The 136,134-nt window shown below is 42.0% G+C and overlaps 1 protein-coding gene and 1 non-coding gene across 3 annotated transcripts; one reads left to right on the top strand and one right to left on the bottom strand.

Annotated features, from left to right (window-relative positions):
* The first annotated feature begins 22,379 nt into the window (after positions 1 to 22,379).
* On the top strand, positions 22,380 to 113,962 carry DCAF5 (DDB1 and CUL4 associated factor 5). 2 transcript variants are annotated; one of them, XM_052646377.1, is made up of 9 exons: positions 22,380 to 22,422; positions 46,704 to 46,847; positions 49,305 to 49,341; positions 50,292 to 50,431; positions 52,210 to 52,339; positions 71,543 to 71,756; positions 89,250 to 89,316; positions 106,088 to 106,215; positions 111,902 to 113,962. In XM_052646377.1, exons 2-9 carry the CDS (start codon positions 46,736 to 46,738, stop codon positions 113,669 to 113,671), a joined length of 2,598 nt encoding a protein of 865 aa, XP_052502337.1. In that variant the 5' UTR covers positions 22,380 to 22,422; positions 46,704 to 46,735; the 3' UTR covers positions 113,672 to 113,962. The 2 variants fall into 2 exon arrangements, with proteins under 2 accessions (XP_052502337.1, XP_052502336.1); XM_052646376.1 differs by having other exon boundaries at positions 22,386 to 22,601.
* Positions 113,963 to 130,868: 16,906 nt separating this feature from the next.
* Positions 130,869 to 130,941, bottom strand: TRNAG-UCC (transfer RNA glycine (anticodon UCC)). Its single transcript has one exon. It is a non-coding gene; the product is annotated as a tRNA-Gly (tRNA).
* Positions 130,942 to 136,134: the final 5,193 nt, after the last annotated feature.

Raw genomic sequence — 136,134 nt, 5'->3', positions numbered from 1 at the left:
ACCTTATTTAAATCTCAAAGCAGTTATCATCATACAACATATAATAGAGTTTACCTTATTGACTTTTTGTGCCCTTTGGAAAGTAAAGCAGGGAAGGACAGAGAATATTATCTAACTTGTTCAATGCTATACCCTCAGTGCATAGAACAAAATAGATACTCCAGAGATATTTACTAACCACGGAACACTATGCGATGCAGAAATTTTAAATAATGGGGTAGAGTTAAACTGTTATTCGTGGTTTCCTCTAAGACATTGAGGAAGAGCAGAAATACAGATTTTAACTTATTATCTTGGTTTACAAATTTTTTTCAGTTTACAAGTTTTTTCAGTGTTGGGAGACACTTGCGCCTATTTGCCAACTGAGGGGGAAAAGCCAATAGAATTGGATGGGTTAACATATACGAGAAAAAGAGGATATTTAACGGAAAAAGACGAGATCTATACATGAAGAGATAACATGAGATGGTTCTAGAGCACAGGGAAAGCACTGTGCTTGGCTAAGAGGAGCTTTGCCATGAAAAGACCTGAAATTGAAGGAGTTGCCAACCAATGGCCTCCATGATCCTGGTGAAGTGGATGCAGAGGCCAAGGCTAAGGGCAAGGACTTGAGGAGTGTGCTCAGTGTATGAGGGTTGAGGAAAGGTGGGATGGTTGTGCTAACAACAATGTTTTATTTAACCCTCCCATCAGTTCCACGAGGAGTTATTATCTCCACTTTATACTATTATTCCATTTCACAGATACAGAACAGAAGCCCAGAGATTATATAACTTGCACAAGACTGCACAGCTGATGAATGGTGGAGCTATTTTAGGAAGCTCTAACCCAGGTCTTTCTGACTTCAGTCTGCCCCTGTCTTCACTTCATTCATCTCAGCAAAGAAAGAGGAATGGTCTCCAGCTACCCCATCCTCTAGCGTAATGGTCCCCACAGTGGAGCAGAATGGGCACATCCAGGGTGCATGATGGTCTACCGGGATGTTAACAGAAAATGCTAGATTTATATTTATACTTTTTAAATCTAAAAAAAAATAGAGAAAATTCAGCTTTGCTACTATTTAATATACAAATAGACTCTGGCATCCTTATTTGGTCTAGATGCCAGCTGGCTAGGGGTCATCTCAGTATCTTCAGGGAGACACAGGAGCTCCACAGCGCAAACAGATTGATAGTGCTCACCATATTCTATTTTTTTGTGTTTAAGCGATGACATCAGTGTGCTCAATTTTGTAGAACCAAGACCTTGATGTAGCAGAATCTTTATAATTCATTCTTTCTTTATTCACTTATGGCTGGGCTGGATCTTCATTGCGGCCCACAGGCTCTTCGTTACTGCTCGTGAGCTTTCTCTAGTTGTGGGGGTTACTGTCCAGTTGTGGTGCATGAGCCTCTCATTGCGGTGGTTTCTCTTGCTGTGGAGCACAGGCTCTAGGCAAGTGGGCTACAGTAGTTGCAGTGCATTGGGCTTAGCTGGCCCATGGCATTGGGATCTCAGTTCCTGGACCAGAGGTTGGCTATTTTCCCTGCCTTGGCAGGTGATAGAAACTTTACGATCCAGTGGTTTATGGTGAAAGGGGGACTGATGACAAAGATATTTGGCTTCACTCAGATTTGCTCCGTGTTTGTTGTTAGAGTATTAAAATAGTTGTCAGAACCTATAAATAACTCACATTTCTTTTTCTTTTTTCCTGCTGGGGAAGACAGTGGTGACAGATAACATACTTTTCTTTTTACAAAAAAATAAGCATTCAAATTTGCTGACTTTTTTTGATGATGATAGTAGTATGCAGCAGTATAGATGTGAAAAAATAATGTTTTAAATTTTCTTCCTTCAAGAGAAACTTGATAGTGTAATGAACGACAAATAACTGCTTTTTGAAAGCTATTGTAAACAAATATTTTGAAAAATGATATTTAGAAGTGTTTCTATTTTTCTTGCCAAAAAACATAGAAGAATGTCACTTATAAAATGTTCATATTCGCATGCGTAAAACCTTGGAAATAGTTTTCTACTGGGTTTAAGAATCTTCCAAATAAAACAGATTCAGTGAATTTTAAATATATTTGCTAAAAACACAACATCTATTGATTAATTTGCAAATGCAACTGATTGATATCACAGAAGAAAAGACTTAACTAGATGAATTTCAATAAAATTCAATGGGACTGAAAAATGTTTTATGTTTGAATAAGCCCAACCAAGTATTTTTTCATTTGGATCTTTTATATATTTTTGTGAGTTTCATTTCCATTAAAACCAAGTAGTAGTCGAGTCAGACACGACTGAAGTGACTTAGCAGCAGCAGCAGTCAGATCATAGAGACAAACTTTTGAAATCATAACATCATAGTGTTAAACCACCATTTCAAAAGCAAAGCAATCAGATTGCCCTTGATTTAAAAAATAAAGTTCATGGGAGTAAAAAGGACTTTTTGTATAGATAATAAACAAAATTGTATATTTTACAATAGTGTGTTTATTTCAGTTTCATCTCATCCTTTAGTTTTTTTGGTTGCACTGGGTGTGTGTTGCTGCGAGTGGGCTTTCTGTAGTTGTGGCGAGTGGGGACTTATTAAGATGGCTTCTCTTGCTGTGGAGCACAGGCTGTTAGGCGCTTGGGCTTCAGTAGCTGTGGCTCAAGGGCTCTAGAGTTTGGGCTCAGTAGCTGTGGTTTTACAGGTTTAGTTGCTCCTCAGCATGTGGAATCTTCCTGGACCAGGGATCGAACCCATGTCCCCTGCATTGGCAGGTGGATTCTTATTCACTCTACCACCAGGGAGGTCCTCATTCTTTAGTTTTTAAATTTTAATATTTTCTGTGATTGTACATAGTATATTAGGACAGTATAACATTGACAAACGTTCCCTTAGGGTTACCAGATTTAGCAAAATAAAAACAACATGACATACTTGTTTTTTAAAACCTCTATTCTTCGTGTTTTAAACTTTTATTTTGTACTGGGGTACAGCTGATTAACAATGCTGATTGTTTCAGGTGAACAGCAAAGGAACTCAGCCATACGTATACATGCATCCATTCTCCCCCAAATGCCCCTCCCATCCAGGCTGCCACATAACATTGAGCAGAGTTCCATGTGCTATACATCAGGTCCTTGTTGGTCATCCATTTTAAATATAGCAGGGATCCATTTTATATATATCCCAAGACTCTTTCCCTTCCTTCAATTCTTTGCCACTCCTCCCTGGCAACCACAGGCTCCTTTAAGAAGTCTGTGAGTCTGTTTCTGTTTTAGAAGTTCATTTGTATCATTTCTTTTTAGATTTCATATATAAGGTATGTCATATGATATTTCTCCTTCTCTGTCTGATTTACTTCACTCAGTATGACACTCTCTAGGTACATGCATGTTGTGGCAAGCGGCATTACTTCATTCTTTTTAATGACTGAGTAATATTTCCTTGTATATGTGTACCACATTCTTCTTTATCCATTCCTTTGTCAATGGACATCTAGGTTGTTTCCATGTCTTGGTTATTGTAAACAGTGCTGCAGTGAATATTGGGGAGCAAGTATCTTTTTGGATCATTAAACTTCTTCTTTGAAATCCTTGCCTTTCTCTCAGCCTCACCCTACCTTCCAAACTCTTCCACTGTGCCCTCTGGAACTTATTATCCGCAACCTGCAAAAGCCCCCGTGTTGTCAAAATTTCTCTTCAATTTCGTATCATTATTAAAATCTGCCTCTCCCTTGAGGACACTGTTTTCCTGCTGTCCCACCCAAATGGTGCTGCTTAGACTCTCAGGTCCCACAAACCTATGGGGTGACGAATGTATCAAAACCTGAAATAAGCAAAAAATACAACTGATGTTTTCAATGGAAAGCTACACGTTCTTCAGAGCAGACCTTTCAAGGTTATCTGATTCTAGCCTTTTATGGCTTTTGAGGTATTTTATGGCTTATGTAAACTGTATCTAACTGATAACAAGGCAAGATAAATTCTTTCCAGTGGAAGTTCAATTGACTTGCCTGAGAAAATAGGAAATATCACATGGGCATTTCCCATCTTCTTACTACTAAACTTATAGTCCTTACTTTCACCTTTATCCATTCTGTTTTCCTTCCCTTCTGTTGTAATGGAAAGCTGTCTTTCCTCTTAATTAGAGCCAAATTCTTTGCCTGTGCTTTGGATTCCTTCCACCCTGTCTTCTCAGGACACTTTCCTGAAGACTATAGTCTGGTTTCATCTATATATCTTTTTCAAATTTTTCCCCTCTGGATCCTTCTCAATAGTTTTAAACAATCTCAATTTTTTTTTTTCTGTTCAAGAAAACAAAACAAAACCCTTCCTAGATCCTAGGTTCCCTTCTAGCTGCTCCTCTAACTGCCTTCATTTCCTTCCCTTCCACTCACCGTTCAGCTAGTTCTCTGCAGCCCCACACTATCACGCCCCTGAAGAAACTCTGATTAAGGTCACTTCTGTCTCACTGACAAAATCTTGGTGTCAACAAACCCAACATTTCCCAGTTATCTTAATGACTTTCCAACAACTAACACAACTGCCCACTCTTCTTTCTTGAGATGCTGTCTTCTCCCAGCTTCCAGGAAAATACTCTCCCAGTTTTTTTCTTAAACTTCTGATCACTTCTTCTGACTCCTTATGAGCATATCCTCCTCTACTCAAGCATTAACTTCAAGCATCTCTCAAAGCTTGGCTCTTGGCCTTCTATTCTTTTCTTTCTGCTTAATATTTCTGAATATTCTTGTCCATGCCTAGAACTTTACCACCACCCCTATGTTAATGACCTCGGCCTTGACCATGCGTCTGAGTTCCGATTACTTGTCATTGCTTCTGGGAAGTCTCAGAGGGATTTCAAATTCAATGTATGTATAATTGAAACCATGATTTTCTTCCTCAAAACCTGGCCTTCTCTATGAATTTTATTTCAGGGAATAGTAATACAAAAACCTAGGCATTTCCCTGATGTTTTGTCCGTCAACCCCTAATCTCTCTAATCCATTAACAAATCCTATCTTTTTATATTAAACCTAGTTACTTCTAACTCTCATTCAGTTCAGTTCAGTCGCTCAGTCATGTCCGACTCTTTGCGACTCCATGAATCGCAGCACGCCAGGCCTTCCTGTCCATCACCAACTCCTGGAGTTCACTCAGACTCAGGTCCATCAAGTCAGTGATGCCATCCAGCCATCTCATCCTCTGTCATCCCCTTCTCCTCCTGCCCCCAATCCCTCCCAGCATCAGAGTCTTTTCCAATGAGTCAGCTCTTCGCATGAGGTGGCCAAAGTACTGGAGTTTCAGCTTTAGCACCATTCCTTCCAAAGAACACCCAGGGCTGATCTTCAGAATGGACTGGTTGGATCTCCTTGCAGTCCAAGGGACTCTCAAGAGTCTTCTCCAACACTGCAGTTCAAAAGCATCAGTTCTTTGGCGCTCAGCTTTCTTCACAGTCCAACTCTCACATCCATACCTGACCACAGGAAAAACCATAGCCTTGACTAGATGGACAGACTTGTCTAAGTTAGCATCTTCTCTCCCCTGTACTACTGGAAAATGTTCTTAACATCTACTTTAATCCACTCTTTGCCTTCTCCAATCCTTTCTCCTCTTAGTAGCCAAAATAATCATATAAAATGAATATCTGATCATATAAGCTCCTGTTAAAAACCCCTCAGTGACTTTTACATAAAAACTAAAATCTTCAACATGGCCAGGCCCCTGCAGAATCTAGCAGCTTTTCAGCTGCATCCTCATCTAATATCATGCTCCCCATCCCATCTGCGCTTCAATCACAATGGCTGCCTTCTGGGTCTCCTCACCCCCACTCTCTGTTCTCCTCTCCCCCTGGCCTTTGCATGTGCTGCTACGTTTGCTTGGAAAATAGCCACCCAACCACTCACTTGGCCTCATTCACACCTGCCTCTCCTTCAGATCACAGCTCCTAGTTAAATGCCTCTAACAGGATTCTCCCAATAGGATTTTAATCTCTCACCATCATAACAGCTAATACTCAGACGTATTTACTACAAGTTAGTCGCTGATCTAAGGACTCTACCAATAAGAATTTGTTATATGTGGATACTGAGTTATTACACACTTATGTGCCATAACTGTAATTTTCCTCATGTGCAATATAGAATAATAGTACTTTGTTCATAGGGTGATTAAGAACATAAAATGAGGTTATTATCAGTAAAGGATTTCGAACAGTGCCAGCCACATAATAAATGCTCAAAAAATGTTAGCAACTGTTAGTATTGTTGTAATCTTACACTTGTACGATTATCTGATTAAAGTTTGTCTCTCTCCTGTAAGTACCATGAACATTGGTCAAGGTCTTCTTTTTTTAACTCACTATGATTTCCCTTGTGTCTCCCTAGAGCATTGGCACATTGTAAATACTCCAAACACATTACTCGAGTGAAAAAATAGTAATTCTGGCCAACCATACAGGATTGTTATATTAAAAAAAAAAAAAGTATGTGAGGTACTTTTTAAAACTACATGGAGATACTGAAATATTAAACATTTAAATGGTAAACTATGATGCTAACTGTAACCGTAACAGAAATCTTAGGAAAGGAAAACTAATGTGGCCTAAAGTTGTCGGAAAGGGGGCTCATGGAAAAAATGGATCTCAGAATATATACAGGATTTTGATGGATGAAGTGGACCTCAGAGTATGTATAGGATTTGGTAGAGTAGTGTGAACATATGGGTATGTAGGGAAAATGGGCTACCAGCCTACTTGGTGGGTGTATGATGAGGAGTAACAAGAAATCTAATTATAGATATGGTGGAGACAAATCATGGGGGGACTTGATAGGCAGATAAAGAAGGCTTGACCTGAAATGACAGAGAAAAGAGAATCCTGAGCAGAGACATTTCAGGAAGATTCTTTCACCCAACGACTAGTGAGCCAGGATCTCTTGTTGATGCTATTGATTTAATAGTGGTCAAAATAAACCATGAATGGTGAAGGGATCTGACCAGCTGATTTCTGAGATCCAATGGGCTTTACCATTTTGTGATTTAAACAATGATTATTTTCTAGCAAGCTCATGGATAGCCAGGTACTTGATCAGTACTTGACCAGCTTCAACTTAAGTGTGATCTGTAGTCGAGAATACTCATTATATTTACATCCTGAGTTCATATGGTTTGTTCAGAAGAGAGGGGAAACAAGTTTATAAACACATGCTGCGGTCAGTTCATTTTCTAGGAGCCTGTTCTCAATTACCACTGAACCCATAAAGACAATTTATATTTGACCTCTTTATCAAAGAATTTGCTTGCTTCCCCTTGATCATATTTTACTTTGGGGAAGGGGCATTGCCCAATTTTATTTTCTAAATGGTATTTAGCAGACTGAAGATGCTCAATAAATCTTATATATCCATGGAACTATTTCTGGAAAAGAAATTTTGGCTATGTGACTACATATCCAGTGCAATAAACAATAACTGTTTAAACAGTTTCTCATACCACTCACGAGGGGTTATTCATGTGGAAACCTAAAATTTAAAATAAGTAAAAACAGCTGGTTCATGATAATCTCATCAAGAAAACGTCAAATATACAAAACCCAGATAGTTGGCATTGAATAGCACAGAAGATACCACTGAGTAAATATGAATGAATAATCCTGGCCATTGAGGATTTCTGTTCACTTTCACTCCATTAACGGTTATTTCAAACTGAATTTCTTCATTCATCATGACGAATTATGCATGGAAAACTTGAACCAAATGTCTGGAGAGTAAGTTGGATGTGATTTGAAAATTCTAGTAACAAATGTTATTCTGACTTTAATTACTGAATTCAATTACTTCACAAGCTGGAAACTCACTTCAAAACCTGTGAAAAAAATGCCCCCTTTAAAAAATGTATTAGAAATCAATAACAGAAAGAATTTTAGGAAGTTCACAATATGTGGAAATTAAATAATACACTCTTAAATTACTAATGGGCCAGGGAAGAAATCACAAGGAAAATTAAACAGCACCTTGCAGTGAATGAAAACACACAACACACAGAAACTTATGGGATGCAGCTAAAACAGTGCTTAGAAAGAAATTAATAGCTGTAAATATCTATATTTAAAAAGGAAGATTTCAAATCAGTTAACAAAACTTCTACCTTAACATATTAGAAAAAGAAGACCAAACTCAAAGCAAGCAGAAGGAAGGAAATAATAAAGACTAGAGCAGAAATAAATAAACAAACAAAAGGGCCAACAAAGGTCTGTCTAGTCAAGGCTATGGTTTTTCCAGTAGTCATGTATGGATGTGAGAGTTGGACTATAAAGAAAGCTGAGTGCCAAAGAATTGATGCTTTTGAACAGTGGTGTTGCAGAAGACTCTTGAGAGTCCCTTGGACTGCAAGCAGATCCAACCAGTCCATCCTAAAGGAAATCAGTCCTGAATGTTCATTGTAAGGACTGATGTTGAAGCTGAAACTCCAATACTTTGGCTACCTAAAGCGAGAAACTGACTCACTGGAAAAGACCCTGATGCTGGGAAAGATTGAAGGCAGGAGGAGAAGGGGATGACAGAGGATGAGATGGTTGGATGGCATCACTGACTCAATGTACATGAGTTTGAGTGAACTCCAGGAGTTGGTGACGGACAGGGAGGCCTGGCGTGCTGCAGTCCATGGGGTCACAAAGAGTTGGACACAGCTGAGCGACTGAACTGAACTGAACTGAAACAAATAAAAAACAATAGATAGAATAAACAAAAAAACAAAACTTTGTTCTTTGAAAATATCAACAAAATTGATGAGTCAGCTGAACTGACAAAGAAAAAAGAGGTAAGATTCACATTACTAAAATCAGGAATGAGATGCTATTATAATCTTACAGAAATAGAATTAAAAGGGAATACTATCAACATGCCAACAAATTAGACAACCAAGATGATTCCTGGAAATACTCAAACTACCAAAACTGAATCAAGAAGAAATAGAAAATCTGAATAGAATTCTAACAAGAGATTGAATCAGTAATCGAAATCGTCCTACAAAGAAAAGCCTGGGCCAGATGACTTCCCTAGGGAATCCTACTAAATGTTTAAAAAAGAATTAGCACTAATCCTTCACAAACGCTTCCAAAAAATAGTTGCTGGACTGCCATCTCATTTTGTAAGGCCAGTATTTCCCTGACACCAAAACCAGACAAAAACATCACCGGAAAAATAAAAACCAACATCTCTATGAGTACAATTTAAAAAAAAAAAACAACTCAACAAAATACTAGTAAAGTGAATCCAGCAATATATAAAAAAAATTAAACACCATGACTGAGTAGGATTTATTGCAGAAAAAACGTATGAAAATCATATTAGTAGAATAAAGGACAAATACCATATTATCATCTCAACATACAAAGAAAAAACATTTGATAAAATCCACCATCTTTTCATGATAAAAACATTATAGGAATAAAAAGGAAGTTCTGCAACCTGATAAGGGAATCTTATAAAACTCACAGTTAACATAGTATTTAATGGTGACTAATATTGGGAACGGGCTTCCCAGTGGTTCAGTGGGTGAATAATCTGCCAGCAATGCAGGAGATGCGGGAGACATGGGTTTGATCCTTAAGTCGGGAAGATCCCCTGGAGGAGGATATGGCAATCCATTCTTATTCGTGCCTGGAGAATCCCATGGACAGAGGAGCCTGGCAGGCTACGGTCCATAGGGTCGCAGAGTCAGACCCGGACTGAAGCACCTGAGCACACAAGCAATATTAGGAACAAGACAAGCTGTCTCCTTTTACTACTTCTATTCAACATTGTGTTCGAGGTTCTAGCCAAGGCAATTAGGTAAAAAAAGAAATAAAAGGCATGTGGATTGAAAAGGAAGAAATAAAACTATTTTAGCCCATGACATGATTTTGTACTTAGAACTTTTAAGAAACTTACCAAAAAACTATTTGAGGTAATAAACAAAGTTAAGCAAATTTGCAAGATACAAGGTCAACATACAAAAATCTATTGCACTTTCATATATTAGCAATTCAATGGAAGAAAAGAACAGTCTTTTTAAAAAATGGTGCTGAGATAACTAGATGTTCACATGCAAAAGAATAAAGTTGGAACCTTAATTCACACCATACACAAAACGGGCTTCCCAGGTGGCGCAGTGGTAAAGAATCTGCCTGCAACGCAAGAGAAGCAAGAGACATGGTTCAATCACTGGGTCAGGAAGATCCCCTGGAGTAGGAAATGGCAACCCACTCCAGTATTCTTGCCTGGAAAACTTCAGACAAAACAGCCTGGCAAGGTTGAGCATATACATATATAAAACTTAATTTAAAATGGATAATAAACCTAAATGTAAGAGTTTAAGACTATAAAATTCTTACAAGTAATACAGGAGGAGTAAATCTTTGTAACTTTGGATTGCTGCTGCTGCTAAGTCGCTTCAGTCGTGTCCGACTCTGTGCGACACCATATACAGCAGCCCACCAGGTTCCCCTTGTCCCTGGGATTCTCCAGGCGAGAACACTGGAGTGAGTTGCCATTTCCTTCTCCAATGCATGAAAGTGAAAAGTGACAGTGAAGTCGCTCAGTCATGTCCAACTCTTAGTGACCCCATGGACTGCAGCCTACCAGGCTCCTCCATCCATGGGATTTTCCAGGCAAGAGTACTGGAGTGGGTTGCCATTGCCTTCTCCAACTTTGGATTAGGAGGGGTTTTTCAGAAATGGCACCAAAGAAACAAGTAACCCAAGAAAATACAGGTAATTAGACCACATTAGAATTTTAAAGTTGTAATTCAAAAGATACGATCAAGAAAATGAAAACTCACAAAATGAGAAAACATATATACAAGTCATAATCTGATAAGGGACTTGTGTCTAAAATACATAAAGAACTCTTACAATTCAGCAATAAAAAGACAAATAGTTTTTGAATGGGCAAAGGATCTGAATAGAAATTTCTCCAAAGAAGATGTACAACTGGCCAGTAAGCACATGAAAAGATGCTCAACATCAAAGGCCATTCAGTTCAGTTCAGTCGCTCAGTTGTGTCCAACTCTTTGCGACCCCATGAACCGCAGCATGCCAGGCCTCCCTGTCCATAACCAACACCCGGAGTTTCCCCAAACTCATGTCCATTGAGTCAGTGATGCCATCCAACCATTTCATCCTCTGTCATCCCCTTCTCCTCCTGCCCTCAATCTTTTCCAGCATCATGGTCTTTTCCAATGAGTCAGCTCTTCACATCAGGTGGCCAAAATATTGGAGTTTCAGCTTCGACATCAGTCCTTCCAATGATCACCCAGGACTGATCTCCTTTAGGATGGATTGGTTGGATCTTCTTGCAGTCCAAGGGACTCTCAAGAGTCTTCTCCAACACCACAGTTCAAAATCATCAATTCTGTGCTCAGCTTTCTTTATAGTTCAACTCTCACGTAGTCTCCATACATGACTACTTAGGAAAAGCCACAGCCTTGACTAGGCGGACCTTTGTTGACAAAGTAATGTCTCTGCTTTTTAATATGCTGTCTATGTTGGTCATAACTCCTTCCAAGGAGTAAGAATCTCTTAATTTCATGGCTGCAATCACCATCTGCAGTGATTTTGGAGCCAAAAAAAAAAAATAAAGTCAGCCACTGTTTCCACTGTTTCCCTATCTATTTGCCATGAAGTGATGGGACCGGAGGATGCCATGATATAAGTTTTCTGAATGTTGAGCTTTAAGCCAACTTTTTCACTCTCCTCTTTCACTTTCATCAAGAGGCTCTTTAGTTCTTCTTCACTTTCTGCCATAAGGGTGGTGTTATCTGCGTATCTGAGGTTATTGATATTTCTCCTGGCAATCTTGATTTCAGCTTGTGTTTCATCCAGCCCAGCATTTCTCATGATATACTCTGTGTATAAGTTAAATAAGCAGGGTGACAAAGGCCATTATGGAATTGCAAATAAAACCAAATGGGAAACCGTTACACCCACTTGTATGGCTATAATTTTTTAAAAAAAGATAATAACAGGGATTGGCAAAGATATGGAAAAAACTGGAACCCTCTTACATTGCTGATAGGAATGTAAAATGGTCAGTTGCTTTGGAAAATATCTGGAAGTTCCTCACAGGATTAAACATAAACAGTTATATAACCCAGCAATTTCACTACTAGGAATATATACCCAAAAGAAATGAAAACGTATGTCCACACAAAAACTTGTACACAAATGTTAAATAGCAGCATTATTCATAATAACCCAAAAGTGGAAAAAACCCAAATGCCTATTAACTGAAGAATGGATAAGCAAAATGTAGTCTTGTCCATACAGCAGAACATAATTTGGTCTAAGGAAAGTATGGAGGATACATGCTACAACAAGGATAAACTTTGAAAACACTGTAAAATGAAGGAGGCCAGATACAAAGACCACATATTATGTGATTCCACTCATATGATTACTTTGGCCACCTGATCCGGAGACCTGACTCATTGGAAAAGACCCTGATGCTGGGAAAGATTGAAGGCAGGAGGAGAAAGGGACAACAGAGCATGAGATGGTTGGATGGCATCACTGACTCGATGGACGTGAGTTTGAGCAAGCTCTGGGAGATGGTGATGGACAGGGAAGCCTGGCATGCTGCAGTCTATTGGGTCGCAAAGAGTTGGACACGACTGACTGACGGAACTGAACTGAAACCAGATGAAATGTCCAGAAGGGGCAAATCCAGAGACAGTAAATAGATGAGCGGTGGCCAGGAGCTAAAAGGAGGGAGGATTGGGCACCGACTGCTGATGTGAGTGGTTTCCCTTTGGGGTAATGAACATGTTCTGAATTAGTGGTGATGGTTGCACTACTTTGTAAATATACTAAAAGCCACTCCATTGTGAACTTTAAAAAGGTGAATTTTATGGTATTTCAATCATACCTAATAAAATTATTTAGAAAGGACATATGTCCTAGATTCTGTTGGAGGAATTTGCAATTAAATAGATATTTCTTCTTATTCCCCCAAATTGGCTGTTGTCTGTTTGAAATGACCAATAAATACCTGATTCTTTAAAACTTAGATGACATTACAGTTAAATTATACATATATTTGACACATTGATCTTTGTCTAAATTAATATCTCTTATCTGTGTCTCAGCCACTCAGTCCTGTCCGGCTCTTTGTGACCCCATGGACTGTAGCCCACCAGGCTCCTCTGTTCATGGAATTCTCTAGGCAAGAATACTGGAACGGGTAGCCATTCCCTTCTCAAGGGGATCTTCCCGACCCAGGGATCGAACCCGGGTCCCTTGCATTGCAGGCAGATTCTTTCCTATCTGAACCACCTGGTATTCATATATAGCTTTCAATATTATATGCTAAAATTTAGTAAATGTGTGAGAAGGGGCTTAGCGTTTTCTCAGTTTTCTTTTTTAAAACAATTTCTAATGTATGAGCATTTCCTTAAATATTTAGTCAGTGTTTAAGATTCTTTATTTTTCTTTAGTGATATCAGGGCCAAGAAAAATAGAAATCAGAGTAAATGATTTCTGGGAATTTTATGTTTAATTAGCATTCAACTCATGGTGGAGCAATTAAGTAAGAGTTCTCATGTTAAGCAATTTCCATATCTTGGTTTTTCCAGAATGAAGTTTTCAAAACAGAGTTTCAAGGCTTTCTGGATATGAATGCTAATACACAGAATTTTCTGGGCCTAGGTAAGAAAAATATAAATTTTTTACTTTTTCTCCCTCTTCCTCCACATACTCTATGTACTGGAGAGATTACTCAGGAGTCCAATTTCATTTGCCATTTTTAAGCTAAGTACACTGGCTTTTTTTTTTTTTAATATAAATGCCTATATGAAAAAAGGCCAAGCTCAAATGGTCCCTGAAGTTGATAAAATATTTCTGTTATGTGTGTGTGTTGGTCACTCTGCTGCTGCTGCTGCTGCTGCTGCCGCGTCGCTTCAGTCGTATCTGACTCTGTGCGATCCCAGAAATGGCAGCCCACCAGGCTCCCCCATCCTTGGGATCCTCCAGGCAAGAACACTGGAGTGGGTTGCCATTTTCTTCTCCAATGCATGAAAGTGAAAAGTCAAAGTGAAGTCGCTCAGTCGTGTCCGACTCCTAGCGACCCCATGGACTGAAGCCCACCAGGCTCCTCCATCCATGGATTTTCCATGCAGGAGTACTGGAGTGGGGTGCCATTGCCTTTTCTGGTGTTAGTCACTCAGTTGTGTTCCAACTCTTTGAGACCCCATGGACTGCAGCCTGCCAGGCTCCTCTGTCCATGGGATTCTCCAGGCAAAAATACTGGACAGGGCTGCCATTCCCTTCTCCAGGGGATCTTCCCAACCTAGGGATTGAAACTGGGTCTCCCACATTGCAGGCAGATTCTTTACTGTCTGAGCCACCAGGGAAGCTCCCTGTGTTATATAATTGTATTTTAATAGTTATATTCAATATTATTAGTTTGCAACAAATGATAGAAGGATCAATTCATAATAAAAGCAAGTAGATATCATGGGGCTTGATCTTCTGAAGTTGGGTTATATTATAGATAGAGTTGCCAGATATTGCAAATAAAAAATACATGATGCTTAATTAAATTTGAATTTCAGACAAGCAATGAATAATAATTTCAGTATATCTCAAATATTACATGTGACATAGTTATGCTAAAAATTATTCCTTATCTGAAATTCATATCGAATTGGGCATCTTGCATTTTTCCTGGCAACGCTAATTACATGAGTAAGAGAGATTTTATGCACTCACCTTACAAAAAGCTGCCCAGTCTAGCAGTATGATATAAACAGACAGTGGTCCTTATATTTCTGTTCTGGCTGCTCGCTGAACAGTTAAGGAAGTTTCTAGCAAGGTCCTAGAACTGGGCTGGCTTGTGACCAGATCCTGGTCTATTTTTAGGCTGAGATAAATGGGACAGTTATTCCAGGGATTGGGGAAAATCAAGCTACATTTAAAATTGTAGAGAAGAGGTATGTGCTTGAGAGGGGAGAGAAGGGTGTCATATATTGCCACAGTAATATATGTTCAATCACATCATCACTGTTCACACCTACCCCACCCCAGGCAAAATGAAATAGGTATAGATGATGTCGAATCAATTGGAAGGAGCCAGAGGGGCTCCTTATTCTTGAATGTGTGGATTGAGTAGGTCAAGCAAAAGAACAGTGAGATGAGAAACTGGCTTTGAAATCGTCTCCACTGGAATTAAGCACAGATACCTCAGACTGATGCGCAGATGCCTGAAACTGATGCATTACCTTCCCCTGTCCTTGACTTCATTTATGTATTCAACAAATACTTGAGTGGCTACTCAGTTTCAGCATGTGCTAGCTCTGGACACACAGGCATGCGAAGAACAGGCACGGTCCCTGCTCTCAAGAGAACTTATGAGGGGAACATGTTGATATAACCCCCAAACCCATGTTTAACTGCACATTAAGACATTGCTATGAAGAAAAGATTTGGTAGATGTGAAGAAAAAATGTTGGTTATAATCAAGCTGGTCAGTGCATGCATACTCAGAGGTTTTAGTCCAACTCTTTGAGATCCTATGGACTGTAAGCCTGCCAGGCTCATGGGATTCTCCAGGCAAGAAAACTGGAGTAGGTTGCCATGCCCTCCTCCACGGAATCTTCCTGACCTGGGGACTGAACCCACTTCTCCTGCATTGCAGGGAGATTCTTTACCCACTGGGCCACCTGGGAAGCCCAATCAAGCTGTCATACCACTACTAATTTTTATGGTGCTAAAATTTTCAGGTGCTTCATAGCATGAAGCATCCTGAGAATTGAACTTTTTAAAAGAAAGTATTACACATTTTCCTGTTTAGGAAAATAATACTCCATTAAAACCATAATTTTTGGAATTTGGAGAATTTCTGTTAAGTTTTGTAACATTTGTTATAATGTTGACTTTTAAATTAAACATTTACTTGCACTTTTGTTATTAGTATTATTAATCTTATCATTGTCCTTATATGAAAAGTAGAAGTCCGTGATTTTGCTTGATGAGTGTATTTTTCATTTCAGCTCATCTTTCATGGTGGTATACTTAACTGCTTATGTGTTATCTCTGATACAGAGGATATAATTCTTGCTAAATTAAAAGGGCAAAACTGACATCTGCCTATTGTAGTTTATTGCTGTTTAACCTCAGCGGATAACTTCTGGGGAAAGTATTTGGTTGGTGCAAAAGTAATTGCGGTTTTACATTGTTGAACTTTGCCATTTGATATTGGAATACATTCTTAAGTGTGGTTACGTTATACATCGTTTTGATGCTCATTTCTTTTCTTTTTTTTTTTTTTTGCTAATAACTTACTTCTTGTTGTTGTTGTTCAGTCACTAAGTTGTGTCAGACTCTTTGTGACCCAATGAATTGCAGTACGCCAGGCTTCTCTGTCCATCGCTATCTCCCTGAGTTTGCTCAAACTCATGTCCACTCAGTCAGTGATACCATCCAACCATCTCATCCCCTGTCGCCCCCTTCTCCTCTTGCCCTCAATTTTTCCCAATAGATAACTTACTACTTGCTGTTGTTTTATATTTATTTTATATTACAGAAATGATGTTAGACAAAAAGTGAATTTGAGTGATGTTTTGAGTTCAAAATGGGTCATAAAGCAGTGGAGACAACTCACAACACCAACAATGCATTTGGACCAAGAACTGCTAATGAATGTACAGTGCAGTGGTGGTTCAAGAAGTTTTGCAAAGAAGCCTTGAAGATGAAAAGCGCAGTGGCCAGCCATCAGAAGTTGACAGTGACCAACTAAGTGAGAGCAGCATTGAAGATGATCCTCTTACAACTACATGAGAAGTTGCCAAAGAACTCAACATCAGCTGTTCCATGGTCATTCACCATTTGAAGCAAATTGGAAAGGTGAAAAAGCTTGATCAATGGGAGTCTCATGAGCTGACTTCAAATCAAAATGATCATCATTTTCTCTTATTCTATGAAACAATAAACGAACCATTTCTTGATGGGATTGTGACATGTGATGAAAGTGGATTTTATATGACTCCCAGCAACAGTCAATTCAGTGATTGGACTGAGAAGAAGCTCCAAGTTCACTTCAGTTGTTGTGTTCGACTCTTTGAGACCCCATGGACTGCAGCACTCCAGGCTTCCCTGTCCATCACCAACTCCCGGAGCTTGATCGAACTCATGTCCATCGAGCGGGTGATGCCATTCAACCATCTCATCCTCTGTCATCCCCTTCTCCTCCCACCTTCAATCTTTCCCAGTATCAGGGTCTTTTCCAATGTCAGTTCTACACATCAGGTGGCCAAACTACTGGAGCATTAGCATCAGTCCTTCCAAAAATATTCAGGACTGGTTTCTTTTAGATTGACTGGTTGGATCTCCTTGCAGTCCAAGGAACTCCCAAGAGCCTTCTGCAACACCACAGTTCAAAAGCATCAATCCTTAGGTGCTCAGCTTTCTTTATGGTCCAACTTTTACATCCATACATGACTAATGGGAAATACATATATTTGACTAGACAGACCTTTGTTGGTAAAGTAATGTCTCCGCTTTTTAATATGCTGTCTCCGTTGGTCACAGCTTTTCTTACAAGGAACAAGTGTCTTTTAATTTCATGGCCGCAGTCACCATCTGCAGTGATTTTGGGGCCCGAGAAAATAAAGTCTGTCATTGATACCGTTGTTTTCTCATCCATTTCCCATGAAGTGATGGGACTGGATGCCAGGATCTTAGTTTTTTGAATGTTGATTTTTAAGCCAGCTTTTTCACTCTCCTCTTTCACTTTCATCAAGAGGCTCTTTAGCTCTTCTTCACTTTCTGCCATAAGGGTGGTGTCATCTGCATATCTGAGGTTATTGATATTTCTCCCGGCAATCCTGATTCCAGCTGGGCTTCATCCAGCCCAGCATTTCGCACGATGTCCTCTGTACATAAGTTAAAGAAGCAGGGTGACAATATACAGTCTTGATGTACGTCTTTCCCAATATGGAACCAGTCTGTTGTTCCATGTTCAGTTCTAACTGTTGCTTCTAACTCTTGACCTGCATACAGATTTCTCAGGAGGCAGGTAAGGTGGGCTGATATTCCCTTCTCTTTAAGATTTTCCAGTTTGTGTGATCCACACAGGCTTTGGTGTAGTCAATAAAGCAGAAATAGATGTTTTTCTGGAACTCTCTTGCTTTTTCTATGATTCAACGGATGTTGGCAATTTGATCTCTGGTTCCTCTGCCTTTTTCTACATCCAGCTTGAACATCTGGAAGATCTCCGATCACGAACTATTGAAGCCTCCTCTCTTGGAGAATTTTGAACATCACTTTGCTAGTATTTGAAATGAATGCAATCATGTGGTAGGTTGAACATTCTTTGGCACTGCCTTTCTTTGGGATTGGAATGAAAACTGACCTTTTAAAGTCCTGTGGCCACTGATGAGTTTTCCAAATTCGATGGCATACTGAGTGCAGCACTTTCAAAGCATCATCTTTTAGGATTTGAAATAGCTCAACTGGAATTCCATCACCTCCACTAGCTTTGTTCATAGTGATGCTTCCTAAGGCTCACTTGACTTCACATTCCAGGATGTCTGACTCTAGATGAGTGATCACTCCATCGTGGTTATCTGGGTCGTGAAGATCTTTTTTATACAGTTCTTCTGTGTATTCCTGCCACCTCTTCTTAATATCTTCTGCTTCTGTTAGGTCCAGACCATTTCCATCTTTATTGTGCCCAACTTTGCATGAAATGTTCCCTCTGTATCTCTAATTTTCTTGAAGAGATCTCCAGTTTTTCCCATTCTATTGTTTTCCTCTGTTTCTTTGCATTGGAAAGATTTACTATTCTTTGGATCTCCGCATTCAGATGGGAATATCTTTCCTTTTCTCCTTTGCTTTTAGCTTCTCTTCTTTTCTTAGCTATTTGTAAGAGCACCTCAGACAACCATTTTGCCTTTTTGCATGTCTTTTTCTTGAGGCTGGTCTTGATCACTGCCTCCTGTACAATGTCATGAACCTCCCTCCATAGTTCTTCAGGCACTCTATCAAATCTAATCTCTTGAATCTATTTGTCACTTCTACTGTATAATCATAAGGGATTTGATTTAGGTCATATCTGAATGGTCTGGTGGTTTTCCCTGTTTTCTTCAAGTCTGAATTTGGCAATAAGGAGTTCATGATCTGAGCCACAGTCAGTTCTTGATTGTTTTTGCTGACTATATAGAGCTTCTCCATCTTTGGCTGCAAACATATAATCAATATGATTTTGGTATTGACCATCTGGTGATGTCCATGTGTAGAGTCTTCTCTTATGTTGTTGGAAGAGGGTGTTTGTTATGACCAGTGCATTCTCTTGGCAAAACTGTTAGCCTTTGCCCTGCTTCATTTTGTACTCCAAGGCCAAACTTGCTTGTTATTCCAGGTATCTCTAGATTCCTCCTTTTGCATTCCAGTCCCCTATGATGAAAAGGACATCTTTTTTTGGTGTTAGTTCTAGAAGGTCTTGTAGGTCATCATAGAACTGTTCAACTTCAGCTTCTTCGGCATTAGTGGTTGGGGCATAGACTTGGATTACTGTGATACTGAATGGTTTGCCTTGGAAACGAACAGAGATCATTCTGTCATTTTTGTGACTGTACCCAAGTACTGCATTTCGGACTCTTTTGTCTACTATGAGGGCTACTCCACTTCTTCTAAGGGATTCTTGCCCACAGTTATACATATAATGGTCATCTGAATTAAATTCACCTATTCCGGTCCATTTTAGTTCAGTGATTCCTAAAGCACAACCCCAAACCGAACTTACGACAACAACAAAAAAAGGTCATGGTCACCGTTTGGGGGTCTGCTGCCAATCTGATACACTACATCTTTCTGAATCCTGGGAAAACTGTGATATCTATAAGTATGTTCAGCAAATCAATGAGATGCACCAAAATCTGCAACGCCTGCAGCTAGCATTAGTCAACAGAAAGGGTCCAATTCTTCTCCATGACAACACCCGACCGCACCTCACACAACTACGCTGCAAAAGTTGAACGAATTGGGCTATGTTTTGCCTCATCGGCCATATTCACCTGACCTCTCACCAACTGACTACCACTTCTTCAAGAATCTCAATAACCTTTTGCAGGGAAAACACTTTCACTACTAGCAGGATGCAGAAAACACTTTCCAAACGTTCCTCGTATCCCAAAGCACAGATTTTTATGCTATAGGAATAAACAAAGTTATTTTTTGTTAGCAAAAGTGTGTTGATTGTAATAGTCTCTATTTTGATTAATAAAGATGAGTTTGAGCGTAATTATAATGATTTAAAATTCATGGTCCAAATAAAAGTTTGTTAAATAAATAAATGGACACATGAACTAATGAGTAAATGCACTGGGTGACAGGGCCGCCCCATCACCTTGGTCACGCATCTCCCAGCTCTGTCTGTTTGCAGTGACTTAGATGAGACGTCCCGAGGGAAAACGGTCCCCATGGCGTCAAAGCAGCGCAGCGCAGCGCAGCACAGCTGACCCTTTCTCCTCTGGATCTGAGCTAGCTGCTTATTAGAGGAGCCTAAGGAAATGGCACCCCACTCCAGTACTCTTGCCTGGAAAATCCCATGGATGGAGCAGCCTGGTGGGCTGCAGTCCATGGGGTCGCTAAGGGTTGGTCATGACTGAGCAACTTTACTTTCACTTTTCACTTTCATGCATTGGAGAAGGAAATGGCAACCCACTCCAGTGTTCTTGCCTGGAGAGTCCCAGGGTTGGGGGAGCCTGGTGGGCTGCCGTCTATGGGGTCGCACAGAGTCTGACACGACTGAAGCGGCTTAGCATCATAGTGATTTAAAATTCATGGTCCAAAACAACAATTACTTTTGCCCCAACCTAACACATTGCACCGAATAAGGTGACTTTTTTTTTTTACAGTATCTGATAGAATTCCAAAGCACTTAACACTCTCCTCACTGGGGTCACTGCAGAGGCTCCGGCTCCAGGCCACTAAAATGCAGCTGCTTCCGGCCTGGTAGGAAGCTGCTAGTTAACAGCTGTACAGCCTCAGAGCTCCACACTCAAGACCTTGAAGAGGACCTCACCACACCCAATTAAATAACATGTAGTGTTATTTTCGAATAACGCGGTCTTGTGTTTTGCAGATGAACCTGGAACTAATGAACAGAAGTCCTTTCTGCTCACCTGGACCTTTCTCAACTCGGTTTTGGCAATTTTCTTGCCAGATCTGAAAAATTTATTCCCCCTCCTCTCCCAACCCCCCCATATACCACTGTATCATCTAACCGATGGAACCCAGTTCATTCTTTTTCAATGAATGGCTGGAGGAAGGGAAAATTAGGGAACTGAATGGGGGGAAGGGTGGTGTTAAAAATATCTTTCGGGCGCCAAGCAACCTTGGGCTTCCCTTGTGGCTCAGCTGTTAAAGAATCCGCCCGCAAAGCGGGAGACCTGGGTTCAATCCCTGGGTTGAAAAGATCCCCTGGAGAAGGGAAAGGCTACCCACTCCAGTATTCTGGCCTGGAGAATTCCGTGGACTGTATAGTCCATGGGGTCGCAGAAAGTCGGGACACGACTGAGCGACTTTCACTTTCAAGCAACCTTACCCCCAAGTGTCCAGTCCTAACTCCTGATCCCCTTCTCTTGGACAGGACTCGGACGGCCCAAGGATGAGGCGAACTGAGGGATACCGACCAGAGCCTCCGTCTGCAACCCTCCCTCCACCTCTGTGTCACCTCCGGCTGCATTTTCCGGACCGGAAAAAAAAAGAGAGAGAGAGAGACCGGGGAGCACACTCGTCCCAGCGCCCGCCGGGACTCGGGGCGGCGATGGACCGTGGGCCGCCGGGGGAGGAAGGCGAGTCCGCGGCCCCGTGGCCACTTTGATTGTTGCGCGCCTCCAACTTCACAGAGTGCACCGCTCAGGGAGGGGGCGGTGGGGTGCAGCCCGGCCTCCGCCCAGAGCGACCCGGGCCCTCGCACGGGGGTGGAGCTGCGGTGCGAAAGCCCCAGCCGCCGCCCGCGGTCTCAAGGCCAGCCGCCCGCGTTCTTCCGGCCCCGCAGCCCGCGGCGGGGGAGGGGCCGTCGCCGCCAGCGTTCTCCCGGCCCCCCGCGGCCGGCGGAAGGGCCTCGCGCATCGCGGAAGCGCGGCCGCAGCTGTGGATCAGCTGCTGGAGGAGGCGGAGAAGGAGAGGGAGGAGTCTGGGAGGGGTTGGAGGGAAGGGGAGGGAGGGGACCGTCAGGAAGCCGCGAACGCCACCGAGTGTCTGCACACCTCGCTCCGTCTCTTGCTATGGCTGGTTAAAAGAACCAGCCGGATCGCAGCGCGGGGGGAGGGCCGGGTGGGGGGGTGGAGGAGAGCGGCGGCCGCGCGTGAGGCCGAGGGAGGGGCGGCGGCGCGAGCGAGCGGCGGCGGCGGCGGCGGCGGCGGCGGCGGTTCCAGCATGAAGAGGAGAGCTGGCCTGGGGGGCAGCATGAGGTCAGTGGTGGGCTTCTTGTCCCAGCGGGGCTTGCATGGGGACCCCCTGCTCACTCAGGACTTTCAGAGGAGACGCCTGCGAGGCTGCAGAAACCTCTACAAGAAGGACCTCCTCGGCCACTTCGGCTGTGTCAATGCCATTGAATTCTCCAACAATGGAGGCCAGTGGCTGGTCTCAGGTAAATCAACCCCCTTCCCCTCCCCGCGCCTCCCGGCCCCCTTCCAACCTCCCCTTTCCGCTCTCTCTCTCTCTCTCTCTCTCTCTCACTCTCTCTCTCGCCACCTTCCTCCTGCCCTCCGTCCGTACCCCCTCCCTCCTCAACCCACACCCCCCCCCCCTTTCTTCGGCGGTGGGAAGGTGGGTGTCAGATTAAAACCCTGGGAGGGGGAGGGTGGAAGGCGAAAGAAGAGGATGTCTTCTATTAAAAAAAAAAAAAGACCTAAAATGGTTGACAGGTCCTTAATTCGCTTTATCCAGAGTGTAAAGTGATCTGTCCTGATGACTGCCCTGGAAGTGTGGGTCGGCGAGGGGGTGGGGGGCGAGGTTACTGCCTGACAAAGTTTGATGGGAAACTCTTCCTTCGTGTACTTTAAAAGGTCCGGGGGGCCTTTGGGCGATTTGGAGGGGGAGGAGGCCGAGGCGCGCCTGAGGCCGGGGTGGGGGGAAGGGAGGGGGAGCTCGCGCCCCTGTCGCCGGCGTCCTGGGAAGGGGCCTGGGGGGGCCGGGGTAGGGCGGTGACAGGGCTGGCCGCCGGGAGGGGTCGGGGCTGCGACTCCGGGTGAGCCGAGGGGAGGTGACGGGCGGGTCCCTGTGGGCCGCCCCTTTCGGCGCCCTCAGGGGCCCCAGCACCCTCTCCTCGGGTCTTGGGGGTGGTCTCTTCCGTGTCTTGTTTTTTTTCCGGTTTCGGGAGTGCCGAGGACTCTGGAAGGCCAAGGGGCACCGGCCTGAACTTGAATGCGCAACTTGTGAGGGCAGGGGGTGGGGGTGGTGGGGGTGGTGGGGGTGGGGTAGGGGTGCGACCCCGGGAGACTGGTTGGCGGGAGCCGCGAGCCCGCACCCTCTTTCCCCCGCGCCTGCCCGTTGCAGGTGGTCTTCGCGCCTCCTCCTCCCGCCCACCTGGGCTTGATTGCCTCCCCCCGCCCCCCCGGCCCACTCCCGCGGCTCCCCCTCCGGTGTGGGGTAGGTGGCGAAATCGAGGCCGGGGCTCCGGCCGGGCGATGTAGGCCTCGCTCTCCCGGGGCTCCTAGCGACAGGCAGCTGAATCGATAGCCTATTGCTCCCGGGGAGGCCGGGGCCGGGCGGGTGGTGGCGACAGCTGCCCCGGAGGAGGTGCGCCTGCGGCCCCTGGGGGAGCTCGCCGCCGCCCTCATCTTGGGGGGTCGTGGGCCCAAGGCGGGCGAGTGGGGATGGGGTACGCTGGGGGCGGCTCCCCGAAACCCGGCCCAGGGTAGGAGGGCGAAGACGGCTGATCTGGCGTTCCAGCTCGCCTTCTGCCCTCCCTACCCCATCCCTTTTCCTACGTCTAGAGGGAGGAAGGGGGAGCCCTGCGCTGGACGTGGCGCTTCGCTTCACCCAGCCCGGTCCCTGAATGGTTTTCTAATTTACGTCAGTGGGCAGCTCGCCAGAAACTTCTGGGATCCTGGCAAGGCATCCAACGTCTTCGCAAGTAACTCTTCGCGAAGTGGCACGGGGAGTGCCGTCCAGTTTGGGGGTAGCAGAGATAAGACTTGGGATCGTTTCACGATAAGCCTTCTGGGGTTTCTTCAGGACTGACTTGACTTCTCCACATCGTATCGTTTTCTCTTTGACTAGGTAGAGTTTGGCCCTAGATCATCTCCTGGAGACATCTGATATTCCACTTCGAGGCATACCCCCAAACAAAAGCTTCCTTCCCCTACAGGGCAAGAATGGGGGGAAGAGCTGTTAAAAGAGCTCGCAGTTTTTTCCCCTACTGCTACTCTGTATTCATCATACTCCGTCTCCTTCCTAGACTGATTTATTCCGACAGAGAGATTCCCAAGTAAATGTACCCTACAGAGTGAGGGAATTTTGACGGTGGTGGTGGTGGGGGGGGGGACGGGGAGGTGCTATTACAGACTGAGCTAATTAAGCATGTTGATTAAATGATAAATGCAGTCATACATTGCTCAATTTAACACGCTTTTTAAAAATAACAGATTTATTAAAATATAATTCACATGCCATACAATTCATCCATTTAAATTTCATTAGAACTTTTTTTTTAAGGCGATGAAATGTTGCCTCCTCTCTACCGGTTTTCCTTGTGTTGTATGTTCCCCTTTGTCTTACATGAACCCCATTTTCTCTAGACTGGACCAGTTCACTTTCTTTATCTTAATTTTAGTCTATAGAAGAGCAGGGCCCTTTCCACAGGGCAGCTCTGGTGAATCTTCTGATTCTAGGCGTAAGTAGCCATCTCCATCTGTACTTCTGGGTTCCAGCCTTCTTTGCCCCTTAGTCCTTCTTCCTCTCACACTCCCTCTAGCTCAGTTCTTCCTATTTGCTTTTTATATCCTCCTGTCCCTTTCCTGCTCGTCCAGTTTAGCTCAGGTAGTGTTAGCTTTTGTTAGCTTATCTTGTTGCCAGAAGGTAGGTAGAGTTTTGGTTAAAAGCCTTATTAGCTTATTCATGTATTATGAATATAACATACAACAGAAATGTCCTCCTGTTTGCTTTAGATAAGGAAACCCCCTTTGGGAGTCATAAATACACCTTCACTTGTTAAAGCTAATTAAATTTTGTTCTAGGAAGTCTTTCAGTAATCTTCCCAAATTTAAAACTATTTAAGGTACCATATTTACATTTTATCTATCATTGTTCTTTAGCAGTTAACACCTGAGGGGAAGAGCTCCAGGTATTTTGAGGCTAATGCTATCTATTCCTAATGTTTCACCAAAAATGTAGTAAGAGGTCAGATGAGATTACTTCTGTGCATTTTGTTGTAGTTCCTATATCTTGTCTGGATTGGTTAAAGCCCTCAAATGTGATGATTATGATATAATGTTCCATAGAAAAGGAGATCAGATTTGTGGTTACCAGAGGCAGAGGTCGGGTCAAGGGGTGAGGAATTGGGTGAAGGCAGTCAAAAAGTACAACCTTCCAGTTATAAGAAACAGGTACTGGGAGTGAAATGTATAGTGCAGTTGTTAACACTGTTGCATGTTATATATGAAAGTTAAGAGAGTAAATCTTTCAGTTCAGTTCAGTCGCTAGTGTCCAGCTCTTTGCGACCCCGTGAACCGCAGCACAACAGGCTTCCCTGTCCATCACCAACTCCCGGAGTCCACCCAAACCCATGTCCATTGAGTCGGTGATGCCATCCAACCATCTCAGCCTCTGTTGTCCCCTTATCCTCCTGCCCTCAATCTTTCCCAGCATCAGGGTCTTTTCCATTGAGTCAGCTCTTCGCATCAAGTGGCCAAAGTATTGGAGTTTCAGCTTCAACATCAGTCCTTCCAATGACAAAATTTTTTTTTCCTATTTCTTTAATTTTATATCTATATGAGCTGGTGGACCATTCAGTAAACTTACTGTGATTATCATTTCATGATATATGTAAGCCAAATCATTATACTGTACACCTTACAGTGTTGTGTGTCAAATATATTTTAGTAAAACTGGAAGAAAAACAATTTTTTTAAAACGATAGATTGTCCTTAATTTGTTCACTCTTTTCATTTTCTAATTGTTTTTGCAGGCTAACGTTTCTTTTAACTGACACGCTATTTGTGTGGGGGTTTTTGTTGTTTGTTTTTTTCTTTTAAATTTTGTTTGATCATATTGGGAGGCATGTAGGATCTTAGTTCCCTGACCAGGAATTGAACTGGGGCTGTGGGAGTCAAAGCGCAGAGTCCTAACCCCTGGACTTCCAGGGAATTCCCTGGTACTTACTATTTGATAGAATTAACTTAGACTTAGGGCAAAAATATTTGCATGAATCCTGTGGCCTTATAAACAATACTGCTTGTTAAGGACAAATCATTGGTTTTTTGTTCTAACAGCTAGCCCCTTTTCCAGGGCACAGTGAGTCCAGTAGATATTAAGAGTAAAGCAGAGAAAACCAGGAAGGAGAAAAGGTGCTCAGCTGGGAAGTGAATGTAGGACAGCAATAAGAAGGAGGATGGTTTTGGGACATTTTAAAATACAAAAGTGCTTTAACCTAAAAAATATTTTTGTTACTTTAAAGGGTGTTACTGTGATATCACGTAAGGCAGTGTGGTATAGCATACACATGGTTAAAATCACTGCTAATTCCATGGACAAGAGGATCCTGGTGGGCTACAATCCATGGGGTCGAAGAGTCAGACATGACTGAAGCGACTTAGCACAGCACAGCACACGTGATTTAATGTGTGACCTTAGTCAAGTTGCTAAACCTTTTTTTTCCTGATGTGAGCAGGGAATACCAGCACCCACCTGAAGGGCTGTAGTTGCAACAACTACGTTAAGCCAGGTTTAGTTTGGGTGATGAACAGAGTGCCAGGCCTCAGAAAAAATGCTGAGTTTGTTTTCTTTACCCTTTGTACTTATAACTCATGATGTCGTAATTAGCTGACACTTGTTCTTAGAGTGCTGGTAATGAACATGTGCAAATGGGGCAGACAGGATAGTTTTGTGACTTTTTGATGTGGAATGAGGAGGCACAGAATGGTATGGACAAAGTCTGGAATTTGGTGTCACATGATGTTGGAAGCTCTTCTAGTCTCAAATTGTTTGAATTTAGGGGAAGTCCTAATCATTCCTCATCAGTAAACTGGGATTATCAAATTACTGTCGTTACCCTAACAAGGAGGTGTATTCAGTGAAATGTTATATGTGAAGGTACTTTGCAAACTCCATAGGTTTGAGTGAACATTACTGTCTATAATAGAGAAGGCAGTGGCACCCCACTCCAGTACTCTTGCCTGGAAAATCCTATGGACGGAGGAACCTGGTAGGCTGCAAGTCCATGGGGTCACTAAGAGTCAGGTATGACTGAGCGACTTCACTTTCACTTTTCACTTTCATGCATTGGAGAAGGAAATGGCAACCCCTCTCCAGTGTTCTTGCCTGGAGAATCCCAGGGACAGGGCAGCCTGGTGGGCTGCCGTCCATGGGTCACACAGAGTTGGACACGACTGAAGTGACTTAGCAGCAGCAGCAACTGTCTATAAAGGACAGCTTATGCTTGATGCTTGCAGGTTTCATCTTAGAATATTTAAGGGTGTTAATTCTTTGAGAGAGGTAAGGAACAACAATTGTATGTTGAAATGCTACTTATGAGAGATCCTGACACCATCAAAGAGGTTATGCTAGTGCGCTTATTTAGGGCATAGCCTAGGTTTACCTTTTGAGTCTTTGGTTGCATCTGATTTTTTAAATTGCCTCCATTGTCTCCTCTTTGTTGGTGTTTAGTTGCAAAGTCACGTCTGACTCTTTGTGACCCCTTGGACAGTAGTCTGACAGTCTCCTCTGTCCATAGGGTTTCCCAGGCAAAAATACTGGAGTGGGTTGCCATTTCCTACTCGAGGGAATCTTCCCAACCCAGAGATTGAACCTGAGTCTCCTTCACTGGCAGGCATATTCTTTACTGCTGAACTACCAGGGAGGCCCTGCCTCCTCTTATGTTTCTCTTTTTCCCTTGAATGGAAATATGCTTACTTCAAAGTCTTTTTATTTTCTCCTGGAGAAGAAGATGAACATCTTCCTGGGTTCTGATTGGAAGACCAATCAGAATATAGCTCTCGGGGAATTCCTGGCGGGCCAGTGGTTAAGACTGGGCATTTTTCACTGCCAGGGCCAGGGTCAGTCTCTGGTTGGGAATTGAGATCCTGGAAGCCAAAAAAAAAAGAGAATGTAGCTCTGTATATATGTATATCTCTGCTTTCTTGTATCTTATAAATGGTTTGTATAAACAGACTTAGCAGTAAACAAAAATATTCAGCTCTTTGGGATAAGAGTTGCTATAATATCATTTACCCTGAATTGATGCTTAAGGCCTTGGAACTTGTAGCACCAACAGATTAATAGCCCATAGTGTGAAGTTTTGAGTTATAGTGAGAGATTATGATCTCTTTTTTAACCCTTATGACCCAGTGTAGAAAAAGCACCTTCAGAAGCTTTTCAGATACCATCAGCAACTACACTATTTCAAAGTGTTAATTAAGTAGGAGCTGTGAATGGGGAGAGGCACTTAATTACTTGGTCATAATATTTATAATTGGACTCACTATTTAGTCCTATTTCTGTTTCCTGTGGATCTCTGACTTGACTTATTATAAGTATCCACAGTTATACCTAGAGGTTAAGAGCATGAACTCTGGATTGAGAGTGCCTAGGGATGAAAATCAACTAAGCTGCTTGCTTACTGGGTTACCTTTGACAAATCACTCATCCTTTGTGTTTCCATGTTCATACAATAAAGACAGTGATACATCTCAGAGTTGTGATAAGTGTTGAATGAAATAATACTTGTAAAGTTTTTCTATCAAGGATCTAGACCATACTGTTGCTCTGGTTGCTGCTACTGCTGCAATTGTTGTTACTGTTGCTATTTAACTTGAACCTCACAAAAAAGCTTTTAAGAGAGTGACACCTCAACATCTAACATTTATTGCAGATAGCACAGAACAGTGTGAAAAATTAAGAATGATCTCAGTGAGGGGAAATGTTAGAAACGCTTTATGAATAAGCTTAACCCCGATACTGTTGTCACAGCATAATTTTAAGCATCAAATAATAGCTGTGATGATAAGTATATGCTTAATTGGAACCTATTAACTGATGATCATTTCCTGTTGCCCAATCACTAGTTGTATTTCTTTTGCGGAGGTGGGGGGTGGGTTGGGCTACTAAGTTTATGTAATTAAGCTTTATTTATTTTTAAATTAATTAAATTAATTTTTTTGTCTGCACCTTGAGGTATGAGGGATCTTAGATCTTCCCTGACCAGGGATTAAACCCACGGCCCCTGCAGTGGAAGCACGCAATCTTAACTACTGGACTACCAACGAAGTCCCTATATTTCATTTTATGGAATCAGTTTTCTGTAAATTAACTCATGTAAGAACATATTACCTATAGGTAAAGTGTTTGGCTTTAGCCAGTTAAATGAATTCTGACTTTATTAAAACTTCTCACATGTTTAATTAGAATGAATATCTTGGTCCAGGGGTTAGTTTATCAGGAGAAATATGGCCAGATTTCTGACTAAGCTTTTGTAGTTACATACATTTTGACATGGTGATTAGGAGAATCAATTCTTGGATTTTCTTCTGGGCTTTTCTATTTACTGATAATTGATTGCTGTGAAGGTGTTAAATTTTATTCTTTGGTCTGTTAGTTCAACAAATAGTTTTTGGGCACATACTGTTTATAAGACAGGAGCTATGGGAAGTACAGAGATGATGAATCAGGTGTAAATCATACTCTTAAGCTTGCATTTGTGGAACCTTTACTTCTCAGATGTGACAGTGCCTGGTCCTTTAAAAATTTTCTCTTCTGCTTTATGATACTTTAATAGATATTTGATTTTTCTCTGGTTTTTAGTGTTTCATATGGCAAAAATCCCCTTGTCTGTTAGCCTGAGTGGGGAAAAAAAGATGGCTTATAGAAATGGCCTTGGAGGACACTGCTATGATACATTTTAGAGATCATGTCACAAGGATATGGTATCACAGATATTTATAGATACATATTATTTTTCCCACTCTTTTTTCAGTCAACTAATTGCTATCTATCAAAGACTGGCAAATGTAAAATTATGCCTGGGTTTGTCACTTTTGCTTTAAAATAACCTAGTGAGTTTTAACTGATGGCCACCAGTCTCATTAGACATTATAAGTACATCAAAAAATTGTCTTTATGTTCATTACTGTTCAGAGGATCATCACTGAACTTAGTACATTTTTTGATCCCTAAGAGTTCTGAAGAGCCGTGGCCCTCAGTTGTATATCCTGGCCACACACTAAAGAGAGGTGGCAGCCAGGTACAAGTGTGTGCTCATTCACTTGACTACTGATAGATTTGGATGTGAAGTAGTTGGAATCATTTAGATCAAGGACACTTTATTAACCAGTAAAACTTGAGACCCAGGAGTGCTGCTTTCTGAATTCTGAGTTAAGTGGGTTTCATTTGTTTTCTCATGCATTGAGCAAGGTGAAGAGCACTTTCATTGCTTATAAACAGTGTTTAATTTTGATCTTTTTGTTTTCTTTTTCATGGTTTCAAGAAGGAAGTAATTGCTTTTCTTATTGTTTTAGTCTGAATTTAAATATTCAAGGGTGAAATTAAAGCCTTTTAAGGTTAAAGGAACGAAATTCCTAATTCAAATGAAGATTATGTAGGTTAAGAAGGAATCAATTCTATTTTCAATTCTTGGTGATCCACATTATAGTAAAAGTCTTATCTCTTATAGTTTAAGAACTGAATATTGATTTGTTAAGATTAATGCTTAGATTATTGTGGAAACACGAAATTGCATTTATTTTTTACTTAATTTGTGTTCTTTAAATTTTTTGCTTTTAAGTTATGAGTAACCTATAATAGTTAGGTTACTATTTGCCAAAGTGTGGGTATACAAGATGATTTTAAGGGATCTTTGAGTGAATATTTACATTTTAATAGTACATTTATTTTATACAGGTTAGAAAAGTTAATTAACATGTATAAAATAGCTTTCATGGATTTATTGCTTAAGGTGAAGCTAAATTTTTAAAAGTTCTTTTAAAGAAAAATGATAGTGGCTGTGTTATATAGATATGACAAAAATCAAAAGTTGATCTTGACTGACTGGGAAATACTAGTTTAGAAAGCCTATTTGGGTTCTTCCTTCTTTCTCATGGAATCAGAGAGATGGAAAGATCTTCATTTTATGGGAGAGGGAGTGGAGAAGTAGAAAGGTGACTTGCCCAGAGTGCTTGGTCAGTCTCTGGCAGTGAGGACTAAGTAGGACTCTGCTCCCAGGCAAGTGCTGCTTGTAGGTTACCTTTCAATAGCTTTCTGCCCCTTCTCATCAGGCAGGCGACCTTTTCTGGACCTCTTCGAAAGAGTTGAAAGCTGAAATGTTAGCAATTTCTGAGCATATGTCCAACTCTAGTTGCTCCTCTTAGATGATAAATTGTGTTGCTATGTTTTGATGTAAATAACTTGTTTCAAATAGGTATGTTACATTTATTCATTCAAAATATTTACTGAGAACACACTATGTCTGCCTCCTTAATCTCAATAATAGCTCTGAGTTACTTTATTAAAACATTTATTTAGCAGATAGTGTGTGAAAATGCACACACATTTGCCATGCCCTCTGCTAAGCACTTTGTATGTCTTATTTGCCACTTGCAGAATAGCCAGTGTTACTTATGATCTAGAAAGATAGGGGATTTGAAGGTTTTGTATTAATTGTCATAACAAAGTGCTAAAGAATCAAGAGAGGACACTGATAAATGACTGCTGAGGATTCTGTAATGAGAACAGGTGGGACATTAGTGGGCTGCCCTGGTGGCTCAGATGGTAAAGAATTTGCCTGCAATGTGAGATACCAGGGTTATCGAGAAGATGCCCTGGAAAAGGGAATGGCTACCCAATACAGTATTCTTACCTAGAGAATTCCATGGTCAGAGGAGCCTGGAGGGCTACAGTCCATAGGGTCCCACAGAGTCAGAGTGACTAACATTCACTCACTCACTCAGGGCATTAGTGGAAAAATAGATACTGGAATTCATTGTCTTTCATTAAAAGAAAATGAAATAGAATTCTAGGAATGAAATAAGATTTTTTTACTGCCTTATATATTACCTTAATCTTTGTAGAAAATTTGATTCCAATAGCTGCTTCCCAAATTTTTGTTCTTTTCAGCTTTAATACTTGTTACTCACCACTGCCAACATAATATAAGCTCCCTAAAATTTAACTCATTATCTTATATCTCCTGCTGATCTCTCAAAAATCTACAGTGCTCCCCAGCGTGTACCACATTAAGTAGGAATGGTTCATCTGGTGTTTGAGATATTACTGTTTATAAAAGCAAATGTTTAACAATGACTTCTCTGGTAGTCCAGTGTAAGACTGCACTTCGACTGCAGAGGTGCGGGCTCCGTCCCTGGACAGAGAACTAAGATCCCACTGCAGTGCCCTCAAAAACGAGAAGAAAGAAAAAAATGTTTGACAATAAATTGAGGCTTAGAGAAGTTAAGTAACTTGTGAAACCTGTAGTTTGTGGTGAAGCTGGATTTCCAGCCTGGGTCTGCGTGAGTTCTGAGACATGCTGCTAACTGCTCTGAAAGTTTTTGGAATGTTATATACGTTTTAAAAGAATTTGACCTTTCCCCTCTATTCTCAGCTCCCTATGCTGTCACTCTGGTGTGCTGAATGGTTTTTTTCCCCCTTTATGTGAAAACAAGGAAGGGGTTGAGGTTGAAGGGATATCATGGGCTTGGAGCCAATAACAGGCACAGTTCTGGTCACAGCTTCAGTTCTCTCCTCTCAAGATCTCTCTCAGGACTAAAACTTACTTCACCTGGATTTTGGTTTTGGCAGCTTTCTAAAGTCTTCTTCCCTAACACTGCGTGTTTCATGCTTGCTTCTATAAACCACGTGACTAACTTCATACTGGGTTAAACTCACCTGCTTTAGTCTGAATAAAAGTTGGTATACATACTCTGGTTACCAAGTTAGTTCCTATTCCCCATTTACCTCACTAGAAGCACAAACAATATATATGTATTCACTGAGCTTGTGATTTGAGTTTGATTTCTGCTGAAATTATGCTGCTTGAGTATGTTTGGCTGAATTCCAGCCAACAGAAATAAGAGTATATCCTTATAATTATACATGGGGAGAAAATATATAGGCCTGGGATAGAGATAAATAATGTGCTTGAGAATAAATTGCTTTTTGGAAGGCGGTTTAAACAGTGCAGCATGGGAGGTCTGCCCATAAGCCATTTGGAAGCGCTTCTAATGCTAACAAGGAGTGTAGGGTTCTTGCAGCTTCACTCTGTTTTTGTCAAAAAGAAGGTGTTTTGGTTCCTTCCAGAGTTACTCACTGACTGGGTGAAAAAGGAGGGTTACTCTTCAGGTTCTGCTCTTGGATTCCACTTGCCCTTACATCAGTTTTTATAGGTCAGGGATTAAGGGGAAGAATTGACAACAGCAGTTGGTCACTTTAGATACCTGCTCTCCCATGCCTTCACGTTCACACTTCCTTTGGTCACCTTGCTCACTCCTTGCACTTTGCAGTGTTAGATACCCGAGATTCTGTCATGTACCTCTTGGGATACAGAGTTGATATGCATTGGAGATCAGGTCTGCATGCTTTGAGTACTGTTAGGACCAATTGTAAAGGATTTTATTCCAGAGGGCTGGGACATGTAGGAATCAATGAGAAAATGGCACCAGAGGTAACTGACAAGTTAATATTGTACCCAAGGAGCAGAGATGGTATTAGCCGAAAGGCTGATTTCCATCTTCCCTGTTGCTGCTGCTGGGGCTCCTATGGTAGATAAGGTGAGGTAAGATTTCGTCATATGGTCGATCAGCTAACTCTGTAGATCCCCTACCTTTGTTTTGTTGTTTAGTTGCTAAGTCATGCCTGACTGTTTCGCAACTTCATGGACTGTAGCCCTCCAGGCTCCTCTGTTCGTGGGATTTTCCAGGCAAGAATACAGGAGTGGGTTGCCATTTCCTCCTCCAGGGGATCTTCCCGACCCAGGGATTGAACTCGTGTCTCCTGCGTTGCAGCTGAATTCTTTACCGCTGAGCCACCGGGGAAGCACCCCTGCCTTTGCCGGGGCCCTTAACACCTAAGATGACCATATATCTGATTTACTTGGGACCCAGTTTCCCCATAGCCCTGATACAATTATTAGTGCTCTTTCATTCCTAAAAAGGTCCTGGTTTGGATGATAAATCATAGGGCCACCTACTCATGATCATAAGAGCTGTCTGGCACTCTGGTAGAACCAAAGCGTTAGTCTCTTCACTCCTTCTATTCACTGTTGAATGCCTCTGCTGGAAAAGCCTCCAAGCCTCCATTCTCCCCATGTGAGGTCTTCCAGCTGCCACTTTGAAGGTATAAGTTTGAGAGGCAAAGAGGTTGGTTAGTCATTTTTCTCCTTGTCCTGGAAACCACCCCACTCCCCGCCAAAAAACAGGTTAAAACCATTAAGAAAATGCTAGATCTAGAGGCTAAGTTTTCTTCTCCTTTCCATGTACTTCCTCTTATAGTTCTTGTCCTGCTATTCACTTGTACATTCTTTTTTCTTTATTTTCTTTTTTTTTTTTTAATATTTGGCTTGCTGGATCTTCATTGCAGCGGTTGCAGGCTTCCCTGTTTGTGGTTTGCAGGCTCCAGAGCGCACGGGTTTAGGATTTGCAGTGTGTGGGGTTTTCTCTAGTTGTGGTGCTCAAGCTTAGTTGCCCTGCAGCCCGCGGGATCTTAGTTCCCCCACCAGAGACTGAACCTGTGCCCCCTACATTGGACGGTGGATTCTTAATCTCTGGACAACCGGGAGGTCCCCTTCCTTCCTTTCTTTTTTAAAAAACTCTCCCTGTGGGTTGGTTTTTTTGCAGAGTTGATTTTGAGGAAAGGCATTTTGATGAATGATTCTCCACTGAGTTGGAATTTTTTTCCTGAGGTGTTTTTAACCCAAAGTGATGTGATATAGATATTAAAACCATGCTAAAGGCTTAGTTTTGTAGATTATCTGTCTAGTACCAGGTACATTTGGAATAAAAGTTGACTCTTTCAAGTGTATAGGTTGGCCCTGTGAAGAGTTTTCAGATATTGTAGTTTTTCAGGTATTGGCTATATAGAGTGTCTTTGATGCCATGTAATGTCATCATTGAAGAAGTTTAAGAGACCTGGGTTAAGGCCTGATTTCACCCATCTTGTGATTTTAGGCTGCTGGTGTTCTGCCCCTGTGGAATCATGCAGTTTTATTGCTGAAAAGAACTAATGATCATCTAACGGAACCCCTTTAATTTTACATGTAAGAACATAAAGGAATAAAGAGGTAAAATGATTAGCCCAGTAGCTCACAACTAGTAAGAAGTACAAGCAAGATTAAAATCTGGGTCTTCTGACATAGTCCCTCAGTAGGGAAAATAGGTTCTGCATTTATAAAGGACTTCCTCAAAGTGGCTTACTCCACCAGTACATTCTGTCTGCAGTTTTATTGTCTCTGAAAGGGATTGTTTTTATTAAGTTGGTGATGCCTCATTATTTTGCAAATGAGTAGTAGAGATTTTCCAGGGTGTAGGCAGACTGTCAATCTGGTTGACTCTCTAGTTTTAATTCTTAGCCTGCCTGTACATCCTTATTTTAAAACGTCTTCCAAGAACATTACTCAGGAGGAGGAATTTTTTGCAAATCCAGATACCTGTCAAAATCTTGTTATACAACTTTCCTCATTTCTAAATTTCCATTAAAGTCTTATATCTAAATTCTGGTTGTGTATTTGGCATTACTCCTTAAAGCTAAGTAACTAATTGGAATCTCTGAGGATTGGTTTTTTGTTTGTTTGTTTGTTTTTGTAGATTTCTTAACTGTGTTTGATGGCCTGGTACTAATATTTTATGGCTTCCTGCCATAGGTGGCTGCAGCATGTTTTGCCTTAGACATACTGGCAAGAAACAACTGAAATTGGCGTGTTTGGCAACCACCGTCAACTTGATTTAGTCTCAGAGTTGACCTCTGTGTTTACCTTCCTGGGGTTTAATTGTTAGAAATTGCCTATGAAGGGTAAAAGAAAACTTTATTATATTATTCCTTTCTTAATGCAAGGAATTCTGCAAAAGACAAACAGGCAGTTTTCTTACTTAAAGAAAAAAGTAAAAATAAGAAACTTCACAGAATGAATGAAGAGCATCTATGCTTTAATTGAGAAAGCATACTGTCCAGGTTAGTTCTCTCTGTGGCAGAAATGAGACAGGACATGAGGACAGTCTGTGGTCTGGGAATACCACAGAATGAATGTATTGTCCACTCTCATAAATTCCCTATAAATTCTTACTGTTGTTGAGGCCCAGAGAATCTGTTTTTAGTGTTGCCCTAGCTCTGTTTGGGGCTTCCCAGGTGGCTGTAGTGGTAAAGAATCCTCCTACCAATGCAGGAGACACAGGATACCCAGGTTCCATCCTTGGGTAGGGAAGAGCCCCTGGAGTAGGAAATGGCAACCCACTCCAGTATTTTTGCTTGGAAAATTCCAGTGGCGGGCTGCAGTTCATGGGGTCACAGAGAATCAGACACAGCTGAGCGACTGAGCACTCAGCAGCTCTATTTGAGGAGCTTTTGTCCTTTGACATTTCACTGCTGCCATACTTTACTATTGAGAATTTCCTGTTGAGTCATACAATTTATCAGATTATGGCACTTATAAGACAGACTTCCCACTTATTCATGTTTTTTAAATGTCGTGTTAATTATGGGAAATTTGGAAAACAGATATTTAAAGAAAGATCACACCTACTCAGGATGACCATTTTGGACATATGGGACATACTTTATTTAGTCTTTATATGTGTATATTTAAAAAAATGAAATTGAAATTAGGCCACCTCTGCTGTTTTATGTTTTTTCATATATCACCTTGCTATTTAGCATTTTTTCTAAATTGATTCCTTAAAACAGTATTTGAAAGGAAACTTTACATTATTATAATATCCATGAAATCATGAGTTTAATATGCTAGGTTTTTTCCCCCTAACTCACGTTAAAATACATAATTATTAAAGTCATTTCTCTACTGTCTGAAATCATCCAGTGGCCTCTGCTTACTACACTTTAGGAGAAACAGGGGCTTTGGACTCAGACATCTTGGATTTGAATCTCACTTTGCCTCTAACTGGAGAAGGCAGTGGCACCCCACTCCAGTATTCTTGCCTGGAAAATCCCATGGACGGAGGACCCTGGTAGGCTGCAGTCCATGGGTCGCTGAGGGTTGGACATGACTGAGTGACTTCACTTTCACTTTTCACTTTTCACTTTCATGCATTGGAGAAGGAAATGGCAACCCACTCCAGAGTTCTTGCCTGGAGAATCCCAGGGTTGGGGGAGCCTGGTGGGCTGCCATATATGGGATCACACAGAGTCGGACACGACTGAAGTGACTTAGCATAGCATATCATTGCCTCTAACTGGTGGTGTGTTTTTTTGGCAGGTGAGTTTACCTCTTTGTGCCTTAGTTTCTTCATTGGCAGAATGGGGATATTAGAGAAGATGATCTGTTGGGTGTCTTCGGACTCTATTCTGTGATTCTGATATGGATTTTTCCCTCTATTTCTGTTTAGGAAGTAGAGACATTTTCTAGGGATTGGTGTGCTAGCTTAGGATTTAAAGACCCTAATTCTATTAAACTCCACTGCTATTAGTCATCTGATTTTAGAGAAACCATTTTATTTCCCAGTGTTCTAGTTGTCTCTTTAGGGTGTTGCTGCCACTTTAATTTCTGCTTCTTCTTTAGTGTAAAGTGTTTCAAACTAGGAGTCTAGGCTTCCTTCACTGAGGCAAACCATTGCCTTACTCTTCACATCCTTAAAATGGGGAATATTTCTGCCTTACTTAATTGGATATGTGAAAAAATGAGATAATCGGTAGATGAGTGGAATAATTTTCAGGATAAAGATACTAGGTAAGAGCAGAGTAATAGGAGAGGTATTACTCCTGTGGCTACTTCTTCATAGTGAACAGCAAAATTCATGTGATTCCACCTTTTCTCTCCACCCCAGCCTGCACTTGCCATTTGATTTTTTTTCTCCCTAATTTCAGTTCAGTTCAGTTTAGTTCAGTTGCTCAGTCATGTCTGACTCTTTGCGACCCCATGGACTGCAGCACTCCAGGCCTCCCTGTAAATTGAGTAAACCCTGAGTAAACTCCCAGAGTTTACTCAAACTCATGTCCATTGAGTCGGTGATGCCATCCAACTGTCTCATCCTCTGTCATCCCCTTCTCCTCCCACCTTCAATCTTTCCCAGCATCAGGGTCTTTTCCAATGATCCATTGAGTCAGTTCTTAACATCTGGTGGCCAAAGTATTGGAGTTTGAGCTTCAGCATCAGTCCTTCCAATGAATATTCAGGACTGATTTCCTTTAGGATGGACTAGTTAGATTTCCTTGCAGTCCAAGGGACTCTCAAGAGTCTTCTCCAACACCACAGTTCAAAAGCATCAGTTGTTCGGCACTCAGCTTTCTTTACAGTCCAACTCTCACATCCATACATGACTACTGGAAAAACCATAGCTTTGACTAGACAGACTTTGTTGGCAAAGAATTGTCTCTGCTTTTGATTATGCTTGGTCGTAACTTTCCTTCCAAAGAGTAAACGTCTTTTAATTTCATGGCTGCAGTCACCATCTGCAGTGATTTTGGAGCCCAAGAAAATAAAGTCTGCCACTGTATCCACTATTTCCCCATCTGTTTGCCATGAAGTGATGGGATCAGATGCCATGATCTTAGTTTTCTTAATGTTGAGCTTTAAGCCAACTTTTTCACTGTCCTCTTTGACTTTCATCAAGAGGCTCTTTAGTTCTTCTTCACTTTCTGCCATAAGGGTGGTATCATCTGCATATCTGAGGTTATTGATATTTCTCCCAGCAATCTTGATTCCAGCCTGTGCTTCTTCCAGCCCAGTGTTTCTCATGATGTACAGCCTTGACGTACTCCTTTCCTGATTTGGAACCAGTCTGTTGTTCCATGTTCAGTTCTAACTGTTGCTTCTAACTCTTGACCTGCATACAGATTTCTCAGGAGGCAGGTCAGGTGGTCTGATATTCCCATCTCTGTAGGAATTTTCCACAGTTTGTTGTGAGCCACACAGTCAAAGGCTTTGGCATAGTCAATAAAGCAGAAATAGATATTTTTCTGGAACACTGTTGCTTTTTCGATAATCCAGTGGATGTTGGCAATTTGATCTCTGGTTCCTCTGTCTTTTCTATATCCAGCATGAAAATCTGGAAATTCACAGTATGTGAACCGGCTTGAAGAATTTTGAGCATTACTTTAGTAGTGTGTGAGATGAGTGCAATTGTACTATAGTTTGAGCATTCTTTGGCATTGCCTTTCTTTGGGATTAGAATGAAAACTGACCTTTTCCAGTCCTGTGGCCATTGCTGAGTTTTCCAAATTTGCTGGTGTATCAGCACTTTCACAGCATCATCTTTTAGGATTTGAAATAGCTCAACTGAAATTCCATCACCTCCACTAGCTTTGTCTGTAGTGATGCTTCCTAAGGCCTGCTTGACTTCGAATTCCAGGATGTCTGGCTCTAGATGAGTGATCATACCATCATGATCATCTGGGTCGTGAAGATCTTTTGTGTATTCTTGCCACCTCTTCTTAATATCTTCTGCTTCTGTTAGATCCATACCATTTCTGTCCTTTATTGTGCCCATCTTCGCATGAAATGTTCCCTTTGTATCTCTAATCTTCTTGAAGAGATCTCTAGTCTTTCCCATTCTATTGTTTTTCTTTATTTCTTTGCACTGATCACTGAAGAAGACTTTCTTACCTCTCGTTGCTATTCTTTGGAACTCTATATTCAAATGAGTATATCTTTCCTTTTCTTCTTTGCTTTTCGCTTGTCTTCTTTTCACAACTATTTGTAAGGCCTCCTCAGACAACCAGTTTGCCTTTTTGCATTTCTTTTTCTTGGGGATGGTCTTGATCCCTGTCTCCTGTACAGTGTCACGAACCTCCGTCCGTAGTTCTTCAGTCACTCTATCAGATATAATCCCTTGAATCTATTTGTCACTTCTACTGTATAATCTTAAGGGATTTGATTTAGGTCGTACCTGAATGGTCTAGTGGTTTTCCCTGCTTTCTTCAATTTAAGTCTGAATTTGGCACTAAGGAGTTCATGATCTGAGCCACAGTCAGCTCCCTCTCTTGTTTTTGCTGATTGTGTAGAGCTTCTCCATCTTTGGCTGCAAAGAATATAATCAGTCTGATTTCGGTATTGACTATCTGGTGATGTTCATGTGTAGAGTCTTCTTTTGCATTGTTGAAAGAGTTCCCTAATTTAGGAACTGCCATTCGACCCCAGTTTTGTGACCTTGGACAAATCACCCAGTTTTAACCTCTCCATGGGCTAATTGCATGCAGCCTGCACTGAAGCCTGCACTTAGCCTGCGATAATCAAGGTGCTGTCTTCTCTTAAAACATTGGGAGATATGGCCAACTTAAGCCTGTACTCCTCTGGCCTAGTAGTGGCTTTCTTTTAAACAAAGTTGTGTAATCTCTCCTCTGCTGTTTAATCTGGCAAGTTTCACTCATTTGCTTTGGTGACTAGCCTCTGTGTACTTGAGAGGCTGGATTGTATGGTGGTAAGGAGCTCCATCTCTGGAGGCAAATTACCTGGATTGAGATCCCAGCTCACATTTTTGGTTGCTGTGTACCTTCAGGTTACTTAGTTTTTCTGTAGTTTCATCTGGATAATACCTGATTCATAGGGTTATTAAGAGGATTAGAAGATCCACTACATGAAAACCCTTAGGATAGTCCCTCACCCAGAGTAAGTTTAACTGATGTTAGCTATTATTTTAGTTCAGATAGCATAATAATTAGCTAACATTTCTCTTCCTGTGTTATTTATCAGGCAGTGGGTCAAGCCCTTCACACAGATCTATCATTAATCCTAACGTGTGTTTGTCCCTTAGTCATGTCCAACTCTTGGCGATCCCATGGACTGTGTAGCCCACCAGGCTCCTCTATCCATGGTATTGCCAGGCAAGAATACTGGAATGGGTTGCCATTCCCTTCTCCAGAGGATCTTCCCGACCCAGGGATCAAGCACATTGCAGGCAGATTCTTCATAATCTGAACCACCAGGGAAGTCCAGTAACACTATAGACAATAGGTAATTATTTTCTCAGTTTTGCAGATGAGAGGATATAATTTAGAGAGGTTACGTAACCTGTCCGTACATAGGTAGTAAGTGGTACAGTCAGTGTCTGCCCTTTTTGAACTGACCAAATGACTCACAGAGACAGAACTGTAGAAACTAGAGCTTTTTTCACGTTCTAAACTGATTTATCCTTGCTTCATCAGCTCTGCTTAGCTTTTTGGGGTCAGAAATTTGGGCACAGCTGTTCTGCTCCCTCTACTGGCTAAAAAGCAGCCCAGCAGTTTCAGATAATGCCTCAGTTTGTATCCTTTGTGTTTTTTGCCAACACATGGTTGAAAAGTGGTATCTTTGTACAGGGCTCTTAATACCTTGCCTAAGGAAGTGGGGCAGGGTGGGGGAGAAAGTTCACCGTGTCTTCTGACACTGACCTTGAGGGCAAGCAGAGGAAGCAGGCCCTGTCAGAGTGATAGTTTCTGCCTCAGTGATTCCAATCTCCTGTGGACTTGGGCTGCCATTATCATTTTAGGTACTAAGAACACATCATTTTAAATTATCCCAAGGCACTCTACAAATAACCATTCATGTTAAATCACCAAATATTTATTTATTTTGTAAAATTAAATCCAAAATGAAGATTAAAGATAATCTGGGTGATAGGAGAAGATTCTTTGGTTGAGAATGGTAATGACTTTGAGTGCATAGGTGTAGATACTCTGTTTCCTTTTTTATTGAACTTTGTTCTTTTTTTAATGCTACTGCAGTTCAAGAGCAATGGCACCCTACTCCAGTATTCTTGCCTGGAAAATCCCATGGATGGAGGAGCCTGGTAGGCTACAGTCCATGGGGTCGCGAAGAGTCAGACACGACTGAGCGACTTCACTTTGACTTTTCACTTTCATGCATTGGAGAAGGAAATGGCAACCCACTCTAGTGTTCTTGCCTGGAGAATCCCAGGGACGGGGAGCCTGGTGGGCTGCTGTCTCCGGGGTAGCACAGAGTCGGACACGACTGAAGCGACTTAGCAGCAGCAGCAGTTCAAGAGAGTTCGTGCTGCTGGCAGGGAGAGGTCGTGCTGCCTGTTGATATCTTAATGAAAAACACAGAGGTTCCCTCAGTTATATTTCTTTTCTGTGGATATCCCAGCACATCCTGGAGAGTTTTATTTTCTTTTTCTATCATGAACATTAATATATATATAAATATATAGGGACGTCCCTGGTGGTCCAGTGATTAAGTCTTCACCTTTCAATACAGGGGATGAAGTTTGATCCCTGATTGGGGAGCTAAGATCCCACATGCCCCCTGACCAAAAAGCCAAAGCATAAAAAAGGATACAGTATTGTAACAAATTCAGTAAAGGCTTTAAAAATGGTCCACATTAAAAAAAAAATCTTTAAAATATATATATTTTAAATTTTTGGTAATGTGCAAGCATATACAAAAATGTAGTATACCCATCTATAACAATTAATATTTTATCACCTATTCACCTCCATTTTTTTCTGGAATATTTTAAAGGAACTTCCAGACATTCACCACTTAACCCCATTAGAGAATGCATCCTTAACTGATAAGAAGTTTTTTTTCTTTTTTAGCATGACCACAATACCATTACTATACCTAAAAGATATAACAATGTCATGCAATATTTAAATAGGAAGAGATATATCGAATTTGACAGTGTGTTGGTAGTTTGTTAAATTTGCTTCTAATCTTAGTTTTTTAAAAAAGAAACAAAATTTTACACATACATTTGAGGTCCCCTTTTACTGTTTGTGTTTATTCTTAAATAATATGGTGATGTTTTGCATATTTAAATACTTAATGTTTTCCTTTATATATCCTTCTGAAACTTGTTTTTATTACTTAAAATTAGGTTTTCAAAGTTTATTCATTTTGGTACATGTATCTAGCTCATTTAAAATGCTGGGTACTGGTTCCACTGAGCTTAGATTTTATTTGTATTTTCATCCCAATTGTTTTATTGTTCATATATTGATGGATATTTATGTTATATACTTTTTTTTTCTTTGCTATTATGAACAGTGAGGCAGTGGACATTCTTGTACATTTCTTTGTGCCATTTTGAAAGAAGAGATCTATAATTTACATTTGTCTAATTACTGTAGAGGTTGAGATCCTCTGTAATATCTGTTGTCATATTTGCCTCTTTTCCTAGTGGTTTTCAAAATTGATTTGTAGAAATTTTTGTGTTTTCTTCAAAATAAGCCATGATCAGTTTTGTGTGTTGCTACTAGAATCTTTATCATTTCAGACAGTCCCTTCTTGGTCCCTGTCTCTGCTCCCTCTGTTTAACTCCAGTTGAGTTGATTTCTGTTTTTATTCCTGTGGTCCTTTGTTTTATTCTTACCTACTGTGTTTTGAGTTGTGCTACCAAGGCAGAGAATCCTTTCAGTTGTTCATCAACTGAATTTGCTTTGTTTTTCGTTTTGTAATGCAAACAATCTACAATAGTGGTTAAGAGAATGGGAACTATGGAGTCTTTTAACTATTTCCTTTTGAATCGTGAAAGTGAAAATGAAAGTCGCTCAGTTGTGTCCAACTCTTTGTGACCCCATGAACTATACAGTCCATGGAATTCTCCAGGCCAGAATACTGGAGTGGGTAGCTGTTCCCTTCTCCAGGGGATCTTCGCAACCCAGGGATCGAACCCAGGTCTCCCGCATTTCAAGTGGATTCTTTACCGGCTGAACCACCAGGGAAGCCCTTTGAATCTTGACTTAACCAACCACTATATTTACTGTTGTTGCCTTGGCTAGTTATTTAACTCTCTTGTAGTTGACCTTATAGTCTATAAAACCCATGAGAGTAGAGCTATTATGATCCTAGGTATGTATTTGATGAAAGTCAGGCTCAGGAAGATTAGATTAGAAACATGAGTAAGTGGAAGAAACATGTGGGCCTCTTTATCTTTTAATTTGCACTTTTGATAGAGAGGTGGGCACAGAAAAATATTTCTCTAAGATACAGAGTAGCAAAAACAGTGCCAAGTCCCTGACCTATGGCTTCAAGTGGTGGGGGAAAACAGAAAGAGTAGAGACTATGTAGAACTCAAGTGCCTGTGGTTTGCCCAAATCTATGAAGAGGGAGGAAAACCTCTTTATGCCATTTTTCATTAAAATAAAGCAAACAAACCCCCAAACTTTATTTTCATGACTTTAACTTTATAAGAGATATGGAATTTAAATAACCATCCCAGGCCAGCCTAGTTGAATTAGGCAAATCATAAACAAAGAACATTGTGGGTCATAGTTAAGGGATCATTCTGGTAGACAAATGAAATACTTTGGAGGAGGACACAACTTGATTTTGACCAACAATGGAAGGAAGAAGAATCCCAAGAAACAAAGGAACTCAAGGAATGAAGGCAGCTTCTTTCTAGAGGAGGGAGAATTAAGTTTGATTTGGCTACTCTGTTTTCTACTTTTTTTTAACTAAAAGAGGAAATATGTTTATGGCAAAATTAAAACATAATGATTTTTCCAACAGTATATACCCAAAGAACAGAAAGTAGGGGCCTGAACAAATATTATACATCCATATGCTCTTACCAATGCTATGCACAATAGCCAAAAGGTAGAAACAACCTAAATATCTATAGATGGATGAATGAACTTAAAAAAATATGGTATGTGTGTAATGAAATATTACTCAGCCTTACAGAGAATGAAATTCTGATATGTGCTACCATATGGATGAACCTTGAAGATGTTACGCTAAGTGAATAAGCCAGACACAAAGGGACAAATATTATATGATTCCATTTATATAGGAGTACCTAGAGTAATCAAATTCATAGAGGCAGAAAGTAAAATAATGGTTACTGAGCACTGGGGAGAGATATCGTTTATTGGGTACAGAATAAGTATTGGGTACAGTACTCAAACTAAAAGTTTGAGATGATGTAAAAGTTCTGGAGATGGATAATGGTGATGTTTGCACAACACTGCAAATATACTTAGTGCCACTGAACTGTACACTCATAAATGATTAAAATGCTGCATTTTCTGTTATATATATTTTATCACAATGAAAAGTCTCCCAGTAGCCCTAGCCTAGAAGTGGTGTCCACTGAAAACAACTTCTTTTACAGCCATCTAGATATGCAAATACAAGCATAGACATGCAAGCATAAGCATGTTAATTTAGTGTCTACTCTTTGGAGCATTCACTTAGGTGCTAGAAAGTCTGCAGTGAACAAAACTGACAAGGTTCCTGCTGTCATGGAGCTTTTTAAAAATTTGTTTTACACAAAAGGATGTTGGTATGCATACTATTTTACACTAAATGTTTTTCCCCTGACAAAGACCTTTGGTCATCTTTCTGTGTTAGTTCTTATAGACTTATTGATTTAGTGGTTGCGTCTAGTGGTACGCTTTTGTATGATTGTGATACAGTTTGTAGCTATTATATTGAATGGAGAAGGGGAGGCGGAAGTATAGAACTTACTATTTTTCTGCCCTGTTGTAAGTTACAGTTTTATTAGGAATATAATACAGGCTTATTATAAAGAGTCAAGCCGTGCCAAATCTATGAAGTAAGAGTAAAAACTTTCTAACAGGTGTTCTATCTCTCTTTTAATCCTACTCCCGGGAAGTAGTAAACCCTTTTAACAGTTCATTGTTGATCCTTCCAGACATGTATAATGCATTTGCAAAAATAAAGAATATGTAGAACATGTATCTGGAGAAGGTGATGGCACCTCACTCCAGTACTCTTGCCTGGAGAATCCCAGGGAGCCTGGTGGGCTGCCGTCTATGGGGTCACACAGAGTCGGACACGACTGAAGTGACTTAGCAGCAGAACGTGTATCTTCTCATTCTCTAGGAGCTGGCGCATACAGTAGAATATTGCTCATTCTACTCAGACTATAAAGAGCTGGGCAGAGGAAAGAGCTGGACTGAGCTTCACCAGAGCCAAGTTCTGTCTTGATCCTGCTGCTGTGACAGGCAGTTCCTCAGTTATCCTTTGTCTGGTGTCCCGTAGTCAATGAGATCTCATCAAGGAGAGTGCTTTGGAAACTATTATGCTTTAAATTCTGGGATAATTTCTTTAGAGTTCTTTGATTGCAAGAAGTAGAAAGCAACTCAGGTTCTGTTAGACCAGAAAAAAAGTGGGGAAACATTAGTGGAAGAATTTTAGGTAGCAAATGAAGAAATGTGTAAATGACTGGGTCTCTGGAAATTTAGGAATTTCTGTGTGTCTGTTCAAGATGTAATTCCTGGGGAAGAGTGAGTGACTTAGAAGCCACATGTCCACTGATGATTAAGGGGATAGAGTTCTGGGTTTATGTGGCTCATTAGAGTCTCATGGAGGTGGGGAGATGAAGTTTTGAAAAGTATGGGATTCAGGCTAGAAAAATGAAATATCAGCCTTGAAATGCCAGCTGTTTTAACCCTAGATTCTTGCTCCCCTCTCAAGGAGGAGATGATCGCCGGGTTCTACTGTGGCACATGGAACAGGCTATCCACTCCAGAGTTAAGCCCATACAGCTGAAAGGAGAACATCATTCCAACATTTTTTGCCTGGCTTTCAACAGTGGGAACACCAAAGTATTCTCTGGAGGTGAGGAGAAGGGAGATTTCCCCTTGGGAAATTGACTGTGGCTGGGATTTCAGATAAAGTAATGCTAAAATTACTCCAAATTTTCTTTCCTTTAGCCCATTGAATTGTGGAAATATTGGTTTCCCATAGCTTGTCTTCTCTGTATGGTAGCAGTTTAGATACACATATCAGACTAATGTCTGTCTGTCCTTTCTCTCCTTTGCTCTTGTTTCTATCTTTTTTGGTAGAAAACTTCACATTGCAGTCTGGTACACAGATACATATTAGAAAGAGTACTTAACTGTACTATGTGTGACTCACTCTGGTTTTTTTTTTTCTATTCTGTTTTTAAAGATTTTAAAGGTTGTGATTCCAATTGGTATTGTGACCCATTAGTGGCTCCGGTTTGAAAACATGTTCTGTTGGGGTATAACTGGAATGGCTTGCTGTCAAGCCAGCCTCTTGATGGCATCCATCAATCACACTCCTGTCTGACCACTACATTTCTAGGCCTGACCTCTCTTCTGCTTCCATGGTAGCTCAGACAGTAAAGAATCTTCCTGCAATGTAGGAGACCTGGGTTCAGTCCCTGGGTTGGGAAGATCTCCTGGAGAAGGGACTGGCAACCCACTCCAGTATTCTTGCCTGGAGAATTCCATGGACAGAGGAACCTGGTGGGCTACAGTCCCTGGGATCACAGGGAGTCAGAAATGACTAAGCGAATAACACTCTCTCTGCTGCACTGCAGGCGTCCCCACTGCACATCTGCCTTGTGTTCCAGAAGTGGTCTAAATGCAGCAGATCTAAAGCTGAGGTTTCTGTCCTTCTCACCTGCACAAGGATTTCCTCTTGTTTCATGGATTCCCTTCCTCAGTTATTAGCACCATTCAAGTAATTATCTAAATAGTTAGGTTTACCTTTTAAGGACCTGCTGACATTGAAGCATTTTCAGCCTACAGCAATGACAATGTTATATGGTCCAGTCTTATAGAAATCTCAAAATCCGCGCCAAACGTGTCTTTCTGTCATTTTTACATCTCGTAAGTCACCAGTTACTAATATTTTGAAAGCCTCATATTCATCCTTTAGTTTCTGTCCTTTTGCTGTACCTACTGCTCTGATTCAGGTCCTCAGTTTTGGCCTAGACTACTGTAGTGTCCTTCTGTGACTTCTGCTACCAGTATCTCCTTACTCATTGCTTATACAAGTTTTCTTTGAAAAGTTAAATCAATCCTGTGAACCTTTGACCTTACCCAATCTCCCTGCCTGGCCTCCTTTTCCTCCCCCGCATCTTGTGCTCTAGGTTGCTAAGCCACTTGCCATCTTAAGTGCCATTACTGTTTTTCCACAGGCCATGATTATTGTCCAACCCCACCAATTACCCTAAGCTTCCCATCGGTTAGAATTCTGAGTTTCTGTTCAAGTGTCTCCTTTCCCATAAAAACATATTCCCCATGTACTTTCACCCTGCTCATAAAGGACACAATTGCCCCTTTATTTGTGTCCCCATGGTAGAGCATATCACTACAAGCTAACCCATCTTGTCACTGTTAATTGTTCGTGCAGGTAGACTGAATTCCTCACTTATTTCTCTCAAGCTTCAGCACGTCACACTGTGCCTGTTACCTATAAGGCATTGACACGGGTTTGATTTACTTCATATGAACCCACAATAGTTACAGGGAGGACTTTAAGATGACCTAGCCACATCTCTACTGCTTATACTTTTAGCATAGAGTGGGAAATTTTTTTACTGTCTTCATTTTGGAGTTTCTATTTGTTAGCTGTATAAACCAAGTGAAGGCAGGACTATACACATCATGAGTGTATAGTATTTTTAGATGCCTTGATGGAATAAAGAGAATGCAAGAGAAAAAAGTTGTGGATAAAAACCTTCCCGTCATTTAGTATCATCATCATTAAATTTTAATGCTATAAAAGATGATGAGGATGTGAATAGCAGCAAACATTTGTTGGGGGGCCTAGTTCTAGTCTGAATGCTTTTACACTTTTATCTTAACAGTTACTATGAAGTAGACACAATTATTCCCGTTTTGCCGAGACATAGAAAAGTAACATATTATTCCAGGTCTCACAGATAATGAATGTTTTGTTTTAAAAAAAAAAAGAACAAACGAAAAAACACTAGCTTAGAGTAGTTGATTGATTTGCCAATGATCACTTACTCTTTTCCTGAAGAGCCATTGTTTTGTTTTTGTTTTTTTAATCATTGGATAATGCATTTTGGAGATTGTTATTTTGTTATTTCTAGTTGCTATTATGCTTTTAAAAATTCTCTATAAGTATATCCTATCCTTCTTAATGATTTTTATAAACCTTTTTCCTAATTAGCAGTCTTAATTTTTATTAACACTGACTTTGTTCATTTGTTTTCCCTGAAATCTTTAACATACTGAATTGTAATATGAATGGGACCACTTTTCAGGAATTGTCAAATGTCTGCTTTTTCCCTTACAGGAAATGATGAGCAAGTTATCCTCCATGATGTTGAAAGGTAAGTAGATTGTTGACATGTGAAAGTGATTAACTCTGTTTTTCATATGAAGAAAGGCAGATATCTCTTTAGACCAAAATAGTTCTTCTGTTTTTGAGGTAAATAGCATAAAATCAACTGTTTGGCTGAAAAAAAGATTTCGGTAATAGTTTTTAAATTAAATTTTGATTTGTAAAAAGATTTACAAAGTTGATATAAAATTATAGTTTTCTGGTGAAATTTTAAAGGGCAAGGTTAGAAGGGAAGGAAACACATAACCCTCACAGTAATTTTATGAGGCAGTACTATTATGATCTCAATTAGGAAACTGAGGCATGGAGATGTTAGGTGACTTAGGGTCACGTGATGTTAGGATCTGAACTGAGGCAGCCTGGCTTGGGGCCACGCATTTTCTCACATGCCGGGCATCGGGAATTCCTCTTCTTCCCTTGCTGGCATCAGGGCTGCTTGATTGTTCTCCCTCACTTTTTGGAAATCCAGCACCACTCCCCAAGTCTGTGCACAAGCAGATGAGTTCTGTAGTAAGTCGAAACGTGAAACTCATATGTTGAGTCACTTTTTTGGTGGGCACGTGGTAGGGAGGAGTACAGTGGGGATCTTCGTACCACAACCAGGGATTGAACCTGGGCCCTGGCAGTGAAAGCACCAAGTCCTGACCACTGGGCTGCCAGGGAATTCCCTTGAGTCACTTTCAAACACGCTCAGTTAGGGCAACAAACAAACTTGTTGTGAGGTCTTGTCTCTTTAATAATAACCTTTTTCCTTTAACCTGAAAGGTGAATACCTACTTTTTACTTTTTAGTAAATGTAATATCCTTTGGGTTTAGCTGGGTTGACTTTCTCCTGGAAATGAAAAGAGCTTCATTCTAGGAACTAGAGGGCTGGGACTCTGCGCTATTTGTGTGTGTATGTATGTGCCTGTGTGCCACTCTCTGCTCTCTGTCTCTCAGCAGTGAGACCTTAGATGTGTTCGCTCATGAAGATGCGGTGTATGGCTTGTCAGTGAGCCCTGTGAATGACAACATTTTTGCCAGCTCCTCCGATGATGGCCGGGTTCTCATCTGGGACATCCGGGAATCTCCCCATGGAGGTAGGGCCCCTGTGCACAAAGTAGCTGGACTGTGCTGCAGAGTTTGACGTCAGTTTCATCACAGATCCAGTTTATGACTTGAGTAACCTGGGCGGAAGTGCTGTGAAGGGAGAGGAAGCTCACATGGGGACATGAATGTGTGTCTCTGGAGGTCCCATCCTACCCCCCAGTAGTCAGCAGTGAGGCACCTTTGCCAGTCCTCTTCCAGTCACTTGTGATCCACAGACCTTTGCAGTAGTGTAAACACCACAGTGTCTTGTTGTGAGGTAGCCCCAAGGAGTAGAATGTGTGGTGCCTCATTTGTGGGGGGGAGCCACAAGGGCCAGCTGTGTGCATGGTGCTGAAATGCACATATTCTTGGTTATTTAAGAGAATGGGGGTGTTGTGCAATTTGTTGTATCCTAGTTCCAGGGTTGTTATTTTGCTGGAAGAACCACAGACCCTCAACTGTGGTTGAAGATCTATACCACCTTAACTGTGTATAGAAACTTAAAATGATAGCAGATACACTCTGTTTAAGGGGGATTGTCTGGGTGAGTTCCTCTTCTGAATGTTTTCTTTGCATCTCTGAAATGTAAAATGAAGAATTTGTCTTGTTGACTTTCACTGAAGTTCTTCAGGAAATTCTCTTTTTCAGCTCATTTCCTGCAGAGAGATTTCCGTCGCTCTGTCTTCAAAGGCTCTTCTCTCCAGCATACCCTCAGTGCCACCCACAGCCGCACTCTTGGTGCAGCTTTGTCAGCGCCATATCTCTGTGCCCAAGTTACTACCCTGCCTGCCTTGTCTGGCAGGCTCTGAGTCTTTATTCTGTATGCAGAGCATTTAATATGTTGGTCTGTGCTCATTGCTGAGGTCCAGGCTATAGGAGAAGCTTATTCTCAGGGTCAGGAAGATAAGGTAGCCAAAGCAGCATCTGTGGTTGAATGTAATGGTTTGCTTCCTAGATGAAATTCTCCTTTGTCTGAACTGCCTCCTGGCTGAGATGATTGAGCACCCCCTGTGCCCTCTCCCCCAACAGAGGCCTGTGACGTATCCTGTACGGAATCATAGACTGAGGAGTGCTTTCCACCTACTGCTTCTAAACAACTTCCACAGGATTGAGTCCTCCCAGGCAGCAGAGTGGTTCCTTCCTCACCTGGAGCCAGCTAGTATATGCAGGAGGCTGTCGGGTTTCTAGGGGAAGTTGATATACATAGGAGCTGGCTGGATGCAGGAGAAGTTCAAGTATTAGATGTCTTTTTTTTTTTTTAAGTATTCCAGTTGAAATGAAATCTTAAAATTCTAGACTGAAGCCATTTTCTTTTCAATTTAGGGAGCAATATTGCCAGAAGGAAAAACTGCACTGTTATTTTAAGTCTATATAGTTATAAAACTTAATTTCTAAAGCTGGTAAATTTGGATTAAGGTATAATAATCCTACCAGTAATTGAGTGTGAATTTTTTTTAGCTCATGAGGAATTCAGTTTTACTTACTGTGAAACAGCTTACCTTCCTGGTTACAATGACCATTTCTGTTTTGTTACAGGATCTAAATAGGTGCTGGGTGTATTTCTCAGTATTACAGCTTAAACTTTGTGCATATGTGTTTAAGTTGCTGTGTTCAGACTTTCTGTGTACAGAGGGTGTGTGCCAGGACTCGTGGGGACTTTGTGCGTAAGCATGCTAGTGGGGTAGTTGTTAAAGGCTGTGCTCCTCCTTGCCTTCACACTCCTGCTTGTCTACCTGCCATTGACCCAGAAGTGCCTGAAGTGGACTGATCAGAATTTTTCTCTTCACAGAGCCCTTCTGCCTGGCCAACTATCCATCAGCCTTTCACAGTGTCATGTTTAACCCTGTGGAGCCCAGGTTATTGGCCACAGCCAATTCAAAGGAAGGAGTGGGACTCTGGGATATTCGAAAACCTCAGAGGTGAGCTCCTTTTATTCAGAAGGTGTGCATTATAAAATGCCTGAACTTTTCCCTGCCTGAACTTTCAAGAAATATAATCAGCCAGCATGTGTTGTGGGAACCTGGTTGGCAGTTGATCTCAGTTGGACATCTCCTAACGTATCCTGGTTTCTCTGAAGCCAGGAGAACTCTATTCCCAGCGGGCAGGCAGAGTGAGATATCCATACTCCTTGCTAAGGAGAAGTCATAAATTGTAATCTGGGCTCTAGACAGGATCACTTCTAGGCAAACTTTGCAATGGGAAAGCCTTGCTTTAGCACTACCTTCTATCTTTAGGTCCATGGTTCCCCAGATGCATGGAAGGGGAATTATGGTGGTTTTTACTACTGAACGAGGGATTCTTAACCCCAGACTGAAGGGGATATGAACTTCAGGAGAACTGTGAACCCCCAAATTGCATGGAAATTATATTGTATATTCACCTAAGTGTGTTTTTGTGAGGAGGAAGTTTTTTTTTTCTTTCCATTTCTCAAAAGGACCAGCGACTACAACAGTAAAGGTTAAGAGCTACCACTGCAGTGTTAGGGATGTGTTCCCCTTGTGTTTGCACTATTAAAGAGTACTCTTAGGACAATTCTGAGCTGATCACTTATGGGGGAGTTTCAGACATCATTAAGAGAAATACGTGGATGGGGCAAGCAGGAACCTCTTTCATGTTCCTTAAATCCCATGGGGGAGAGATGGCCTTTTATGGCACCTATGACCTTTTATGGCATATAAAGCCAAACCTTGCTTTATGAAAGATTTACATGCATTGCTCGCTCTTCTGAAAATTCCATATGGCAGTAACCTCCCACTTTAAGGCACTATTGCAGAAGAGTATCATGCAGAGTAAACAAGGTTATGGTTTATTTCACGGGCCTCAGATGAAAGGGGCAATTAAGTACAGAGGATTCTCTTCCTTGGTGATTTTTCAGTCCTAATTCTCTCCATGGGGCAGTCTGATGAGGCTGGAACTATGGGATCCCAGAAGGGCATCCCTGGTGTTGAGCAGGGATCCCTGAGGCTCCATAGGGCAGCAGAGGTTTCTCCTGCTCGCTGTTGCATGTGCACCTGGCTCTCCCTTTTCCATGTGATGGGAGTGCGTGTAGCAGCAGGGCCCCTGTGGTGCCTTTGCACTGTGTGCTTAGGGAGGCTTGTCCTCTGCCAGCAAGACAGTCTCCTGTGTTTAGCTTTAGCATTCTCTCCACTTTGCGCTCTTCGGGAGCAACTGTTCTGCCTTGTCCATATCACAAAAGGCAGAATTTGGACTAACGATGCCAGCTTTCTCCCAGCCTGCTATCTCCTGTACTGAGAATGAATAGCTGGCAACTGGAGTGAGGCCTGAGCTATTCATCCCCAGTGGAAAGCTTGAGTAGCTCATGATGTCAGCAGTGTCTTGAGAGAAGAGGGCGGTTGAATGTTAATGTTTCTCCTGATTTTCCTCCACCAGCTTCGTACTGTGCATTGTATTTGGGCCCTCCTCCCCTTTCTACTTATCCCTTCACTAAACATGGCTTCTTTCTCTTTAAAAAATTCTAAGTGAGATTTCTGCTATATATTTATAGTAACACTTACTAAATTTAGGGTCTGTATCCAGAAAAATGTAAAGAAAAAGATAAAAAGAAGGTCCTATCTCAAGCTGATCTCTGTTGCTTGTATGTTTTTAAATGTTTTGTGTCAGTACCGTTCTTCTCTTTGCTGGTCTCTAGTCACTTTCTCCAAAAGTAACTACGGTGAACAGTTCCTTAGGTATCTGCCAAGAACAAAATTTAATGCATATAACTAGCATAAAAAATACATATCCTTAGAAGACTTTAAACTAAAAGAACCACATAATAATGCCTTGTTTTCAGCGTCTTTTTTCAATTAATAATATGTCTTGCAGCTTTTTTCATATCAGCACGTAACAGATCTAGCATATTCTGTTGATGGCTACTTGGTTTTCCATTCATGTGATGGACCCAGCAACCAGACTTCTTGTTTCCTGTTGGGCCGTTATAAACTATGTTTCACTGACCCTGGTCACACATATTTGGCCTACCTTTGCAAAATATCTAGGGAATTGCTGCATCAAACAAAGAATGGATGTTTTTACATCTTTTTGAAATAAAAATTGTCAAATTTTCCCACCACCAAGAAAGGCTACACTGATTTACAAACCTCTCAACTGCACAAGACCACATATATCTCATTAACACGTAGTCCTTCATTAACATGTAAACTGTTACAAGTCTTATGGGGGAAAATATTATGTTCTTGTTTTGATTACTTCATTTATGCATAAGGTTATGTGGTTTCTTTGGTAACCTACAGTTTTCAAAGCCCATATGGGAGAAAAGTCGTCTAGTAAAGCTAATTGGCATTCTTGACTGATTCCTTTTTTGGAGTAAAAGGAAGAGCACAGTGCTATGGAGACTGGGATGTTTTTACCTGTTTATTTCATCTTTTCTAAGGTTCTATGTAATTTTTTGGATACGAGGCAGAAAAAAGCTATGAAATATTCTTGGGGTCCTGTTCTCCACATCCTGTAGTGTTTGGAGATTAAAGTGCAGATCGTTTCTGTTTGAACTTTCTCAGTACAAGTTGGTGTGGGGAAAAAGAGATAGCCCTTTGTCTTTTCCATATGGGATTAATTATGCTGCGTTGCAGTGGGTGATTTGTCTCCTAACACAGCTGCCTGGAAACCCCAGCCCCCAAATCTTGGCACACTTCTGAATCACCTGGGAGGACAAGCCTAGAACAGGAGAGGTGATCTGTTTCAGGGGTACTTTAATGTCTAGGGAGAGATTTTCGAGAATTTGTGAGCACCTTATAATCGCAGGTAAAATGATGTGTGCTTGTGTGTCTGAGTGGGCATGTGTGGCATTTTTTTTCTAGGAACAAGGAGAGCTTTTACCAGGTTCTCACAGAGACCCTTGAATCCCAAGGGAATGAGTTGCTCGGTGTTCTAAAGATTCTTGATTTAGAGCCTATTGTGGTTCCTTAGCCGACTTCTCAGTAACTTCCAGCTTGTAGCTTGGGCACATCTGTGCGTTCTGGGCCTGATTGAGTGGCCCACTGGCTTCCTAGAAACAAATATATCTTCATGGAACAACAAAGGGGGCTCACATTGAATACCTTTTGCTTCCTACCTTACCATAGGGTTAGTTCCGTGCTAGAGTGGTTTTCTTTCCCTGCCCAAGCCTGAGCTGTGTCGCTCCACTTCAGCAGGCAGCCCATAGGAGTGTGGACAGGTTCGTGCTTGTCCCACTGTTGCCCTGAAATAAGCTGATGAGAGGCCTGGCTTTCAGAATAAAGTGTCAGCTTTAGAAGGGACTTCAGTTGTCATCTGACCTGACTTACTTATTGTACAGATTTTAAACGGAGGCCGAAGAGCTTGATGGTTTAGAGAGTAGGATCTGAAGTACATCTTGGATGCAAAGCCAGGCAGTACACCTTAATAGCCGTGGGATCTTGAGCATGTTACTTTACCTCTCGGTGCCTCATAATAATAAATAATAGCTAACATATATTAAACATGATTTGCTGGGGATAATGACAGTTATATGGATAATTCCTTTTTAATCCTATGACAGCCTTATTAAATCGATTCTGTTGTTATTATTTTTTAATGATAAAGAAGTCAAGGTACATACAGAGAGGTGAAATAACGTGTGTGTGTGTGTTATTTCCTTCCCCCTTTTAAATCAATTAGGGACCCTGTATATCCTAGTTTTCTTTCATCTGTGCTTCCTTGAAATAAAACTTTGTCAAAATTCCTCTCAAATTTTTCTAATACAGACCTATCCAACTCTAAAGTCTGAGTCCTTTAGACTTTCTGCCTCACTTTTCACTGTCTTATGGCCCAGCCCCAGTTTGCACACTGACTTTCCAGACTTTTTGCTCTGTTAATTTTTTGCCCTGGACAAAAAACATGCTATTCATTTTTCTGAACATGGTATTCATTTTTCTTTTGTAAAGTTTTAGAACAGAAGTTGTAAATTAGTTGCCCATAGGCCATATTCAACCCACAGGGATATTTTATTCGACCTACATGATGTAATAGTGTTTAGAAAATTACACAGAAAAAAATCAAAATTTCTAGCATCACTTGAAAAAGTCAAAAGACCTGAAATCATTGGCCCTTTATTCTCATATGGCAACAGCCGAAGCTGAATCAGGGGTTTGTTGCTCTTGAAACCTTTAGGATGCGTTGCCGGCTCCACCACGCCTTCACGTCTTAACCCAGGTGGTTCCGCTCATTTACATTACTTCCCTGGCCCTGTCGTCTTAGGAATTTGAAGGTTTGCTTTGGGGGTTTTAGTGCAAATGAGTGGACCATAGGTAGGTAACCTGAGTACAACGACTGGATAAGAGAAAACTTCACATATAGAAGTATAATCGCAAGTTTGGATGAGGTTTCATTCGTTTATATGTAAAGTGATGTCTTGTGATGTCTTGCTTGGTCTATTGCAGTGACCTCTGGGCGGTTTTCAGAACTGAGCTCCTTGAACATCCAAAGCATTAAGGAAAAGTAAAGTTTCCCCGGCTGTTGCTCTCCTTGTCTCACCATTTTCACTGCCTGTTTTAGCTGTCTGCTCACTCACTACTTCTCCCCTTTCTCCTGTCTTTATAGTTTCTGTCAGTTTTTGTCAGGAACTATTAGTTCTGTGACAGGTAACAATGTCTTGCTTTGACAAGGATAATAAAGAGAGTGTTTCTTTCCCACTCAATAATAAAGCTAGGGCAAGCCAGGAATTCCTGTAGACTTACCTCATAAGCTGGTGGTTTTACGTGTTGTGTAAATGGGCAGTAAATGCAAATTCCTGCTGTCAAGAAGGACTTGCTTGCTCTTAGTAACTCACCTGGCTTTGGGGCCTAGATATCTGCTCTCTGGGGCTGGGCCAATCCTACTTCTGTAGAGACCAAATTAAGTGCAGCTCTGTCTTCTGAACAGCCGGGCAGTCTCTGCCACATTGCCTTTAAGGGCTGCTCATACTGTTGTGGGAAAATAGAGCCCAAGAGTTCAGCTTCAAAGGCTGGAAAAAAAAAGTCATTCATGCTCTGCTTTCTCTCTCTTCTCTCCCACTCACCCATCTTCACTTTTTATATGAACCTATCCAGTGCTCAGGCAAATGTTCATCTATTAAACCCATAATAAAAACTTCTTTTTCCCCTGAAACTGTATTCCTTCCTTAAGTTCTTTATTAATGTCACCATCACTCTTGTAATGATCCTGGCTAAAATCCCAGAGTCCCATATGCCTCTTCTATTTCTTAATCCCTCTCCATAACCAGCCTTGCTCTGTGTTAGTGCCTGGCCACTGTTTTCAGTTCTTAAAGCCTCTGCTCTATTTCAGGTCCATATTACTCTTTCCATAAGGTGTCGACTTCTAAGGTGTTGGTTAGCTTCTTAACTTGCTCTTGCTTCTGGCACACAGCACATGTCCTTCAACATATATCTACCATTCCCCTACCCAGGAGCTCTAGAGTCTGCTTCTTATCTTTGTTTATGGCCATATTCCCCAGAACCAGTAATGTGGGATGCTCCAAGAAATTTTTTTTTTTTTAATGAATGGATGACCTAGTTTATGGACGAAATGGAAACTTGTTAAGCAAGCAGTCAACCTCTTCTCTGGTGCCAGTGGCCCTTTTCCCCTTGTAGGTTGTCTTCTACATACAAACACACGTAAAGGAAAATTTATCTTTTTCAAATTCTAGTTACCCTTCAAGGTCCAAGATCAAATGGAAGCCCATCGGTGCAGACGTCCTTGCTCTATCTCCCTGTTACATTCTCTTAAAGCGTCCTTCCTTTTTTTACTCGCTGTGTCCCCAGCACCTAGCCCAGTTTTGGCGCAGAGTATATGTTGAATGAATGAAGCTTTCCCTCACTTCTGGCAGAAAGGATCACTCTATCCAGAGCCTCTGTAAAGTACTTAGGGTTTGTGGCATTCATGTTGCATGTCTTAGTTACTGTTTTTGCCATCATTGATTATCTTTACTATGACTATGTTTTATCTCCAGATAAAAGATTATGTCTTTTCTTTCTAGTGCTCAGAAATTCCTTCTCAGAAAGGAAGCACTTGTCTTAATCTGTACTATTACTTTGCATGTTTTTCTGTGGATTTTTAAAGACATGGCCATGTTTTATATCTGTTGCCTAGCACAATGCTTAGAATGTTATGACCTTCAATAAATAGTGAGTGCAGTGTTACACTCCTCACGAAATAGTATGTATTTTCAAAGCTAGCTCTCTGTAATGTTTTCATTAACTCCCTAAGTGTAATAGCATGGATCAGAATGTTATCTGCAGAGAATAAACCCTTAGAGGAGGTTGTAAGTGTTCTTGCAGGGCTTTGAACGGTTTTCAATGATTTAAACTAGCGATGTAAGCAAGTTAAGAATTGTGACAAAGTTGCTTTCTAGTGTTTGGGCCACAAGGTGGAGCTCTAGAATCAGTTTCGCTGCAAAAAGACACCAGGGCCCCATTATCCTATCCCAGTAATTCTCAAATTTCAGAGGGCATCAGAATCACCTGGGGAGGTTGTTAAAGTGCTGCTTCCTGGAGCACAGACCCAGAGATTGAGTTGTCGATCCAGGGCAGACCCTGTGAATCTGCCATTTTTTAATACATACCCCAGGTGATTTGGCAACTTTGCTTATCCTGCAAGGTGGAAGCTGTGATTTTTGAGAGATCTGTGTTGAATTTGCTGCTGTGTTCATTTGGACCCAGGGTCTTCTGGCTTTAGGCCAGAGCCTCCCTGTGTCTATTCATTCTCACCAAACACAAATGTGCCTTTTTATAGCAAGAGGCTTAGCTTCAGACCAGAGCATCTGGGGAATGCCTGGTGAATGTATGGGAGTTGTGGAAGCATGTTCCACTTCATATCCTCCCTTTAATACTTCCCAACTCCTCTTACTCAGGGGGAGATGATACCAGACCCCGACTCTTTTTCTTTAAAAAAAACTTCTTATGTTTAAAAATTCTCTCTCTCACACACACACTGAGAAATACTAAAATAAACTCCATTGCACCTAGCACCCAGCTTAAATAATTAACCCGTGGACAATCTTACTTCATTTATTCTTCCACTGAGATGACTCATTTCCATGTAACTTTGTATTATTTCCTCTGTAAATACTTTAGTATGTATCTCTGAAAGATATTCTTTTTTAAAAATTGAGACAAAATTCACATGATATAAAATTAACTATATTAAATAGTTAAAATTAGCTATGTTAAAGTGAAAACTTTAGTGGCATTTAGTTCATTCAGTGTTGTGCAAGTGCCACCTCTGTCTAGTTCCAAAGCATTTTTATCATTCCGAAATGAAACCCACACCCATTAAGCAGTCACTCCCCAGAATACTGCTCCCCTAGTTTTTGGCCACCACCAGTCTGCTTTCTGTATCTGCGGATTTACGTGTTATGGCTGTGACCTTTAGTTTGCCTCTTGTACTTAGCGTAAAGTTTTTGAGATTCATCCACATTGAAGCATGTATCAGTACAGTATTTCATTCCTCTTTATGGCTGAATAATTTTCTATTGTATGGATGTATATACCATATTTTGTTTATCCACCTACTGATGGACATTTGAGTCGTTTCTACCTTTTGGCTATTGTGAATAGTGCTACTATTAAGTTTATGATTAAGTATTTGTTTGAATACCTGTTTTTGGTTCTTTTGGTTCCATCCCTAAGAGTGTAGTTGCTGGATCATATGGTGATCCTATGTTAAACTTTTTGAAGAACTGCCATATTACTTTCCATGAAAAGATAATTCTTTTAAAAATCATAGTATTATTATCACACCTAAAAAATTAGCAATAATTCCTTAATACCATTGCATATTTAGTGTTTACATTTCCTTAATTGCCTCCTAAATGTTACAGTTGGTTCTTATGGATCGAGATTTGAATAAGGTATGTACCAAGCAATTAGTTGACATGGCTTCTGAGTCTTTGGATACGCCTACTTTTCATTTTTTTCTCTTGTAACTTATTTGTTAAAGAAACTGGATTATTTGTTTTACGGAATTTCTCGCATTTTAGATTCTACAGGAGGCCCTTTGTATCCTCGGGTTCTGTATCTGTGGGGTTCCTGGACCCAGTTCCCCATAGATGCCAAGGGGCAGCTGCACTGATTGCATGTTTATGCCGTCATTTAGCATGTTCCCTCTTAGCTCAGTTTTTTTCATAAATTGGTATTGGGTCTAGGGACTGAAACAGTTTTAGGTTTGATTCTTTTTGGCAGGGGTTACAAAAGTATTTCATAGGTAGTGTTGTATATAACCATAAGGAAGCCAAAAATGTCTGGTTTTGTCTTTTGTTTTAAAATACATTGACTGACTTCTCAGTTCAGCTTTTTAAAATACAAATAATGCTGGTGAAGATGTGGAGAAACTGAATCAGTCATACATTGTGAATAGGAATGTAAAATAGTACAAAATATCTAGAAAATGTTTTGGTAGTTCCTTTATAAATTTAAAATGAACTTATTATCTGACCCAGCAGTTGCACTCTGGGTGTTTATCCAAGAGAGAGGAAGACTTATTTTCATATAGCAACTTGTACATGAATGTTCATAGCAACTTCATTCATAATACCCAAAAGCTGGAAACTATCCATACGTTTTTCAATCTGTAAGAAGTTTAAAAAAAAATAATAAAACTGTAGTGCATGCATACTGTAGAATACTACTTGGCAATAAAAAACAAAAAGCTGAACGGTTGATACGTGCAACAATTTGGATAAACCTTAAGTGAACTGCTGCCAAGTCACTTCTCATGAGCTAATGTAACATTCATGAGATGGAGAACAAATTAGTCATTGCCAGGTGTTAGGGTTAGTGGTAAAAGGGGTGGATGTGGCTATAAAAGGCAGTCTTGTGGTGATGGTACACATAAGTATTGTGGTGGTGACTACTTGAAGTTATACACGTGATACAATTGCATAGAGCAACACACACACACAAATGAGTGCATGTGTAGCTGACAAAATCTGAATAAGCTCCATAGATTGTACCAATGTAAATTTCCTGGTTTTGATATCAAACTATAGTTATGCAAGGTGGTAACACTGGGAGAGTCTGGGTAAAGGGTTCAAAGAACCTTCTTGATTTTCTGTATATAGTATCGTATTATTAGCAAACAGTGACTATGTTACCGTTTCCTTTCCAATTTAGGTTCCCTTTTATTTCTTTTTGTTTTCTGATTGCTGTGGCTAAGTCTTCAAAACTATGCTGCATAAAAGTGGCAAGAGTGGCCATTCTTGTTTTGTTCCTGATCTTAGAGGAGATACTTTCACGTTTTCACTGTTGAGTATGATATCAGCTGTACGTTTGTCATATATGGCCTCTATTATGTTGAGATATGTTCCCTTTACACCCACTTCTGGAGAGTTTTATTATAAACGGTTGTTGAGTTTTGTCAGAAGCTTCTTCTGCATCTCTATTGAGATGATCATATGATTTTTATTCTTTGCAAACTCTTTTTACACGAAAATTTCTTTGCAAATTCCTCTGAGAATGACTGTCACTCTGTCATGTCTGCCTCTGTGACCCCATGGACTGTAGCCTGCCAGGTTCCTCTGTCCATGGGATTCTCTAGGCAAGGATACTGGAGTGAGTTGCCATTCCCTTCTCCAGGGGATCTTCCCAGCCCAGGGACTGAACCTGGGTCACCTGCGTTGCAGGCAGCTTTTTTCATCTGAGCCACCAGGGAAACCCTAGATTCCTCTGAGTCTATAATTATTTCAAAGTAAAAAGTTAAATGTAAGTAATACATAATAGCATGCTCCTTTAAAAACTATGAATAAGGCTAAAATTCCTCCTGACTACTTCCGATCCTGGTCTCCTGCCCACTTTCCTGAGGGTAATGAATGTTAAGAGTTTGTATATGCTTCCAGAACTTTTTCTTTGGTTTTCTATGCTTATACATGTACCTGTAGAAAATACATGGTTTTTGTTCCTATATGGAGGTATGTTTTTCACACGGATGATGTACTGCTATGCAGTTATTCTACAACTTGACTATTTCACCCATCAGTATCTTTTGGGAATTTATCCATGTGTTAACATGTCCAGATTTATCTTGTTTCTTTTGCCAGTTAAGAACTTGAATCATCTCTCTGACTCTCTATGTGAAGAGTCAGCTTAGATTTTTCTTCCAGGAAGTCTTTCGTGACTGCTCTCTCCTGTGTTCCCAGTGGAGGGATAGATATTCTCCCTATGTCTTGCACAGGACATAGTCCCCTTATTACAACATTGTTCATATTATAGAAGGAAACTGATGGCTTTCTTGTCCCTCATTAATGCTTGAGAATGTCTTTCCCATCTTATTTCATCTTTAAATCCATGTGCTTAGCATAGTATCTAGAATAGTTAGCAGGTTTTCAATAAATGGTTATTCAGTAAGGGCATGCATATATGAGTTACATATATATGAGTTACTGAACTACAGGGAAGGATCTGAAGTGAATTACTTAGATGAATCCTTCTGGCCTTGATGTATTGTCATCTGATGCTGTTCTTTTTGCTGGGTGGAATAATTCATCTCCACCATGTAGTCAGTGAAATCTTGTTGAACCAAGAAGCAGAAAACAACTTGTTGGCCCTATTTCCGCTTCTTATTTACTGTATGGTCAGGGCCAAGTCATATAAACATTTAGGACCTAGGTCTCCTCCAATTTGAGATGAAAATAATGATAACCTCCACTATCCACCTTATAGGGTTATTGTAAGGGTTAATTGATACAAAGTATATGTAAACATTTTGGAAATTAATGAAAAACCTGTTGCTTCTTCAAGGGTATCTGTTGTGATCTGATTCTTTTAAGAAGAATCACTGAAGAATCAGTGAATTCTATGAAGAATCAGTGAATTCTTCGTAGTTTGAACTTTTTATTTTGTGATCTTAGGTTTGACCATTTGTACTTTATCTGTTGTGAGTCACATATTTTAGACAGGGATATCTTGGTATACTCTTAATAATCTTGGCTTCATTTATCCATGAATTTACCCATGTATGGAAGACTTTCCAGGAACCTTGCTAATGTTTCTGGATTCTACATAAAATGCTTTGCACTTTGAATTTGTTTTTTATTCCAATAATATACTTTGCCATTTATTTATAGGTACCTGGGAAGTGGGATGGTGTATCTGCAAAGAGAAACCAAACTAAGTATAGTTTCAGATCTAACCTGGTACTGTGTCCAGTGCTAACCAAGGTGGGGCCTGTTTATTACTTAAAATCCTTTCAAAGGAGGGATATTATTTTCCTTCATTGAGAAGGATGGTGAGGGACACTGGTAATTTTAGAGTCCTTTGCAAATTTTTAACTGTTGTTTAAAGAATTTAGGACAGTGGCTTAATTTCAGATTTGCATCTGCACCAGAACCCTGTAGGGCAGCACATCACCGGAAGTTTCAGTTAAGCTCTCTCATACTTCCCTCAAAGCTACCTTCTGTGGTCCCTTAATTAAAGGAGTATGTTTGAGATGACATTTTAGAATAACATATTTTCTTCTGAAATTACAGAAGTTTATCCTAATTGTAGGAAAACTTGGAAAATAAAGTGAACGGTACAAAAATAAATTAACTAAATGCTATAGTTTGATTGACATATCTTCTTACTGTTCTCAGTATAGCCATCAAACTAAATGTTTATCACTATCTAATTTTAGACATGATTGGGTAGGGCATGTATTCAAAGCCTATAGAATTCACTGTCTACTTTCTGAAAATGGGTAAATGAATTTTTTTTTTTAGCTTGTAATTGACTTCCTAAAGTTTGACTATTAATCTTCCTTTTGAATTTTTATCCTACAAATACGAGGAACTTGCGTTAAAGTACAAGATATAATTAAGATATGTGTTTACCTGTTAAACTATTCCTTTTTTGTTGACTGCTTATTAGCAGGTAGGTAAATTTGACTCATTTGAAGGATATGTGGTGGTGTCAGTGCAGAGAAAACCTGAGTGGTCATTGGCAAATAATTTGATGTCTGGGCCACAGTTCTTTGCCTGTAATAGAAAACTGACTTAGATGTTCTCCAAGCCTCCTACTGTTTCTTTGATTCTTCTGCTGCTCTGTTGCTTCCCTCTCAAGATTAGGTTTTGTGAGCAGACAAATGTCAGGAGCCAGGTAAACCTTTGTGGAGCCTGCTTTTTTAATGTTGTAAAGTCAGAGTGTTTCAGATTGCTGCTCATGGTCCACTCGATCATGCGGCATCTATTTATTGAATGCTGGTACGTGTCTGGCACTGTTTAAGCACTTGGAATGCACGGGAAGCAACATAAAAGGTGATATGGTCTAGTGGGAAAGGACAGATAAGAAGCAAAATAAATGGTATGTAAGATGGTGATTCATTAGTAGAAACTAAACAGGCAAGGGAGACAGGGAGCATTGGGGAGGTTTCATTTTTGCATTGGGTATCAGAACAGACTAATTGAAGAGGATATTTGAATAAAGAAGTGAATGAATGAACCATGTTCATATCTGGGGAGGAACATTCCCTCTGGATTTGCAAGTACAAAGACCCTGGAGCAGATGTTTGATGTGTTCTAAGGAGGCATCATGTGGTTGAAGGTAGGGTAAGGGAAAAAGAGTGCCAGGAGGTAGAGTCAAACATGAGGGATTGGTGGGGAAAGTTGCCTAGGGTCTCTGTTGGGATTATAAGGAGTTTGAGTTTTAGCCTGGTTGAAATCCACTGGCAAATGAATGACGCAGTCTGACTCAGGGTTCAGCATCCCTCTGGCTGTCATATTCAGGATGAACTGAAGCATGTGCCAAGAGTAGAGGCATGAAGACAAGGTAGGAAACTCTTTCAGTAATCCATAGGGCCATGGAATTGACTTAGGTGGTCACAAGTATTCATTAAATAGAAAATGGAAAATCGGTGCACTGCACACAGTAGATGGCAAGTTGTTTAATGAATTTATGCTAAATAAACATGGGTGTACTGGAATACAGTATAAAATAAGCTTATTATAAAGGGTTACTATAAAAACACTTGAAAACCATTATCTTAAGGCATCTACATTTTTGCCAACTAGAACTGACTTTGGTTTTTGGACACTCAGTAAGCGGCTCCTGTATGACACAGGCTGTCTCCTATAATCACGTCTCATCAGTCAGCACTTTGGCCTTCCCACTGCATTCCTCTCTCTTCCTCTTTTCCACTGTTTGCATAAGTGTTCTCGTAGAAGGGATCAAATTGTGATTTTTGTTTTCAAACCCTCTTCTGCTTAGCATTTTTTCTAGGCTTTGCCTCTTTCCCCTTTAACAGCCCTCTGGCTCTGTGGCCTAGTTCCCTGACAGTCAGCACACCCACCTAGTTTCTTCCTCCACCATTAGGGACTGGCTGTTTACCTGCCTGTATTCCCACCCACTCCTTCTACACCCTTACTGTTGCTGTAGCAACTGCCATCTTAGTCTCCCGCCTTCCCCTGACTTTTTTCTTCCTCCTGCCAATCTGTATTCATTAAGCTCTCCCTCTCCAGCTTTGCACACTGTGAGGTCAGGGCTGATGCTTTGTAACATCTGTCAGAAGGTAGAGCCATTAATAATTTAGGATGAAGATTAAATGACTGCTCATAAAACCCTTCTCTATTTTCCACAGCTTGCAGTAAAGGGGGATTTTTTGAATAAGCAAATCATCTGATGGACTGAGATGACTGAATGCTAAGTCACTAATTCTACAGAAAAATCACGAGTGTCCTAGGACAAATCCGTTATGGCACTGCCTTTTAATTCATTTTGAGATCTTGTATAGGGTTGAGATCTTGGTTGGTTATATGTGGCTTTTGGGATCCCCTGAGCCAAAGACAAAAACATGGGCTTGTAGATCACTTCAGCTCTGAGCATGATGCCCCTGTTCTGGAAGGTGGTGATTAGAGGCTCTGCAGTACCTGAAAGCCCAGGTTCTTCCCCTTCCAACTCGCATAAAAGAAACGGTTAAGGAAGATGTGCCAGGGATTTCCGTGACAGTCCAGTGGTTGGGACTCAGTGCTTTTACTACTATGGCCCCAGATTCAATCCTTGGTTGGGGAAGTTAGATCCTGCAGGCACGTGTGCAGCGTGATCATTTTTAAAAATAATTTTTAAAAAGGAAGATGTGAGGGGTGTGTGTATATATTATGTATATGTATATATATGGTGGGATACTGTATAGCCACAAAAAAGAATGAAATAGTGCCATTTGCAGCAATATGGACAGACCTAGAGATTATCATACTAAGTAAATCAGGAAGAAAGACAAGTACCATATGATATGACGTATATGTGGAATCTTACAAAACAGACTCACAGACACAGAAAACAGACTTAGATGCCAAAGGGGAAAGGGAGAAGGGGAGAGATAAATTCGGAGTCTGGGATTAGCAGATAGAAACTGCTCTATATAAAATAGATAAACGGCAAGGTCCTGCTGCTGAGCACAGGGAACTGCATCCAGTATCCTATAATAAATTATGATGGAAAAGAATATACACACACACACACACACACACACACACACATATATATATAACTGAATCACTTTGCTGTTGTAAATCAACTAGACTTCAATTAAAAAAGGAAAGAAAGAAGGCTCCCCTGGTGACTCAGTGGTGGAGGGTGCGCCTGCCATTGCAAGAGGCACTAGTTTATCTCTGATCCGGGAACATCCCAAGTGCTGTGGAGCAACCAAGCCCGTGCGCCACAACTGCTGAGCCTGCCCTAGAGCCCAGGAGCTGCAGCTGTTGAGCCCACATGCCCTCGAGCCTGTGTTCTGCAGCAAGAAGCCCACACACCGCGACTAGGGGGTGGCCCCCGTTTACCACAACTAAAGAAAAGCCCACACAGCCAAAAATAAATAAATAAAATGATTTTTTAAAGTGGATTTTTTTTTTTCAGAAGAAAGAAAAGGTTTACAGGATTACCAAGATCTTGAATATACTTGAACAGAACTGATACGGGCTGTAACTTTTTGAACCTGTTCACTTTTTACTTAATTCTAGTTAACAAATCCTCTAGGATTTGTCCTGTTCTGTGTGTTGTGTTATACGAAGTACAAAATGCAACCTCCTGTATTCCTTACAGGTCATCCTGTCCTAAAGCAGAAACAGAAGGGGAGAGATTTTTTCCTACCTATGCGACATTGCATTTTCCTCTCTGGTTGACTGGCACCAGCTCTGATGTCTGTGATTTGGAATAGCAGTGCCTTGACTCCAGCCATTTCACAGGTGTTAGGAAACTTTCACATAGTAACTCTGAGGAAATGCATGGAAGTGGGCTTTAGAAAATCTTGTTGGCACTATTTGATGAATTACTTAGTCATAAATTTATGGAAGTATAGCTTCATGAAGCCAGATCTTGGAACGTTTATGGGTGCTCTATCTTGTGCTAAATGTGATACCCCCAGTCACTTTTTTGGGAAACAGCCTTGGTTTATTTCTCTTCTGTTCCAAGACTTTAACCTTGGCCAAAGACTTTTTGTAAATGTTCTTTTTATCCTGCCAAAGCAATAAAAAAATCCAATTGACTATTTCTGAGGGGCTGAAACACCAAAAAAGCCAAAAACCAGAGGATCACACTAATGAGGAATATTTTCCTGATGTTCTGAGGTTCTCTTGCTTTTTGTTCTGGGCCTTTTACGTGCTGACCTTTCAATCACCTCCTGTCCCATTCTTGTTGCATTTTGTTACAAATGCTTGGTTGAAGATAGGTCGAAAATGAAAGTGTTGGTCATGTTGACTCTTTGCAACCCCATGGACTGTAGCCTCCCAGGCTCCTCTGTCCATGGAATTCTCCAGGCAAGAATACTGAAGTGGGTTGCCATTCCCTTTTCCAGGGGATCTTCCCGACCTAGGGATCGAACCCGGGTTGCCTGCATTGTAGGCAGATTCTTCATTCTCTGAGCCACCAGGGAAGCAGTGTGTGAAGATACGCCAGGAATTGATTTTTGCTTTCCTTTTTCTTATAGGGATATTTTGGTTTGAACTCATTTCAACTTGTTGCTAGTCCCTTCAAGATAGCGCTCATCTCATTTGGGTGTGCAATGGTAGCCACTTCTCGGGAGGAGTGGAGACACTGTCAAATTTGAGACATTCTTGTGTATAGGTACCGTCAGTTCTCCAAAGAGTAAACGAGAAACTTCTCCTTCAGGGAATGTGTTGAGGGCAGGAGAGAAACATTTCAGGCACTGTGGGTAGAGTGGAACTCTGATCTGAAAAGGAATTGGAGTCCTTTCTCCTATTAGGCATTAGGCTGTAAAAAAAGTGCCATGTTGTGTAGTTGGCTTTTCATTTAGCTTCTAGTAATCTGCTTTCTCTCCACCTTATTTTCGCACTCGCCCCAAATTCCGAAATGGAACCATGTTTTTCAAAGAGTGGTTTGAAAGTCGCATGCATCATAATTAATTAAGGTTGCTTGTTAAATTCAGATTCCTGGGCCCACTTCTCAGATTGAATTAGACTGTCTGCATATGGATCCTGAGAATCTATTTGAGAAAAAGTACCAGATGATTTATCACACATCTTACCCTTGGAATCATAAACAACAGGATCTTTGACATTGTGTCTTGACTTTGAGGGGAAACTACTTCTAAGCCTTTTCTTCCTGATGAACTAGATCATTCTTACCATTCTCAATAGGAGGAGCCAGCAGCAGAACCCCTGCTGAGAAATTATAGTTAATGTAGCTCACTTTCTGAATTTCAGGTGTCAGTCTATCCCTCGGAAGGGATTATTGCCCCCAAACATGAAGTATTCTGTTTTAGTAACTGCTGCTACAGTTTTGGTTGTTGTTGGTGGTTTTTTTTGGTAGCTGTACTCTTAAACATTCTAGGAGCAGGATTGCTATGTACCTGCACTCTCTGTGTGAGAGATAGGAGTCCCCTGCCCAGAAGCTAAGGGGGGAAAAGTTAGTGACTCTTGTGGAATCCACAAACAGACTCCTGGAGAGCAGCAGATTTAGGAGCTTGGGTGGGAATGGGATGGGCCTAGATGCCTGTCCTGCAGGTCTGACTGGAATCTGCAGAGAAGTTGCTGTTAATGGATGCAAAGGGCTTTTGCCAGAGGCCCCAGCTTTCTCAGCTGATGCAAACCCCTGCTGCTGTGGCTGGTGGGGTTGGCCAAGTTTCTTTTTGTTGAGTCTTGTTTCCACCCCCAACTTCTTGTCAGCCCTGTATACAGATGCCGGTTTATTTGCACACTCCAGGCTGATCTCAAATTTGAAAGATTCTCATTGCTTTTGAGCTTAGTGTTTGGGAAACACGGCATGCCTGTGGCAGCTAGGACACCCTGTAAAGGAAATACCTGGACTCAGTAGCCCTGTCATTCATTCCCGGTATGTGTGTGAGTGTGGCCAGTGTTTAGGACGTTTTAAGAACATCGGTCTGTAGGGACTATTACTTGGGGCCTACAGCAGGACTAGGCTTCTTCTCTGTGATGTTTGGAGTTCTAGGGACCATTTTTTCTAAGTCACTTCTCTCTTTCCTTCCATGTTACACTTAACAGGAATAAAGTCTGTTTGCCCAGGCCTTGTTTCCACATGTAACTGAGGTATTAGAGTTCTTCCCTCTGGTGAAAAGACAGCTTTGGGGGACAAAGGACTGACTGGCTAGCGGTGGCGCAGAATGTTTTTATGATCAGGACAGGTTGGCAAATTCCTTTGCACTGTGGTCCAGGGACTCCTTTCTTTTTTTTTTTTTTTTAAATAGTAATCTCTTTAATTTATATAGCACTTAGTCAGTTACAAAGTTTTATACCACATACCATTTTATTATGTCTGTATAATGAGATAAATTTAATTGTATATAAATAATGTATTAAAGAATCTTCAGAACCAAAGTTAATATCAGAGAGTTTCAGAGGAAAGGTGACTACTTGGATTTATATTTAATAAAACAGCATGTTGAAAAAACTAAAATTGTGAATTAAATTATGTCAAATGGTCAAACATGCTAATACTAATACATTTCAAATAAATCTTCCAGGCTCTAATTTAGATGTCTCCAGGCCCTTTCCAGCTCTGATTGCCTAAATGTATAAACTTTTTTCTTAAACTACTAGACTCTCTTTGCAAGATCACAATGTCTTTTGAAACAGAGTGAGTTAACAGCACTAATGTGGCCCTCATTTCTGTAGCATTTCCAGTGCACAAGATCAGTACGTAATCTCACTTTCTTACCAGTAATTTGGTTATGCATGGACAATGAATAGTCATCCCTCTATAATAAAACAGTGTCCAGGTAGTCAAGGAGACTGACTACTAGAAAGATAAGTTACCTAGTACTGTATAATTGTTAATGTTCATGGTCATCCTAGTTAACTGTGACATTGGAAGTATCTTCTGAATCATCATAATAAATACTTTTGAACCATACCATCTGACTTTTTAAAAATGTTATGAACATTATGAAGCTACAGAAGAATACTGGGTGAATCAGAATATACCAGTCTCTAGTAGAAGCTGGATAAATGGAATTATATATATTAAATTATAATTATATATGTCAAAGTATATTTTAAAGCTAAATATAAACTCATTGGGAACTGTAAAGGGAAGCAAGTCATCCTGCTTTTCTAATTGTTGTAACTGCTGGCTCTGTATTTAATTTAAAATTTTTCTTTAATATTTATTCTTGAGTTATGCCATATGGAATATAAAAATTCTCTGAACAGATTGAAAATTTAAAAATAAGTGCATAAGCAATAAAGTCATTATTATTTTTAAAAATCCAAAATAAACTAGAGTATCTTGTTTTGCTGGCTGATGGTTTCTGTGTCTCTAATTCAAAAGATAGATATATTTCTTAAATACCATCCATGATAGTCAGTTAGGGTGGACACCACTGACTTCCCAGGGTCTTGACAAGTAACTATTTGCTTATGTAGCTCAGGTAAATAAAAGAACTAATCATTTTAATATGTCTTTTCATTCAAGATGCTTGCTGTATCTTATTCCTATAAACTTAGTGGTAATTCAACTTTTGGAGATTGAAGAAAGGAACCGCAAAGTTAAATAACTTGTTTTAATGTAATCAAGGAGTCATCTCTGTCCTTTTTATTACCTTCTAGCCCACTGCGTAGAAACACCTTTCTGCCAGAATTCAGATGTGCAAGCCTGACAGGAGGTCCTGGTTATGAAATGCAGCGTTTTTTTTATTTGCAGACTTTCATCCTGCTTGCCTCAGGCCTGATCCATGTGCTTTCTGCCTTCCAGTTCTCTCCTGCGGTATGGGGGCAACCTGTCCCTCCAAAGTGCCATGAGTGTGCGATTCAACAGCAATGGGACCCAGCTCCTGGCCCTGAGGCGTCGCCTGCCCCCCGTGCTCTATGACATCCACTCCCGCCTGCCTGTGTTCCAGTTTGACAATCAGGGTTACTTCAACTCTTGCACCATGAAAAGCTGCTGTTTTGCAGGAGATCGTGACCAGGTATGTGCCTTCTACCTCCTGCATCCCACATTCTTGCTTTCCTCTCATATTGTTCTTTATGTACTGGTCTTTATTTCTCTTTAGCCATGTCAGGTAGAAACAGTTGAAACAGTAAGGGTCTGGAGACATTCCATCTTAATAGTGAGTTTCTTCATCAGAGTTGCCTTTGGATAATATGAGGTATACACCATAAACCACAATATAGTTCTGAGCAACCTACATCTGCCGAGTTTGTGAACAGGTTTTAAGGCTCTAAGAATGTGTCGTATCAGAAGAGAGGAGGAAGTCCATAGAAAATTAGCCTGCCAAAAAGGACACCTTTTTTTTTTTGGTATCAGTGAAACACTGTGGGTACCAGCTAAGAGACATACATCCTGAATAGCCCTTTTGGGTGGCATCTTTTTCTTGGATGAAATGGGCTGTGCAACTTTGAGAGGAAGCCAGATGCTGACTCTCTTCCTTTATATTGCCAGCACCACAACTGGGAAGGAGAACCGAAGCTGTCAAGTTTCCTGCCTTTTCACAGTCTTACTGGGAGTCGAAATACTGATGTTGCCTTAGAGCTGGCATTTTAAAAACATACCAGTACCTTGTCAATCTTGGCCATAGAAGTGCTGAAGTGAGTGTCAGTGAATGGACTGGTTGGACTGGTCTGAGTAACCAAGTTTTAGCAAAGACAAATATAAAGGAAGACTGATAAATAATGTGTTTTTTTTCTTCTTCTTCTGAAACACAACAAATCTCATTGCTGTTGCACATCTAGATTGGAAAAAGAAACCTTAGTTTCTTGCTAATTCTTTGTGTTCTCTTTGGATCCATCAGCTATGTCAGATTTTTACATATAATTCTCACATGCTGTATGCCACTGCTTTAAAGTTATTTGTGGGCAAGAGGCATAAAAGAAATAGTTATTTGAGAACTTGTGAAGATCCTGTTTTTTTGAAAGCAGTAGCTAGGATTTTTCTCCCTAGCTGAGGTTGCTAGAGGCTCTCCAACGTCATAGCTTAAGGATTAGCATATGTAGCAGGAACACAATAAAGCTTTTTAATTAGAGTTGCTTGTTAAAGAAGCTGAGAATATCTTCTAAGTTGCCCAGACTAGGGATTTCCCCTTTTGTAAATAGAGACTGTATGTCTAAATTCAGAATTTATGTTCAAGTCAGGGCCTACTTAGCTGCGATCTACACTTAAAACCACTAGGTGGCCTCAGTTATATAAGTGATAAATTTCCCTTGAGAGACCACAATTCTTGATAGACTTAGTTTTTATTAGGCAGTTTGTTTCTTGGGTGGAAAGAAGCAGTTTCTAGAGATGAACTGATTCTTGATAGAACAAGTAGCTTTCTGCTCTGCAGATGGTTGATTTAGTTTCATTTAGCTGCGGAAATGACAACCAAGCACCTCCTCCCTCTCTCTCCACCTTTCTTCCTTGCTTTTGTTGATTTTCCATCTTCTGTCAACCTCTTATGCATGTGCGTTTTATTTCATTGAGCAATAAAGAGCAGGCTCTACTTCATGAAGTGGTTTATTAGGTTTTATTACCGGAGACACAGGGCCTGAGGAAGAGGAGAAAAGAGGTGAAGGGGAATGGATGCTGTGTTTTCTGTCGGTTTCTGTGTTAGCAGCCGGAACCTGTCTGCATGGAGTCCTTGAAAGATGGAGAACAAAGGCTTCTAACCGAGATGTAAGAGCACCTAGGCCATGATTTCTCCAGCTTGGCACTGTCCACATTTTGGTCAGAGAATTCTTCTTTGTGAGGGCCTGTCCTGTGCATTCTAGGATAGTTAGCAGCATTCCTGGCCTCTCCCCACTAGATGCCAGTGTCATCTCTCCCAGCTTTCCCCAAAACAACCAAAAATGTTTCCAGACATTGCCAGTTTATCTCCTAGGTGGAGAATTGCCCCAGGTGAGAACTTTTGCCTTAAGTTACAGTTATGAGATACGTAGGGACAAGTGGGCTTCCCTGATAGCTTAGCTGGTAAAGAATCTGCCTGCAATGCGGGAGACCCCGGTTCAATTCCTGGGTCAAGTACAGGTATTACCATAGTGAGAACCATGTGAGTTATTTTGTGGTGATCCTGGTTATCTACATTGACAGGATGCAGTGCTTTCTGCCTTTCAGGTTATATATAATGATAAAAACATGGGAAGGCTTTTGATTTTCTCTATTCAGATTTGACGAATATGTACGTCTTATGGGAAGAGTTTGTGGGTAATGTATCCTTTCTGACAAACTAGACTGTTTTTTGGATGGGCTAAGTGATTTGCCATGGATAAAGGAGGGTGGGAAGTCACTGAGTCTTAACTTCAGATCCATTTCGGAGTTAGTCTATTTATATTCCCCATATAGATTATCAGAGTATATGACCTAGGGAATGAGACGCACAGAGATTAATGTGTGGTTGTTTTCTTCACCCCTTAGGGACTAAGAAATGTAGCTAATTCATCATTGTCTTGTCTCCAATGCCTGGTGTACTGAGAGCACAATAAATATTTGTTGAAGTGAATCTTAAGTATTTTAGTCAGTGTGTGGTTTTTAGCTTTCTGGGCCTAAGGCTTGTCTAACTGTAAGTCAGGACTGATAATACCTGTTTTCTTGCTCAACTTTCAGGAGCTTTAGGAGGATGATTAAATAATGGATTTTCAGTGAAACTAATCAGCTGAGCTTATACTTCTAAGCGTTACACAGGAGGCCAAAATTATTGTCTCATTTCTGAAACATGTCTCTCAAAGGTGATTTACGGCCTCTGCCTTTACACACTTTGGGCTGAAGCAGAGGCTGCCATAGTTGCTGTATGATCTGTAAGACTGATACTCTGACTAGTTCGAACAGGATCTTTTTAGCTGCTTTCAAATTCCAAAGCCTACTCTTTCCTTATATCAGGTCTTTGTATTTGGTCTTGTTCTTGTATACTTTGAGAACGCCCACAGCCTGAAGCTCTGTGCTCTGCAACTCTTCATTTAGTCATAGGCTGGGTAAGTAACCATCCCAGAGAGGAATCTGAGAATTTCCATAATAGGAATGAACATGGTCAGGAAAGGCAGTGAGTGACTTATCTATCTGAGACAGTCTTCTGGCTTTTCATTACAATGAGATTACGCAGTCCACCCAAATCAAAACATTATGCAAGAGAGTCTGTATTTCTTATTAGACTATCCTAGGTTTACTAGGTAATTCATTAGGCCCAGAATGAAACTAACATTTCAAGATCTTGGACTTGGAATAAAGTGTAAAACTGAATAGTGTTTTATGTCTTCTGCATGCTCATTGCCACCATTGTGGATCAGTTCTAATTATAGAGCTTTTAGAGATTTTGTTCAGTCCCTAGGAGGGCCTTCTACAGATGAGAAAACAGGCTCAGAGATTTAGGTTAAAACAAGTTAAAACATACAAGTCTGAGTAGGACTAGAACCCAGATTTTTGAGCTCTCAATAGAGGCTCCTTTTTGCTGTATAGAAGGTCACAATTTAATGCCAACAAAAGCAAGGCAAGCAGCAAAGACAAATGAGTTGGGCTAGAAGTAAGCAATAGTGAGTGGTGGGGACTATAGCCACAACTTAGATTTATCCTCCCTAAATCTAAGTGAATGCCATGTAAATGAAGCTTTGACCAAGCTTCAGCCTATTGTGGCCAAGAGGGCCTTTGGTTTTTTTTCAAGAGAAACCAGAAATAAAGATTTGTTATGTGACATTTCTGTCCTTTATTGTGCCCATCTTTGCATGAAATGTTTCCCTTGGTAGCTCTAATTTTCTTGAAGAGATCTTTAGCCTTTCCCATTCTATTGTTTTCCTCTATTTCTTTGCATTGATCACTGAAAAAGGCTTTCTTATCTCTCCTTGCTATTCTTTGGAACTCTGCATTCAAATGGGTATATCTTTCCTTTTCTGTCTAGTCAAAGCTCTGGTTTTTCCAGTAGTCAGGTATGGATGTGAGAGTTGGGCTATAAAGAAAGTTGAGTGCCAAAGAATTGATGCTTTTGAATTGTGGTGTTGGAGAAGACTCTTGAGAGTTCCTTGGACTGCAAGCAGATCCAATCAGTCCATTTTGAAGGAAATCAGTCCTGAATATTCATTGAAAAGACTGATGCTAAAGCTGAACTCCAATATTTTGACCACCTCATACAAAGAACTGACTCATGGGAAAAGACCCTGATGCCGGGAAAGATTGAAGGCGGGAGGAGAAGGTGACGACAGAGGATGAGATGGTTGGATGGCATCACTGAATGGACATGAGTTGCAGTAAACTCTGGGAGTTGGTGATGGATAGGGCAGTCTGGCGTGCTGCAATCCGTGGGATCTCAGAGTCGGACACGACTGAGTGACTGAACTGACTGACTAACTGATATGAAGTTTCTTGAATTTTAAGTATTGCACCAAATTCATACTTCTTTGTATGAATTAAATGAACAGGTGCACCTGTTCTGTTCTAGAGCCACAAGTTTCAAACCTCTGCTTCAGCAGGAAAACATCCATTTTTCCTACTGAACCTGTTTCCTACTGAACCTGTCCTAACTTCATGCCCTTTCCCCCTTCCATCTTATAAAATAAGAAGACAGATATTTGCTGAGCATCTACTGTGTGCCAGATGCTGTGGTAGACGCAGTTACATGACTGCTAGTTTGTATCCCTTTTGAGACTTTGATTCAAAGCCCTGTGTACACTCTGTCACCCCCACTTTTGGCTACAGATACACAGTTTATTTATTGCTATATATAATAATAATAATAATAATAATAATAATAATAATAATATAGGGCTTCCCTGGTGGCTCAGACGGTAAAGAATCTGCTTGCAGTGCGAGAGACCTGATTTCAATCCGTGGGTTGGGAAGATCCCCTGGAGGAGGGCACGGCTACCTGCTCCAGTATTCTTTCCTGGAGAATCCCCATGGACAGAAGAGCCTGGTGGGCTACAGTCCATGGGGTTGGTTGCAAAGAGTTGGACACAACTGAGTGATTAAGCACAATCGTATTCAAATTTGATGATGTCTGTCATCAGATAAGGTAACATAAGTGACATCAGATTGGTTGGGTATCAACAGGAACAATTAGCCCCAAATAAAGCCTTAACTGTTTTTTTAAGGTAGCCTACCTTCCAGTCTTGCAGTATAATGAGGAGTCTTTCAGTAAAACACCAAATAGCATTCCTTCCTCTGGAGGCTGCCTAAATCTAAAGGATTCTCCTCCGTGCTTTTGTATCATACTTGGATTTTTGTTTGTTTGTTTTCCCTCTTCTCCCTGAAGCCTCACTAGGTACATTCTGTCTCCCAAGCTTCATACTCCCCTCTGTATACTTAGTGAGTCAGTCTCTTAACAGGGTTAAAAAAGAAGGCCAGTTTTCCACCTGCTAGCTTTTCTGGCACTCACTGTTAAGACAGCACTCAGTTTTTGTTCCTTTTCTTTCACAATTCCTTAAATGGCTCTTGCCCTAGATTGCTCGAGTCCAGCGGAATAGCTCAGGCTTCTGGGAAATAAGTCTTTCAGGCTAATGGGTTTGTGTGGCTTGGAGATAGACTGTGGTAATTTAAAAATCTTCTCTTGCTTTAGTCTCATTTAACACCTAGTCTAATAGTCCCTATATCTTGCTGAAAGTGGGAGAGGGAATAAAGTTTTCTGGAAAGGACTGAGCCCTTGAGTGTCTGAACATTGGTATCATTTACACAGGTCTTTCTTTTGAACTTGATAGACGGCAGAACCCCTAAAGTCATGATAATTAAGTCATCATATCTCATCTCCTGACTTGTACCCTGTGAAGCCAACAAAATAGCCTTGTATACCTGGCTTGGCCTCAGACGTTACATCACCGCTCAACCTTTCTGTGTTGACATTGTATGGGCATAGCAGAGGTATAGGAATCTGTCAGGAAGTGCGATCCAGGCCAGTAAAGCAACGTAGAAAGTTATAGCTTTGCTTTTTTCTTTTTCCCTAAAAATTCCATGCAGTGAAGGACAGGGAAGCCTAGCGTGTTGCCGGGGTCGCAAACAGTCAGACACGACTGAGCGACTAAACAACAGCAACAGGAAAAACTCTGATTAAGCTCACTTGGGGGCCTAGTGTACCATATGTTCCCCTTCAGTGAAAATAAAAGTACCCTTTCACAGGGGAGATTCAACTCTTGGGTTCTGTCTCCTTTGACTTGTTCTGTGTCAGCTCTTTCTTCTTGCCTTCCTTTTATGTCATATATTTTTAGCCCTTTGGGCTTTCTAGGTGGCACAGCAGTAAAGAACCCGCCTGCCAATACAGGAGATGCAGATTCAGTCCCTAGGGCGGGAAGATCCCCTAGAGGAGGAAGTGAGAGCCCACTCTAGTATTCTTGCCTGAAAAATTTGGTGGACAGAGGAACCTGGTGGGCTGTAGTCCATGGGGTTGCAAAGAGTGGTACATGACTGAGCAACTGAGCACGCACACACACATTTTTGGCACTTTAGCTTCAAAAGTGCTTTCATGTCATACTAATCCTCCCAGCGACCTTTGGGTGTAGTTGGACAGGTTTGATCCCCATGTGACACTAAGGTCTAGTGTGGTTTGAAACTGCTGAACCAGGACTAGACTCAGTCCCTTGCCTGTGATGAACCCTCTTCCTCATAGGCATGCTGCCACCTGTGTTTTCAGATCAAGTGGTGATAGCCTCCTCCATGGGCTGATGAGAAAGAGCTGAACACAGAATATTGTGGCCGAGGAATTCCTTCTTGTATGTATTTTTTAGGTGAATATTTTAGGAAACTTTATTGTATAGAGTGAAGGTAGCATGAAAATAACTTACTAAATAAGCCATTTATAATTCTTTTCTAATCCTGAGCCTCTTTGAAAGTCTAAAATCTTTGAACACTCATTTCATAAAAATGTACATATGCACACAGTTTTGCATATAATGTTAAGGAGTTTATGGAATTCCTGAAAACTAGGGGTTTCAAGTATTAGCAATCCCGAATTAAGATCTAACTCAAGTATTAAACCATCTTTTGGTTCATTTGCTGATGTAGAACTTAGAAAGCTTAAAAGGTTTTGGGGTATATGCAGACCTACTAGATACGGTCTAGTTTTTAGTTGTTAAACTGAAAAGGAACACTGCTGCTGCTGCTGCTGCTGCTGCTAAGTCGCTTCAGTCATGTCAGACTCTGTGCGACCCCAGAGACGGCAGCCTACCAGGCTCCCCCGTCCCTGGGATTCTCCAGGCAAGAACACTGGAGTGGGTTGCCATTTCCTTCTCCAATGCACGAAAGTAAAAAGTGAAAGTGAAGTCGCTCAGTCTTGTCCGACTCTTAGCGACCCCATGGACTGCAGCCCACCAGGCTCCTCCGTCCATGGGATTTTCCTGGCAAGAGTGCTGGAAGTGGGGTGCCATTGCCTTCTCCAGAAAAGGAACACTAGGTGACCTGATTTCTTCTTAGGAATAAATAGAATTGATGTGATCTGCCAGCGTAGCATGATAGTGTTCCTTTAATGCATAGTTCCTGAGTAGGAGTCTGGGCTCCACTTGGAAATCCCTAGTAGATGGGAACAGAGTATAACCTGCCTACTTGCCCTATGCTCCTTGTAGAGTTTACATCAAGTAGCTTTACCACAGAAGAGAAATTGATTGCTGAAGGCCATCTGGTTGATGACGCCTCTTCTTGCCCAGGCTTCCGAAAGAATTTTGCCAAAGATTCATCTTTAAGTAACGCAGGCTACTTTGCTACAAGCAGCCGTTAGAGACTTAGAGTTTTGTGTTTTTTTTAATTTCTTTCCTACTGATTATTTCACAGTTATTGGCTGTCTTTATGGAACGTTTCTTTGTTAATAGAATTTTTCCTACTCAGAACCCATAAACGTTAGTTGCTTTAATAAACCAAAGAATTCCAGGAGCCTAGTGGAGCTGACATGGCAAATGATCCAAAGGAGCAAAAATCATATCACTTCACATGCAAAAAATAGTGTTAATCTTATGAGTATGCATATTTGTTTGCTTTTATTGGGAGCCAACAGACCTCTATTTTCTCTTACCAAATAAAATCACGTAAACCTATGGCTTTGGCCATTTCCAAAGAAAAATTTTCTTGTTTTCTTTGGATGGTATTTGTGGCAGGCACTCAGTATAAATGATACAATCAAAGGTATATTACATACCAATAGGCAAGCCTTTTACTGAAAATAATCTCATAGAGAGCATATCACAGAATTGTTCAGTCACATTTTTTTCCCCTTCTGACAAAGGCCAGGGAGAAATGAGAACTGTGTTTGATTTAAATGTTAGTAGCAGTTTCTCTGCTCTTACTGATCCAGGCCAGAGAGCCATCTGGTTTTTCTGTCGTAGTCAATACAGTTAATTGGACAGGGATGCCGTTTACTGGCGAAATAATCAATCAGTTATTATGGGAAGAACCTCAGAACTGTGTAAATTGATCAGTACTCAGTGAATAGTAGCTGACTAATGTTTCTTTCTCCATTAGCAGATATTGGGGAATATCAAATACTGTGCAAACACACGTATGCACACGCTTTACACTTACACTTACACATCATGTGTGTGTGTGTGTGTGTGTGTGTGTGTGTGTGTGTGTATATACACACTTTGAGAGAGAAGTAGGGCAGAGAAATTGAGCAGAAAGAGATTTCTATGTTAGTAAAGAACCTGAGATAGTTTGGGTTATTTTTCAAGTGTATCAGGTAGATGGCCTGTTCCTCCTGCCTTTTAGAACTTTTCCCTCTTTTTAATATAGATTTTGGTGGGTGTGAAGAGGGGGACTTTTTTTGTTTTGTTTATAAACCCAGTGAGGCCTTAAAACATAATTGATAGGGAGTTATCTATATTCCAAATTTGTCCCTTTATTTGGTTTGTTTAGCCATTAAGGTTTATTTATTTTTAAATTTTTTACTGATGCATTATCTTTTTTTTTAATTTTATGGAAGTATAGTTGATTTACAATGCTGTAGTAGTTTCAAGTGTACAGCAAAGTGATTCAGTTATGCTTGTACATATACTCATTCTTTTTTAGATTCTCTTCTCATATAGGTTGTCACACAATGTTGAGTAGAGTTTCCTGTGCTATACAGAAGGTCCTTGTTGATTCTCTGTCTTATAAATAGTAGTGTGTGTATGTTCATCCCAGGCTCCTGATTTATCCCTCCCTCTATCACATTTCCCCTTTGGTCACCATAAATTTGTTTTCAATACCATTAAGGCTTAAATAAAGATGTTAGGGAAAAAGAAACTATTGCTTTGCTTGAAGATGGCTAATAAATAATGTTTTTCCCAGTAAGCTTCTACTTAGTAGGCATTTTTGCTGTGGCAGGCCATATTTAGATCCTTCTTTGAACTTTCAAGTTATTAATAATTACTTGTGACTTAGGTCACTCTACAAAGGTGGTCTTTATATTTAGAGGCATGGGCCTCTCTAGGAGTTCAGTTAGCAAAATGCCTTTGCATGTAGAAAAAAGTCTTTCTTGAGAGCATGCTCGGTTTGAGAATGCTAAAAGATGAAAAAAGGGGAGGAGTTGTTGGAGGGCATTATGGCAGTCTACCAGAAGAGGGGTTTTTTGTGAGTGTCTGTTTTCTCTAAAGGTTGATAGATTGACAGAGGACATGTGGGTGAATAAAATAGTGACAGAGTGCTAATACGGTGATGTAGGTGGGGTGGTTGGTGGTGGTGGTGGTGGTCATGCTGGTGGCTCCTTGAACCTGTTAAGAGGAATAATTGTTGCTCTTGTATGCTTGAACAAGGTAGTATCTCCATACTGACAGTGGGTTAGATAAAATGCACTGGCCTCAGGTTAACTCTGCTTAAGATGACTGGGTTGCGTCAAGATCAGTAAACAGACTTTCCTCTTGGGATATGAAATGAATGAACAGTAAGAGATGAGGTTGAAGTGTAGCCAACCTTTAAGCTTTGTGGCCAGCTGAGAAGTATTATGGATGGTGTGCATCCACACAAGAACTTATGCTCATTTTTGCATTGGTATCCCCTATCTTAACCCACAAAGCCAAGTTAAAACTGAGTATGTCTTCTACTCACTGATCTAAAGTAGCCTGTGGGTCTCCCCCCTCCCCCCTCCCCCATACCTCAGCATTTTAGGAAGTGGGGCTTCTGTTGCCTAAAAAACAGATCCCCTAAAACGTTCTTTCTCCTTTGGAACCCTGCCCTATATGTCTGTGTTAGGATACAAGGTGAGACACTCACGGGAAGTGAGTTTTTAATTTGTCACTCACCCCTCAGTCAGAGGCTTCAACCTCCCTCAATCTGGGAGGAGAGGGATCTTTCCAACTGCTCTGATGATGTTAAATGTATCTCTAGACTCAGCGCATGTGAAATGATGCTTATTTTTGCAAAGCTTTAAACAGAGAAAGATAAGGAAGGAGAGTGGGAGGGAGAGAAAGAAAGAAAGAGACAGAAGGTAAGGGAGGATTGGAAAAGAGAAGAAACAGATCTCTTTTGGCTTCCTTGTATTTTAAAATAGCCCAGGGCTCTAGCCTTTCTCCTAGAATGTTCCTCTCCCAGATATCCATGTAACTTGCTCCCGCATTTCCTTCGGGGCTGTGCTCAAAATGCCATTTTATCAGACAGGCCTTCTGTGACCACCCTATATAAAATGAAACCAAGCACCCCCAGCACTCCCTATATGCTCTAAGCTGGTGTTTAATTTTTCTCTGTAACACTGTTACTAGACATATTACATATATATATATATATATATATATATATAAGCTTTTTTCCCCCTATTCAATCTCCAGTACATATGCATAAAATTCTTTTCCTCTTCCCACCCAATAAAATGTAACTCACATGAAGGTAGGGACAGGGTCTTTTTTGATCAGTGCTGTGCTCCTTTCCCTGGGACAGTGCCCGACACATAGTAGACATTCGATAAATATTTGTTTAATGAATACATGGATGGACTCATTTTTATTTTACTCTCCCACAGTCAGCAGTATCCCAGGCAGCCAACGTTTAATGTTGGAAGGAGCCCAGCAGACAAGCAAGAAATGCCATAAATGAATTCCTCAGGGCAGTTATGTGAGTCTAGTGTGTGTGAACACTTAAACGGTCTGACTAGACGGCAGTGGGTCAAGACCCCCTCCTTGGAAATCATCCCGAACTGTTCCCTTGTGGTGGTTGCAAGAGGAAGAAAGGGTCGGGAATTGCCCTTATCCCTGAGAGGAAGCCTGTACATTGTACTCATTTTCTCTGTATTTCTGGAGCTGTCATATAAAATCCGAGAGGCCTTAGCTCTGCGGGAGTTTTCTTCCTTCTAAGGCACTCTTCTGAGTCAGCATTCTGTCTCGGAGTCCCCTTTAACTTGTCATGGCTTTCCCTGGTGAATAGTTGAACAGAGGAGGGAAGCACTGATCCTTCGCAGTGATGTATTAATAGTAAAACCTCTGAAAAGCCCAGCCTCAGCTCCCTCCTTTTTTAATATTTATTTTTTGTTTGTTTAGTTTGGGAAAAGTATGGGGGTGGGCACAGGGTAGAGGGAATTCTCTGTGTGAAGTTTTATAGCCTCTTTTAAACACAGAACGTGAAATGATGAGCTGTTGAGTAATACGTGTATTTTACATATAAATTATTAGCGCACAGTTCTTTTGTGTTCTGTCCCCCCTCCCCTGTGTGTCTTAATTTGGGTTCAGATTTCAGATACAAGTAGTTTATTTGGAAATGCGGGAAATATCACAGGAGTGGAAAAGAGAAATAGGGAAAGGAAGGATGACTTAGTGAGCCAACTACAACTGTGGGCAGTTGAAGTTTGATCCTGAGGGGAAGGGGTATAGAACACGTGACATGCGTGCATACTCCCTTGTGTCTGACTCTTGCGACCCCATGGGCTGTAGCCCGCCAGGCGCTTCTGTCTGTGACGTTTTCCAGGCAAGAATGCTGGGGTGGTTGCCATTTCCTCCTCCAGGGGATCTTCCCAACCCAGGGATCGAACCCACATCTACTGCTTCTCCTGCATTGGTAGGTGGATTCTTTAGCACCACTGAGCCACCAGGAAATCCTTCAGGATGCACACTTCAGGCTGTTCTACCTGGGAACAAGCCAGGTGGAATATCGATGTGCCAGCTTCCTTGAATCATTGTCGGAACCTGCTCCCAAGGATGTTCATTCCCTAGAGCAGCCTGCAGCCTCCTGGGCCTTGGAGAAGACTTTAGACTAAGAGATATGAGTACTGGCACTTGGCGATGAGGTACACTGGGCAGTAAAGCCTGATAGACATGAGCCGGGTATGAAGGAGTGAGTTACCCATGCTTCCGCTTTCTGCTAAAGCCACATGGGTACCATAGCTTTATCTTTGCTCTTTGCTTTAACCTTTTTCTACCACATCTTTACCTGGGGGTGGCTCAGGGCTCAAATCTGTCTTGCTTTGACCTCTGTGACTTACTAGGCACCTTATTTCTCATGACAGCACCTAGTGATGTCTACTTCATGGCATGGTAGTTGTGTACCTACGTGTATGTTTTCTACTGAAATTAAGCTCCTTGGGAATCTGGATATTACCTGATGTTTTTTTGTAAACATCAGAGTGCCTGGCATGTAAGTACTTGGCTCTTCTGTAATTAATGAATTTTCCCCCCTAACTACTAGGTGGTTTAGCCAAACAGGCTATGAGAGGAAAGCCTTGGGCTCCTGAATTCCAGCTTCCTAACTTCAAATAAGATAGTATCATAAACTGCAGAGTTAGTGAGTGGATGTTAAATCAAGACAAGGAGGATTCATCTTCTCTTTTTTTCTTTTGTTTTTAAGGGAAAAATTTTAAGTGTATAGTATTGTGGTGATAAGTACATTAACATTGGTCTGTAACCATCACCAGCATCTGTCTCTAAAAGTTTTTCATCTTATAAAACTGAAACTGTTTACCCAGTTAACACTATCTCCCCACTCTCCCCTGCCCCCCACTCTTGGTAAACCAGCATTCTACTTTCTGTGTCTATGGATTTGACTACTCAGTTATTCTATTAGCCTTATAAGTGGAAGCATACAGTATTTGCCTTCTTGTCATGAACACACAATGTTCAGGATACGTCCGTGTTGTAGCTCATGTCAGAATTTCCGTCCTTTTGAAATCTGAATTATATTCCATCATATGTACATACCACGTTTTGTTTATACATTCATCTGATGATGGGCACTTGGGTTGCTTCCCTCTTTGGCTGTTATAAATAAAACTGCTATGAACATTGTTATATAAATATCTCTAAGAGATCCTACATTCAGTTCTTTTAGATATATATCCACAGGTGGAATTGATGACTCATGTAGTAATTTTATTCTTAATTTTTTGAGGAACTGTTTTCTATTTTTTTGATAGTAGTCATCCTGATGAGTGTGAGACGGTATCTCACTGTGGTTTTGATATGCCTTTCCCTAATGATGAGTGACGTTGAGCTTCTTTTCGTGTGCTTGAGCCTCTTTTCGTGTGCTTATTGGCCATTTGTATATGGCCATCGTGTTTCTTCTGTGGAGAATGTCTGTTCAAGTACTTTGCCCATTTTTAAAATCTTTGGGTTTTGTTGTTGAGGAAACTTTTTAATTGAAGTGTAGTAGGCCTAGACTGAGTTTCTTTATTTTGAGCATACTTATGTAGTGACTTGTCAAGTAACCATGGGCCAGCAGTTTAGGGACTTTCAACCCTGATCTGGCTTCAATCATTCCTTCACAGGGTAATCACAGAATCCTAGAACTAAAGGAGCCTTAGCCTCTTCTGGTTGCCATAACAAAATACCACAGACTGGGTGACTTATGATTCTTACAATTTCAGTAATTTCTTTCTAACAGTTATGGAGGCTGAAGTCCAAGGTCAGGGTGCCAACCTGATTGGATTGTGGTATATGCTGTCTTCATGGTTGCAGCCAGCTGACTTCACTTTCTTCACATGGTGGAAGGAGCTAGGGAGCTCTGTAGGGTCTCTTTTATAAGAGTGCTAATCCCATTTATGAAGGCTCTACCCTCAAGACACAATCATTTCCCAAAGGCCCCATCTTGTAATATTACCACATTGGGCATTAGGATTTGAACATGTGAATTTGAGGGGGACACCAACATTCAAACCAGAGCAACGAGCAACCAAATGAGGAACCTGAACCCACTTCTTTTTCCTCTGTGCCCTGTGCCAAATCACCTAGTCCCCATGGATAATGTTTTCTTCATCTTTGAATACAAGTTTCTTTATCTCCTTTATCATGTCACTACTAGTGTTTTGAAGACTGGTAAATTGACTTTTAATGATTATAATGTATTTAATAACGTATTTTTATTAGGCATGAGGTTGTGCATATATTGGACTTTTACTTTTTAAATAGAGGAAAACAACAGAATGGTAAAGACTAGAGATCTCGTCAAGAAAATTAGAGATACCAAGGGAACATTTCATGCAAAGATGGGCTTGATAAAGGACAGAAATGGTATGGACCTAACAGAAGCAGAAGATATTAAGAAGAGGTGGCAAGAATAGACGGAAGAACTGTACAAAAAAGATCTTCAGGACCCAGATAATCATGATGATGTGATCACTCATCTAGAGCCAGACCACTTGGAATGTGAAGTCAAGTGGGCCTTAGAAAGCATCACTATGAACAAAGCTAGTGGAGGTGATGAAATTCCATTTGAGCTGTTTCAAATCCTGAAAGATGATGCTGTGAAAGTGCTGCACTCAATATGCCAGCAAATTTGGAAAACTCAGCAGTGGCCACAGGACTGGAAAAGGTCAGTTTTCATTCCAGTTCCAAAGAAAGGCAATGCCAAAGAATGCTCAAACTACCGCACAATTGCACTCATCTCACATGCTAGTAAAGTAATGCTCAGAATTCTCCAAGCCAGGCTTCAGCAATATGTGAACCGAGAACTTCCTGATGTTCAAGCTGGTTTTAGAAAAGGCAGAGGAACCAGAGATCAAATTGCCAACATCCGCTGGATCATGGAAAAAGCAAGAGAGTTCCAGAAAAACATCTTATTTCTGCTTTATTGACTATGCCAAAGCCTTTGACTGTGTGGATCACAATCAACTGTGGAAAATTCTGAAAGAGATGGGAATACCAGACCACCTGACCTATCTCTTGAGAAATCTGTATGCAGGTCAGGAAGCAGCAGTTAGAACTGGACATGGAACAACAGACTGGTTCCAAACAGGAAAAGGAGTACGTCAAGGCTGTATATTGTCACCCTGCTTATTTAACTCATATGCAGAGTACATCATGAGAAATGCTGGACTGGAAGAAACACAAGCTGGAATCAAGATTGCCGGGAGAAATATCAATCACCTCAGATATGCAGATGACACCACCCTTATGGCAGAAAGTGAAGAGAAGCTAAAAAGCCTCTTGATGAAAGTAAAAGAGGAGAGTGAAAAAGTTGGCTTAAAGCTCAACATTCAGAAAATGAAGATCATGGCATCCAGTCCCATCACTTCATGGGAAATAGATGGGGAAACAGTGGAAACAGTGTCAGACTTTATTTTTTTGGGTTCCAGAATCACTGCAGATGGTGACTGCAGCCATGAAATTAAAAGACGCTTACTCCTTGGAAGAAAAGTGATGACCAACCTAGACAGTATATTCAAAAGCAGAGACATTACTTTGCCGACTAAGGTCCGTCTAGTCAAGGCTATGGTTTTTCCTGTGGTCATGTATGGATGTGAGAGTTGGACTGTGAAGAAGGCTGAGTGCCGAAGAATTGATGCTTTTGAACTGTGGTGTTGGAGAAGACTCTTGAGAGTCCCTTGGACTGCAAGGAGATCCAACCAGTCCATTCTGAAGGAGATCAACCCTGGGATTTCTTTGGAAGGAATGATGCTAAAGCTGAAGCTCCAGTACTTTGGCCACCTCATGCGAAGAGTTGACTCATTGGAAAAGACTCTGATGCTGGGAGGGATTGGGGGCAGGAGGAGAAGGGGACGACTGAGGATGAGATGGCTGGATGGCATCACGGACTCGATGGACGTGAGTCTGAGTGAACTCTGGGAGCTGGTGATGGACAGGGAGGCCTGGCGTGCTGCGATTCATGGGGTCGCAAAGAGTCGGACACGACTGAGCGACTGAACTGAACTGATAGTGTCATTTTTGAGTCAGAATTTTTCATTAGAAAACTGTAGGCCTTTATTTTTCTAGGTAAATGAGCAGATGGGACCAAAAGGCAGGAAGTAATGCTGAGCTAAACGTAAGGCAGAGCACTTCTGTTAATCTTTGGAAATAAGTGAACTCACAGAATTGCTCACTGATTGCCATTAGACAGTGTTAGACAGTGCTCTTATGAGTTCTAATTAGAATAGATCTGGCTTAGTGTCCTGTCTTTTTGAGATCAGACAGTTTGAAGCCACCCTGTAAAAGGGACGCTAACTGATAGCTGGATTGACAGTGGCATCCTACTCAATGATGTCAGATGACAACAGGCAAGTTCAGGATGCTTGGGCTTGCATAAAAGGTCTCTGGAAAGCTCCTAAATTTTAATTTTTTCTTTTTGGAAAAAATGTGGTATAAAGTATATGTAACATAAAACTTAACACTGTAGCCATCTAAAGTGTGTAGTTTTGTGGCATTAAGTATATTCACATTGTTGTGTAACCATCACAACTGCCCATCTCCAGAACCTTTTCATCTGTCTAGACTGAAATTCTGTACTCATTAAACAGTAGAGCCCCACTTCTCTTCCCTCCCTGTCCTTGGAAACTACCATTCTGCTTTCTGTCTCTGTGAATTTGACTACTCTCTGTTCCTCATACAACAGCTGTCTTTTTGTATTATTTCATTTACCAAAATGTCTTCAGTTTTCACCCATGTTGTAGCACGTGTCAGAATTTTCTATTTAAGGATAAATAATATTCCATTGTATGGATATATATACCACATTTTATTTGTCTGCTCATCCATTGATGTACATTTAGGTCATCTCCGCTTTTTGGCTGTTGTTAGCATTATACTATGAACATTAGTGTACTGATATCTTGAGTTCCTGCTTTCAGTTGTTTGGTATATACCTGGGAGTGGAATTTCTGGGTTATATGATAGTTCTATGTTTAACTTTTTGAGGAGCCTCCATTTTCTGTTCCACAATGATTGCACCATTATATAGCCCCACCAGCAGTGCACAGGGGGTCCAGTTTCTCCACATACTCATGAACACTTGTTTTCTGCTTGTTTGCCTTTGGTAACAGCCATCCTAATTGGTGTGAAGTGGTACTTCATTGTGGTTTTCATTGTAATTTCGCTAGTGATTAGTGATAAGCATTTTTTCATGTTATTGGCCGTTTTTATACTTTTTCTGGAGAAATATCTATTCATATCCTTTGCCCATTTTTAAATCAGTTTGGTTGTTTTAAAACCGTTTGGTTGTTTTAAAACTCAGTTTTGCTGAGTTTTAGCCAACTAGTCTTCTGATTTGTAGATACTTTTAAGAGAGTTCTGTGCTGTGCCTTATGACTATATGTTCATTTATCTTGTTTATTTTTAAAAAACCTTTTCCTGTATAGATAAGTAGATACATATATTATCAATCAGTACATAAGTGATAAATACATATTTTTTTGTTTCAACAGTATATCCTTTCAGGCTCTGATGACTTCAACCTGTACATGTGGAGAATTCCTGCAGATCCAGAAGCAGGTGAGCATATCCTTAGAGTGAACCTGCTGCTAATGTTGGTGCTATTGACCTTCTGCATGCTGTGCCCTGAAAGGGCAGATCTGTAGAAACAGAGGAAGATATTTCTCCTTTAATATAACAAATTTACTGGAGAGTGACCAAAGTAAACTTTAAAATAAAAATTAGAAGCCAGATTTAGCTATAACCTTCATGCATACCCTTATCTGGCATAATCACGCTCAGATTTTTTTCTCCTAAGAACTTTTCTTTAGACTTCTTAGAGCGCCTCCTCTTCATTTGCCTCTCTCCTGTTTCACACTTGGAATATTTTTTACCTTGCTTTTCCTTTATCGATGCACACATTCCTGCTCCGCTTATTACTCTACAAACAGTTGTTAGGGCCTCTGCCCTTCCTTTGGCCTCCCTGGTGATGTTTACTAAAGGGAAACTTTCTTTATTAATGGACAGATGTACTCCCTGGAGTTTGGCTGATCCCATACATGAGAGAAATTAGGAAGAAATGTTTCCGCATTTGCTCTAGATATATTCTGAAAAAACTTTCTGTAAGTTTGGATCTAGGGCATCTGAGCTTTCAGGCAGGAGGGATCATTCTTGATACCAGTGTCCTCACGTGCTCAGATGAGTATCTCACTGGTGGCTTCCTACTGGTAGAAAAATGCCTATTTTTTATTCTCAGGACAGTTCAATACAGCCATCTGCTCCAGGTGATACATGACATCAAACTGGAAAGTGGTAGGAAAGGAATAATAGAAGACTGTGCTGATAATATTACACCAGATGTGTCTAGGGCTTAGAGTTGAGGAAAGTTGTTGGCTTGCCTATTGCTGAATTAACAATATTGTTACCAAACATCTGCCTTTCAGAATTTGATGAGGCTTACTTTTGGAAAAGCTATCCTATGGCTATGCTCTGGTTACTAAACAAGTTACAAAAGGCCTTTTTCCTCTTCTGGAATTTGGAAAGTGTGAATGAAGCATCTTACTTTTGACGTACAACCAGATGGGACAGCAACAGTCTATCTGAACAAAAAATGATGTTCTATCTCTAGAATTAGTACTGTATTAAGTCTCCCACCCCCATAAGTCCTAGATTGATTAGCTGAGAAATAAACTTGGGGCTTAATTGTATCTTAATTATTATTGTACATGATTTGAAAACTTTTCATTAAGTCTATTTGACTTTTTAAATGGAAGGTGGATAATTTCCCTCTCCCAGGACTGTTCTCTGGAATCTTTTTCATGTTTGTATTGAGAGAAGGGGGAAGAATTAGCAGTAGTATTGTAGATTTTTTTCCCCTGATGATTTCTGTACTGGCTTAGGCTATGGGCCACTGTTAGGCTGCCTTTATATGTAGATGATTATGCGATCTCTGAGTTGGCAGGGACCCTCAGAACTGATTTAGGACTCCAGTACTGAAACTGGGAAATGGGTGCCTGGACCTTCCAAGGATTGTACAGGCACAGTTAGTTTAAAGGAATCCATTTCTAGATTCTTAAATTCCATATGTATTGTCTATTCCCACCTCCCCTTTCCCTATTGTCCATCTACCACTTTACAGAAAAAGAAGCAAACAAACAGACAAACAAAAAATACCAGAAAATCAGAAATATTCCAGAAATATCTGACCACTTGAACCTTGGCATGGTGTATTGCCCCTAAGGTATAAAAATCTCTTAAGGTGAAAAAAACAAAACAAAAAAGCAGACGGATTCTTTAATCATAGGGCTATAGCCCAACCTGCCCCCTCCCTTCTCCCTTATCTTCTAATGCAATAAATTGCTTCTTTTTATAGTAATTGGTTTTTATAAAACATTAAAAGTATATCTGTTTGGATCAGTTGTGTTCCAGTAAGAATTGTAGTTCCTTGGAGAAGGAAATGGCAACCCATTCCAGTATTCTTGCCTGGAAAGTCCCATGGGCAGAGGAGCCTGGCGGGCTACAGTCCACGGGGTCACAAAAGAGTCAGACACAACTGAGCGACTGAGTTATAATTGTAATGGTAACTCTAATCCTATACAGTACCAAAATGTTAACACTTAGAGCCTTATGGTAAATTTGAATTTGTATTTATAGTTTTGTTGGTGAATCTGATAGAATTTTTATAAAAATATATTGTGTTGAAATTTGGGGGAAAGTAAGTAAAGTAGAATGTTATTTTAAAGAGGAAAAAGGAATGATGTAAAATTTCTATTGAAAAATAGTTAGACTTCATGGCACCCCACTCCAGTACTCTTGTCTGGAAAATCCCATGGACAGAGGAGCTAAGCTGCAGTCCATGGGATCGCTAAGAGTCGGACACAGCTGAGCAACTTCACTTTCACTTTTTATTTTCATGCAGTGGAGAAGGAAGTGGCAACCCACTCCAGTGTTCTTGCCTGGAGAATCCCAGGGACGGGGGAGCCTGGTGGGCTGCCGTCTATGGGGTCGCACATAGAGTCTGACACGACTAAAGCGACTTAGCAGCAGCAGCAGATTCCACATAGGGTGCAGTAAGTTCCCATTGCAATAAGTACAAAACTCAAATTACAAAAGCCACCTTTTTAAAGATGTCAGAGAGCTGTGGTGATAGTGTGTGAGAAGAACTAAAGTTCTGAAGAACGAAGAACCTTCCCAACTGAGCAGAAGGTCTGGCCATGCTCTGTCCCGATGGCATCTGTGCCCAGGTTGTCGATGGAGCTGCCATGGACAGCCTCTACCAGGGGTTTTCAACAGCCACATGAGTTGATAGGATGATTCAGAGGAACCCCAGGCACATGACCAGCCTTCTCTGTAGGACATTTGCTGGGTGCTGGGGTTGCACTGAGGGAAGGGGACTAGACTGGAAAGCAGAATGAAATGCCTGTGGTATACAGTGCTTAGGAGACACAGTCCCCTAGTGGGAGGTGGCTGCTCCCAGGGCATTTTGAACCTGCTTGGAAGAGGATGACACAGAGATAAGCTTAAAACCTCCAAAGGACAGAAGCCGAGAACAGAGGTTTCCCAGGCTCTCCATCAGAAGCCTAAGAGGCCACACTCGAGGACGGAGCTGGACCAGAAAGGCAAAGTGCAGTCTCTTGCAGTCTCCTGGCGTGTAGGACACAAACCCCCATTAGTGGAAGAGACCTGCAACCTGCAGTCTCCAGGTCTTGCCTTTGAGAGGTTTGAAACCAGAAGTAGACTTAGTCTGACTAAAGAAGCAATCCAGCCCTGACCTGGTCCCTCCTGATTGGATTGAGGGTGATCAGCCCCTTACCTTTCTGAGGAAAGAAGTAGAATGGGTAAATGCTAGATGGAGGAAATGACTTTCATCTCTGTATCAGTCTGCTACAGCTGCCATAACAAAATCCCACAGACTGGGTTATTTAAACATCAGAGATGTATTTTCTCACAGTTCTGGATGTCCAAGATCAAGGTTCTGGCAAGTTTGATTTCTTCCGAGCCCTCTCTCCTGGGCTTGCTGATGACTGTCCTCTCTTTGTGCTCTCACATGGCCTTTTCTTGCTAATGTCTCATTGCGGATGTCCCTTCCTCCTCTTATGAGAACATCAGTCTTACTGGATTAGAGTCCTACCCTTATAATTTGTTTAACGTTAATTATCTCCTTAAAGCCTCTGTCTCCAAATAGTCACCTTGCGGGGTTGGGGCGTTGAGATACGAATTTGCGAGAGACACAGTTCAGTCCGTAACAGTCACTGTGGTTCTTTATCCTCAATGTCCAGTATGCAGTAAAAAAGTTATGAAACAGGAAAATGTGGTCAGGGATCAAAAGAAGCCAATCCACAATATTATCTAGATACTGAAGTCAAATAATCAGGAGCTTTAAATATTGTAAATGTGATAAGGAAAATAGAAAAGATGGACAAAATGGATAAAAAGTTGGAGAATTTCAACAGAGAATTGGAATCTACTTAGAAAAAAATGTAGACATTCTAAAGCTGAAAAATATGTCTAATACTAAGAATTTTTTGGCTGGGTTTAATTGTGAAAAGAAAGGTTTGGTGAATCAAAGACAGGTCAATAGAAGACATTCGAACTGAAGGACAATGAGAATAGAGAATGGGAAAAGCTAAACCAGCGTGTAAGAGACAAGAGGGACATGGATGATCTGCCATATCCATATGAAATCGAAATCCCAGAAGGATAAGAGAAAGTGAAGCAGAAGTGATATATGAAGAAATATAGAAATACATAAATATATAGCTGAAAGTTTTCAGAACAAATGAAATATGCCAATTTTCAGTTTCAAAAACTCCAAAGTAAATACAACTATACAGATTCAAACAAGCAGAGTAAATACAACACACTTAGGCACATCATAAACCAAACTACTGAAAGCAAAAGATAATGAGAAAAAGCCTAAAAGCAGCCTGAGAAAATGGACAAATTACCTGTAAATAAACAGCAGTAAGATTGATGATCAAACGATGGGAGCCAGACTGTAATAGAAGGATATCTCTTAAGTGCTTAAAGAATTAAAACCTGCCAACCTTGAATTCTTACGTGAGGAAAATATCTTTCAAAAATATAGGTAAAATAAAAGGCATTTTAAACAAAGAAATTATAGAGTTTTAATATAATTACTTAGCAGCCTTCATGAATTAATGCATCTAGACATTGAGCATCGACTGGTTATTTGCATTACTAAAAGAAAGGCAGCTAGACATTATGAGCATGCTGATGGGAAACATGGTGGTGCCTAGAGTCTTGCAAAGTACAACCACCCTGAATCTGATCAGACCTCAGGCTCTAGCTTTGATTTGCAGGTAGCACAGAGGACGGAGGGGTGTGTTGTCTTACTACTACATTGTGAGGATACAATCCACAAAACCCAGACTGTCAGAAACTATAGGTGAAATGATCTTATGTTGTTCAACAGATACATTCTGATGATAAAAGAAAGGATGGACAGGGAGTAACCTGTTGTATAAAAAAATTCCAAAAGATACATTAACCAAAGCAAAACTATTTAGGAGGGAATTCCCTGGAGGAATTCAGTGGCGGTTCAGTGGTTTAGGAACTGCACGTTTTCACTGCCTAAGGCCCGGGTTTGATCCTTGGTTGAGGAACTAAGATCCCACAAGCTGTGTGGCGTGCCCACCACCCCCCTCCCCCCACCCCAAATGAAAAGGATTTAGGAATGTATACTGAAATGAATAAAAATTGTTTTAAAAAGCAAGAAAGTGATTAATACAGAAGTCAAGGTAATGTTGTATTTGTGGGGTTTTTGTTTGTTTGGCTGCCCTGGGTCTTTGCTGAGTGTGGGCTTTTTCTAGTTATGGTAGGCGGGAGCTACTCTTCATCGAGGTGTGCGGGCTTTTTATCGTGATGGCTTCTCTTGCTGTGGAGCCTGAGCTCTAGGCCGTGTAGGCGTCAGTGGTCACGGCGCCCCGACTTAGTTGCTCTGCGGCATATGGGATCAAACCCGTGTCCCCTGCATTGGCAGGTGGATTCCTAACTACTAGACCACCCAGGAGGTCCCAGGATAATGATGATCTCTTTGGGGAAAGGAAGAGGTTGTAATAGGAATGAGGCACATAGAGGCCTCTGAAAGGCCAAGAAAAATTCCATTTCTTGACCTGGGTGTTGGTTATATAGGTGTTCGTCTTACAAAATTTCATTAAGCTATACTTTTTAAACTTTCATTTGACTTACGATTTTCCTTATTTACTTTCAGCTGTGCTGGGTCTTTGTTGCTGTGTGGGCTTTTCTCTATTTGCAGCCAGCCGGGGAGGGGGCCTACTATCCAGCTGTGGTGCAAGGGCTTCTCATTATAGTGGCTTCTCTCACTGCAGAGCATGGGGCCCTAGGCACAGGGGCCTCAGTAGCTGCAACTCCTGGCTCTAGAGCACGGGCTCAGTAGTTGTGGCACATGAGCTCAGTTGCCCAGTGACGTGTGGGATCTTCCCAGACCAGGGATCAAACCTGTGTCTCCTGCACTGGCAGGTGGATTCTTTACCACTGAGCCACCAGGGAAGCCCTAACTTATACTTTTTATGCTATTTTTGGTATTTTTTTTTATTCCCTGATGAAAAGAAATTTAAAAACTAGTGAATAAATGTTTGTCAAAGAAAAATCACAATAGAAGTAAAATATTATTAAATGAATAAAAATGAAAACATGATATCCCAGCAGAGGCATTTACATGCTGGAGTTTACTTAGCCTAGATCAGTGGTCTATAGAATTTTCTGCTCACGTACCCATCCCCACAATAATTCTTTTGAGTTATAACTTAACGTGTATTCAAGTACACTTTTATGGAGGAATTTTAACTGAAGCCCTCTGCTAGGTTGCCCACCCTGATAGCCTGCTTGTTGCCCCAGAGCAACTCCAGTGATTAGAAATTTCTTCTGTGTAATTTCTCTATTTTTAACTGTTGGCCATTTGTAGTTCTAAAAAACATTTAGCAAGGTTCAGTGAGCCAGACATAACATATAAGGGCTTGAAGTGGCCTTGAGTTTTAGCTTTGAATGCTTAGATGATGGAAAGTCTGTCAGGAAATTCCTAATCTAATCTACTGCCTCTTTGACTTAACAGATCTGGAATGAGGCTGAGTTGCTGTCTCTGTTCATGCCATTTCAGAGTAAGACACTGAGGCAGGCTATGTGGGGAAGTTGGCTTGCTGTTATATGCCTTAATGGCATAATCAGATGACACGCAGTCGACATTTTTTATTGAATGCCAGCCGTGTGCTTCTCGGTGCATGCCAGATGCTGAGAACTAGGCGGAGAGCTGTGCTAAGTGTGAGCCAAGAGCAGGGGCATCTTTTTCTTCTCCACGCTTCTGTTCAGAAAGACTGACAATCACTGGGGAAATGTTTTTGCTACACAAACGCCAAAGAGATGAAATTTATTTATTATATAAACAAAACTTAGTATTATTATATAAACAGAATTAGCCAGTTGGCTAAGTAATTCACATAGGGCTTCCTAGCAGGTTGAGGAAATAATTTCAAGATGTAAGACCTAATACTCAGGGTAAAACTTCCTATCTGGAAAATTAGGCTCAATTTTTTTCAATTGATTTCAAATAAGAACTCATTTCTAAAAACCTGTTTAAAAATCAGAGGAAGGAATAGAACTGGGAATTTCACTGTGGCAAAGAAAAAAAAAAACCCATCAGAATATGTTTTACACCTCTGAAGTACGTAGGAAGAGCATCTGTTTTTATGTGACAGTTATGAAGATAAACAGACTGACAGTTATGTATAGAGTCAGCATGGTGTATAGGAAGGAGCATTAGGCCTAAAATCATACCTGGATTCAAGTCCAGTACTTCCAATAACTGATTGAGTGATTTTAGGCAGGTTATGTAGCAGCAATTTTGGGCCTCAGTTTCTTTTGTAAAACTGCTACCCGCCCCCCCTCACCCTACCATCTCATATCATGGAATGATTTAACAGTCTTGAAGGCTTTCTGAAAACTAGATGTGTTCAGATGGAAGACATTGTTACTGCTCTGGATAAGATGAGTGCTCATAGATCCATAGTTTCCAAAGTGTTTGCCCCCTAGTAACAGATAATAGAAGTAATGGAGGGTTTGATACCATGTGGTAGAGGTGGGCGTCTCTGGAAAATATCCACATGGCCTTCTCTTTCCCTTTTTCCTAATTCTTTTTTTTTTTTCCTTTTTCCTAATTCTTGTTGGAAATGGCTTTAGGGTTTTCACTGATTGAGTTGCTTCGCCTCAGATATGCCTCTACACTAAGACTGTACTATTTATGGAAAGAAACACGGTGTAATAGAGTTGGTAGGCCTGGGCTTAAAATTTCTGATACACATTCATCTTCTAGTTGGAGTCTTTGGGAAAATTGTTTAATAAAACTTTCTTCATCTGTAAGATAAGAATATTAACAATGTAAACAATAACAACAGTAATAATAATACCTAGTTTCTTAGGGGTATTTTAAGTGTACTTAGTAGCTACTGAGTTTCTATCTATAATAAATAAATGTTGCTATTTCTCATTTTAAAAGTTTTCTCCTTTTTAACTTTCCTCTGAAAAATTCCTTAGAGACCAAGACATGGACCTTATCTGGTACCCTCCTGAATGGTCAGTTACATTTTTCTTGCACGAAGGCTGCTCTTGACTCACTGGTAGTTTAAGAGGGGGAGTCCTATGACAGATTTTTCCTTGAATGGAGGGGGAAGTGTACAGCTCTTCACTGCAGCCACCCCCACTGCCAGCAGGCGGAGGAAAGAGGCTGGAAACAGCTGTTGGTGCATCTCCATGAGCCTGCGTGTGTGTGCATACTCCGTCTCCCCTCCCATTACTCTCATAGATGCATTCACTCTCAGGGAGTCAGACCTGGGCATCTGCTTTTTCCTCCCAAGTAACTGGAGGAACAACTGGTTTTAATTGTTCACAAGTAGTTGGTTGCAAACACATGTGAAATACAGATGATGAAAGAAGAATTTAGTGTAATTGACTTTTTTGTACAATTAAGTGTTGCTGTCTGTGGGGCTCTTTGAGCTTTACTGACAGCACTGACTGTCCCCATCTGGCTTTTCTTAGCTCTTAAGTGGTTACATGATCCCCAGGAAGCAGCCACTGCTCTCTGTATTGTCAGTACCCTGATTGTATTTCTCTTTATGGTTGGAAACTTGGAGTCCTGGGAATGTACAGGCAGACCTTTTGGAATTACTAAGAGATTGTTAGGACAACTCTTTAGATATAGTGAGGAAAAGTAGTGGTCTCTTGCCCCTCACAGCCCTTCTTAATTTCTGCTGGTAGAGTCAAGAATGAAATAGATTAACTGCTTGAACAGGTACTTACCAGACCTCATTTTAGTAGATAATAGCTTTAGCCTTCTCCTTCAAGCCTTGTTCCAGAGAATTTAATTTGTTCACTTACTGAGTACCCTTAGATAAAATGTTATGCAAATCCTATGGGTGATTGAAAGATAAATGCTTTCTTGCCCTCCAAGAACTTCTAGTCCGAGAGAGATGAGAAAAGGGGGGGGGGGGTGTGTGTGCACACATGTGCGCACATACTAAATTTTAAAATGGGTTCCAAGGCCTATAAAAAAGATATTTAAGGAGAGCTTGAACAGATTTGGGGAATCAAGTCAAGTTTTTATGGAATTAGTGTTTCAAAGGACCGTGAAGGTAGGTAGAATCTTAGCTTCTTTATTTCTCTGCTCCTACTGTAGTCAAAAATGTTATAGAAGAAACATCCAAAATTGACATCAGGAAGATGGAAAGAGACACTTGGATAATCCACATGTTGGATGTTGAAGCCCACTAGTGGAGATTAGGTTCTTTTCCTACATTCTTATATTCCGAAGTCTAATGCACATGCCTTTTCATTCATTCATCAAACACTTGTTGAATACTTATCATGTGCTAGATAGGCACCGTTTTAGAAACCTAGGGTACAGCAGAAGAACAAAAGAGCCTTGCTAGAATGGAGCTTACATCCTAGTGGGGGAAACAGACAGTGAACAATAGCTACAATAAATTATATCGTGTAGAAAAGGTTAGAAGTGCTTTGGAAGAGGAAAAATTAGAACAGAATGAGGGAGATAGGAAGTAGTATGGGGAAGGGAATCAGGGAAATGTCATTTTCAATAGGATATTCAATATAGTCCTCATTGAAAAGGTCACATCTGAATAAAACCTCATGATGGTGCGGGAGCATTGCAGAAATCCAGGGTAAGAGAATTTCAGGTAGAACCAGCATGAAGGTTATGTTTGAAAAATGGCACGGAAATCAGTGTGCTGAAGTGGAATGAGAAGGGGAGAAGAAGAGGGCTTAGTCATAGAAGTAAGTGGGATGTAGGGGTGTCCAGTCATGTAGGCTCTTCCTATAAGTGAAGTGGGAACCATTGGAGAATTTTGAGCAGAAGAGTGACTTCATCTGACTTGTTTTAACAGCATCACTCTGGTTACTGAGTTTTGAGGGTAAATGTTGGGAGTGGGACTTCCAGCGATAGAAATGAGGAGAACCAGTAGGATTCTCTCATAATACAGGTTAGTAAGTGATGGTGGTTTGAACCAAGGTAATAGGGGTTGGAGTCTAGATAGGTTTTGAAAGTAGAGCCATCAGAATTTCTGATACATTAGATTGGGAGAAAAGGTGAGCAGGTAGAGTCTGAGATGTCTCTAGAGATGTTGAGTAAACAGTTTGGATATAGAAGTGTGGAGTGCAAGGAAGACCTGGACTAGAGGTAGCATTCTGAGTTTTGGTATCGGCACGTAGGTGGTGTCTGAAGGTTTGGTACGACATTGGCCGTATCTGAAGCCACAGACTGTATGAGGTCAGCAGTGGGTGAAGTGAGTATAACCAGTTAAAGAGAAGGGGACCAAAGACTGAACCCTAAGGCAGTCTAATGTCAAGAAGCCAGGGAGAAGAGCCAAAAAGGAAATCAAGAAGGAGTGACCATCATGTTGAGGTTTGACAGGAAACAACAAAATTCTGTAAAGCAATTATCCTTCAGTAAAAAATTTAGAAGGAAAAAAAAAAGGAGTGACTAGTGAAGTAGCAGGAAACCCATAAGAGGGTGAAGCCTAGGAAGACGGTGGAGGAAAACATCACATGAGGAGGCAGCTCGGCTGAGTCTTGCCAGTAATGAGGCGAGTAGGGTGAAAGCTGAATTGACCGTTGGATTCTTTGGTAAAGAACACCGAGCCCAAGTCTTCCTGCTTCGGGGGGGACTAGGCGATTACAGAGTCTTGAAGTCAGTTGCGTCATTGAGATATTTTCAGCTTCTTTCTCTATGAAATGGTGCCACTTGTTTACGCCCTTGCTTACCACCTTGCCCCATCAGTGTGTTCTGCAGCCTTTTGTTTCCTACCCTAATCTAGAGCTACCAGATGAAGTTCTCCCATGAAATGCTGAAAGCATCTCCTGTACCATAATCTGTGTTTTTTTAACTTGAGTATTAAGTTTTTTAAAATACCACTCTTAACAGTACACGCGTGAGTCCTAAGTCATGTCCAATTCTTTGTGATCCCTGTGGAATGCAGCCTGCCAGGCATGCTTCTCTGTCCATGGAATTTTCCAGGTAAAAATACTGGAATAGTTTGCTATTTCCTACTCCAGGGAATCTTCCCAACCCGGGGATTGAACCTGCATCACCTGTGTCTCCTGCATTGGCAGGCAGACTCTATTAACTACTGAGCCACGTGGGAAGCGCCGCTCTTAACAGTGTTCTCCACTAATTCCAATTTAACAGTCATTTGTTAAGTCCTTAAATGTCCAGCTCTTATTATCCTTGGACATGTCAACATATAAATCTTGGAAGATCAAGGATGTTTACCCTCTTCATGAGAACCCAGTGCTCTATTTTTTTTTAAACACAAGTCTATCTCCTGCTGTCCTAATTTCTTATCTTCCAACAGACCCTTCCAGTCATCTAGTCCCTGTTCCTGGTTCCTCACTCTTGCTTTCAGACTCCCCCTCCTTAATCTCTGTGTTGTCCATTGTTTCTCCTTCCCATTCTCGCAAAGGTGTTTGTCCTACCCATTAATTAATGGACTATTAGGAAGGAGTGGAAAATTCTGAAAGAGATGGGAATACCAGACCACCTAACCTGCCTCTTGAGAAATCTGTGTGCAGGTCAGGAAGCAACAGTTAGAACTGGACATGGAACAACAGAATGGTTCCAAACAGGAAAAGGAGTATGTCAAGGCTGTATATTGTCACCCTGCTTATTTAACTCATATGCAGAGTCTATCATGAGAAACGCTGGACTGGAAGAAACACAAGCTGGAATCAAGATTGCCGGGAGAATTATCAATCACCTCAGATATGCAGATGACACCACCCTTATGGCAGAAAGTCAAGAGGAGCTAAAAAGCCTCTTGAAAGTAAAAGAGGAGAGTGAAAAAGTTGGCTAAAAGCTCAACATTCAGAAAACGAAGCTCATGACATCCGGTCCCATCACTTCATGGGAAATAGATGGGGAAACAGTGGAAACAGTTTCAGACTTTATTTTTGGGGGCTCCCAAATCACTGCAGATGGTGACTGCAGCCATGAAATTAAAAGACGCTTACTCCTTGGAAGAAAAGTGATGACCAACCTAGATAGTATATTCAAAAGCAGAGATATTACTTTGCCGACTAAGGTCCATCTAGTCAAGGCTATGGTTTTTCCTGTGGTCATGTATGGATGTGAGAGTTGGACTGTGAAGAAGGCTGAGCGCCGAAGAATTGATGCTTTTGAACTGTGGTGTTGGAGAAGACTCTTGAGAGTCCCTTGGACTGCAAGGAGATCCAACCAGTCCATTCTGAAGGAGATCAACCCTGGGATTTCTTTGGGAGGAATGATGCTGAAGCTGAAGCTCCAGTACTTTGGCCCCCTCATGCGAAGAGTTGACTCATTGGAAAAGACTCTGATGCTGGGAGGGATTGGGGGCAGGAGGAGAAGGGGACGACTGAGGATGAGATGGCTGGATGGCATCACGGACTCGATGGACGTGAGTCTGAGTGAACTCCGGGAGTTGGTGATGGACAGGGAGGCCTGGGGTGCTGCTATTCATGGGGTCGCAAAGAGTCGGACATGACTGAGTGACTGAACTGAGGAAGGAGTGGAAAATCCAAAGACTGTAACAAGAAAATTAATACTGCCATTTTACCCACTTTGATTTGGAGTTTATTTCAGAACAAAATATTTCAGTGTCCTGTTCTGTAGTCAGCCCCAAGTGCTGTTGAGGATCATGCCCTAGCACAGTGGATAAGTTTGAACCAAAGCATCTAGAAATCCTGACCAGGGTGCTTTTAGCTTCTGAGTTGAAAACATCCTCATTCTTGGAGGACTTTGTTGAAAATGAATGAAATTGACAAGAAACAGAAGTAATTGAAGTTGGCAAGAAGTGGGAGTGGTGTCCTGACCCTCTTGAGAGGCTTGAGGGGACAAATCTCTGGCTGAATCTTTTGAAAAGAGCATAGTTAAGAAAAGAGGGCAATGAGCACATGTAGGCTTAGTCCTTTGTCTTCTCTGTGGGAACATTTGGCCGTGGCATTTTAGAAAGGTCTTTATCAGGGTTCTGAACAAGGTGTTTTTTCTAAGTGCCTTGTGTTTCCTAGAATCCCAAGATAGTGAGTGAACCACTAATGCTGGGGTCTTATGAGATGGCCCTCTCACTCATGTTCTTTTCTGAGGTCTTGCAGTAGAATAGAGAAGTAGAACCGATAAGATAGAACATTCGCCACCTCCCTAGTATCCCGTCTGAAACAAAGGAAAGATGGATGTATGGAAACTTTTGACCTCAACTTAAAAAGAAACCTACAAAATGGTACCAGCCTGTTTGTCTGAGCCAGCCAGAGCAGATGGTTTGGAGAAATGACCATTGGTTTGTACAGAACTTGATAAACAAATGGCAGCTCAAGAATGACCAAGGGTCTCATTCTTGAGTCTGTGCTGTTTTACTTATTGGTACCATTACTAGTAATAACGTTGTGACTTGGCTCAGTAACCATGGGGTGGGCTTGAGCCTTACCAGGGCTCTTACTCACAGATGAGTGATGACCCTAAAGGGAAATTATGTAGGTTATGTAGTTCTTGTCAATAATATTCCCCGCCTAAGTTTTTTCAGCTTGATTTTGCTATTCATGGGCAGGCTCTGGTTAGATAATGGAGGAGAGGAGAACCCAAGTTCTTACTGGTATTGGCATCTTGGCATTAGTCATTTGAGACTCAAGGGATCTATCTGATTTATACACATCTCCAGAACTGATAAAAATTTCTTCTCTAAACTCATTCTGTGTAAATTGTACAGTAGCAGCTGTTTTCAATCACTTGAAACCTGAAAACTGGAGAGGGACTATAGCGAACCTCTCTGAAGCCTATTCATTGCTGTGATTCTGTGTATAGCCGGGATTACTTTATACAGATGGCAGCAGTAATTCTTTCTGTACCTGTTTCACTTTCAGTCTCTTGGCTTTATTGACTTCCTCCTTTTTTTCAGGTTTCTTGGGTAGGAAGGAGAAAGTATCTTGTATTAAAATTACTGCCAAGAAGAGAAACCAAATGAGGTCACAGCATGTGAAAGAGCAGTCGAAACAGATTTTTTGTGGTCTGAATTTTTCAAGCACTGATACCCTTCAATTATTCTTTAGATCTGAAAGTTAGTGTAATTGTATTCTAAGTCATCTACCCTGGTCGTATGGTAGCTGTTTCTTTAAGACGAGACCTACCATCTCACCAAAGTCCTCCTTTAGTGGTACTTACTGTAGAACTGCCCTCTCCTGAAACACTGTCCATTCAGCAGTGGCTACTGGCTTTAGTTATAGCAAGTGCCTGCTTTAGTTCAGGCGTTGCACTCCAGGTTCTTGGTGTGCACGAGATCCAGTTCTACTTCATAGACTCTTTGGTGTTGGCAGTGGGATGAAATGTCCTGTGCTGATACTATAGACCTTGCACTCGGAATACCATTGGACAGAATCTTTTCCTTACCCACTTCTGCGTGTGCTCAGTTATGTCCAACTCTTTGCAGCCCAATGGACTACAGCCCATCAGGCTCCTCTGATCCATGGGACTTTCCAGGCAAGAATACATGAGCGTGTTGCCGTTTTCTCCTCCAGGGAATTTTCCCAACCCAGGGATCGAACTCGCCTCTGTTGTGTCTCCTCCATTGGCAGGTGGATTGTTTACATCTAGCGCCACCCAGGAAGCACCCCACCCCCTGTTAAATTCAGGACTTAAAATGAAAACCAACTTATATGATGACTCCCAGAAGGATTTAGAAATTGGTTATGACCTTCTGACTCTATCCCTATTCAAACCTTTTCATCTCTTAAAGGCCACTTATACAATGGAAAGGATATTAGGCATTAAAACCAAAGAGACTGTGGTTCAGATTCTGGCTCTGCCAAGCTAGTTGGAAGAAGTCACTGAAATTCTCTGAGTCACTTAAATTCCTTTTCTTAGAAGCAGAAGGATTCAACGATATTGGTACTAGGTTCAAGCATAAGTTTTTTTGCTAGTGACCACCCCAGTGGAGGTATGGATAGGAGTAGGCTGTTGAAACGTAGGATTGAGAAGAAATCCATGAGCCAGATTGCGGCTTGTTGAATCAGCCATTTATAGAAAAGAAACAGACCCAAAGGAACTCTTTGGGGGTGTATTGAGACCACTGGTTTAGATTCCCATGGATCCCTCTTAGTTCTCTCAAGTTTCTTTTTGTTTTGACTAGGCTCAGGTTACCTTCCCCTCCTCCCTCGCCACCTTAGGAACCTGGTGCACTCAGGATGCCTAGGTGTTCCCATCATGGCAGCCTACCTGGGTGCTTAAACCTTTCCTGACTCTTTTGTCTCCATAAAAACACACCTATGTCCTAGTTACTTTCTCCTCTTTTATGGTTTGTTAGCAAATGTGATGATGTTGGGCTGAAATACAAATGGCTATAAGTGTATTGTCCATCCTGGGTTATTCAGATACTAATAATGTCAGACATGGGGCAAAATTTAGGGAGAGGACATTTTTGTCACTCGGCAAGTAGAGTAAGCACCTGGTGCTAGCCAAGTTGACACCACTCAGAAGCAAATCAGTGCAGTCTCCCAACCTCTTGCTGTTGTTAAAAAAAAAAAAAAACAAGATATGTTATGTACATGTCCGTAGAGAGGAATATCTCTCATGAGGCAGGAAAGGTGAAAGAGGAGTTGTGTCAGGAGGCCAAAAGCAGAAGACACCTTCTGCAGAACCAGATTATCCCTAGAAGAGGGATATCGTTCTAGCCATTTTCCCTGCAGATAGTGAGATGAGAAGTGTTTGGCATGAATGTTTGAACTGAGAGAGAAGTTGGCCCTGGGGTGGAGCATGTGGAACCGAGGTGGTGCTAATGGCACTTTGTGCCCCAGCGATGCCGTGCTCCTGGCAGGGTCTGCGAAGGCTCTCCCTACTTAAATAAATGAGCACTCATTCGTCTGTGTCTATATATCACATTTTGCCAGTTGACCAGGAGCACATGTCAGCCTGTGTGTACTGAGCTGTTGATGGCTGCTTAAAAGTGACGACTTGGGTGCATGTGTCCTGTGGGAGTGTGATGCCCTTACCAATGAAGTTGAACCTTTAAGATTATCCCAAGTTCATAAATGATGACATTTTCATCTGCGTTATAAGTTCTAGGCCTCTGGTACTTTTCTCATCATTGAAAAAGAAAGCCTATAGGATGGTCCATAAGATACTGCTTTCTGTCAGTGGTCTCTATACATGATGTCTTCAAGGCCCACCCTGTGTAATTTTCCATACTTGGACTCTGCTTATTGTGAAAGTGACCCGTATCTCCTTGCTTTATCCTTAGTTCTCCCTGTCAGAGTGAAGAAAGGATTTTCTCCATTATTTCCCAGAGGTTTTTATATGTTTTGTTTGCTACTTTCATCATAGAAATTGAGGGCAACTGGATCAGTGATGTTTTGGGTACACTTAAGTAATTATATGCTTCTGGTTCTTGCATGTCCCTGGCTTAGCTGCCTAACTGTTCCCAAGCAGATCAGTCTTCATTTTGCTTATGACTGGCCTTTTCTAAGGTAACACTGGGATTCTATCCTAGGGATCAAAAACTTGAGAAGTGTTTTAAGTGGCTGTGGCTTCATTGACAATGGAATTGCAGTGGGTGGGTGTGGGCAATGCTTAAAGGCTAAATAAAGGCTCTGGGTAAGAGCACATATGCTGAGAGATATTTCATCTTCCTTCTTTCCATAGCAACTTTATCTGTAAGATTAGGCATTCTGCTGGTGATACAGTTAGTAAAAAATTTCAACTCTGGTTCAGAGCTGTTTGTTTGCCATTACTGGAGCCTGTTTACTTCCATCTGTTTCATCATTTGATTTTTTTTTCCTTCTGTCTTCCCAGGTGGCATTGGTAGGGTGGTCAACGGAGCCTTCATGGTGCTGAAAGGGCATCGGTCTATTGTTAACCAGGTCCGATTTAACCCCCACACCTACATGATCTGCTCTTCTGGTGTAGAAAAGATTATCAAGGTGAGGCACATTCCCCTTTTGTCCTTTGGGAGAAATCACTGCAAGTTCATAAATGGAAAAAAACAAAACAATGTATGTAGCACGTCATAGCTAAACATACTAAAGGTCTATCAGAATTCTCAATTATTTTGACATATTACAAAATATGGAAAAATTGATGTTATAATCAAGAGAGTGGTTTTTAAACCTCCTTTCATAGGGAACTGTTTTCTTAAAAATTAGTCACGAGGCTTTGAAACCAGATACTACCTGTATGCTGCTGCATTTCCAATGGCGTTTGATCTGGAGTCTGATGAATTCTGCTTTCCAAACCCCATCTCAGATAAAGAAGCTACCATCTCCTCAGTTACTGGGTGTGCACTTGGCATTAATTGCTGTACTCATATGGCACAGATACAACAAGTGACTTCCAGAACCATAGCTAACTTGTCTCAGGACATATCAAAAACCACTTCATGTGGTTGTGATTGAGGATGAACACTTGCATCAATTGCACCTTGACTGAATGAACGTAACCCTGCCAAGGGATATTTTTAGAGCTTGTAAATGAGAGAGCCAGCCTGGCCTGTATCCATGGAAGGATGGCCCACTGCCCATCACTCACATTCCAGTGGACTGCTAGTAACCCTTCTCCACAGCTGAGAAAATGAGGGCTCAAGGCAAATGATGAATTCCTGAGGACCCTGTGATGATGTGACTTTTAAGTAAGGATAGGTGATATCTCCTCCCTCTTCCCCCCAGCAAAACATGAAACTCCTCACTTTCCCCCAAAATAACAATTGAAAACTTGAGGGAGATTTCAGGGGAAATGTGAAGATTGATTTGTAATAAACGGATAGTTCTCATTTTCTTTTGTTCTCTTTTAAAAAACTATCCAACTTACGTCTGAGGCAGAGGAAACTATCAGAAATGTAATGTTGGAGTATGGGTCAGTATTTTTATTTGTCGTTATTCCAACTCCCTTTGTTTAGGTTTTATTGTTGATCAGGGCTGACTTTCATGATTGCATACATTTATTTACCCATAAATAAACAGGGCTAGACCTAGACTTAGATTGTTTTTATTGACTTTTTCTTTTTGCAGAGGATGAGATGTAAATTATAAATTTACTGTTTGGGGTTAATTATAGCCAGTAGTGGTAAGGCTAGCACAGGGCCCTGTTCTTTGTTCTTGTCGATGTCTAGCCGCCCTTTCTATGCTAGTGGGAAGGCAGCAGTGGCCTGGTGCTCCTGCTGTATTTGTTCATCTCAGCAGTCCTTCACTTGGGTGATCACTGAACCGGCCTGTCCCTTGCATATTGCTTTCCCTTTTCTTTTAGGGTGTGACTCACAGGTTAGTATAGTAGCATGTCCTCCATAGTCCTATTGACATCATTCTCTTTATCAGGGAACTCTGCTTGAGCATCTCCTTTAGAAGAGAGATTCCTGCTTGGCTGACGCCCTAGGATGCTTCTGTGCTAAGTCTCCCCAGTCGTTGTTTAGTCAGTTGGAATCCTTACCCAAGAGGTCAGAGGTTGGAGACTAGCCAAGTTCTTAAAGGAGAGAGTATTTTCTCTGTGAAAATATTCAGACTGAACTGTAGAACTCATTGCTCCCAGGTCCCAGTGGGGTCTGAGCCCTGCCCCACCAGGAGGCATGTTTAGCCACTGGAAACCTTAAGTCAGTAACAGTACCCTTGGGCAGCGCGAGTCTGTCTCCCATCTGTCAAGTGAACGACACGTAGGAGTGCCTTACAGGTTACCTGTGCCTGACAGTTTCTGTTTTAATAAAAGTCACTTTCAGGTATTTACCTGGCAGTCCAGTGGTTAAGATTTTGCCTTCCAATGCAGAGAGGGCCAGTCTGATGCCTGGTCAGGGAACTACAATCCCACTTGCCTCGTGGCCAAAACACTCAAATATGAAACAGAAGCAGTGCTGTAACAAATTCAGTAAAGACTTTAAAAATGATCACCTCTTAAAAAAAAAAAATCTTAAAAAAAAATCTCTTTCTTTCTTGTGTTTTCTCTGAGAGAGTCAATGGCTCAAAGAGCATCATTCCACCATACTTTAATCCAGCCAGCCTCTGTCTCCACCTGTCTCTGTTTGGTCCACCTTCTCCTTGACTTGTCCTTTACTGATGCCTTACTAGCCTGAAGGAAAGGAGTCAGAACCAGGCTCTTCTCACCCACAACAGATCTTATATTCTCTTGAATGCCCACACTTAGCAAAAAATGGGGTTATTTGGTAGTTAAATATAAGAGAGAGAAAGATGAACAATTGCTGGCTTTTTCTTTTTCCTCAAAGACCAGTATTTGTCTATTCACCCAGTATTTGTGAACCATACCTACTATGTGTGATTTGCGATAGGCCCTGTGAGGAATGCAAAGATAGGTAATGCAGGTCCCCATAGGAATTGATGACCCAGTAGGAGAAAAAAGAAATAAAAGTAATGAAAAATGCAAAGTACAAAAGAGATAGAAACATTGCTGTGTGGGGAGGCAGAGATTTTTTTTCCCCCCCATCTGGGGTAATCTCAGTACACTTGAGCTATCTCAAGGAATACTTGAACTAGATTTTGAAGAAAAAAGTCTGCAAAAGAAAAGAAAGGAATAAGATGGGAGGGCCATTTTAAAGAGAGAGATTGGATATTTCGTTATTTTACTGAATCAGTAAATATTTATTGATCACCTACTGCACTCCAGGTAGTACGCTCATGAGTCAGTGCTCACAAGCAGCAAAGCATAGGGCCTGTTTAGGAAATGATCATTTGGCCAGAGTGAAGAGCACAGAAAGGGGAGGGCTCAGATGTAAGGCTGGGAAGGTGTAGGCCACACCTGGGCCCAGGGAGTCTTGGAATCCAGATTAGAGAGTGTGAAGCACCCCTGAATGACAACATAAGTCTCTGTCTGTGTCGTTTTTCTTGGTAGGTGGCCAGATGTCTGAATTTAGTATAATAGTGCAGAGAGAGAAGAGGGTTTAGAGATGCTACATCAAGCATGTCACGGTCACCTGTGTGGGTCAGAACACTTGTTACTGAAATTGCGTTCCATTTCAATGATTTTTGAATGAGAATTGAACCGCATCTGTTTGCTCAATAGCCTCTTGAGCTAAACTTGTCACTGTCACTGGGCTTCAAGAGAAAGCCGCACATCCCTCCTCCTTTTCTCATGAACCTTGTCCCATGAGGAGGGATATCTAGCCACAGTTCACATGCAACAGAAAGCTGTGCTTTCATTGCTTCACTTCTGAGTTGTTGACTTTCAATATTAAAAAGATAATTTCATGAATGTTTGAAATTGATGTTTCAAGGATGAGGACTAACATAATTGGGATGGTCAGTGCCTCTGGTGTTCCAAAGTCTGTTTGAGGATGAGTCTCAAACCTCCAGTTGAGGTATTTGTTTGCCAAATGAAGGAGGAAGCACTACAGTTATTGGCACTTTGGCATATGTTACATCATTTCATCCTTCTCATGTCTGCAACTGAGGAAAGAGGCTTCAAGGGTGAAGTCGTTTGCTCTGGGCCATGTGAGTGAGAAGGCTCAGGTTCCTACCTGTTCTGCCTCTCCCACAGCTCTGTGCTGTAGGTCCCTTGAGGACTGGAGCCTGGCCATCTGGGATGGATCTTTTGTTTTGCTCTGAATCTTTGGGTTGCATGAGACCCGTCTAATTTCACTGTTTAGATGGGGAGCTGAGAAAACTAGAGCTGTGTGGGAACCCACACTCAAGCCTCTTGCCTTCTGATCCAGCATTTTGTTCCATTACTCCAGGCTTCAGGAATGAAAGTCTACCTCAGCTTAATACATTCCAGAGTGCATATAAATGCCAACTTTCAGTATTATGATTTTCATTCCTGAAGTGAAGATGTAGGGGGCTGGGTAGTAGACTAAAACCCAGGCTTGTTGGGTAGTTGGGCCAGCAAGCATCTCACCATGAATGTTTTGTTCTTTTGTTAAATTCTGAGTTTCTGGGAAGTACATAAGGATTTATCTTCATATTATATAACATGGTTAGTAACATTTTCCATTTTTAACTGCGGGAATGAGATTTAGCCCAGTGTATAGACTATGACTCCAAAGCATCCTAAGGGCTTTGCTTGTTGAACCTTTCAGTTTTTTTCCTAAGCCACCAAACTTTTATTCCCAGAGACATCTGTTTGCAAAGATAGTCATTTATAGCTTGAGCCTGTTGCTAAAGACCAGATCTAAATGTTTCCCAAACATTGGGTCTCACAAAGAATTTGAGAATCGCTTCAGACAAAGCCTTTATTTTTTGCAACTTATTTTATGCTAACTATTAATATATTTCAGTGTTTCTTAAAAGTTGGTCCCTCCACTTTCTCACTCCTCGAGTGCTTATTAAAAGTGCAGAGCCCTGGTAACCTCCCCATGACTTACTGAATCAGAATCTCTGAGGGTGGGGCTCAGGAGTCAGCGTTTTAATTATTCTTCAGGTATTTCATGTTCACACCATAGTTTGAGAATCACTGCCTTAACACTCCCCTGGGTGAGATTGTGAAGCTGGGGGTGGGAGGACACCTGAGGAGTTGTGGGCAGAGGACAAAGTTGAAGGAGGAATGAATCCGAATTGGGAATTGGTGAAGAGACCTAGCCTAGAAGGTTTCTTCAGCCCCTCTTAAACTGGGGATCCTCCTGAGAGATGCTGCCTCCTGGGAGATCAAAGTAAACCATGGAGGGAGCGGGCCTCAGGAGCATGCTCACAGGAAGGCGAATTTGTCCTTGGATAACTTTGGGGAAGCAAAGCCATTGTCTTGATAGAGGATAGTGAACAAAAAGCCACTACTTTCTGGGTTGGGTGCCATCTAAAGATAGACAGGAGCCTGTTAAGGCAAGAAAATCACCTGGAATGTCATCTGAGTTGCCATAACTACCAGCTGATATAACCGAGCTTCTCTGTGCTGCTCAGGACCAGTCTGGCAGAGTCAGGTGAAGCTAATCGTTCTCATCTGCAGTGACAGCTTAATTACCTTGAACTCCACTTTTGCATAACTTAATTCAGCTCATAAAGCTGGGTTTCTGCATTCAGACAGACTTTAGTCTGAATCCTAGTTCGGCCACTTTTTGGCTATGAGCGCCTAGGTCTGACTGTGGAGTGGAGGGCTCTTAAGAGATGGGTCTGTGAGCTTGGAGGGTGAGTCCTGCCTATTCCAATAGCTAACAGAAAAGTTGGGGAGCAAGCCAGCAGCTCCCTGGTTAAGAGAACCCAGTTTCCTGGGTAACTGATGCCTGCATGTCCAAGAGGGAACTGCAGTGTAGGCAGTTGGCTATTCTTACCAAGCTCCAGTAAGCAATTCCCATTAGTTAAAAATAGAAATGTTGCATTTGGGGAGAAGTAGTTATAGGCTGAAATATTAACTGTTGCAGAGGACTGACTGCTGGGTCTGTTTTCACTTTGGAAAAGTGGTACCTCTCCAATCTTCTGAGAGTTTTGAACACACTGGCCAATCTTCAAGTCATCCTCTGTCCTCAGAGATTATGTAGGGGGTTATTGTGATTTCCAGGCTACTGGTAGAGGAAGCTAAAGGGGAGAGGGGCAGTGGGAGTCATGGTATGTGTTTATCCTGGGCCTAAAGTTGGTTAGCAAGTCCCGGCTAAATGACAGGGAGAGTCTGGGGAAGCTCTTAATGGCCAACTGCTTTAGAATACATTGCATTCAGGCTTCCTTGGTTTTGTTTTCACCATCTGTGCAGATCTGGAGCCCATACAAGCAGCCAGGATGTACCGGAGATCTGGACGGTCGGATTGAGGATGATTCTCGCTGTCTCTATACCCACGAAGAGTACATTAGCCTTGTACTGAACAGTGGGAGTGGCCTGTCTCACGACTACGCCAACCAGTCTGTGCAGGAAGACCCCCGGATGATGGCCTTCTTTGACTCCCTGGTGCGTCGCGAGATCGAGGGCTGGAGCTCTGACTCGGACAGTGACCTCAGCGAGAGCACCATCCTCCAGCTGCACGCGGGGGTCAGCGAGCGCTCGGGCTACACCGACTCCGAGTCCTCGGCCTCACTGCCCCGCTCCCCTCCGCCCACAGTGGATGAGTCTGCCGACAGCGCCTTCCACCTGGGCCCCCTGCGGGTCACTGCCACAAACGTGGTGGCGTCCACCCCGCCACTGCCCTCGTGTGAGGATGCCACGTCTCGCCAGCAGCGCCTGTCTGCCCTGCGGCGCTACCAGGACAAACGCCTTCTGGCCCTTTCCAACGAGTCTGACTCTGAAGAGAATGCCTGTGAGGTGGAACTGGACACAGACCTCTTTCCCCGGCCACGGTCTCCCAGCCCCGAAGATGAGTCCAGCAGCTCCAGCAGCTCCAGCAGCTCCGAGGACGAGGAGGAGCTGAACGAACGGCGCGCATCCACCCGGCAGCGGAACGCCATGCGGCGCCGGCAGAAGACACCTCGAGAAGAGAGGCCCGGAGCCCCGCCCAAGCCCACCGACACCTACATTGGCGAAGACAACTACGATTACCCCCAGATCAAAGTAGATGACCTCTCTTCCTCCCCAACCTCCTCCCCTGAGCGGAGCGCGTCCGCTCTGGAGATTCAGCCAAGCCGAGCATCGCCAACTTCCGACATAGAGTCGGTTGAGAGGAAGATTTATAAAGCTTACAAGTGGCTCCGCTACTCCTACATCTCCTACTCAAACAACAAAGATGGAGAGAGCTCGCTCGTGTCTGGGGAGGCGGATGAAGGGAGGGCGGGAACCAGCCACAAGGACAACCCAGCCCCTTCTTCCAGCAAGGAAGCCTGTCTAAACGTGGCCGTAGCCCAGAGGACCCAGGACCTGCCGCCGGAAGGCCGCAGCAAGGATGCTTTTAAAGAGGGGACTTCTGCCGTAAGCCCCAACAATGGCCCAGGCCCCGAGCCCAGTGGCCACCCTTGGGCAGAGGCCCCCGAGGATGCTTCTCAGGACTCCAACAATGGTGGCACTGTAGAATACACTTTTGAAACCAAGAAGCTCAATGGAAAGGCCCTAAGCAAGGCCCTGAGCAGCCGGGCTGAGGAGCCACCCTCCCCTCCTGTCCCCAAGGCATCTGGCTCCACTCTGAGCAGCGGGTCTGGCAACTGTCTCAGGACCCAGTCTGATGACAGTGAGGAGAGGAGCCTCGAAACCATCTGTGCCAACCACAACAATGGACGCTTGCACCCCCGCCCCCCGCACCCCCACAACAATGGGCAGAACTTCGGGGAGCTGGAGGCACTGGCCTGCTCTTCCCCAGGACGTGTGGACACTGACCACGATAACTTGTCCCTGACAGGGATACTCCTACACAAAGATTGTTGTGGGTCTGAAATGGCCTGTGAGTCCCCCAGTGCTGGAACAAGAGAGGACCCCACTGACCCCCCAGACACAGACAGCAGCAGAGCTGTTCATGGCCATAGTGGCCTCAAGAGGCACCGAATCGAATTGGAAGACCCAGATTCGGAGAATTCCTCCTCAGAGAAGAAATTAAAAACATGATAAATACAAAGGGAAAACAAAAAGCTATGAAAAGTAGCTTTACAAAAATTTTAAATCCTGTTTAGTGAACACAGAGGAAAGGAAAAATAGTATTAAAGGCACGTAAAACCAGGGCCTGGAATTTTGTGTCTGATGCTGCTCCCTTCTATTCAACAATGGGTCTGATGTTTAGCTGGCTATTGGTCGTGCTGCGTTAAGAAAGGGAAAAAATGCAAGTGAGTCCTTTCTAGTAAGACTTGAGCATAGTGTACCTGTGCAGATTCTGTTACAGTAAATCCTGTTGAGACGTTTGACTTGTTCTCATGTGTGTACACTGGCACGCGTGAGCTCACTGTCTCAGACTTTTCTTTCCATTCTCCATCAGAAAGGCTCTATGGATCTGTGTTTTTTGGCATCTCACCTCGTTTATATGCCATAGATGTTCTGGTTTTAATGATGAGTGCCTGCTAAATCAGACTGTGTTGCCAGTGAGTAGTGGATTTACACTGAAAGAATGGAGATGAGTGGAAATAGGCCTTCAGCCCACTGGCTGTGCTGGAAAGGAAAGCATGGTTCCTTTCTTAAAGAAATCTTCCATGTTTTCTCAGTGGCACTTCTTCGTTGAGCATTAAAGTAGGTGTACTAAAAGGGGAGCGTTTTTCATGCTAATGAGAGGTTAGCAGTTAAGACCAGATTCGAGAGGACATAGATCCCTGGTAAAGTTCACTGGTTGCAAATTGAGCAGTGGTGCAACACCATACTGTAGGGGGGCGTAAAATATAACTAGTTGTGGGTAACACTTTAACAAGTTAGGTGCTAGTTCCTAAGAGGCACTCAGAAGGCCAACAGGCACTTCCTTGGCCCCGCATGGTGGCGTCTCAGCCTATGGAAAGAAGGGGAAAGACAGCTCTCGAGAGCTTTGTGCTCAGACTACTAAAGTGGATGTTATAGGTGTGTTAATGAAGAAGTGTAGGGAAGAGCAGAGTGTGGTACTGCGTTCATTTGGTTTAACCCGAAATGGTCGATCAGAGTTGGTGGGCCTGGCATCTTCCCTCCAACCTGCAGTCCACAGAGGCTGCGGTGTTGTGACTTGATCTTGCAGAGCAGGCATCTCAGAGTAGCAGATTCTTATTGAGTAGGTCCCTCAGGATGCAGAGAAAGGAGAGAGGAGTCACCGGCTTCTAGAGGAGACTCTTTTCATGAAGGTAGATGAAGATTGAGAGAAGAAAAGACAAGGGTCTTTTCAGCATTGCCGTGGTAGTTACAGTCACTTGGTTATTAATGAAGACTTGTACAAGACAGGGAAACCTAGAATGACGGACAGCTTATTGGCATGGATGTCATGAAAGGGCAGGAGAATGCTGGGAAGAAATGATGGAGAGAGAACACTACAGCTTTCTTGAGCACAAAGGTGCTGGACAACTAGGAGCCCAGCGCCACTGGCCTAGAGAGGTCCTAGCTTGTGACTGGTGTGGCCTCACGAATCCAGCATTCTTTTTAGGGATGAACATGTCCTACTGGAACTGGGACCAAGGGGAGGGAGCCTGTGGAGGATGAAGACGTGGACGAATTTAGTGACCAGGGGAAGGGGGGTTATTTATAAAGGAAGGTTGTTGATCTAAGCCAGAAGGAGGGATCATCTTGCTAAGCTTTGTGAAAAGAAAGACGTGCCTGGTGTGTGTGCTGTGACTTGGCTGTGAAAACACTGTCTGAGGAGGAGACAAAGGAGTGTGAGTAGCGGTGGAGATGCTTGCAATTGAACAACTGTAATCTCACCGGGGAGTGGGTCAGTGATTCTGTAACCAGTAGAATTACTTTAATCTGTAATCAGAACGGTTCTATGATTTGTCTTTGACTATACACAGATAATTGTAAATTCTGGTTTTATAAGCCCAAGTCATTTTACATTTGCTTTTCCAAAATTTATTATTAAATTGGAATTTTTTAATCCTTTATATACAAAAAAAAAAGATATAATCACTCAGTGTGTGTTTCTCTTCCCCTTCCTAGTCAGCATGTCCAATCTTTTTGTTTTATATTACTGCATCTAGTCAGTAGCTGGCCACTTCTGACTTCTCTGAGGACAATCCACATGTCTTCCTGGAGAAAAAGAAGTAGGTGAAGCTCCCTTGAGAACTAGCCACTGGGTAGTTGCTGTTCCCAAATGCAGAACTTGATTTTTTCATGTTAAGAGCCTTTATCTCATTTGGATACTTAGAAAAGAGGTCAAAGTTCATTCTGGTTCAACTTTAGAATCCAAGAAAAGATGTTTTTAGCAAGGATGCCTTCCATCCTTGGGAGACACCCCGGATTCTGCTTGTTAGGAGCTCGGCCCCACAGCGTAGCCACAGAAGCAGGCTGAGAAATGCGTGTCTCTGTAGCCATTCCACTCTGATCCCCAGAGATCTCCTGTCTGTGATCATGGTCTTTCAAACCTGGCAGGAACTTCCACTTCTAGAGTCCCTTTGCCTAAACTTGTAGGATTGAGGCCTCAACTTTGGAGAGACATTTAATCCCCAGAGTCTTCCGTGATAGCTATTTTTACTAACAGGGCGGATGGCACTTGATTAGGTTTGAACTATTCAAAGGTGCCTCTTATGGGTTTTTTCTGCATCCTGTACGTAAAGGTTTTAAGTGGCTGGTCCAGATTTATAAAATTGGTTCCCTCCACTTTATTTACCACCTGGTTTTGTAAGTAATTCCCATGTCTCTCTGACAACAGGTAAATGAGTAGTGGGCTTGGGGCAAAAGAAGGTTGCAACTGTGCTTGGTTTACTGAGCCCGGAGTCCTTGTTTGTCAAGGTGCCTTCCTCTGCTGAAGCCTTACCTCCTCACAAGCCCTGCCTCTCTCCCAGCAACGCTAGCTCTTCTCTTATGTATATGCAAATAAACCTATTACTCACTTCTTATGGCTTCCTCTTCTCTTGCAGGGGAGACTCGGTTGCTTAGTCACCCCTCCTCCTTTATTCCTTTCCTGTTTCAATTCTTTCCTAATTGGAAACTTGATTCAAAGCCACCCTGAACACTAGGAGAAAAACTGTGGTACACTGCCTCGATGCCAGTGGTCAAGGTCATTTCTAGGTATTGGGACAAAGGTCACATTAGGAGCACAAAATTTATAGAGTTGGAGGAAGTATCTACTTGATCTCTTTTCCCAGGCTTTATGAACTCAGGATACTGAAATCCTGGAATTGACCCTTTTGTTAGAATTGAGGGAAAGATGCAGCAAAGTGATATTGAAAACAGCCTCCAAAGAATTATGTTTTCTGATGTTTCCAAATATCAAGTTGCTTTTCCTGCCCTGTCCCAGACATGCATGGTAAACTTTTAACAGAAATTAAAAATAAACCCAACCCATCATATATCTCCTGCCTATAAAGCTGCCTCCTTCAGTTAATTGAAAAGTTCTTGCTAACCAAAATTCTTGTGAGGAAAATCTATACTGCCAAAGGAAGACTATCCATCCCTTATGACCTAAGCAAGGCAACATGCCAGCAATTGAAATACAAAGGTGAAGTATAGCTCGGTGAGTCCAAACTTGCCCACAGCATCAGGATAAGGGCTTTGGACAAGCTGTGTGGTTCTCTCAGGCAGGATGTTTCCATCTAAGTGCTCATTTGTCCTTGAGCACTCATGCTGGAGTAAAAATAACATTAAGTGTCTTGGGAATAATTTTGAATTTCTTCAAAGTACAGTGCTTCCCACATGCAGCAGAAGAAAAATGTATATGAAAAGAAAATCTAAGCCATCTGTACCCTAATTGCCTTTCACTCTTAGTAAAAAGGTGGTAAGATGCTTCTCAGGAAGGAGGCTGAAAGGCAAAGATAAACTTCACTGGGCCAGCGCTGACATGGCCAGGGACAGCAGGAAGAGTTGGTCAGTCCTGTTCACTCAACAGAGTTTACTGGAGCTGTGCAGCAGGGGCCCACAGTGCTTATCTACAAGACAGTCACATTGTAAGGAAATCGAGTATCTAGTATTTCAAATTACTGGGAAATGACTCCTTTCTGGAGCCCAAAGCCATGAGCTAATGGAATATTCCAACTGAAATATAGAATGCTAGCTTTCAAGTCTCCCTGTATCTGACTTTGTCAGTACCTCCACCAAGGCTGGAGAAAGGCAATACAACAGAAAGTTACCTGGGTGCTAACCCAGATCTTTAGCCATAAGATATTCTTGTGGTCCAGGGAAGCTAACATGGAAGATGTTTGAAGGGAAGAATAGGAAGGCTGCAGTAGAAGGAGTGAAACGCTAGGTGCCTTCACACTGCTTTCCAGATCCACAGAACTAGCGCTGAACATGCCACAGATCAGCCTCAAACACTGGGTCATCAAAATTCTTGAAAATTGCCAAATTTATAATGGAAGTCAATAAAAGTGAAGGATTGGTTTGGGAGAGATTCGCTTTGCTAGAATGCATACATTCCAAGAAAAAATAATCCTGAGAACCAGCACACTGAAACAGGTACCCAAAACAGATGAGTATGCAGTTGTTGCTGACTGGTATAGGCTTTCAGAGGGTAACGTCTCCCTGTTGGACTAGTCATAGATGCTATGGTCCGTGACACTATTTGGGGCTTCCCCTTACCACTTCTTAAACTTATTTTTTCTTTCAGAGTCAAGTGTGTTTTAACATTTCTGATCTCTCCAAGACCCCACCTTAAATTATTAAAGCTAATGTCTGTTTTCCCTTCCTCATAAGAGAGACCTGTGAGCAGGATAGAAATAGCATTGAAATAACAAAAGAAGTGGATTCTGTATTTATTCTTCAATGGAGTAGCTTCGTGAACCTTGGGAAGATCACTCAGATTCTTGGGAACTGTACAGTCGAGGTCCCTCTCAACTCTAAAATGTCATTCTTTCCATACTGTTGCAGGAAGTTGGGGGGACCCTTGTAGGGCCCAAGAGTGGGCTCTTGTCTAACACTCAGAAATTAATTGTCTGAGGAGACATGTGCTGACAAAGCAAGAAACTACTGGGAAAATGGGCACCTGGGTGGAGAGCAGGAAGGTAAGGGTACCTAGGAAGACTGCTCAGGCACGTGGCTTGCAATTTCCATTTTTATTGTGATGGGATTTAACTTCTGAGTTTTCTCTGGCCAACCACTCTGAGTCAGGGTCATTCCTGGTACTCCATGCATTGCTCAGCCAAGATGGATGCCAGCGAGAAGGATTCTGGGAGGTGGCAGGACACCTGGCTTCTGCTTTCGACCTTTCCTGAATTCTGGTTGGTAGTAGCTGGTTAGTTCTGTGCTCCTCCCCCAAGACCTCCTGTCGTAAGATAACGTGCAAATGGTTACTGTGGTGCCTGGCCAGGGTGGGCGGTTTCAGTCAGTGTGTTTTCCCTAACAATTCCACGTACTATCTGCATCCCATTCCTATGAGTTCTCATTCCTGAGACATCACTGTAGTGCCACCAGAACCAACCGGTGAGCCAAGATCTTTGGTAAGTATACAGCTGCTCAGAACCTCAGGCTCCTCATGTGTAAAATGGGGGAAAGTGCCAGTACATTGTTATAGGATAAACCGTCTGCACACATGTGCGTGCGTATTATTGTGCCTTAGATCCCGATGTATAGAAAGCACTTAAGTGTTTGCATTCATTAGCATATCCTCTCTACTCTGCCCTCATTGCTTGTTGATAGCAACCATGAAGAAGGCTTTTTTGGATGGGGTCTGCCAAGGAATATAGAAAGTTAAGTTCTTCAGAGAAAGAATTTACTGTTTGTTAGCAATCCTTGGGGCTTCCCAAGTGGCGCTAGTGGTAAAGAATTCACCTGCCAATGCCAGAGACGCAAGAGGCATGGATTCTGTCCCTGGGTTGGGAACCCCTGAAGGAGGAAATGGCAACCCACTCCAGTATTCTTGCCTGGAAAATTCATGGACAGAGGATCCTGGTGGGCTACTGTCCACGGGGTCGCAAAAATTCGGCCACTGAGCATGCACGCAGATTCGACAAAAGCAAACCTTACTCTGAGATCATAGAAAAGAGTAAATTATCCCGATTATAGTGGACCAGGCTGAGTTTGAGCCCTTGGACACTACCTCCAACTTGGGGAGCCAGCTGTCTAAAGGCTTTGTCTAAGAGCTTCTAAAAAAGAACAAGACTTGGCTGACAGGGCCCATAGATCCTTGCTCAACTATAGATCCTTGCTCAACTATTAGCAAGCCTTCGGGGCTAGGGGGCGGGGGATACTGGCAGACTTTATTAAACTACTGTCTTCATATGGTGGTACTGGAGATGACTCAGACCTCAGGAGCTGGGACAGCAAACTTCTCTCTGGCCTTGAGAGCTAAAATTCCTCCATCTGGCCATGGGCCAGCCCTAGAGAATCAAGGAAGTGGGAAGCCATGGAAATGTTCTGTTTGTGCCAAAGAAAAGTTTTGACCAGAGTTTTCCATGCAGGATTGTTTCACATGTGTATGTGTGTTAAATATTTTGTAACATCTAATTCAAGAAGTTTAACCATAAAAAAAAGAAGTTCGACTAGGCCAAGAGGGGAAACGGTCAGAGTTCAGTCCCCGCTCATTAAAGCCTCAGGCCAGATCTGGAATAGAGATCTCAGAGCACAGGCCTTTGAAGAGGGTAAGCAGAGGAATAGGAGAAAGGAGGGATTTGAATTGCTGGTGGAAAAGAGACAGTGAAATTATACTGCGGTTGGGTGAGGCGGGGAACTTTTCAAATAAAACACATCTGCCAGAAGAGAAGCTAAAGAAAGGGTAGCAAGGGCTGGTCCTGAAGGGGTGGGGTGCGTAGCTGTATTGTCCAGTCTACCCCCTCGTTTCTGAGGAGAGCCCAAGGCCAGTTAGTGGCTTGGCCTGGCCTCTGAGTCTGACACCTGCCTTACATCTTGCTGTACCTAGATGTAGTTCTTAGGGGGAGGAGGGAGGGGGCCACTTACCTTGATCTCCCCACCTTCAGTGTGACTCCAGCAGGGGTCTGACGACAGTACACAGCCCTAGTGGGGGATTGAAGATGGCCTGTAAGGAGGCAGGGCAAGGAGGGAAGAGCCTTGTGCAAAGGAAAACCATAGCTGAGCTTGGACCGCCCTCACCCTCAGAAAATCAACACCAGGGCCCTTACCCTCATACTAACGAACGTGACTTGTCGCTGCACCTCTCAGCTACTCTGGCAGCTCGTAGGCTGCTGAGTGCCATCCTGATGTTTCAGTGCCCAGAAAGGTCAGCAAATCTCGGATGAATTTCAGAGGGGAGCAATAAACGTCTTGGGAGACTGGAAGAAAAGATCAAAGGGATCAGAGGATGGCCATCAGGTTTTTTTATTTATTTTTAATTGAACGATAACTCTTTACAGTATGGCATTGGCGTCTGTCATACATCAACATGAATCAGCCATAGGTATACACATGTCCCCTGCCTCTTAAACCTCCCTCCTACCCCATCCCACCCCTCTAGTTTGTCACAGAGCCCCACTTTCAGTTCCCTGAGTCATACAGCAAATTCCCCCTGGCCATCTATTTCACATATGTTAGTGAATATGTCTCCGTTCTACTCTCTCAATTCGTCCCACCCTCTCCACCATCCCCGTCCCCATGTCCATAAGTCTGTTTGTGTCTGCATCTCCACGGCTGCCCTGCAAGTAGGTTCTCAGTACCATCTTTCTAGATTCTGTATACATGCATTAATATACGATATTTCTATTTCTGACTTACTTCACTCTGTATAATAGGCTCTAGGTTCATCCATCTCATGAGCACTGACTCAAATGTGTTCCTTTTTATGACTGAGTAATATTCCATCGTGTATATGTACCACAGCTGCTTTATCCATTCATCTGTCAGTGGACATCTAGGTTGCTTCCATGCCCTAGCTATTGTAAATAGTGCTGCAGTAAACATTGGGGTACATGTAACTTTTTTCAGTTGTGACTTTCTCAGGGTATATGCCTATGTGGGATTGTGGGGTCATATGGTAGTTTTATTCCTAGTTTTAAAAGGCATCTCCATACTGTCTTCCACAGTGGCTGTATCAATTTACATTCCTACCAACAGTGCAAGAAGGCTCCCTTTTCTCCACACCCGCTCCAGCATTTATCGTTTGTAGATTTTTTGATGATGCCCATTCTGTAAGCTCATTAGGTTTTAGGTATGTTGGCACTCAAGAATGAGAGAAGAGCTTTCCAGGTATGAGCACCCAAGGACCGGAAGAGGAAGGAACACATTTCAAATGGAATCTACCCAGCTGGAGACCGAAGAAGACTCCAAATCTCTGTACTCATCTTGGCTGTGGGATCCTGGTAAGATCTTTCTCCTAAACTAGCTGTGAGAAGCAGCTTACAGTTCAGATCTCATCATCTTTATCTCAGTTTTAAACTTCCCTGCTCAAAGGAAACTCCAACACTTTGCTCTGCAAGCACCTGCCTGGGTTGGCATTCCACGAGCAGGTGTCACCGAGTTTAGCCTGACTGGGGACAGTGGGGCAGCCCCAACAGGTGGAAGAGCTGGCAGAGACCCTGCCTCGTTCATGTCTGGCCGACCATGGGGGCAAGAGCTGACACAAAGGCAAGTTTGTCCTTCTGCTCAGGCCACTGTCCAAATCCTACAACTCTCCCAGCTTGTCCCTCTACAGAGAGACTGGAGAGGATGCCCTAGACTTGGCTCCTATTGAATTGGGGTGCTGTGTGTCTTCCTTGTGAGGTCAACTGAGTCCAGTGAGCACCTCCATCTGACTACTGACTTCCTCTCTCTGCTCCCCTAATCTGGGATCCAGTGGGCAACCTCGCTTCCCTCTAAGATGGGCGAGTATACTTGAGGTATCCCTGAGGAGTGGGGTTTGGACCCCCTGCCCACTAAACATCTACACTCTTTTTACTGATGGGAATCCAGGAGGAGGGATGGGGACCCGAAAAGGCAAAGAACCAATGGCAAGCATGCCTCTGGGGGTCTCCACTGGAAAGAAATCAAGCTTAGAAGCTAGATGGAACGGTTGGGGCAGCAGGCCTAAGAGGCTACGCTATGTCTTCATTGTAAAGGACTGGCTCATGTGTGTCTGAGATTATTTAGACTTTCTTTTTTTAACTAGAATTGACTCTTGTGAGTGCTGATGCAGGGAAAGATCAAGGATTCTGCCATTTCAGTCCTGGGTGCCTATGGGGCCAAGGACAAGACATGGCAGTCAGGAAGACCTCTCTGGCTGGGCCCCTGCCAGAACCACTTGACCTTATGACTGATGATGGCCTCTTCAGAAAGCGTCTTAAATTCCTGGACAATGCTCACGTCTGAGTGCTCCTACCTTCAAAGTCTAGAATAGGCAGTAGCCTCTAAAATGTTCTCTAGGCACAGAGACAAACCTAGACAGTGTATTAAAAAGCCAACACATTACTTTTCAGACAAAGATCCATACTGTCAAAGCTCTGGTCTTTCCAGTAGTCATGAATGGATGTGAGAGTTGGACCATGAAGAAGGCTGAGCACCAAGGAACTGATGCTTTCGAACTGTGGTACTGGAGAAGACTCTTGAGAGTCCCTTGGACTGCATGGAGATCCAACTAGTCAATTCTAAAGGAAATCAACCCTGAATATTCATTGGAAGGACTGATGCTGAAGCTGAAGCTCCAATACTTTGGCCACCTGAGTCAAAGAACCAACTCATTGGAAAAGACTCTGTTGCTTTTCAGACAGAGTCAGATTGAAGGCAAAAGGAGAATGGGACAGCACAGGAAGAGATGGTTAGATAGCATCTCTGACTCAATGGACATGCATTTGAGCAAACTGGGATACAGTGGAGGACAGAGGAGTGTGGCCTGCTGCAATCCTTGGGGCCTGAAAGAGTCAAACACGGCTTAGTGACTAAACAATAGCAGCTAGGCACAGAGGGCATGACTACTCCTATGCCCTGCAGCCTGTGGAGCGCCTGACCCTGGGGGCTGCCATCTGCACTGTGGTCTACATGACTGGCACCTCCCAGTACAGTGGGAGGCACCATTCGCTCAGCTGCACAGCATGGCCCTGCCAGCCCCCTCCAGTGGCGCTCCCAGTCCAAAAAAGGAAGCATGTTGAGTCCCAGTCTCCTTCATTCTCTCCTCACCCTTCTGCTCAGTGCACCATGGACTCCCTCGCTACAGGGTTCCCTTCCCCACTCTCCCTTCCCCTGTTCTGACCAGCCTTTAGCACAAGGACCAGGTCATTGCACAGGCCGGGTGGAGGGAAAACCTGAGCCCACCACACATCTGTGACCCCTACCGGGCTGACAGTCGCGGGAATCTTCTTCTCAGCCCTCAGGGTGACTTCAAGGCCTAGGAGAGGGTCAGCTGCGCGGTTTCCCAGGTGCTTCTGTTCCACCCTCCCCCTGGGACACTCTATGAGTCCTGCTCTGTGAAGGACTGAGGGGTCAGAGGGTGGGATTGGCAAACAGCTCTGCACCATCCCTGCCTTCTGGTGACCAGACCCTCTGTGCCCCTTTCTGCCCACTCCTGGGCCTTTCTCTCCTGCCGCTGCTTGCCTTCGGTCCCACAGAGAGGGAACTAACAGTCCTGCGTCCCTTTCCCCTTCCTGGTGCCAAGGAATCTTCTTCCTCCCCATGCTCTGAGGCAGAGCCCAGCCACCTTCGAATAGCAGAAGAGTGAGTCAGAGAGAGATGAGGGTCTTAGTGGGGTAGACAGTGGTGTCCAAGGTAGCCTGGGGTTGTAGGCTACACAAAGTTGAGATAAGGCTTACCTTGCAATAATATGGTCACAGTTAGTGGGGAAGGGATATGTGTGTGTGTATGTATATGTATATATATATTTGTTGTTGTTTTCCAGTCGTTCAGTCGTGTCTGACCCTGCGACTCCCATGGACTGCAGCACGCCAGGCTTCCCTGTCTTTCACCATCTCCCGGAGTTTGCTCAAACTCATGTCCATTGAGTCAGTGATGCCATCCAACCATCTCATCCTCTGTCATCCCCTTCTCCTCCTGCCTTCAATCTTTGCCAGCATCAGAGTCTTTCCCAATAAATCGGCTCTTCACATCCAGTGGCCCAAGTATTAGCACAACATCCATCATGAAGTAGGCACTGGATAAAGAGTGCCGCTCTTTGTCTCATCATAATCTTGTCTTCGGGCTTCCTGGTGGTCCAGTGTTTAAGAATCTGCCTGACAATGCAGGGGCACGATTCAATCCCTGCTTGGGGAAGATCCCACATGCTGTGGGCCAGCTAAGCCCAGGAACCACAACTACTGAAGCCCTCGCATGCCTGGGTTCCGCAACTAGAGAAGTGGCCTCAGTGAGAAGCCTACGCACCTCAGCTAGAGAACAGCCCCTGCTCCCCGCAGCTAGAGAAAAGCCTGTGCGCAACAACTAAGACCCAGTGCAGCCAGAAATATATTAAAAAAACAAATAAAATTTTTAAAAATGGGTTGTTTTAAGGAATAATAGTAATCTTGTCGTCTTCCAGGACCATTGATCTGCTGACCTTTGACCCCATGTCTATGATGCCAGTATTGAGCAAAGTGCTGAGGACAGATGGAAGTGGGAAATCAGGGTGACTTCTCCAAAGGCGTCATCTCCTCTTCCTAATCTGTTCCCTCTCAGCATTTATGAGAAAGCGACGTGGAAGTGAGGCTCAGTGTTTTGAAATGCTGGGTTCTCTCTTTGTCCTAAATACTTTCAAATAAAGCCAGCCACAGAAGCCACTTCGCATAGCTAGAATTTGAAAACCAGGAGCCAGTGAGGGGAAAGAAGTGACGACAGGCAGAGAGAGCACTAAACCCTCACGGGCGCAGCAACCATTCCAGCTGTCCACCAGGTCCTGCCAGCGACTTACTGGGACAGTCCAACAGGGGTTTGGTCTGTCCAGTAGGAGGACAGCCTTCACTTAAGAAAAGCCAGTTATGAGAAATCCAAACTCAGGGAACCAGAATGAGGACAAAGGGATTCACATTACATACAAATGGACTCTTTGCAAACGACTTCTGATGACACGCACGTGCTTTGTGAAAAGATGCACCCCTGGGTGCAGGGATGTAGGGTAAGCTCTGAGCTAGTCCCTTAAGAAGGAGCCACCTGGACTTCCCTGCTGCACTTCCATGGCAGGGGTCATGGGTTCGATCCCTGGTCAGGGGCTAAGGTCCTGCATCCCCCGCAGCGCAGCCAAAACAAACAAGCAGAAAGAGACCAGCCCCCTAGGAGACTCCAAGGGATGTGTTAGCTTCGAGCTTTGCCCAGGTGGTCGATCCTCCCAAAATGCAGGACATTTTCCCAGGGAAGAAATTTCGCAGTTTCCACCATCCATAAGGATTTTAGTCTCTCTCCAGGAAGTCAGCAGAAACCCCAGAGAAAATTCCCAGCTGATCCCTTGAATCCTTCCTTCTCTTCCCGGTTCCTCGGTGCTCCTAGTGCTCCAGGTTAAGGGGCCAGTCCCCTCCCACTCACCTCCTGGTTAGAAAAAAAGAAGACGGTCCTTATAGGGTCAAAGATCTTTGCACCCCAAGAGCAAAACAAAATTTTTGAAACAGTAGTTTTTCTTCAGAAATTTTATCCACGAGGAATAAAGAACAACCTCGCTTTATGAGCTCAGGAGGTATAAATGTAGTCAGTTTCCTAGAAACTTAGTAAAGAGATGTAAGACAGGAAATAAAAAGGTGTGTCTATCTCTGTCATTCAGTAGGCATGGTGCATCTCAGTACTGATGTCCTGAGGCTTTGCAAGTCGGGATGAGTATCTGTTTAGGCTATTATTTCCATGTGGGGAAAATGGATGAAAAGAACAATTCTGACTCCTTGCAGCCTCAGTCTCGTCTGCCAGCAGCGGAGACTGTTCATAGTCAGGCACCACTCAAAGTAAGTACGCACATATTCTACGTCCCAGGAATCCTCTCTCCGACGTATGTTTTAGCCATTCTCACCAGGTTCTGAAGGGGACACATACCAGATGTCCGCTGTGGGTTTGGGTGCGGTGCCAGCAAAGTGGACAATGAAGTGGAAGTGGGGGTCCAGACTAAGGGCCCACAGCAGATAGCACAATGGGCCAGATGATGCTCATGGCAACATGGATGGATCCCCAAACCACAGAGCTGAGTAAAGAAAAGTACAGAAAACGAATTACAATATAATACCACCATGTGAGCAGATTAAAAATGCACACGCCCAAGAGGAATCATTTATCAGAAACACATTAACTAAAAAACATTACGTAATCTGAAACGGTTACCTATGTGGGAAGGAACCTGGGAATGGGGAACAGAGATGAATATATAACTAAACCAGGACCACAGAAAAACTTGTACGTGAATGTTCGTAGCAGAATGATCCCTGATAACCAAAAAGTAGAAACAACCCAAATGTCCGTGAGCTGATGACTCTATCAGTTGGTATATCCATACAATGTGGTGATATTTGGCCATTGAGCACTGATTCATGCTACAACATGGATGACCTTTGAACACATTATGTTAAGTGAAAGAAACCTGCACAAAAGACCACAAAATGTGTGATTCCATTTTTATGAAATGTCCAGAATTAGCAAATCTAAAGAAAACAGAAAGTGGATTAAATAACCTAGCACTGGGGGAAGGGAGATTGAGGGCAAATGGGGAGTGACTGCTAATGGGTATAAGGTCTCTTTCTGGGAGATGAAAATGTTTTAAACTTATAGTGATGGTTGTACAACTCAGGGTGTATATATATATATATATATATATATATATAACAATTGTTGTACACTTTGAACGGGCAGAGGGGGAGGGCATGCTCACGTGGTTGCCAGTAACTTCTTCCTCTTTGTGCTTCTGGTTTCACAGGGAACTGGGTTCACCTACCTTAACCCTGCCCGCTGCCCATTTCCCTCAAACGTGCACATTTGCCTCTGGCCCTTCTGGCTTGATGGACGTTGGTAGCGAAGGACAGGGAAACCTGGCGTGCTGCAGTCCATGGGGTCGCACAAAGTCAGACACAACTTAGCAACTTCTAAGTTGAGGTTACTAAGAACACAATGAACAATTTCTAATTCAAAAACCAGCACTGGCAAAGGCTCCCTGGGACTGACTCAAAGCTGACTCCAGGGCAGGACTGACTGACTAGCTACATGCAGACCATATCTGCCACTGCCCAAAGAGGGTCACAGCCAGCTTGTGGCCACGGCGGCGGGCGGCAGGGGGGGCGGTTCTCACAATGAAAGTTGAAAGGGACCTACAAGGTCTTTTGTGTTCTCTTAACTAGATGTAAGTTTATCACTAGTCAACAGCGTCATTCTAAGAAGACATATCTTCTCTTCCTGGTTTCGTCAGTTTTAGCTGGGTGACTTTAAAATGCTACTTAACTTTCTCTGACCCTCAGTTTCTCTCTCTCTGGGAAATGGGCATAGAATTACCTACAGCAGTTTGGATAGTAGATGAAGTAATATATGTGAAAACTCTGGCACAGTACTTGAGAGACGTTTGCTGAATCTGCCTTCCAAAAATCGAACCTGCTTCTCCAAAGAGACAACCACATACACTAACACATTCTTGAATTTGGCGAAATTGATAGAAGGCTCCAAATCATGGGAAGTAAAGTCATAATCTTAACTGAGAGTCTCTTATGTGCCAGACAGTATTGGGTGCTCGGGAGCAGAGATGGAAAGAATGGTTTTAGGAGTCAGATGTCTATACAAGCAACAGAAACCCAACTTAAACCCAACTTCGGTAGGAGCCGAAAAGGGAATGCGGTGGCTCAGTAATGAGCTGAGCTGTTGGGACCCCTCTCCTGTTCCTCCTCCTCTTCCTCTGCTTCATTTTCTCTGGATGAGCTGAGAACAACCCCTACCCCTCCTAGCTTACTGCTGACCTGGGTGGGAGATGAGAGACTGTCAGCAGATCCCTGGTCTCACTTCCTGTGGAAACAGAGTGTGAATGGCTGGTGCCGTAACCACAGCCATTGAATTGAAACTCCGAGAAGCCAGTTTCCTATTGGAAAGACACTTTTTTTTTCACTTTTTAAATAAAATTTATTATTTTCCTGAGGTATAGCCGGTTTATAGGAAAAATCTCCATACGTTTAAGGCTTCTCTGCCCATTAACAGGCTGGTCATGGCAGAAAAGGAAGCTTAAACCAACTGCATGGAACAATGATGGTAATTTATCGGCTCCCCCATAACCGAAAAGTTCTGGGACACAGTGGACATTTCTCAGGCCCTATCCTTTCTCCCGCAGCTCTCTCAGCTCTGCCTCCGTGTGTGTCTGCTTTGTGTCAGGCCGGCTTCCTCCATGCGGGGTAGCCCTCATCATCAGCACTCAGGGCAAAGGCTGTCTTGTTCTCATCTGGCAAGAGCAGTTTCCTGCAGTCGTGGCAGGAAAGTCTGAAGGGGTGGTTCTGCCTGGACCACCACAGCCAAGGCAATGCCCAGGTCGACTCCTGAGACCGTGATGGGCTGATGTCCTTCGATGAGCCAGAGTCCGTGCGGAAAGTCACAACTCACAATGGGAGAGCGTGGAAGGACACGGAGAACGTCCGCCCAGTGCCTCCCACAAGGCCACAAATCTCACAGGTGAGGAAATGTGGCCAAGCCCACCCACAGTTCTACATCTACTCTGTGGCCAGATCTAAGGCCAGATATCAGTGGCTTTTGCCTACAGTTGGCTGCTTTTGAATCAATAATGGAACAGAAGACCTTGATGGGTAACAAACACCCCATCACTAGGGAGATTCAAGCCGAGGCTGGATGGGATCATAGCTATAAAAGGAATTACTGCACTTATCTCCAAGGAAGGAGGCCCTTGTTACTGGTGTTTTGTGGGAACAGCATGGAGATGAGACAATCCCAGGATGGGCTCATGGAAACAAGGCCCTGCAGCAGGGATGGGCCTGTCCTGTCCACTTCCTTGGATTTGTAACTTCCTGAGCGAGGCTCTGACTCCCCTCTGCCTTCCCCTCCTCCCTGCCCTGTTCCAGGCTCAGATGGACAAGCCAGGGCTGGTAATTGTATTTAGTTCAGTTTCCTCCCTGGCCCTGCCCACCCGATAATCTGATTTCCAAGGGCTGAGGGATGGCAGGGCCCAGGCTCAGGAAGAAATCTGCTCCCTTGTGTCCGCTGGGCCTGTTAATTTGATAGAACTACTTGCTGAGCTTCCACAGAACCCTCATTAGGAACAAATTTCATCTGGTTCCCACAACCCTGGCCCTGGGGAGCTCTCCAACTCTCAGCCCAGAAGGAAATTCAGCTTTCCAATTTACTACTAATTTCTGCATAAGGATATTGTCTTTATCATAATAATAGCAACCCAAGATTGAGCACCTACTGTGTGTTAGACACAGTACCGGGGGCTTTATACCTGATGACTCACTAGGTGTGCTGTTCCCCTGTGAATTCACAGGTGCTCCAAGCTAGGCCCGTGGATAATGACCCCCTTTGTCACAGGATTCTCCCTCCATTTGAATGGATTTACTCTTGGCCCTGGGACCTTTGACCAGATCAGAGAGTCGTGTGATGCTCAGTGTTTCTAGGGCAAGACGGCTGTCCGAGTGGAGCAGGATCTAACCCAAGTCTCCTCTCCTGCCCAAGGGCTTCTGGTGTCTAACAGATGCCAGCAGTCAGTCAGAACACCTATTGGAGCTCACCTTTGCCATCCCACCCCATCACCATAACAACCACCTGTGACTTCAAACCCCATTCTACAGCTCAGGGTGGAAAGACAGACTCTGGGTCCTGGAGAGAAGCAGCTTTGCCATCTATCAGCTATGTAAACTTGTAAGGGCATCTCAACACTGAGGCAGGGATTCTTCATCTGGGAATGGTGAGAGCATAATCTACCTTAGAGGGCATCTGTGAGCACTGAATGAAGTAAAGGATAAGCAACCTAGTCTCTGGTTTCACTGTGTGGGATGGGAATTATGAATCACCCTCAGCTCAAGTATTTTCCCAGAGCCTGAACTACCCCTGGGCCAGGCCATCTGGCCTTCCACTTTGACTTCCTCTCTTAAGAGGGGGATGGAGAGCTTGCCAGATTGCTCATCACATGGACCCGTTTTATTTTGCCTTTGGCCACATCACACAGCATGTGAGATTTTACTTCCAAGATCAGGGATCAAACCCTTGTCCCATGCATTGAAAGTGCAGAGTCTTAACCACTGAACCACCAGGGAAGTCCCTCATCACACAGAAATGGTGTGAATCACCTGCTTGTTCTTTGCGGGTCTCTGTCCCCATGGAGCTCATGTTTTCATGACACTAATGACAGATAAGTAAATGAATATCTATTTTCTTTTTTTTTTTTTTAAGCTGTGCCATGTGTCTTGTGGGATCTTAGTTCCCCGACCAGGAATTGAACCCGGGCCCCCTGCAGTGGAAACACAGAGTCCTAACCACTGGACCACCAAAGAACTCCTGTGAATGGATATATAAAGCATCACATTGTGACATATGCTCTGTCCGAGGAGACACGGGGGAAGCTACTGGCCCCCCAGCTAGAGTGCTGGTGTCCTGCCACCCTAGGGAGGTTACAAATAGCTTTCCATATGCCACTCCACCCAGACGATAGGCACTCCCCTCCCCAGGCAGTCAGCCTGCTACCCGAGTAGTCTGTGTGTTACTGGCTGCATTGCCCCTACCCCAGAGAAGCCTCTTCTCTCAGACTTTTTCCAAGGGGCAGACCTGGGCTCAGCCCCTGATTCTGCTGCTAGCTTTGTTGTGAGTATAAATTCTGGCAGCCTGGGAGACACCAACTCCCCCTCCCAAAGAACTCCATGTCTGGTTTCCCTGCCTCTTTCAAATCTATTCAGGTGTCACCTCTCCCAGGAGGGCTTCCCTGACCACCTGTTCTAAATTAGCCAGCCTCACACATAACCCCCTCCACCCCACTTTTCCCCCATCCTGACTGTCCATCTCCTTAGCCAAAACTAACAAGTGAGTACAGCAAGGTCACATTATATAAAGTCAATATACAAAAATCAATTGTATTTCTAGTATTAATTTTGGAATTAACTTTTGTATAAGAAGGCGTGAGGGAAGAATTGAAGTTAGTTGGATATCAGGTTGTTCCAGCACCATTTGCTGAAAACGCTGTTTCTACATAAAATAACCTTGGCACTTCTGTAAAACATCTGACTGTTTATATACGTATTGGCCTATTTCTGGCTCTATAATGTTCCATTGATCTATAATCTATAGCAATACCACATTGTCTTGATTATGTAGCTTTGTAATAAGTCTTGAGATCAGATAAAGTAAGTCTTCTAACTTTATTCTTTTCTTTAGCTGCACTTTGCTCTTACATGTTGGGCTCACTGCACAGCTTATAGGATCTTAGTTTTCTGACCGGGAATTAAACCCACACTCTCAACAGTAAAATCACAGACTCCTAACCACTGGACCACCGGGGAATTCTTTGTTCTTCTTTTTTTTTTTTTAATTTTTGGCTGCACTAATGCAACATATGAGATCTTATTTCCCAGACTGGGGATTGAACGTGTGCCCCTTGACAGTAGAAGCACAGAGTCTTAACCACTGGACTGCCAGGGAAGTCCCTCCATGTTCTTCAATTTTTATAAAATTTTTTTGGTTATTCTAGGTATTTTCTAGTCCCACATACATTTTCTTTTTATTTAATTTTTTAAAACTTTTAATTGAAGGATAATTCCTGTACAGTATTGCGTTGGTTTCTACCAAACATCAACATGAACCAGCCATAGGTTTACCCATGTCCCCTCCCAATTCTTAAATTTTTAATTGATGTAAAGTTGATTTACAATGTTGTGGATGTTTCTGGTATACAGCAAAATGATTCATTATTTGTCTATATTCTTTTTCATCATGATTTATTACAGGATATTGAATATAGGTCCCTGTGCTATACAATAGGACCTTATTATTTACCTATTTTATATATAGATGTAGTCAGCTTTTTTTCAATTTCTTTGAGAAAAAAGAAAAAAGCCCACTGGCATCTTATTGGGATTTCGTAGAACAATTTGCTTTTCAAATATAGCTTTATTTGAGGAGAATTGATATCTTAACAATATTGAGGCTTTCAATCCATAAACATGGTATATCTGTCCATTTAACATTCATTTAGTTGGGTCAGACTTCCCTGGTGGCTCAGACGGTAAAGCGTCTGCCTACAATGCAGGAGACCTGGGTTCAATCCCTGGGTCAGGAAGATCTCCTGGAGAAGGAAATGGCAACCCACTCCAGTATTCTTGCCTGGAAAATTCCATGGACAGAGAAGCCTGGTAGTCTACAGTCCATGGGGTCGCAAAGAGTCGGACATGACTGAGCAACTTCACTTTCCTCACTTAAAATTTTCATAGGAATATTTTATAGTTTCCTATATAGAGTTCCTCATATATTTTGTTTAATTTATCCCTGAGATACTAAGTTTTTGTGTTACTGTGAGTGGCATTTTATATTTTTGTTTCTAACTATTTATTGCTAATATACAGAAATACATTTGATTTTTGTACATTGACTTTGTATCATGTGACCCTGATAGCTTTTTATAGCCACCTTAGGACTTCCAAAGTAGACAATCATGTTGTCTTTGAATAAAGATAGTTCCCTTTTCAATCTATATGTCTTTTATTTGTTTTACTTTCCTTATTGCACTATCTAGGGCCTTCAGTACAATGTTGAAAACAAGGGCTAAGGTGGTCATTTTTGCCCTTTACCCAGTCTTTGAGGCTAAGCATTCTGTCTTTCACCATTAAATATTAAGTTTGTTGAAGATTATTCATAGATGTCCTTTATTAAGTTATGAAAGTTCTGTCTATTTTTTGTTTACTAAAAGGCTTTTGAATTTTGTCAAAAACACTTTGCAACTCTATTGAGATGATCATATAGTTGTTCGGTATTTTTTTTTTTTAATTGTGCTGGTATGGTGAATTATGCTGATTAATTTTCAAATGGTAAACAAACCTTCCATTCCTGGGATAAACCTGATTTGGTCATACCTCATTTCCCTTTCTATCTGTTGCTAGATTTGATTTGCTAAAATTTTGTTAAGGGTCTGTGTTCATTAGAGATTTATTTCTTTTCTTGAAATCTTATAATCAAATTTTTTTCTAATTTGGTATCAGAGTAGTGCTTGACTCAAAATATGAGTTGGGAAGTGTTCCTTTTTTATTTATTTTCATTTTCTGTGTAGAATTGATATATTTTCTTCGTTAAATATTAGGTAGGATTTACTACTGAAACTATCTGGACCTGGAATTTTCTTTATGGAAAGATTTTTTTAAAAATCAATTTACTTAAGTTTTCTTATATTGAGATAAATTCCACATAACATAAAATTCACCACTGAAACCATTTTAAAGTGTATAATTCATTGGTTATTTACTATACTGACAGCATTGTGCAACCATTTCCACTTGTGAACTCCAGAATGTTTCCATCATATCAAAAAGAAACCCCACACCTCTCAATTCCCTCTTTCCCCATCCCCTATTAACCAGTAATCTACTTTTTGTTTGCATGGATTAGCCTATTCTGAACATTCATATAAATTAAATAGTACACTGTATGGCCTTTATGTCTGGTTTCTTTCAGTTAGCATAAATATTTTCAAGGTCCATCCACATGTATCATGTATCAGGAATTCATTCCCTTTTATTACTGAGTTATACTCCATTGTATGGACATACCACAGTTTGTTTATCCAGTCATCAGTTAATGGAAACTTGGGGTATTTTCATTTTTTTTGGCTATTACAAATAATGCCACTATGAACATTCATGTATAAGTTTTTGTGTGAACATATGTTTCAATTCTCTTGTGGAATTGCTAGGTCATATAGTAACTCTATGTTTTAACTTCTTGAGGAACTTCAAGGACTGTTTTCCAAAGTGGTCATACACATCATTTTACATTTCTACCAGCAATGTATGAGGCTTCTGAATTTTGCATATCCTTGCCAACACTCATTATTTTCCACTTTCTTTCTTTAAAACAAAAGTATTATAGTCATTCTAGTAGGTGTGAAGTGGTATCTCATTTTGGTTTTGAATTTCATTTCCCTAGTGATTACTGACATCGGCCCATTTTTATATCCTTTTTGGAGAAATGTCTATTCAAATCTTTTGCCTATGTTTAAATTGGGTGGTTTGTCTTTTTATTGTTGAGTTTAAGAGTTCTTTCTGTATTCTGAATACTAGACTGTTATTAGATACATGATTTGTAAGTACACTGTCCTATTCTGTGGCTTTTCATTTCACTTTTTTTTTCATTTTACTTTTCGATGGTTTTTTTAATGCATAATAGTCGAATTTTTTTTTTTTTCCCTTTTTGGTTGCTTGTGGCCTTTGGGGGTCATAATTAAGAAACTACTACATAATTCAAGGTCATAAGCATTTACATCCAGGATTTTTATAGTTTTATATTTAGATCTTTGACCATTTTTGAGATAATTTTTAAATAAAGTGTGAGGTTGGGGTCCAACTTCATTCTTTTACATGTGTATGTCCAGTTCTCTCAGCACCATTTGTTGTAAAGATGACTTTTTTACTGAATGGCTTGAGAATCTTATAGAAAACCAATGGACCATAGATATATGACTTTATTTCTGGACTCTCTCTGGCCCATGTGACTGTGGTTAAGTGAGGGAAGAGTGATGGGAGATGAGGTCAGAGGAGTCAAGACCTGGAATGTTTAGGGTCTTACAGGCTGTAGAAAGGACTTTGGCTTTTGCTCTGAGATAGAGCCACTAGGGCATTTTATTCAAAGGAATGAAATGATCTAACTAACATTTTAGCAGAATCATCCTGTGTGTGCTACTGTGTAGATAATAAGCAGAGGGCAAGGCCTGAAATAGGAAGGCCAGCTGGGAGGCTGTAATAATAATCCTGGCCAGAGAAGCAGATCAAGTGTGAAAGCAAAGTACATGGCCAGTAGATGCGTAATGCATGGACTCTGTCAGGACTGGAGGACTGGGTTAGTTTCCAGGAGCAGAAACCCATCACCTAGTTGGTTGTCTGTGTGTGTGTGTGTGTGTGTGTGTGTGTTAGTTGCTCAGTTGTTTTTGTGACCCCATGCCAGGCTCCTCTGTCCATGGGATTTCCCAGGCAAGAATACTGGAATGGGTAGCCTCTCCCTTCTCCAGGAGATCTTCCCAACCCAGGGGTTGAACCCAGGTCTCCCACTTTGCAGGCAGATTCTTTACCTCCTGAGCCACCAGGGAAGCCCTAATTGGTTGTAGGTGGTAGTTAATAGGATGGAAGGAAATCTGGATTCAGGAACCAGCAAATCAGTGGGTGACCCGCCTTCATAGATCTCAGGGGTCCATCGTCTCTCACCTGCTCTCTCAGTGGACCAGCTTTCTCTGCTTCATCAGCACTGGGTTGGAGAGGAGCTGTCCTTCCCCAGTGTCCAAGGACGGTACCCCTGCCCGCTTTAACTGGCCTAACTCACTTCATTAGACAAAAGCAGCTCCTGACAGTTCCAAGTCTCAGCCTCTCAAAAGGCCCTCTGTCTAGTGCTATTATTAATAATGATACAAATATTTTGCGTTCATGTCCATGCTTCACAGTGTTTGAAGTCAGAAGACAACATATTCTAGGAGGGCAGAAAGCATTATGGTTAAGATA

The sequence above is a fragment of the Budorcas taxicolor genome, chromosome 10 (assembly GCF_023091745.1).
Source record: "Budorcas taxicolor isolate Tak-1 chromosome 10, Takin1.1, whole genome shotgun sequence".
Lineage (NCBI taxonomy): Eukaryota > Metazoa > Chordata > Mammalia > Artiodactyla > Bovidae > Budorcas > Budorcas taxicolor.
The sequence above is the reverse complement of the archived record's forward strand: the minus strand, read 5'-3'. Positions and strand labels throughout refer to the sequence as shown.

What these genes read in the sequence shown, in the direction of transcription:
- DCAF5 (XM_052646376.1), top strand. Translation starts at nt 22,388, where the DNA reads ATGAAGAGGAGAGCTGGCCTGGGGGGCAGCATGAGGTCAGTGGTGGGC. An exon ending in TTGCAGGAGATCGTGACCAG is followed by an intron (nt 71,757 to 89,249) that starts GTATGTGCCTTC and finishes TTGTTTCAACAG; the next exon opens with TATATCCTTTCAGGCTCTGA. An exon ending in GTGTAGAAAAGATTATCAAG is followed by an intron (nt 106,216 to 111,901) that starts GTGAGGCACATT and finishes CCATCTGTGCAG; the next exon opens with ATCTGGAGCCCATACAAGCA.